This window comes from Calypte anna, chromosome 1, assembly GCF_003957555.1.
Source record: "Calypte anna isolate BGI_N300 chromosome 1, bCalAnn1_v1.p, whole genome shotgun sequence".
Taxonomy (NCBI): domain Eukaryota; kingdom Metazoa; phylum Chordata; class Aves; order Apodiformes; family Trochilidae; genus Calypte; species Calypte anna.
In genome coordinates, this window is record NC_044244.1 from 100,366,156 (window position 1) to 100,510,334 (window position 144,179).

At 37.5% G+C, this 144,179-nt stretch overlaps 1 long non-coding RNA gene across 1 annotated transcript; it reads left to right on the plus strand.

Moving 5' to 3' along the window:
- The first annotated feature begins 9,453 nt into the window (after window positions 1-9,453).
- On the plus strand, window positions 9,454-104,043 carry LOC115598813. Its single transcript, XR_003987937.1, has 5 exons — window positions 9,454-9,700; window positions 17,015-17,064; window positions 48,331-48,372; window positions 67,495-67,554; window positions 102,704-104,043. It is a non-coding gene; the product is annotated as an uncharacterized LOC115598813 (long non-coding RNA).
- Window positions 104,044-144,179: the final 40,136 nt, after the last annotated feature.

The following is a 144,179-nucleotide window of genomic DNA, read 5'->3' on the forward strand; positions in this document are numbered from 1 at the left end:
CTATCAAAAGATATTTTTCTGATATATTTGAAATCACTTTCAGTATAGGAATACTAAAAACATTTGTATGCTGACACACCCTCTAGCTATTACTACTAGGAGAAATTCCAAAATTTAATGAAATCTCTGAAACTCCAGTGACACAATTGCTGCTCTTAGTTGGCAGGTGTTTTCTACTAGAAAAGCTTTCCTATGATTTTTCCATATCACTCCTGGTATCACTCCTTTTCCTTTCAGCTTCTTCATGTGCATCTATGGGGACTCAAGTACTCCCCCCAAAAGCTATGAAAACGTCAACGTTTTTCTATTTGAAGCCCAAAAAACCCTCTTGTTTCCTTCTTTGTTCTCTCTCCTGACTATGGATTCTCAGGTGCTCAATATGTTGGGCAGGGTTTTCTTAATTACCTTAATTAATTTAATGTGTTTTTAAAAGACCACATTTAACTGTTGAAAATGAATGAGTTTGTTCTCCAGCTCTTTGCATTGATTTGTCACAATTTTAAAATACTGTTTGTTAAATATACTAAGCAGATGCAGAAGCACTGTATATCTGGAGGTACCATCATTTTCAGAGTCGAGTGCAGGTGAATTCAAACATAGTTTGAATAATTTACTGTCTGTCTTCTTACTGATTTTTTAAGAGAACACAATGCTTGAGAAAGTGTGGGGCAGCACTGAACTTTGTTGAAAACATTCCTCAAATATTTGGTCCTTGAAGACTGTGTTGTTTCAGGAATCATTACATACTGAGATTCTGCATTAAAAATGTACACAGAGTAATAAACAAAACCTATATGTTTGATTGTCCGTTCTGCTTGATTACTCATGAGACTAAGGTAATAAATGTGTGCTCCCCATCAGGACTTGAATACAGCTCTCTAATAATAATAGAAATGATATATATTAAGCAGATGTGAAAGACCATGATCACAACCTGACAAAGGTTGAAAAAGGTTTCCCAAAGCCTTCTCCATAAGTGAATTCCAGTTTTCTGGGTTGCATGTTGGAGTGGTAATCTAACTTCATATAATGCAAATGTAAACCAGCTTGTTATGATGTGACTAACTGAACATTACTTTCTGTAGCTGCTACTTTTTCAGCTGGGATGCAGAAGTTCATAGAATCATAGAATTGGCTGCGTTGGAAGGGACCTCAGAGATCATCAAGTCCAACCCTTGATCAACTACTGCAGTTACCAGACCATGGCACTGAGTGCCACATCTAGTCTCTTTTTAAATATCTCCAGGAATGGAGAATCCACTACTTCCTGGGCAGCCCATTCCAATGCTTGGTCACCCTCTTGGTAGAGAAATTCTTTCTAATGTCCAACCTAAACTTCCCTCGGCACAACTTAAGACCGTGCCCTCTTGTCTTGCTGAGAGTTGCCTGGGAAAAGAGACCAACTCCCCCCTGGCTACACCCTCCTTTCAGGGAGTTGTAGAGAGTGATGAGGTCTCCTCTGAGCCTCCTCTTCTCCAGGCTGAACACCCCCAGCTCCCTCAGCCTCTCCTCATAGGAGAGTTGCCTTACATTAAACTTGAAACTTCTCCAGTGACAGCAAAGGGCTGTCTAAAACTAATAAAAAGCATCTGGGTGTGGAACAAAAGCTGGTTTTAGACATAAGGAGGCATTTTATCAGAAAGGTAGTCTCTATGCAGAGCTTAAAATAACTCTATGCAGTTATTAAAGCTGTATTAATAACTCAAAGATACTTTTCATGGTTTAATGCTGGGCCGGCAATTAACCGAACGAGAGATTCTCTCCATTAATCCCCCTCCCCTCCCTGATAAACAAAGATAGAAAAAGGGAGAGAGACTTATGAGTTGGAAAATAAAGTACACAGCTTTAATGAAACAGTAATGATAAAAAAAGGAAAAATTATTCAATATATACAAATATACAGAAAAACCAATACTACATTCCTCCCCTCTTTTCCCCCCAGTAACTCTCACGTCACCACCGAGGCTGCAGGGCAGCCCTGGGAAAGTCCAGGCTGGACTCCTGGGGTCAGCAGCAGTTGGGAGCTGGAGGCAGGAACACACAGATTCAGGCTGGCACGGATCAGGACCCCAGGCAGATGGATGGATGGAATCCTCCCAGGATGCCAAAGCAAACAGGAAGAGACAAAGAAGGGTGAAGGTGAAGGCTGAAGGGACCTGAACCTCATGATCCCCCAAATTTATACCGAGTATGTCGCGTATGGGATGGAATACTATGGTCAATTTTGGTCTCCTGTCTTGTCTGCTCTTCCAAAAGGAGAGTTGCAGGTGTGACCCCTTTACTCCCTTTTTTATTTCTGGAGCATAAGATGTTCCTCAGAACTGAGCAGTGTCCTTGGTTCTGCATTCCATAATCCAGCCATAACTATAAACATCGAGTGTTATCAGTCACTGACTGAGAAACTTGCTGTTAATTATAACAAGTACAGCCACTTACATGACTTAGCTGAAAGTAAAATCACAGACAGAAAATTACTTCTATCCTGGCCCAAACAAGGACAGTACTGAATAGGATCTACCTAATTTAATCTATGCAATATATTGTATTACATGGAACTTTCACTTGGCAGCTAGTGGCAGCCATGGAAATTTAGAACAAGATAATATGACAAAACTTATTAAGTACATTTTCTAACACAGCAAATTTTGTGTTTGTTTTGATCAATATATCAAATACATTGCTTTTCTTTTTTGTTGTGAAATCTTCTCTGCTATATCACAGACCTCTAAAAAAAGCCATTTAATATTATGATTTTTTTAGGAAACGTAGCTGTAGCTGGTAGTCTTTTCTCTTGGACCTTCATATATGTCTAATAATAGCAGATAATTAAACTTCAACCCCTGTTGCTTCTTTGATTGGCAAAGAGTAAAGGATCCTAAAGATACCCCTTCTGTGTCTTGTATTGGGTTTGAAAGGAAAAAACTCTAGACAGGCAGTTTTGCATGAAGAGGAATAGAGTAGCATGTTATGTTTTGTCTACAGCTGATTTATAGGTGGATGTATAATATGCCAATTTATAATATACAAATAAAGGTTTTCATTTACAAAGCCTCTGGTGTAATAGTTTGGAAACTCAGTTATTGTTGTGTAGGATGCACAAAGGTCTGAAAAGCATCTTCCTTACTGCCAGATTTTGTCTAGTTTGTGTCTAAATGTGAAGTGATAAAAATGGCTGGTGAGCAGGATTTTGAAATCACATGTGTATGCAAATCCCACCTGCCTCTTTTTTCCTCTCCAGACCTTTGAATAGAGCCCAAGGCACATATTTTGATTCTCTTGGTGTAGCTGGTAGGCTCTTCTGCTCCATATTAATAGTCAAGACCATAATGATTTCCTAAACGAGGCAATTTCACCTGGAAGTAGTTAAAAGGTTGGTAAACAGGCTATCCCCCAGACAAGAGTAATACATGCATCTGTGTTGTGTCAGCTGTACTTAAACAGGTGAGACTGAAAAAAAAAGAAAGTAGCAACTTCTCTCCATTTTGGTTGTGTAGGGTCCTTGTTCTCTAAGACAGATTTTTGTCTGAAAAGTTTATATTAAAAAGTGAAAATATTTAAAGAGTCAACACAGCACTGACTTAAAGGCATATACATTGGCAGACTGATTGGTTATTTAAGCTTTGCAGTGAAGCAGGTAGTTTAAGACTCTAGACATTAGGGCTATTAGGACTATCTTTGTGAAGCATGTAGTGAAAAACTGATTTTGCTTTCCTGTCCCATCGATTCACATAAAAACAGCACTTAATCCAACCAGAAATTTATTCTGGATATTCAAAAGAGATTTGTTTAATATTTATTTCTACTGTAGATGAACATTACAGGCAGTCAGAGATTGTAGTTCAACTTATATTACTTTATGATGAAAAATACTTTCTTTTATTCCTCCACCATTAGAATTAATAGTGTTCATATTAATAGATTATTGATTGCTTAAGCATCAATAGGAATATTATCTGCCCCATTTTTAAGGAAACTAGGATGTAGAGGCCCAAAGCCTTGACTGTGCAGGTCCTTACACATGCCTTTTGAGCCATGTGAATTTATCAATTTCAGTATCAACTGAAATCCGGGACAAAGGAGATTACCTTGAACTGCTGTATGACATTCCTAGATTTGTCAGCACCTCAGTAGTTTGCAGTGCTGTAAAAAAAAAAAATAAATTTTTTTGCTATCCATCTCATTTTTTTATTTAATGCTAACTATGAAACATTTATTAATGCTTCCTTAGCTTTTGGAGGAGCACATTACCAACAATCTTCTTCATGATTTTCATTTTCTTGTAGTGTTTTTGTTTGTTTGTATTGTTTGGTTTTTTTGTTGGTTTTGTTTGCTTGGTTTTTGTTGGTTGGGTTTTTTTTTATTTCTTCTTTTATTATCTTTTTAAAGTCTTGTTAACAAAAATAGTAGAAAGTAAATGCATAGAAGATATATACAAACAGATATAACACTGGAATATGCCTCCCTTCTTTAGCAGTCAGAACTACAGAAGAGATTATGGTGCTGGAAGACGAGTGTTAACCTGGGTCAGAGAAAAAGGTCTTATGTATAAAGGCTGAATCTGACTGACAAAATAGGAGAATGATGTTTGAGGCAAGAACTGCCTTTTTGTTTGGCAACACAATAGGATCCTCTTCCTTGATGGATTCCCAGTATTACTCAGTATAATAACATGATAATTGGTCCCAAAGATAGAATGAGTAAGATTGATTGGTGGTCTTTGGGGGCCCAGTTGTGTTATATCTAATGTAATTATATTTGATACTGACTTTTTAATACATATGGTAGCTATTTCCTTGGCTTGGAAGTAAGGCATATATGTAAGCTTGATGTTTGCTTGGTCTCTTTTCTATAAGCACACAAATTTATTCTTAGGAGAAACCCCAGCTATATCTGTCTCATGTCATGCTGTATTTTAATTCAAAACTAAAACTGATTTGTTCCAGAGATGTCTTGAAGCACAAATATGTTGTGGCTTGTAGAAATGTGGGAGGTGTGATGGAAAGAGCAAATGGCTATAGATTGGACTTGAAAAAAACACTGAGGCTTGCTACAGAAAAACATAGTAAGTTATTACTGCCTTGGAGCAACAGTCCACAGCAGGCATTCACCCCTTTCCATGGGACAATATAAACATTTTAGTGGATTTATGAGTATAAAGGAGCATCTGGAGATGATGAGATTGTGTAAGACTAATTTTAGAGTCTGAATTAAACTAATTCCATTGCTGCAAAAGTCACTGACATATTCTGTTGCTCTTGTTTAAAAGTTGTCTGTGGATTATGGCAATACCAGATTTTCCCAACCAAATGGAACAGAAAAGTCTAACACACTACTATTGGTGGTGGTGTGGTGGGCACTGACTTACTCTGAGGATTCTGAAAATACTTCATGAAGGATACTTATGCAGTCATGTTTCTGAGGCAAGTTTTTTCTCAGCTGTTAGCATCTGGGTTCCATTTCATCATGAATAGGTGACTGTCTCTTGAATTTATGTATGCTTCTCACTATTTAATAGAAAGTACAGCATGTATTCCTTGTTGTTTGTTGGTCCTGGCTTTGGTTTTTTTGTTTTTTAACTCAGTTGTGTTGTGTTTTTATTTTTCCTTTTCTTTTTTTTCTTTTTATTTCACCATTATTAAATTATATATATTAATGAAACTAGTGGTGTGTGATCTACTAACTAAGTAGCTAGGGAAATAAAGTTCTTTGAATTCAGTTTTGGTTTTGGAAATCTAACTTGCTCACCTGAAGTATTTGAAATAATGAAATGCCAGTTTTGTTCTAGGTTGAATTTCCTTTTTTTGCTCTTCCTCCTGTGATTCTTACTGTTGAAAAGCTCCCAGTCTAACAGTGATAGCTACTAGAAGTTAAGATAGTAGAAGGCTCAGTAGGTGAACAAATGCACTGCACTGTAGGAACTCAGAGTCTCAATGTTGGAGTGGCATATATGGCTTGCAATATTATTTTAGTGTTTTGGGCATTGTCTCTTCCAGAAGAAAGTGACTGAAATGTGGAGGCTCAAAAGTATTATCACCTCACAGTGCTAGCTGGCAGTGCTCTTCATGCATCATTTTCTGGGACCTCCTGGCAATATTCCCATGGCTTGAGAATGAAATGGAGAAAATCCTTATTCCTTTGAAACCAATTAGAGCTTTACAATGGACTTGAAGTGAGGAATCATTTGGTCATAAACTTGTGGGCCAAAATTGTGGTACTGAACATAGAAGGTATGGGGGCAGAGAGAAGTAACTCTAATTAAATGGTTGAAACAAAAAAGCAAAACAGACAAAAAAAGCCTTTGGATAATATGTTCAATATGTTTTCTATGAGCTCCCCATCAAAACAAAGGTATTCATGACCAGTGAAGCCCACGTTCCTATGGACTCTTTTCTAGAGGTTAACTGAACTTTGATATTTAAAGTAGTGTGTGAGTCTGATGGAAGCTAGCTAGAAAATTAGAAGGTAATTTTCTTCTCCATGTTTTCCAAATTTATTCATGGGGATACTGACAAAATTTATCTTGTCTATTAATTTGGCCTCTATTCATTTTGATATGGGATGTAGATCTGAAAGCTAAGAAGTTCCCCAAAAATAACTTCTAAAACCTATGATCTTAAATTTGATCAACACTGACTAAAGATTGAAGAGATTTTCGGTGGCACGGATGCACTCTTTAATCACACACACCTCTCTAACCTCAAAATTAAGGTAAAAAGAATGAATGTGTTATTTCTAACAGAGAACCCTTTTAGAAGCAACTAGAGACTTTCTACAACAGGAACTGCTTAACTGTACTGCTACTTCATTTATACAATAATAAGAATTCTAAACAGTTTTCTAGAAGGAAAGAGATTTGTGTTCATAAGCAAGGAACTACTAGTTACCTATTCCAGTGCTTCCCTGTTTCTTCATGCCTTGCCCAAGGCTGACAAGTTTGTTTAAAAGCAAAAGAAATACCAGATAACACCTCCCTCTCCTGCAACCACCCTGGAGCAATTATGGCAGGAGTATTTAGGTTATGAATCAAAATGATGCTAATAGAACCTACCTTCACAAACCAAAACAGGAATAAATTTTCAATTAACTTTCCATGAAGGAGAAGGTTGCATGATCTTTCTGGTAGTTATGCTATATTTGAATGAAAAACCTTTGTGTTCCACCTCTAAGTGTATAGTTATGTCTTTTTTATGTCAGTGTTTTAAGTGCCTATACACCATGTTTTATCTGCATCCTGATCTTGTCCTGTCTTGGACAAGTGCCTTGCTGACTCCACTGAGAATAGCATCATTCTCTTGCTGTCTTTTTCAAATTCTGTTATGAATTTCTTTGTCTGTTGATCTGGCCATATTTTTTTCTGCCTCAAGGAGTTGGCAGAGCTTCACTCCAGCCTATATTTGTTAATTACCTTGCACATTTTTTTCTTTTCCAGCCATACTAGATTTTGTGTTGTTAATGCCTTTCTAGACCTATCACCACACTATTTGCCTTTCTTGTCTGGTGCAACATGAGATGTAAATTCACAAGGCATGTGCTCTCCTTGCTGAGAAGTCGCATTTTATTTAGGATGCCTGCAAATTCATCTCATTATAAATGCTTACCATGCTCCCAAAAGAGAGAAAAGAGTTGACTTTGTCTCACCTGTCTGCCATTTTAAAATTTAAGATTTCTCAGGTGTAGGGACCTGCCTGTCATGTAACTTCCCCCAAAGTGTAAATGGAACTGCACATTCTTACTCGGCATTTCAAATACAATGCAGGTCTGCTCTTCCATTCCAGTTCTTATGTTAGACAGGAGCATTTGGCATTTGTTGTGATAGCCATTACTCATTTCACTTGTAATCCTTATTCATTGCATGGTGGAGTATTTAGGATCTTTTCTGGGATCTTTACTTAAACTGTTAATATACTTGAAGACCAGTGAGAGGGGCAGATATTTTGTAAGATTTGAGCTCGGGCAGCATCCGTGACTTCCATTGATTTCTGCTAGTAGACTTCTGAACAGCTCATGGAAATCAGTCAGTGCACACCACCTTAAGACAGTGCAACAGGCTCATGGTTTAGACTGTTTTGTTTTCTTTTCTTTTCCATTTCTGTTTTGGGTTTTCTTTTCCCATTGTCTGTGTTGATTATACATACTGAATTTGAGATACCTAGCAGTGCTTACTGAAGGCATTCAGGTGTCCAGAGCCGGATTTTCCCCTCTTTATCAAATCACACAATTTTAAATTAAATTAAAAAGGTTGGTTTCCCTCTTTATGCCTCTTGGTTGTAGGTGGAGGCATTTTACTGGCATGTAAAAGGTATTTTACTGAACTAAGAAATTATCATGACATGCAGTTTTGGAAATAACCAGCAATGCTTCATGACAGGGTGAGAGGAAGCAAAGTTTTGGCTTAAGTAGTGTGTGGCTGAGTCTCACTGAAAATGCTTGAAAACTGTAGGTGCTGTGTTGGACTATGCTGCACGCCCATTACTTCAGAACCCTGCACTGGATTTTAACATGTCTGTGCTTTGTTTCTGTTGCTGCAATTCTTCTTTGATATTTTTTGAATTAGAAGAGACATATGAGCCTCCATGCCACATGCCTATTACCCATAATGCTTATGGATTTTTTCAGTCCCCTATACTTTCATGTATAAATTTCCTATCAAATTCCACCCAAAGTTTTCACCTGCAATAATATCATTGCTTGCAGTGCAGTTTACACTGGTGTAATTTAGATAAGAATATAGATGCATATGTAAATATATGCATGTATGCACACATGTAATGCCTGCTTTCTTATACACATGCACACACACTTTCCTTTTATAGTTAAATAAGAATGAGAGGGAGAATCTCTTGGTTATTTTTGTGCTGAGCAATTTTAGAGCAACTAGTGAAAGGAAAATAAGTAATTTAAAGTTGTAGGTAGATTTTGGAGTCATGAATACACATGCACCCCTTTGCAGTGTATTCTGGTTCTTGTCAGTCCCAAGCAGTAAGTTTTCTACTTCTTTCACCTGACTTGCAGCAGTGAATTTTCTGCTAGCCTCAAATCTGATTTTTATGTCATGTAAGGGAAAATGGAGATAGGAATCTCTAAAAGAAAAAAAAAAAAAAAAGAAAGAACCCCCCAAAACAGCAGTTTCCCCAACCCCCACTCCTACACCACCAGTCCAAACATGGAACATATTTTAGCAGAAGTGCCCCAGCTCTATCATATGTGCTGTGCAGAGTCATCATGGCCATCCATGGTGCATAGCTGAGAGCCGGAAAGCAAACAGCTGCTGTAGCCTGATTTGAGTTAAAATAGTGTCAGTGTTTAGTCTGGCGCAGTGCTTCAGGAGAGATTGGCAGCTGGGTCAAACAAAGTCATTCCATTGGCTCCCTTCCCAGTAAGCTTCTGCTAGTATTTAGGTACTAGTGCAGCCTAGGCCCCTTTTCTCAGGGATAGCCTAACATCTGACCGCACCCTCTTTGCTTTTTAAAAAATGCCTTTTCACTCTCTAAGATAAATCCACTAGTATACAATCTGCCATTAATTGTGTATTAGGACTGTTTTTCTCTCGAAAGCCGATGCATCCTGCTCTCAACGTGGTGTAGAAAGCAGGCTGTTACAGTGCTGGATTAATAAAAGGGGCCTTTATGGTTTGTGAAAGAATATCTGTGTGCTTAGGCAGGAAACTTTTTGATCCGCAGAAAAGCCAGACGACATCTAGGTAAGGCCGTGTATCAAATCTATTTTTATGGGATAGGGGTGCAGCGAGAGCTGTTAATTGTGGTTGCTTAATGTTTGCATGCCCATTTTGATAAGCTTTTAAGAAAGTTTTGGAAATAGCTGCTCCGGCATATCGGGCTCTTTCTCTCCTCCCCCCCTTCTCACTCCTCCTATGCCTTTAACGCTTGCAAAATCTGCTTAGTTTTTGCTGAAATGTGCGCGGGCGCCACGCTTCTTTTTGAGAGAGGGTTCTTGCAGGGGCTCCCGGCAGAAAGTTCTGCTGCTGAACCCAAAAACTGTTAAAAGTGAAGTGGCTGGGGAGAATTTACAGGGAAAGCTTTCAACTGTTACAGACTGCCTGTGCAATCATTTAAAAGTAGTTGAAAACGGCTTTGAACTAACAAGGGTTTAATTACGGAAAAGTTTAATGTGGCGATGGAAGGAATATTAAGTAAGTTGTCTTTGTCTCATACTTTTTAATTTTAGTTGTTGCTTTAGCCTGTTGGGTCACATTTTTTGTCAGCGCTGAAGGCTGCCATGAATTGGTAATGAGGGCCCCTTTTGCACATGATTTTGGCACTTGGCCAAAATCAACTTCCCAACGGCAAGCTTTCTCTAAAAGAACCTGAAGCATTTTTTTGTGATTAGGAACCATGTCTGAAAGCTGCCACAACCAGTTGTGTAGGCATGTCAAAATGACTTTATACAGTATATCTGAAGCATTCGGAGAGGGTGTGTGTGTGTCTGTCTGTCTGTCTGTCTGCTTTTTTCCACATGTACCAAATTGTTGCTATTATAATTTGAAATTTCTACAGCTTATGCACCTCCAAAACCCAGGCTACAGGCAGCTGAGGCATAATGAGTATCATTGGTACCTCTATATTTTTCTACATTGCAAAGCAGCCCTAATTGTCACATTTAAGAGGATACAATATGAGGGGGTTGCTTAAAGTTCTTGTGGACATAAAGCAGATGAATCTTTAAACTTTTAATCTCAGTAAATTATGCTCAAAGTGAAAAGTAAGTAATGACATTTTCGGGAAGGTTCTTTGTTTGAATTGTGTGAGTGAAGCTTTTTTGATATAGCTGTTTAAAAAAATACATATCTGGAGCCATTGGGGAGAAATTTTCAAGGGGAAACTCAGATGTGCCTTTGGATTTATCCCGATTCCTTGAAATCTGGGTATTGGTCTGATCTGTGAGACAAGGAGCAGGAGCTGGGAGTCCTTTGTTGTTAAAAAGAGGGAAAGGGAGTTAGTCTAAACATTAATAAGGAACGGCAAAAGTTCACGTTTCAAGTGTGCTTAGAGTTTTGAAACTTTTGGAGATCATCGGTGTAATAAATGGGTGATTATTCGTCCATGATATTATAAAAACAAGTCTGGCACTGTAAGTGAATACATGATTATTGTTGTACACTTGAACATTTTGTGAATTTAATCTGTATTTAACAAAACAACCCTGCAACTAGAAATTAAGAACCTCCTATTTTGTGCTGTGTATACCCTACCCCAGTGTCTTTTCCATGTGCGTTCAGTGTAAAGACAGAATATGTCTTTTGCTGCATAGGCAGCATTTTTGCTAGATAATTTTTATTTTATGTAACAGCACTTTTGGTGATAGCCAGGGGGTTTCTCATTACTTCCTATATGAGTTGTTTACTTATAAGAGAATCCATACTTACCATAGCAATATTTATGTGGAACAGCCTTTTTGCACCTTCCCCCGCTCCCCCAGCATTGGTCCCTTTGGCAGTAGTGCTTGCTGCTAAAATGGTCTTTACAGGTATTTTCTTTCCTCTGTTAAACCATACATTTTCCGTAGTGTGTGTGTGTCTATATATGTGTGTATGTTTCCTTTATTATCTAATGCAAGACATAGCTAATTTTGGGAAAAAACCCTCGATCTCTTCAGGCTCTTCAGTATCTGTACTTTATATAACTTGCCTGGAAGAGTTTGTTCATTGTTACGTTGCAGGACACTGAGTTACAATACTCGAAAGTCTCCTACGAGTTTAACTGTAACACATTGTATTTACAGTGAAAGAAAGAAGACAGGATTAACATGTTAAAGAGGTAGATGGAGAACATTAATAAAATAAAACTGATAGGACTTAATTACATTTTTCTTGAATATTTAAAAAGTTTTAAACTAAGAAAAAAATGCATTACAGTTGAATATTATTTAAATGTAAAGCATTGCCAGAAAATGACTGTACTGGCTGAAAAAGCAAATGTGATAGTAGAATTACGGCAAAGCATTACGGAATTTATTTGCTGGTGCATGGAAGTAATTTATTCAGAGTTACTAAATTACATTCAGTTAATTTATTGTATGCATATAAACATCTAGCTAATGAAAAACTAACTTTAAAATGTTTCATTGTGATATTTCTAGTTTTACTGTGAAATAATGAGCACATGCAAGTGCACTACTTCTTGAAGTTTTCATTTCTGTTTTGGTTGGTGAAGGACTGTGTCATAAATCACAGCGAATTACGCTCCAGAAACTTTGAGAGCGGTTTCTAAATACAGAGTCAAATTTTGTCTGATAGCATGCCTTAAGTGTATAATTCAATATATGAAATAACAGCGTTTTCCTTATAAACATAAAACATTATAAATACGGGTTTCGATTACAGACATTAACATTTTCCTTCAGCAAGAAAGATGTTGTCTTTATGAACATGAAAAAAAAAAGTTATGTTTCCATTAGATAAATTAGCATTCTGTATTCATAAGTGTAAAATTTAAAATGTATAGATATTGTATTCTGGTTTTAAATCCCAGACTGCTAGGTTAATGTTTCTTCCTTGTAGTCAGGTTGCTAAATAGCTGTTTAGTTACTTTTCCTGAGATTACAAAAGGTGAAGGATATTAAGTATTCTGCATTATGCCATTTTTATTTTTAACCTCCTTCAGGAATAACATGTCCCTAATCTTTCCACTTGGAGGGCTTTATGTTTTCTATTTGTTTGCAAACATATCATGAAAGAGTGCAATTACAAAGCTTAACTTTGTTGTAAATTTGTGTCTTCTATTTTACTTTGTAGAACTGTAGAGCTGCCAGTTACTCATTTCAGTGCAGTAAGCCAGTTTATTCTCCTTTCAGAATACATATTCTTGCTTTGTAGTTAGCATTTTTAATGGCAGTTAGACATTAATATTTCATGTTTTAGTAGTGCAATGTAAGTGGTACATATTGTTACACATTTGAATAAAAGTTGCAAATGTATTTATAAAAAACTTTCACTTAAATGAAAAAAAAAACAACGCTAAATACATTGTGGACCATTTTCAGTTTGTCAAGAAAACAGTTCTTTTCTAAAAGAACAGGTTTATTCTATTGCATTTTTAAAGACATTAGAAAGGAAGCAGGACTGTTTTGTCTTGTCTTGTGGGTTTTTTGTTGGTTTTTTGTTTTCTTGTTTTTTTTTTAGCAAGCATTTAATTCATATAAACTAAGCACTTTGTTCTATATGTTCAAAATTCCAGCAATGAGATAAATAAATTGCTGCATTGGATGGAACACAATTATTGAATTTTGGCAGAACTTCAGTGAACTCTGCCATGAAAGATTAATGTGCACAGTGTGCTCTTAGATTCTAAAGTAACTGAGTAAGATAAGGGGAGAGCATAGCAGGCTTCAACCTTTGTGGTTTAGAGAAAACAGAAAATGATGGGCAAATGTTAACTTTTGGTATAAACTGCTAATGATAATGTTTTGTCATGTGGGTGATAAAAGCTACAGGAGGAGACAAGAAAATCCAATTTAACACAAATTCTATTTCTTTCTTGCTCTGCTTCTCATTTTTCTGTACGAGAACAGCCAAGATTGCTCTGCATTCTTATGAAAAGGAGTACGTAGCAGGCAAACCACTTGCAGTATCCAGTCATGTACTGTGCTAATAAAATCCCTCCATATCAGCATATTGTATGTGGTATTTCACTACAAGTATGATTTCAGTTTGTGATTATGCTACAATGATTTCAGAATACAAGTGGAATTGTGCTGGCTGGATGAAAGTTACTTGTAATCACAATGTTGTTTGTTGTTACTCCTCCTTCCTCTACCAGACCTTGATAGTTTAAAACATTTGCCGCAATTGATAAACTGTGGTTACAATCACAAAATCATGTTCCTTCTGGCTTTTAAGTAAATACTGAAACCAACCAATGTTTTTAATTGAGAACAAAGATGCATTGTCCTGCTAGTCAAGCTCCAATAGGATTGCAAAGACTTTTTAATGTTTTCAGTCAGTTGGCTATAGGAGAGAACAGGCATGACATCAGTCCTGCTCTGGAGAGAACAGCTGTGGCTTCCTTGGCAGTACCCTACTCCTGGGATGAATCCCTCTGCCTGCTTGGACTCCCTGGAACCCTGTACCTAAGCCCAGGTGTTTTCCCTTCCACAGATGTGTGCAGGCCGAAGCACCAGCCCATAGCCCTGGAGCTGGTTTCCAGCAGGTCTTGGGGACAGCAGTGTGGTGGGCAGGATCCAGTGTGGCTGCTGGCATGCTGTCTGCCTGACTGGGTAGTGATGGAGGTACAGCTCCAGTACACCCCAAATGTCTGGAATCAGAGGGAGTTTGAGGTGGGTGTCGGCCTCTTGTCCCTAGTGGCGATAGGGCAAGAGATAATGGGCTCAACTAGGGGAGGTTCAGAGTAGACATGAGGGAAAATTTATTCGCTGAAAGAGTGGTGAAGCATCGGAACAGGTTACCCAGGGAGGTGGTGGAGTTGCTGTCCCTGGGGGTATTCTAAAAATGGGTAGGTGTGGCACTTTGGGAGGTAATTTAATGCTTAAGGTGATGTAGGACTGATGGTTGGACTCGATCTTGCAGGTCCTTTCCAACCAATGTTGATTCTGTGGTTCTGTGAGTTAGGCAGTGAGGATACATTTGTGTTGGGCTTTTTTCTCTGCTTGCTTGCTCCTTACTTGCAGACTATTAACCTGCTGCTCAGGCTGAGTGCTTTAAAATGGTGAGTATCCAGGGTCTTGGATGTATTTCATTACTTCAAAGGCATTTCTGCTCTCCTTCCCAGTCACATCCTTAAGTTCATGATGACAGTGTTATGAGGGGGGAAGTTTAAAATTTAAAAGGGCAAGGGCCTGCTGCAGTCAGCAGAGACACTATCTCTGACTTTGCAGCTCTTCAGTTCCAGCACCCTGTGACCTGCCTGCTCCAGGCTGGCAGAATCTGCCCCTTCCTCCTTAATTCCTGGTGGCACTAGTATGACTGCCATTGCCATCTTCCTCATGCAGCTTCTTTGTCTTCGTTGGCACTCTTCAAAGAGGAAGGTTTACTGAATAAAAGGCTTGAGCATGCTTTCCCTGTGTTGTAAAGAAGCAGATGTCCGAAGGCTTATTTTGCCCATTTGCAGTCTTTTGTCTCATCCTTCTCCTCCTTTTTGCTAGAAATTACTCTCGTGGATGACCTTGATTATATCAGTTCATATCACCATTTCAAGCGGAGTTCAGAAAGTGCCACTCTCTGTCGTCTAGAGTATTACTGTTTAAATGCTGTATTACATAGTGTATGTCCAAGATAAAATGGATTTAACTCTAGGTCTGTTATTCTGATAATTAGACATAGTTTCCTTTCAGCAACATTGATTTCCAGATACCTTAATCTTCAAACAAAAAAAGCATATTTTTATCTTTTATAGAGTACGGTAGAGTGCTTCAGTGTTTGTTTACCCTGTAGGTGTATTTATTTGGAAAACCTTTAATAAGTTATATTCAGAGTGCACCTGTATTTTGAAGTAGACCATGATAATTCTTTTCTTTTAGGTTTAATCAATTCTCATAAATTATAGCAATCTAAAATTGTTACCACACATTGTAGAATGGGAGAAGGAATATTGCGCCTTCTTTGCATAGATAATAAATGTATTTGCAATGTGAAATCAGGTTATGCTTTTTCAGCAATGAGGTTATGGACTTTTAACCTATTCAATCTCTTAAAATATTACCCTTTTTGCAAAAGATAGATATACAACCCAGTGACCACCCCCTCCAGTATTTCAACGCATAATATTTGGGCGAACATTTAAATGCCTACCGGGTGTCACGTGGGAGGCTCTGAGGAGACAAAAATGAGGTGCATTAAGGCAGATCTTGCTGTTCCCTCTCTGCTGACCCTGGGAGCCCTGCCTGCCAGGGAAGCAGCAGCTCTCCTGGGCGGTGTGAGCCAGCGGCACTGGGACGCCTCAGCACTACTGAGCCCAGCAGCGGGGGGAGAGCAGTGGGAGGGCAGGAGTGAAGCCAAGGTACTTGTGACCCTACAGATCAGTTGTTCTGCTTGATAGAGAGGGAATGTAGCAGCTGTGTCAGGATGCTAGGCGAAGGTCTGCTTTGAGTCGTTCTCAAAACAGGATGAGTTCCTTTCAGCTGCAGCTTGAGACCCTCGGCAGCACACGGTGAGGTTACATGAGCATTACATGGGGAGAAGACTCAGTCCCCTAAGGGATCCTCTGTGGCTGCATGAGTTACTGAAAACCTCAAGGCCTAAATTAAAGGCAGAAAATGTGAGACAGGTGAATGAGGTTTTTTTAGATGTATTGCAGTGTGGAAGTTTTCTTATAAGCATAGTAACTGAGTCAATTATATGATCTTTGGGCCTTTTTTTGGGGGGTTTTTTTTTTTGTTACTTGCACATAGTGCAGGTCGGTGTCACAAATTATCCTGAAAGCCAGTCTGCAAAATTGTGTACTTTACATTTTCTACAGTTACACATACCCGTCTCCATTTCTGATGAGTCTGTCTCTGGGCATGCAAGGTTTCCCAAGGGCTGAGCATTACAAATGCTCAGCCTTTTCCTTCCACTGTGATTTGTAATTTTTTTGTGTCAACATTACCCTCTCCCAAAATATTCAGAACATTGCAAAGAAAAAAAGGATTCTATAGACATTTGAAACTTTTTTTTTTTTTTTGTCAGAAATGAGGAACAGTGATGTAAAAAAGCTGTTACATTTGGGTGAGGCAAGAGGGAGTAGGGGAGGAAGGTTAAGTTTAGAAAACACAGTGGTGTAACTCACAGTGTTACAACCTATGAAAATATTTATGACAGAATCAAAATATTGTTAGGCTGACAGACCACAGTTGAACTGCTTTTTATAATCTCCAAATAATCTGACGAAGCAGAGTATTTGACTATAATACACCTGTATTAGTAGTAGGAAGGAAACAAATATTGGAAATACATGCTAAATACTTGCAAGGTATTTGATTTGAGTGCGTACATTAGTTTTCTAAATTCCAGTTCCTAGACTGGTAATCATGATTGTTAATGTATATCTTTTATGACTTTCAGAGTAAGAGAAGCCAGCTTTAGGACCATGAGTATAGTGAGATCCTCCACCGGTAAGTACCCAAACTGCAATCAACTTTATTACATTTTTGTAGAGTAGAGGCCTTTCCAAGACCACACTTGCTGCAGCTTAGTCACACAACAGCTTCAAATGTCATTCTGGAATAATAGGGTAGTAATGTGATATACTCTACAATGAAAATCACTGTAAAGCACAGGTGGTTGCTTGCATTTGTGTGGTCAGATATAAACACTGCACTATGGGGGTACAAGCTACTGCTTTCCCACTTGAGGAAAGTGTAATTAAAAATGGTTTCCAGATGTGCTGGCACACCTCTGCCATTTTTAAAAGTGAATTTACAAATGCAAATTGAACCGTGTTGCATTCATCATTGCAAAGCTGTTGATGGGTTTTCAGGTAATAAAAAGGTTGGAGGTGTCAACACCCTTGCTGTAAAACTGAACTCTCCTTAGGCAACAGGCAGCAGCATTTTATGTTCACATTGTGTTCTTAGCATTTTCTGTAAATAGTTCATTGCTGAGCTGTGGCAAATTTGCAAAATGTATCTGGACAAAAATTAATATTTGTTTAATGAAAACATGAACAGTGATGTCTTGCTAGTGGTTTTATTTGGTAAATCAATGCAGCAAGTTTGGTTTTGTTTGTTTCCAGTGCAACAAAATAAACACTACCTTAAAACACTGGGTTTCATATCCTTTACCCTAACTTTCATGAAGCACAAATAGTCAGAAAGCAAGAAAAAATACAATGTACTGAAAATTGACCTTTATTGTGTCTCAGAACAGAAAACAGAAGAAGCTCTGTATTTACAGATTTACATAATACATCCTTAGTTGCAAGAAAATGAATTAGAATACAATTCAGAAAAGGTGCTAGACTTTAAAATATTGGTGAGAGAAGATTATAGATCTTTTGATTTAGCTAAAGATAGACCTTTAGGACAAACTGTTTCCCTAATATTCACTTGACCTTGTTAGAAACTTTCTTCAGCTCCAGAAGTTTAACTTACTTCTGTTGCTTAGAAAAAGCACCAGGAAAGAATGCCGAACCTGCCATGTTCTTAGCAATGCTTCTTCTAGCACAGCACTAGTTACTGATACCTGTGTCTTTCCATTAATTTGGGAAAAAAAAATTGAGGGCTGGAACCTACTAATCTGAAGGTTGTGGACTGTTGACCAGGCTGCTAAATAATAAGAGAACATTTTTTAAGATACTGGGTGTAATATTGCCTGACCTTTGCATGTATTTCCTTTACTTCAAGAGATGTGTTGTGCCTTTCCTTGTCAAATGGGAGTCTAATCATTAAGATTATAGGGAAATACTAGCACTGAGTCAATTATTTCCTGAATGTTTCCTCTTAGCTGAGGAACGTTGATTTTTCCATTTAAGTCCCTCCTTTACTAAGCAGAATGGAAACCCTCTTTTGGAAGTGTGTAAATACTGGAATACTTTGCAGGAGATTTAGTCAGAAAAACAGCTGCTGAGATCAAATAATTTTCATATAAAATTTAACGTGTTAAGTTTTGTTAACTTAACAAATAGTTAACTTCTCACTATGAAATGCTGTAAATTGTTACAAAGGCACTGACAGACTCAGTGAAGGCTTCAAAATGCAGTCTTGGTAGTAAAGATAGCAAACTATCCTCCCATGTGTTGTTCTTTTCTGTAATAACGTAGTAACCTGGTAACGTTCTAGTGCTGGTAATGAGTGTTCTGTCTGGAACATTTTCATGTCTCTGCGATGGAGGGTCCAGATCAGCACATGGCACTTGATCTGTGTCTGTATATCATGAGGATAACATGAAACAGATAATTATAAAAAAGCAGAATATTAATAACTTCAGAGTGAAAATGTTGATTTCAGCCATACTGGCTGCTAGTCAGCAGACTGTTACTTTATGTTGTAATGACTGGGTGTACTATAAATGTTTTATCTTGATATTAAGACTTCAAATTTGTCCTACCAGTGACTCTTTTACAAGTATGTCTTTACTAACACATGTATGTAAATTTAATATTAAATCTCATTTAAATCACTATTTGTCCAGAAGGTAGAATTTAACACTCAGTTGTTAAAAATATATTGATTTTTTTCTGGCAAAATGCCATTCAACATCAAACTTAGAAATGTCTACAAAAATTCAAATGAGAAAACGTGCAAACTAAACACTACCTAAGTATTTAATTCATGGTTTGTTGTAATTAAGACTCAGTGGTCACTCCTCTGAACTGGCTATTCATGTCAGAGACCAGGCCTGGCCAAACCCACAACCTAGCTCACAGTTTTGTACATATGATTTTTTAATAAGGAGTTAATTTTTATAGAAGCTTGGGTGGTTTAGACAAAGTAAGTACTGAAACAATAGATTACTTACACATTGTGTGGTTTACATTGTTGGTGACTGTAGAATTTTGAGTGCTTGTTGATTAACTGCATTCTTATTAGTTGAAAAGTAAAATTCTGACCTGACTGGGGGAGCTGTCAAAAAGTCTTCTGGGACTGTGCATAAAGGGGCATGAAGAAGGCAACTTGTTGGATGACAAAAATCTTGTCATGACCGATAGATTCAGAGGACAGCCCACCAAGGACATGTCTGCCCCCAAATGTAACAAACCTGCCCAGTGTACTTAAAACAGCTGAGGCAACATTCGGCTGTGGTTTCAACCTCTACCAGACACTGAGTGCAATTTTATAAGACCAGTGAGTTCACAACTGTGAATGGAGAAACTGTTATGTATGTATGATACCACTGCAAATTTTGCAAACACATCATTTTCTGGACATCTGTATCCTTGGTTTTGGTAGCATTCCAGAGAGCAACAAGTGCAATGCTCCCTATTTAACCCAGGAAAGCTTCCAAAAACACTGCTTCGGATTGCATTTTATCTCTGTTTAGAACATTTTTTTTGCCACAGGTCTTGAATTGTTGATTTTAATACTTTCTTGTAAATCATAATCACTATCAGCATTTCCTATGCCTTCCAGATACCTAATCTTTAGCTTAAATGAAAGTCTTTGTCTGTGACTTCACAATTAGGTGCTAACAGAAAATTGTTAGAAATATGTTAGAAATTGTTGACTAAAACCTGAGGAAGAGTAAGCCAGAGAAAAAAAAAGGACTCTTTAATATTAAGACCACTTAAAAAATTATACATCTAATGAAGAAAAAAATCAGGGAGGAGAAAGAAACATTCAGAACATTTCAAAAAAAGCAATCGTCAAAAAATTTAATAAAATGACATTACAAAACCTGAACATGGCTCAGAAATAATTACCATTTCAATATTTTTTTAAGTTTCAGATTATTTTTCCTCTCTGAAAAAATAAAAACAGATAAACTATCGATTTTATATATATATATATATATATATGAGTAGGGGGAAGATGAATCAGGTCATCTTAGATACTTAGTAACCATAATTTTGAAATATTTTCTTTTGATTTGCTTTTCTACATATCTATGTTAGTCTTTGGGGCAAGAAAATAAGAAAAAGAAAAAAACAACTAGATGGTAATTTTGCACTTTAAACCAGGAATCTTATCTTGAAAATATCTATATTGAATACTTTACCATTTAAAAACACTTGCTGCTTTTTTGAAATGGCAAATGTCTTGATACATTTCCTTTCAAGTAACTTTACTTTTAATGAAACAGCCTTTTCTGAGGGAAAATTGTCTGAAATATTTCCTATTAACTGTTAATCATGTGACAAATATATTAGATATTTTATAATTGAATTTTTGTGCTTGTGATTTTGTATAATATGAAACCTTAACAAATTGCCAAATTAAGCCATAAGTTTTCTTAAAATCATAGAACTGGTTTAGTTGGAAAGGTCCTTTAAGATTGTGAAGTCCAACTGTTAACTGCCAAGTCCACCACTAAACCCTAAGCACCACTAAGCATCACATCTATACATCTTTTAAATACCTCCAGGGATGGAGACTCAACCACATCCTTGGCCAGCCTGTTCCAGTGTCTGACAACTGTTTGGGTGAAAGAATTTTTCCTAAGATCTATCTAGACTTTCCCTGGCACAATTTGAGGCCATTTCCTCTCGTTTCTTTTTACCTGGGAGAAGAGATCAACACCCACCTGGGTACAACCTACTTTCAGGTAGATGGAGAGAACAATAAGGTCTTCCCTCAGCCTCCTTCTCTCCAGACTAAACAATCCCAGTTCCCTCAGTCACTTCCCATGAGGCTCCTGCCTGAGACCCTTCAGCACCTTTGTTACCCTTCTCTGGATGTGCTCCAGCACCTCAATGTCCTTCGTGCAGGGAGAGGCCCAAAACTGAACACAATACTGTGAACACAATACTGAAGTACAGCCTCACCAGTGTTGAGTACAGGAAAACAAACACTTCCCTTGTCTTGCTGGCCACAGTATTTCTGATACAAGCCAGGATGCTTGTTAGCCTCCCTGGCCACCTGGGCACACTGCTGGCTGACATTCAGCTCTAGATCAACCAGCACCCTCAGGTCCTTTTCCTGTGGGCAGCTTTCCAGCCACTCCTCCCCAAGCCTGTAGCATTTCACTGGGTTGTTCTGACCCAAGAGCATACCCTTGCAGACCAAGTTGGCCTGGTTGGACTTCATACATTTGAAGTTCTTTCTTGTTCCTTCTTAGAGAGAGTGAAGTAAATGATAGAAGTAGTATGTGGAAAATCTAGTTGAGAGTCTTTGCCTGTGGATAAACCTCATATGGTCATGTAAATAAGACTGCTGGAATCACCAGAAGTTGTGTACTGAGTGATTTACTCAAGGTCACTACTATAACACCATGGTAAATACACGTTATATGGGACCAGTACACAGATTGTTACGCTTCAATAAGCTTGAATGAAGCCATGCATTAAGTTGCTGCCCTGAGCTTTCATCTCTTCTAGGCTTTCCTCCAGTGGCTGGCAAAGCTGTGCAGTACCTCTCTGTAGCCAGAGTTACCTACTGCACTGTGACTAGCAGCAAACCACAGTCTTTGGGAAAGCAAAAGTATTCTCCATGGAGTCCCCTTATCCTACTGTCCAGCTGTATGACTCTAGGTAAATTTGCCTTCTACCATTTTTTCTGGGCAAAAATTCCTCGGTATTTTGCTATTACCTAATATCATCCTATTGAAATATTTCATCAATAAGGAAGACTTAAAGACATAGCTCTTAATAGGGTGGTCACTGAAACTGATTTATATTATTGTTTTTTTAAATTCTTGTGAGGGAATATTTGGTTTCAGACAGAAATGACGGCACTGTGCCGTCTTTTTACATGCAGGGTTCTCAGTTGTAGCACTGCCACTAAAGACAAATAAATTCCCTCCTCACCTTTTTTTCTGTAACCATTTCTGTGTTCTTTTCTAATCAAATACTTCATAACTGAGATTATTTCTGGCAGATACTGGTTCAACTACTTGAGATGCTGAAAAGGGAATATATTCCAAATATTTATTATTTGTATTTTTTTATGTTGCAGCTATGGGAGCTTTTATTTTGAACTATCCAGTCTCTTGTTAGAACCAGCTTCCAAGTTCAGATGACTAAGGGGATATATTATATCTTTGAGAAATTAGCCTTAGCCATTTAGGAACAGGAACTGAATTTCTCTCTTGGACAGACAGTTTTTCAGTTTAAATGCATGTCTGCACAGTGAGTGCAATTGCTGTTGACAAACACTCCCTGCCTGGTTGTGAGTATATTGGTAGTTCAGGGTGAAGTATCATGCTTTGAGCACTCCACAGCAAGGAGGCAGAGTACAATGCTGATAATGAGAGATTTGATTTACAAGTGATGTTTGAATGAAGTGGAGTCATTAGACAAATGTGTTAGGAATGACAAGAGTACCTGTTGCTGCCTTGCGGAAGCACGGTGATGATGATGATCCCTTGTGTTCCCTTCAGTCTGCCTTCCTATTCCCTCCATCATATCCCCCATTCTCCTAGTACTCCCCCTGCCCAGCCTCAGCATATACAGTTTTTAACATTTCAGGGAGAATTTGTACACAGGGCTTCTTGTTATTAAGCTTGGTTGGTCAGAAAAAATTAACTTCTTTCATACTGATAATATTTCATGTCTCCAACTGATTTGTAAGGCAAGAATGGCTGTAGAGGACAACAGTTGGAAAGTCTTTCAAGCCTTCATCATGGCTCCTTTTTGCAATTATATTTCCTGGTACAGTACCTGAGTACCTGTGTTGCTTTCTGAAATGAGATGGAACAACTCTCCAGCTCTTGGTCCAGATGTAAATTCTCTGTGCTCTGCTTTTTTTTCCATCCACAGAGACATCTAAAAAGTGCCACTGAAAATTCAGTGAGAAAGCTCCACTTCAGTAACGCTTAAATAAAGGGGAGTACTCACCAGTGAATTGTAGCAACTTGAAAAAAAAACAAAACCAAAACCAACCAACCAAACAAAAAAACCACAAAACCCAAAGCAAACCAAAATCTGAAACCCAAAGCACTAACAAACTATAAGTTATTCCAGTTTTAGGATGGCAGCTTCCTAAATGACTAAGACAGTGCCTATAGTAAGATCATTTACTTGCTGGGTAGTTTAAGATAAATTGGAGTTTGAGCATTGTGGTAATTCTGTTTAGATTTTACTTGAGCTATTTCTTACCACTAAAGAAGGAGATGTGTAAAATACTAAGACTGTGTGTCTAATGCTAAACAAATCCTTATCCACACACAGAAGTCAAGTAGACAGAGTCTGCATTTTGCCAGTGGATTCAGTAACATCAGCTCTGAACAAGCTTGGAGAACACATCAAGGTGCTTAAGAAAAACAGGAATATAATTCCTGATGAAGGGAAGACCACATGGTATGAAAATATAGCAAGGATGTAGGCAAGATAAGAACTCTAGAAAACAAATTTAGATATATTTTGGTTTACATTATATCCAAAAATACTAAGAATTGTGGGGATACTGACTAAAAGTAATGGACTAAATCATACTTACTAAATAATGTTTTCAAAAGCCTGTGGAACTCTTTACAGTTAAAGGTCCATCTAGATAACATTAAAAGATCACCAACTGATCACCATGGTCTGTGGTCCAGAGTTTCAGGTAAGTTTTGTAAAATTAATCTGTTTGTGAAAACAGTAATAGTACTATGGTATATCAAGAAGAATCTTGGAAAAAAAAACAGGCAAAAACAAAACTCCAGATAAATCCAAACCACAAATCATACCAAACATTTCTGCAGCATTTATCCAATCAATTTTAAGGTATGTAGGAGAGCATAGTTGCCTATTTCTTTCCATAAGCTGTTTGATCCCTTGTCAGCCAGTCCTTCCAAGTTTTTCAAGGGTGCATTTTCAGCTTTTTTCCTGATGAATTCAACACACCTTTTTTTTTTTTTTTTTTTTTTTTTTTTAAGGTTTTAGGCAGTGTATTTGATGCACTGATCATGTACCATGATCTTTTCTGACATGTGGTTGGTCTGCTGAGATGCTGAAGACCATTAGTTTGAGCACCTCAGAGTTGATAAACGAGGTCCAAATAATTATAGGACCAATGTAGGAATTAAGCAGTGTATGGCCTTTCTGCTTCTCTTCCTTGCAGGGCTTTTATTTCACTCGAAGTATTATTCATCTTCTGAAAACAAACCAACTGTTTGTTTGGGGTTTTTTTGTGGTAAACAGTTATTTTGTATTCCTTTTAAAATTAAGAACCTAGCAGGAGAAATTGTTATTGGCAAAAATCCCATAGAGGATCAGTATCAAAGGAGTCAGAATTTAGTAATCTGAGCTTGCACTGGGAATTAAAGAAAACTCCACAAGAGTATCTCTACAAAAGATATCAGACTTGTGATGAGAAATTGAGGAGCAGAAAAGGAAATAAATAGAGGTCTGTTGTGACCTGAAGTTTTGAACAAGGGAGGAAGAAGCAACACCACAAGGAGGTAGATAATTCTGGATAAGATTTCAGAGTTTTCAGAGCAAACTCAAATCAAATCTCTGTGGTCTCTGACATTTTTCCTGTTACAAGTGCAACATTCCTGCTGAGAACTGTATGCTGAAAAATCTTTAAGTTGAAGTAATTTGGTAGAGTGTATTCATGAGTAATGAGCCAGTAAGCATCAAGGAATATGTGATGGAGTCTAGAAGGTGAACTCATGGTTTTCTGATAGTATGGGAGACTGCTTATGTACAGCCATGCAATCAGAATAACTGAATGATATAATTAGAAATGAGGCAACTGCATTACTCCATTTGTGAGATGGCATTTCTGGAAAACACTGTATAACTAATTTTTTTTTTATAATAACCCCAAATTAGCATTTTTCCCCTCTAAACCTCAAGTTAAATGTCAGAATTGCTTGCACACAGTTTTTAAAATATTCTGGAGTATATCATGTCACCTCACAGAACATCTTCTAGCCAGACTAAAGTCACTTTCCTCCTTATACAGAACATGGTTAATGAGGCATGACTGAAAACAGAAAAACCCAGCTTTCAATGAGACTTATAGGAAATGTTTGAAAAAAAAATTTACAAAACAGAAGGGGAAATAACAGAAGGGGAGGCATCAGGACCTGTTGTCCTAGAATTCCAGTACTAGTACAGCAGTTTTCTATTTTCTAGTCACGTACATTCCTGTTTTGTGGGGTTTTTTTCCTTGATAGCTACACATACTCAAAGCCTCACAGTTAAAACAAGAAAACAGACTGATTTTTTGGTTAACTCTGTAACAACTGATCTTTCCTGAGTATTTTAAGGTGATACCACAAAAATTAGCAATATGGACTTATATAATATTGTATATACCATACCCTAGTGGAATATATACCAGAATAAACTTCCAAGGGTTAATTTCCCACACCTTACTTCTCAAGAAGTTATAAAAGAGTCTTTTTATACAGATGTCCTTTCATTTATATAGGACCACTGATGCTGAAACACATCACTCTTAACCTTTGAGAACACCAAAGCAGTGACAAAGTGATTGTCACCACCTTATTAATAGAAAGCAAATCCAAAAACCTATTTGAAGTTCAAATGGAAAAAATCAGTTTTGAAAAAAAGCTTTCTGCATGGCTTCCCATACTTTTTTTTCCAGTAGATTTTTTTTTTTCTTTTCCTCTGTCTCTTACTAGTTTATCCACAACTTTATTCTTTTGTTTTTCCTCACAGTCCTTCCTTCAAAAAGTGTGGGGAACTCAAAATGCTGCAATATAGGTCCGTTGCTCTAATACGTTGTACAGGTTTCACACATACATTACTTCCATTGGCTGCCTCTTAATTTCACAGTCCAGTGAGAAAGTTGCTTTTCTGGAGTTTGAAACTCTCCAATGCTCACTGTGATACCACATTGGGGTGTGTCAGTTTGTTTTTTTTTTTTTTTCCCAGAGTCATTTCTGCTTTTATTTTCGTCAGTTCTGATCAGCCCCTTCCTATTGCTCATTTCCAGTGTTGCTCCTGCTTAATTTTCATTGTTGGGAATTCAGGGTAACTTTTGCATCCCTGACTCATTGGACGCATGTCTGTTAACTAGCATTTGATTGTTCCTTTATTTCTGCCCCAGGTTGCTGAAAGCCCCATCCAACCTGGCCTTGAACACATCTAGGGATGGGGCATTGACAACTTTCCTGTGCAACCTGTTCCAGTGTCTCACCACCCTCACAGGAACGAATTTATTCCTAACATCTAATGTAAATCTATCCTCTTTCAGTTTGAAAACACTACCACTCGTCCTATCACAACATACCCTTGTGAAAAGTCCCTCTCCAGATTTTCTGTATCCTTCAGGTACAGGAAATTGCTACTAGGTCTCCCTGAAGCCTTCTCCTAGCCAGGATGAGGAGCCCTAACTCTCTCAGCCTGGTTTCATAGGAGAAGTGATTTTGCTAATTCTGGTTATGAGGTGTCATGTTTGGTTTGGGGTTTTTTTGTTGCTGTTTTTGTTTCTTGGTTTTTTTAATTAGTATTATTATTACTATTTGTTTTGGTGCTTGGTTTTGTTGTTGTGGTAGCTTTTTTAAGAAAAGAAAAAGAGGTGGTAAGAAAAGAAAGAGGTGGTATCATATCATAAGGCTCTTTTGTTGTTATTCCATGTTTATATTTATGGAGGTGATTAAATGAGATCCTTGTGTGTTTTTCTTAAAGTGCAGTACTTTAGCTTAGTGCAGCACAGTATTTCCCAACAGTTTGCATTAATTCCCTTCTTTTATAGCTCAGTCATAGCTTCTGAAGATTTTCTTATTGTTTCTAGGGTAGAGTCCCATTATTGTGCCCACAGTGGAAGCAGACAGAAGTAGAATTAATAATCATTCAGTGGAATAATTTGATTTTGTGGTATGGTTCTTGGAAAGTCTGAGGCCTATTTCCTTCATCTAATGTAAAAAAAGTTGAGAAAAAAAGGCAATAGGAATTTCCCTCCTGAAAAAAACCTCTCTCCTCTGATGGGCATGGAAACTTGTCTTAACTAAGGTGATTGAAGTACCAGAAGTCAAGAAACAGGAAAATCACTGCCCTTTGTTTTAAGCTTTTATAATGTGGGTTATTAGGCTTAGAGAAAATTAGAGGACAATTTTCATAACTGGTCTAAAGCAAGCTTCATAGTTTCCATCTCACTCTGTTCTCCAAGTTATGAAGTAGTGTGCAGGATTTTTTTGCTTTGCAACCTGCATTTCATTATGGAGAGTGGGACATGACTCCAAACAATGATCCTTCTCCTGGCTGTTCTGTGACACAGAATTCCATGTCACACAGGCAATATTGCCCTGTAATATTTGCTGAAAGTTTGTACTTTTCAAAATTCTCATTCATGTATCTGGAGATACATTTCAGTCATGTATTTTTCCTGGACACCAACTTTTAAATCGTTACAGCTTTTATTAAAAATTTAAGAAAATGTCAGTATCATCTCTGAAGTTAAATAAAGAAATTGGTTGGTGCATTTACAAAGTGCAGTGCTGATCATAAGAAGGATGCAAAAGCTGCCATTTTTGCTGGAGCTGGTTTCAAAAAATAACCTGGGCATATAAACCAAGAGAGCTGAAAAGGTGATTGTACTGAAAAGATTGTCCTTTCCTCTTCACACAGTACTCAAAGTTTATTCCTGGTTTTTTTTTTTTTTTTGGGGGGGGGATGAGTATACAAATGGCATCCTGCAAAACCTATTATAATACTTTATTCTAAATGCCAGTCAGATAATATATAAAGAAATCTATTACATATCAGAGAGCAGTACTGGAGGTGAATAACATAGTCTGATATATCCTTGCATAGCTGAAGAATGGTATTTCATATAAAATCAGCCTCATCAGAGGGTATGGGCACAAGTATTTGCAATATCTCTATACAACATCTCTCTCTAGGCACAATGATTTTCTGTTTCTTTGAAACAAGCTGTCATGTTACTTGAAAAGAATTACCTAGGATTTCATTGCTATGATATAAAAAATTATTTAAAGAATCATTTTTCCTAAGGTCTGAAGGTGGAGGGTGAAGCCACACAATCCTCTGAAAGGTGCAGGTTGGGGTAAATAAAGGATTATAAATTACAGCTGCAAAATGATAAACAAACCATATAAAAATGTGGAAGTGGCAGGTAAACGATATTCTTGTGAAATTATTGAGCCAGTGAGATCTAGAAATATACTGCTTCAGCAGTGTTTGCTCAATTTTGTCTCAATAAGTCAGTGGCTTTCAGTTAGTTCAAAATCATGGATATCCTGAGTTCGTTATCTGGACTGTTTGAAGCAAAGTCAGCACACATTTTGGGAATTGGATTTTTCATTGCAATGCCATGCTTGGTAAAATGATTTTGAAGTGGTGCAGTGCTTATATTCACAGCTACAGTAACTGCATTAAAGGGCAGTAGATAGAACTTGTAGCTGTAGTTATACTAAGTTTTAATAAATCCTATAGCAATAATGAAAACTGATCTGCTCTTTCAGGGCTAAACATGGTCCTAGGATTTCAGTGTGTTGAGAAGTATTGGCTTCACAAGCAGACATGTGTTTTCAATTCAGCAGTCTTCATTACAGGAAATTTAATGATAATTAATAGTAACAAAGAACAAAATAAAAAAGAGACAAAATATAGCTTAGTTTCCATCCAAAGGAAAGAAGCACTTCCGTAATAAATTGGTGCCTTTACATTGGTAAATTCATTTGTTGTACTGCTGTTAGCAGTTGTGTTTTATTTCAATTTTGAGTTCCTTTTTATTTCTTCTTTGGCTTCCCTTTTATGGCTACAAATATCTATTTAATAATCAGAAAAACATTTTGTTAACATGTGATCCTAAACAGAAAAGCAGCTCGTGTCTTAAGAGTTCAGTAATAGGATATCAGATTTTGTCACTGCTATAAAGGCGGAAATAAACTTAAGTAAAATTTTGGCCCTGTTGAACGAGAGTTTTGCCATTGCCTTCAGTAGAAACAGAATTTCGTTGCTGGGGTATGAGAAGTAAAAGCCTGAGTCAGAGTCTGTAGCAAGCAGAGTTTGCCTTGGTGGGGGCCTGAAGCCATCTTCTGATGACTGCCCAGTTGCCCGTGTTTGGATTGCAATGGCACCCAAACTCTGCAGGTTGTACCTTGCTCAGTAGACTGCCTGATGGGTGAGCAGGAAAAAAGGTGTCTTCTGTCTGGTTGGTTTGCATGTTTTCCAGAAGTGTTGGAAAGGCAGTTTGGAGGAGTTGCTGCTGCTTGTGCCTTCGCTGCTTTAACAATTAGTAAATAAGACTTCAGTCTCCCAGGTTTGTGGGACATCAAAGAGTGAAGTAGGCAATAAACAAATGTTAAGTGCTTGGCGTGAAATTAAACAAAAAGATGATAAAGTGTAAGATTATAAGCAAAAAAAAGTGACCAGTGAAATTGCCGAGTTACAATACCCATATTGGTTTTACAAATACCAGTTAAAATACCAATTACAATAAAAAACAAATTTATATTATTTTAAGAGAACCATTGAGGTCGTTTGTTCATGGTGATTCATTGAGTGAAGAAATTTAATGGTCAGTAGCAGCAGCAGCTTACATTAGTCAGATTTCATTCAAAATTATTTTTGATCTAGGCTATAATCAACTAGCTATGGTGCTCCTCATGTCAGATGTTATAGCTAAATTAATAGCTTTACCTAAATGTTGGTAGATTTATTTATGGGCTGTATGTCACAGCAATATATATAGATTTATGACATAAATAAATAAAAAGGTTAACTGCTTAGTGGTTCAGCTTCTCTGGTAACTATTTGTTTGCATATAGAGTCAATCAAATTTCAGAAGAACAAATTTGCAAAAACCTGAAAATTCCAAGTAATTTCTGAAACTCACACTCTTAATTTTCCACACCTTTATTAATAACAGGTATTGAATTAGTTTTGAAATTGACTGAAACTTCCTTTTAACTTCAGTGTAATTATGCTTTCAATTTAAAAGGTGTCTTTTCAGAGCCCTTTTAATGAAAAGTTCAGTTGTGACAAGGATGTTAGAAACATAAAAATATTTACTTTTTCCTCTCAGTGTAATAAAAGTTAAAAACCTATTTGTAGGCGATAGAAGTCTTTAATGAACGGACAAAAAAACTAAACGCGTTGCTTTTCACACCTGAATCGCCTTAGGTTTTAAAGTAATCCCAGTGCCTAATTTCCTTTGAAACTTAAAAAAAAGCTCTAGTATTTTTAAACCCTGAAGATCTACACAACCTGCCCTTTCTATTTTGGTTTTTTGTTGTTGTTGTTGTTGTTGTTTTTCTTGGGGTTTTTTTGTGAGCAAAGATCAGCACACTACGATGAGGTCTGCCATCTTTGCATACATCTTGATTAGTTTCCTTATTTTATTGTTCTTGGTGTCATTCCAACATCTACATGCTAAAGATTAACTAGAAAGATGGGATGGCATGTTTGTAATCTAATGAACTTCAGCCATTTTAATTTCTTATATTTAAATACAACACATTTTATGCATGATGTGTATACAGACCTGTGTAATGCAGTACAGAAGGTGGAGCCAGACTCTTCTCAGTGGAATTCAGTAAAAAAAGAAGAGGTAATTCTATTTAGAAATAATTTTAACAACCAGAACTTATTACTGTGAGGATGATAAATATTGAAACAAGATGCTCAGAGAGGCTCAACAGGATGCGGCTCTGAGCAGCCTGCTCGGCCTGACCCTGCTCTGAGGCAATCTCAAGAGGTGTCTTCCTGCCTCAGTCTTCTGTGTAAGTCTATGATATGGCTTTGGCCAATGCAGGAACTTTTAAAGCCATAGTTTATTTTAAATTAATAATCTTATATAAACACAAATTAATCAGATTCTGCTATTTTATTATTTACACATCCATTATGTAAATGTATAGATAATATGTATTTAAGGTAGTGTTTAAAACCATTCCCAAGAATGAAGTTGGTAACTCTGTTGCTAAATAAAAAATCCAAAGTGTTTTCTTTGTTGATATCATAAAACAGGATTCTGAAGGGTAAAACCACAGAAGTTGAAAAAGCAAAAAATTCATAATGTCAATTCCATGTTAAAAGACACGCCCTGGAGGTCAGACATTAACTAACTGGAAAATACGTGAGTTAGGAGCTTTTAAAATGCTGAGTTGTGCAAATCATTCTTAAGACCTCTTTTGAGATATTTTTACTTTCAACTCATAGTTTTTGTCATTACTTCTACTAAAAGTGTGTGTTCCTTTTGACGCTGTCCCAGTCTTTTAGGAGCTTTGCTTTAACCTTGTTTCAGAAAGCTCTAGTGTGTGTTTACATGCATCTTGGTCAGCTAAAGACTTCAGCATGCAAGACAGAGATGTTGCTAATATATTTAATATATATTTAACCCTTGTAGTGTGATGGTACTCACAGGCTGAGCCCAGAGGCCCTTACTGCTAGATGCTGAGTAGCACACAGTGGGAGATGATGCCTGCCCAGGAAACCTCTCCCCAGGCACACAACTGGATAGAACTGCACCAATAGCCTCCATGTGTGGTATTAGCATCCATCCCCCAGCTTTCTACTGGGCATTTTGCAGGACATTTTTCCTTGTTTTAGTTATGATTTTGTAGGGAAACAGTTCTTGAAAGTAAAAAGGAGATGCAGGAGAGGAAAATAAATCAAGGAAGTGGTGGTACAGCAACATTTGGTGCATCAGAATGAGCAGGTGGAGATGTGTGGCTGGTGTCTAGCATTTGAACAGTGTATTTGCTTGCCAAAAACTGTTTTAAAATTAAAGAAGAACCAAGTTCTTCTGTGCTTGATGTAATTGATGAGGCAAAAAGTACAGCTTCTTTCTTTTTTTTTTTCTTTTTCTTTCTTTTTTCTTTTTTTTTTTTTTTTTTCTTTATATGCCAATAATTGTGTGAGGAGATCTGCCCTTCTAAAATGGTGCCCTTTTGGCTGCATCTTTACCTACTCTCCTCTTCAGTAAACAAAGAAAAAAAAATTATAAGCAATGCTTTTACCTTCTAATTATCATTGAGTTTTTAGTATTTGTTTATTTATCTTTGGAAAAAAAAATACTTATTCTTTTTCTGAATGATGGTTTAAAACAGTAAACCAAAACTTTGAATAACAAGCATGGACATGCTTTAGTATATTCATGAGTGATCAAAACACAGTACAGAAATCACATATGCTGCTCCACTACAACTTTCAAGGTTCAATCCATCATTCTGGAACCCAGGGGGCTGAGATTTGACATCCTGCCTAGAAGCCATACTTCAGATTGGCTGGAACTGTGCCATCTTATGTTCAGGTTAAAAGAGCAGCTGTAATTTGTCTGGCTAGCACTTTAACTATGCACAGCAAATCATAAAACCCTTTTTCAGTAATAAACTTGAAGATAAAGTAGGTCCATTTGCTTCATTTCATGATACATTCAAGATTTTCATCATTTTGATACAACGCCACTTGGAATTTGATCTTATAATGATGTAGACTTCTCAGATTAGCAGTTTTATTTAGCATATATATATGTAGGAGATTTCTTTTTGGCATGTAGTGCAAGTCTTTTTCTATTGTTCTTTGAAACTGAAAATATGAGAATACTTTCATAGTAGGAGTTAAACTTACATGTGATTGCCACAGTAAATAAAACCTGGTTGTAGTCTTTTTCAGTTGTAACTACCAGATGTGAAAAAGTAAGGCTTGCTTGCAAGGGAGTAGGAAAAGCAAATATTTCCAGCAACTCAATGAAGATATTTTAAGCATATAAATAAGTATCATTTTTATTTATGGTTTTGGATTGTATCAGGTTTAGATTTCAACTTTTTGTGTGCACCCTTTGCAAGTGTGACTTTTCCTGAACAGCAAGGTCCAAATTAGCTAGAGAAGTGTTCTATGTAACTTAGTAACCCAGGGGAGCTCCTGCAATGGACTTTGCTCAAGGGGTTGTGACAGTGAGTCCACCAGTGGGAAGCCTGAGCAGAGGCAGCCACGCTGACCTGTATGGAGTACAGGGGCTGTGGGTTTCATTTCAGCTCCTTTGGAATGTTGCATGAGTTGGGTTCCAGAAACTGGCTTGCTTCTGATACAAGTCTTCGGAAGCTTTGTATGAATTTAGCCACGCACACCCTAACACACACCTTGAAATGTCATTCCAGTTCAGTAGACACTTCATGGCTTGACCATGAGTGACTGACTAGCCAGTCACCCCGAATCCTTTGTTTACTTCAGTAGCCTTCTGCCAAGTTACAGATCCCTGTTTTTTCTTTTCCAGAGCCGTTTCTCTCTGTCTTTCCACTGGGACCTCTCTCTCCCTCAGGCCTCTCGTTTTTGTTTTGTTTTTTTTTTTTTTGTACATGTTTAGCTAAGCCAAAAGTCAAATCCTGTGTCACTCTTTCTAACCCTTGCCACCCATTTCTGAGTTTAGGAGTTACATTCACAAAGCACTTCTTATGCCCCTGTGTGCTTCCTCTGCATCGTTGTTGTAGCTAGCACAAGGGAAGGTTCTTTGTTTTACCTTTTCCTCAATACCATCAGGCTTTTTGACTCTGTTGGCAAGACAGCTCATCTGTGCCACTGTACTGTTGTAGCTCAGCCTACCCTGCTGAAAATACATTCCTTCAAAACGCTTTTTTCCTCTAATGTTTTAACCCTTTGAAAATGCCTCTGGATTAAGGCTTCATGAGAGTATGGTATACATGTATTAGACATGTACTTTACTGGGGTGGCCTATCTAGGGAAAATGAAATGTGTTTCTGTATATTCTGGTTTTGCCTACTGTAGCTGAGTGAGAGAAGGGTGCAGGATATTATTCTGCATCTTGGTGGCCATGCAAGCATTTCGTAATCATTGGAGACTTGGAGGTACGACAGATGCATATAAATATGCATAGTTGGAGAGATTCATGATTGTGCCTCGTTCTAGGGCTGATTGGCTGCAGTGCTGCTACTGCAAATCAGTTTCCCTCATCTATCAGCTGCTTGCTTGCTTGCTTGAAAGCAGACAAAATGGTTAAAACACCAACAACCCACAGAGGGCTCCTGAGTGAGTGAGACGTGTTTGCTACAGCACTCAAAACATTTCCCTGAATCTACAGTAGCTCTCAGTAGATGAATTTAGCACTCAGCAGATTAATTTAGCTCCCAGTGTGCTGGATTTAGAAAGAAAAACTAATATAGATGAATACATTCTGTTCAGCCAGCATATTTTGTTTTGCAACAATACACATGTCTTATTTGAACTGCAATCTGGTTGGAAAGCATTTTGCGAATGGTACATTGGTCATAAAAATGAGTCATGCTTGCTCATTTTTTAAAAAGCTCTCATCTAGTGCAGATTAAGGAATAAAAGTATTGAGCAATTCACTGGAGAAAGTAATGGAATTTTAGCCATTTCTGATGAGCTTTGGGCATTTTTGTTAGATAGACTTTAACACTAGATAGACTTTAAAAAGAAAAAGTAGCAGAGAGCATTTCACTTTATCTGCCTAGCTTACTGGGTGTTGTATACCACCCTGCTCAGGCAGGGTTTGGGGAGGACTTCCTTGGAAGTTTGCAGGCTGGAAGCTGAAGTCATATCTAATGGCCGTTTGGAAGAGCTCTCAAGGAGCAAACATTTAGAATTCAAAATCTATTGTTTTATGACTTCAGTATAAACTTTAGTTTTCTTCCTTAACCTGGAATGTGTCAAAGGGAAGTGGGACTAGATTGTTCATGCATGGCACCAGAGTGACTTGCCTGTTAATGATAAAAGTAAAGCTGATTATTTCAGGAGCTGGGAAACTGAATAAGAGGTATAAAATAAAGATATCAAAACCTAGGAGCTGATGAGATCATTTGACTGGCTCTATTTAAACATAAAATGGCCAAAGAAATAGAAAGAAAAATGCAGAATGGCAACCTGGGATTCTAAAGTAGTGCTTTCAGTAAATGAGTCTGTCATATGAAAGACTAACTCCTAACACATCTTCCAGAGCACTTCTTGATAAAGTATCTCCACTACTAGAAGCAGGATGATTGTAATAAAACATTCTTTCAGTCTCTCAACATTTTAAAAAAAATAGCATTAAAGAATGTGTTGAAGACCAAAGTGCTTTATAGTAGTGATTCCCAAACCTATTTAATCAGAGTGTTACCTGGACCTTTTGGAGAATGTGAAAAAAACTAAGACCTTCCTCTTCAGTGATGGTGCAGTGGTTTTAATTTACCAATAGATAAATATAAAGCAAAACTTTGGATGCTCTTTTATGGGGTTTATTTTACCCACTTGTATGTGTACAGGTTTGTGTGTGCAAGGATGTGCGTACGTTGCCTTCTTTCAGAGTTTTTAAGCCCTGCAATATTTTTTAAGATTATTTTGTAATATCTTACAGCCTATCAGTAGTTTTGAGTCGGTAGATCCAGGAGCACTTGTCTGTATGTTTGCTAAGAGTGTTGCACATTAACTGTGTGTACTTGCCCTCTTTCTTCTTGGTGGTAAGTGTTGCTTTTGGTAAAAGGGTGGGAAGTGAAAATCTCTTGGAAATCATGTGGGATTTTACTGGTTCTCCTGTGCAGAGAATGAGGCACAGAGGTGTGGCCAGAGGGGCACTGTAGAGAAACAGTGATGACTCACTGTCCTTTCTGGCTCCTCTTTTCTGGGAGGAATGGGAATCTGTGATGAGTAAATCCTCCTGCTGGAAGAGGAGAGCAAACAGCCATTGTCCTGCAGAGGCTCCACGGGCTGGCCAGGGCACAGAAGCAATGAAACAAGCATTGCAATGAAACAAGCATTGCTGCCTGCATGCTCAAAAAAGCAGTAGTATGCGGTGCATCTGTACTTATGATTACTAATTATACATGCCCAGGCCCTGTGCTCACCCCTTCCCCACCTCCACCTGATACTTCACTGCCTTGGCTCAGGGCATGAGTGTCCAGTCTTGGAAAGACCTGTGAGAAACCTCAGTGGGGTTTACCCATCTCTTCAAAGCTGCATTTTTACCCCAGTCCCAACACCCCTGCCCAGCACTAGACCCTGCAAAGCTGGGCAGCACCCCAACCTCTTCCCATACTATCCCAGAGGCCTCCAGGAAGGCCAGGCCCAGCACCTGTGGCAGCAAATTTGGCTGGATTTGCCATTGCCCACCTTGGTCATCATCCCCAGCCTGGCCTAGGAGTTGTGGGAAAGGATTGGTTGGAATTGGAAGGGCACTGCCCTGGCAGCCCCATGATCCAGCCTCAGCCCTGCAGTCCATACACATCCCCAGAGGAGCAGGGATGGAGGTGCACAAGATGGTTCTTTGTTGCAGCCCTGAACCACATTTAGGGCATATTGGAAGCAAGGTGATGTTTCTGCTGAGATCCAGCCCTTTTACTGGTTTTGAATCAGCCAAACTCTTTTTTTCCTTGCCGATGTTAAGATGGTTTTGTCGGTAGGCAGAGGCTGGGAAAACTAATGCTAACTCACTAAGAAGCAAGCTGTACTGTTGAAAGGCCTTTATGGATATTGCAAGGTTGAAGATTAACCTCCACAGGTATTCAGGTGATGGGGTTTTTTTGGCAAGCACGCTTTACTTTTGGAAATCTGAACTTTTGCCCTTGCAGGAGGAAACCCATCTTCAGTGTTTTCTTCGTTGCCATTGGAGGACACTTCAGCATCCTCCTGCTGCAAATCCTTACCTTCTACAGCTTGCCTCATTCATTTCCTCTTCCCACTTTCAAGGTTTTCTTGTGTTCTTGACAACAACTACAGAGGAAATTGAAAGCTTTATTTTCAGACTAGCTTCAGATGCCACAAATATGGAGGCCAGTTTCTGAAAATCCATTTCTAAAAACTTAAGTGTTTATTGTTTTCTGTGCTTCCCTGCCAAGATCTTCTTCCTGCTGTGGCAAAATACTGCCATCTGTAAGATCTATCAAGCTAAATGTTAGCCTGTTGGTACTTGTGAATGCCATACGCTCATTCATGGCCTTGTTATGGTTTAAGATCATGCCAGACTTCATGGCACACAGGGCCTTGTTTGGAACATTTTTAATATTTTTTTCCCAGGCTGACCCAATTTAAAAGTTTTATCTTGGAAGACATCCATAAGTTGAGGTAATTTAATCTAGATGTACTCTTATACATCAATGGACATTGTGGCTTTAGTATGTTTAATATGTTCGTGGAAAGAAGTGATAATGCATATTGGTAGAATTGACTTATCTGTGTATTGTAACATTTTAGGATATTCTCAGCAGTATACAATAGTACTCCTGTAAGCTCTTGTGTAGAATATTTGCTGTTATAAGATATACAGAATTTCATTGATCTCAAAGCTTGCTTTTACTTAATCATTACAGTAATATTTATACAATAATTCAAACATAGTTAAACATAGTTTCGCAATCACAGTAAATGCCCTTTATTCCCATTTCCATGACTTAATTTTATGGTGCTATTCTCAGCATTCTTGACATTGTTTAGTAGCTTTAGATGATAAAGTGAACTAGGTACAGATGTTCAGATTTCCACCTGTGTAGAAGCTAGACGTTATCACAGGGACAGGAACAAACAGGCAATATGGGTGCAGTCTTAGTTGTTTAAATGCATAGTCAGGTGTTCTTTCCATCTTCTTTCACCTGAGAAACTTCAATACAAGCAATAAACTTAAGTTGACTTGATCAATTAATGGGATGTGGAAAATAGCCAGCTTAAATCAGACAGCCTAGTTTAAAAAAAAATTGCTGCTGTTTAGAAAGAGTATTTGGTTTGTTTTGAAATTCACAGAAATGCGGATCTAGAAGCTGTACGGTTTTAGTCCTAGGAAACCGTAATTTGTTTAATAAGGAACAAAAACATTTTAGTTCCTAAAGTTCTATCTGTCCACTGGAAATAATTTTTATTTGTGATTTCTGTCTACATTAGGCACCTAATTTACAACAGTGTTACTTCTTCATCACCTTTTCCTCTTTACTCTGATCCCGACCCCCCACTCCAGCAGACTTACCTGTCTGATGATAGTAATAATTTGTAACAATTTTGTCTCTGAGGAGTCGTACTGATAAAGGCATAGTGGCTACCTCTGTGTATGCAGTGTTTCTTCATGATATAGTGGATTTGTCTTTTAAAAATTGCTTAGCACACGGGCAAAATACCAGTCTTCAGTAAAATCTTACAGTGGAAAAAGTAGATATCTTTGTCCTGAATATAACAATGCTTAGAGTTTTTATTTCTTTCTCTTCATATTTGATGAAAGCTTTGCCAAAAAGTGTTGATCAGGATGGTATGATGGACCACATTTTCTTGAGGCAGATACCCTGATAGAACAAGAAAATATATTCTTTTTTGTTTTTTTGGAGTTTTTTTCCCTCATGATCTATAGTTAAGCTTGAGATCCTTGAAGATCAACCCTACAGTCTTGGTGTACCCTCCTTGACTGATTGACTCAGGTTACAAGCAAGGCACAATGGTGCAGCTTGGGCTGTTGGGCACACTGACTGCAGGATTGAATTATATGAAATAATTATTATATGAAATGAATTATTACATCAGCTGCCAGCAGGAATTCCAAAGAAACAAGATGGGAGGATCCCAAGGAACATGCTGAAGAAAGGCTTGTGAAGGTAAACAAACATGTCTAGATGCTCTGCAATGTTGGTATATCAGGGGTTCATTTTGGCCTAAGTCCACTGCAGGATCTGTAGTTCATTTAGCATAACTCTGCCAGCATAACCCATCATAAGATGGGTTTTTGAAAATGCTGCTTGAGATACTCTTTGGATCCACAGTACACAGGTCAACATCTCCCACATTTCCACATGAAAGTCTGAGTTCAGAGAGATGAGCAGAATGAAAATATTTGGGTAAGTAAATAGGTAAATGTAAGAGTCAATATTTTGAGGGAGATAGACAATAGAACCTGAATAATCCTTATTCTATATAAAAATAAACCACACACCTATAACCAGAGCAAAAGACATTGAAAATTAGAGGAAGCAAGGGGTTTCTGGGAATATCATAGATTTTACAGCTGTTTTGTGTCTACTAATAGCTATAGGGACATAAATTATTATTGTATTAAAGACAAAAATTAGAAGTGCTGCGCACAGAAAAATAAAAATGGTCGAACACTTTCTAGAAAAAGGTGTGTGGGGAGTAGCAAAGACACCCCATTTCTTTGCCTTGAAGCTAGCCAGAATAGCTCATCTATGCACAGATCACTTCAAGGACAACAGGCGAAAAAACTGCATACAGAAGATTTGCTGAACCCTTATCATTTAGGAAGTGGGAGAAATAGTCTGTAGATTAGCATTCTAGTCTGAGTTATCAGAGACTTAGCTTTGGTTCCTGAGTTATCACAGATATCCTGCAGTTAAGTAGAATAAGTAGTTTTCCTATATCTCAATTCCCCATCAGGTAAAAATAGGGATCTCTTACAGAGACAGTTGTGGGGATAAATACATAAAGTTTGTTAAGTGCTTGGATTATTCAGTAATGAATCTTTTCTAAGAACCTCAATGCACTTTTTAGGATGGAATGTGAATATGCTGTCCTCATGTACCAAGGACTTTTTAAATAACTTGCTCTGCTCTACTGGGAAGACAGAGGAACCAACACACCTAAGAGGACCAAAAGATCAGTGATGTATGAACTGTGTTTGTGTCAGAAACAATAGATACTTCTTAGAGAAGACAGTTCTTCATGCAGTGGCTACATGGCTTAACTAGAAAACAATCAAAAAACTTGGTTCAAGGAGATGCCAGGGAATGAGGGAAAGCTGGTTTGCCTTATGTTTCCCATTGAGAGAGGAGGCAGTGGAGGAGCAACACAGACAAACACTTATAAGAGGGAATATTTCTAGAATTAAGGCTTCTTCATGAAGGTCAGACATACAGAGACAGGAAGAAAAACTAAAAAAAAAAAAAAAATGAGAAGGATTTTTCTCTTGGTAGTTTATAAATGTCCAGACATAGCTGGGGAGCTGGAAAAGGAGAGGGAGAATATGTTGGAAAAGGAAAGTGGGAGTGAGTGGTAGGAGCAGCTACTGGAATGGAGATGTCAATTTATTGTATTTGAATAGTGAAAGACCAGTGTTTTGGATGAAATTGGGAAGATATGAAAGATCACAGAAGCATCCAAAATCAGAAAATTTATAGTTTGCAGCTAAGCAAAACATTCAGTGTGGGAAGATTTCTGCATTAGAAGAACCAGAGGAATAATAATTACCGAAACACTTCTCTCCAGGTGAAAAACCTCAGAAAGGAATCTGTCTGTGCTACCAGAGAGAAGAAGGGAGCTATAGAGATAACACAGCTGTAAATTCCACTAGCTTAGTTGTCTGCACCAGACCCCAGGAGGAGACCTCAAGCTGGCTACATCCAGTGAGCCAGGCTCTCACATGGGTGATGAAACCTTGGTGTTTTTCTTAGTCATGATAATGAAAAGTGCATTGTAGGTAAGTGTTTGGCCATGTAGGCAACAGGTTCTTAATATAAAAATGGTTATGGGTGGGAGATGTGCCTTCTATAGAAAAATAGTCAGGGATGAGATTGTCAACAGCAAATAAAAGCAGTAGGAATAATGAAGCTTTTCTGGGAAGGATGAACCAGAATTTATCTAGGAAGAGGTATCAAAACATTAAGGTAGAGTGTAATCTTAAGCCAAAGTGTAACACGAAGCATTTCAGACTCTGTTTAGAAGGTGAAGTATTTTTAAGTATATCAGGGATTAGAGTTTTTAGTTTGTTTTATGCTTTTATTTCCTTTACTTTGTTAGGACCATGCAATTTCATAGGAAAAAAACAAATAACAGAGTGACATGTCATGTCATCTCACTTCCTGTATTGCACTATATTTGGATAGGTTTGTTGGCTGAGGTTTCTGTTTGGTTTGTTTGAGGGGGGTGAACAGCAAACAGAATATAATTTTCTCCTGTTTAGTCACACTAGTTAAAAAAATAACAATTCAGTGTTTAGCTGTCAGGACTATGTACTGTTCCTGTAAAATCCTTGTTTAGCAAGAATTTAAGCAAATATAAATGAAGTATTGGAGGCATAAAACATCTGGAACATTTTAAAGTTGCACTGACATATAACATGTTTAATTTCTATTGTGTTAATTAAACCTATTTTGAGTTAAAGTGGATTCCACTTTGCAGCCATTGTTATATAACTTGTGTATTTGGAGTTCTTTGAAATGCAGTTTTCCATTCATGTGGTACATTAAAATATGTTACAAGACAAATTACAAAGCTTAACTGATATATTGCCAAAAATCTTAAACAATTTATTCTTCTAGATAAAGAACTAGTGGAATGATTATTGTTTGTTTATTGGGTTTTTTTTCAATCAAAAAAGATATAGTGGTTTAATGAACCAGGGATGAGCAGGATGTGTTGGTTCTTTTTTTTCTGTTTTATGATTTAATGGAGTTGTCCTGCACCTATAGTGAGGTATCTCAGATAAGTCTGTGAGCTGTTACTCCTGTTTCTTATTCTGTATTCAACAATGCATTCAGCTTTATGCTATATGGATTCTAAGTGTAGCTCACCACTGAGTTTGAATTCTCTGCCATGTAAGACAGCTTGTAATAGGGCTGAGTATCATGGTAAGTTTTTTACAAGCAGCATTCAAGTAACTCAGCAAAACAGAGAAGAACCATGTTGTGACCCCCCTACTGTGGGTCTGGAAGAGGGATGTGGGATGTCTTTGCCTGTTGTAAGGATGTCGATGTGGGGTTTCATCTGCAGAGGAAGACACTCTGGACCCTGTCAGCGACGTTGCAGGGTGCAATGGGAAAGAAGAACTCTGCTGTTTGATTATTGAGGGGAGTAAAGAGGTTCCTTGAGTGGCTCACAAGATGCCCGACTGTAGTGCTCCAGGTGCCCCACAAAGTAGCTGTCATGGTAAGGGGGTTCCAATGGACAGAGCTGTGTGAGAGTTGTGGATGTGCCTTCTGCTCCTCCTCCACATGCAGCAGAGCTTTTGCTTCTCTCTTTTTCCACTATAATGGGCTCAGAGTGGAATTCAGCCCCTAGCAAGTGTTTTTTAAGTATGTGTTTTAAGTATTCTAGGATAAAAATTACTTATACTGCAAAGACTTTGTCCTTTTTTTCATCCTTTTTTCTTAGCAGTGAATGAAACTAGTTCTAGAAACTTTTTTTTGGTAAACTCGTCATTGCTAGCATGCTGCTGTGAGAATCTTGTTACAATGAGCAGAGCCAATATTTACTCCTAATTTGAGAACTGAACTAAATTTCAAGCTTTATAAAGTAGAAAGGGCCTTGCTGGGGAAAGAGGTGTTTTCACCCCCAAAACAGTTAACATTTGCAAAAATCTTTAAGAAGTTCAATTAATTTATAAAAGTGTTTGTTTCATTTTCTGTAATATCTTTCTGAAAGAGAGCTGTCCACAAAATACTACTTACAAAAAACCCCCAACAAATCTATATTAAAAAAATCCCTCTAACTACTTTGTTTTTGTTCCCAGAAACACATGAGAAAGAGAATTTGGCTCTAGTTGTACTTACTTTAAACACAGAAAATACCGTGAACACCTTTTTTTCCCCGAAGAAATCTCCAGTTCAGTTTTAGTGGTATCTAAGGTAGTGGTAGATAGCTTCTTTTGGGTTGTTTTTTTTTGCATTAAATATAACTTCTCAGTCTTTTCAGACTAATCCTTTTCAACTGGAAACATGAATTACAAAAAAGGGATTTTTTAAAAAAAACATTGCATTTTAAAGAACTCCAACATTTTCAATAACATTTAGGGAATTTTGTTGGCCATTTGTGCATGCATTGATTATTTACCATCTTCAATATTAATAACGTTTCCCCTCTCAAATATACAATATCATTTTGAAAAATGGAAATATTATGAGTTAGCACATTTTTAGATGGCATTATACTGTTGGGTACTGTATGTAATACAGCTTTTTTATTTTGTTTTAGCTGAATAATGGGGTCAGAATTAGTCTTTTTTAACAAACATGCTGTCATTCCATTGTGCAGGTAGGAGTGTGTCCTACTGAGTAGTTCAAGCTCTTGCAGGTTTGTTACATTACTTATATTGTAAAGTGTCTAAGTGAGTCTACCCGAGTTTTGCCCACTGAGAGGAACAGTCTGTAAGGGTGGTTGTTCCTTCCAGGAGATTTGAGCTGGAGAAACCAGCTTTGCCTTATATGTATTTGCCTGTATGCTGAGGAGAGCCACCAGTGTCTTAGGTGCATTGGGGTCACCCTAGGAACTTACTAGAAAAGTGTCAGGGAAAAAACTGAGGGAATAAGCCTAAAATAATCTCCTCTCCCCCAAAGAGATGCACCATGATAAATCTAAATCCATGTTGAGAACAGAAGCTGGAGAGCTGTGGGTAGCTGCAACAGGGGTGAAAACAATTTCATGCTGGAAGGCAGGAATTTGCAGCTCTCAAAGTTCACTGGATACATTAATTTTTGTATTTGTTACCAGCCAAATATTTTACTTTTGTAAGAAGACGTATGAAGCCAATCACAGCATTATATTTAAAAAGGCCATAAAAACACTGTGAAATGAAATATATACTATCCTAAAATTCTTTGACACTATCACAAAGCTATTCAACTGTGTTTCTGCCTGCCTACCTGACTCTTTGGGTGCCCTTTGGGCAGGCATATAGACTGATGGATTTATTTTATCTTTTGACTTTACATCCTTAGAGGATTTGCAGTGCCATTTTATGTGGAAAGGCCTGAGACTATAATAGTAAAACAAAACAGTTCTAAGTACTTTAAAAAATCCTTACCTTAATTAGGCATTTCTGTTGGCCCTCAGTTCTATTTTTTTAATCTTTCTTTTTTTTCTTTCTTCTTTTTCCTTTTTTCCTTTTTCTTTTTTCTTTTATTCCTTTTTTCTTTTCTTTTTTCTTCTTCTTTTCCTTTTTATTTTTTCTTTTTTCGTTTGGATTTTTTTAGGGTTTTTTTCCCATGCAAGTGGGTGTGGAAGTGGGAGGAAGAAGTTTATTTATTAAAATATGCATTCTAACATTATTTATTCTGACCTGACTTTAATGTCTACAAGACCAGAGTTAGAAAAGCCAGTTTAATTTTCTCCAAACATCAAAAAGATACAGAAAGAAACCCAGTCTGTTGCTTTTAGCTGTTGACAGTGCTAACCCCAACACTGATGGTAGTGTTGCAAAATAAAGATCCCCCAGAAACCAAGTAAATGGCATATTTGCAATTTGACTTTGGAGATGTCCTAACACCGGGTTTTAAAAATTACTAATGTAGAGCTGAAGTGAAAATAATTCTTTGGAAATGGGGAGGAGGGAAACTTTTCCCTTTTCATCTTTCCTCAGTGCAGGCAAAGAAAACCCATGCAACTTCTGAACTTCCATAGTGGCACTGAATTCTTTGTTAATTGAGATTTTCTCTTGCTATGGAGTTCTTTCTCGAGTAATGCTGCCTTTATAATTATTTGTGTGCAGACAATAAATGTAGAGATTTAGTAGGATGAAGGCTGTAACTCCATGTAAAAACATTTATCCCTTAACTCCCTGAAATCAATACCTTTGCAAAACTTGTTATAAGCAACTTAAAATTAATATGCTTAAAACAGGATTCCTATTAAATATTTAATTTCCTTTGAAAAGTGAGTATAAAATTTTATCTTTAGAGTTGCATCAAAATAGATTGTGTCCAGTTCTGGGCTCCTCAGTTCCAGAAGGACAGGGAACTGCTCGAAAGAGTCCAGCACAGAGCAACCAAGATGATGAAGGGATTGTAACATCTCCGTTATGAGGAAAGGCTGAGGGAGCTGGGTCTCTTCAGCTTGGAGAAGAGGAGAATGAGGGGTGACCTCATCAGTGTTTATAAATATGTAAGGGGTGAGTGCCAGGAGGATGGAGTCAAGCTTTTCTCAGGGGTGAATAACAATAGGACAGGGGGCAATGGGTATAAACTGGAGCATAGGTGGTTCCCTATAAATCTTAGTAAGAATTTTTCCACTGTGAGGGTGACAGGGCACTGGCACAGGATGCCCAGGGAGGTTGTGGAGTCTCTGGAGACATTCAAAGCCCTCCTGGATGTGTTCCGGTGTGACTGCTGTAGATGACCCTGCTCTGGCAGGGGGGTTGGACTACATGATCTTTTGAGGTCCCTTCCAACTCCTTTCTGTGATTGTATGATGCTTTTTATATCATATGTGCTTGGTTTGTAAAGTTGGTGACTGTGTCACAGACTCTGCAAACTAGAAGGGAAACTTGCTTCAGTTCCTGCTTGGACATTATCTCAGGTAAAAAATCCTGTCTTCTCCCATCAGACTCTTTATGATGTCTGTTCCTCCAGTGAGAGTGGGGAGAAGGTAAGGAATCCAAGTTACTTTCTTGTAACAATACAGAGAGGAGTGTACTAAGGACTGAACATTAGTTTTTGTTGTGTAAGAGACTGTGACATAATTACTGCAGGAAGCAGAGCTACTGATGCAAAATGTGCCTTTTTTTTCCTAGAGCAGAATATTATATTCAGAGTTTCTGAGTGGTTCAGGAGTGCTGGCAGCAGGGCTGGGTGTCCATCACAGATTTGAGATTTGGCCAAAATGAGCAAATTGCATCTGGTCCATTATTAAACCAGTTAGTCTTGCTAGTTTTCATGCATGTTTTCATGCATGTTCCTAAAAGGATACCCAAAAGCATGATAGGGAAAGATAGTGCTAAACAAATGAAATCACCAGGACCATATCTGATTTTTTTTGTTCTCGAGCCTAACCATAAGTGGTTCAGGATGGGATATTACTGTTGTGGCTGGAGTTCAGATCCATATCTTCCCTTACAGTACTGTCAGGAAAAGGTAGAACAGTCCTTGGTGAAACTGTTGACCTTAGGAGAACAAAGTGATAGGCTTTCTTAGGCAAACATGCCCTTAGTTAGTCGTGGAGACACAGGTATTCTCCTGGATTTCTTGCTGTTCTAAACACATTTTAACTGTCCAATTGATTGCATAGCAGTAGGGGTTCTGATTGTGTTCTTTGTTTGTTTTTACTGCTTTGTTTCTTTAGAGTTTTTTTGTTGTTGTTGTTTGGTTTTGTGGGTTTTTTCATTGTTGTTGGGCTTGGTTTGTTCTTGTTTGTTTTATTGTGGGGTTTTTGATTTTTTTTTGTTTTTTTTAATACTCATGCCACTTCTCTTCTGTGTAGAACCTCAGAATAAAGTATTATGTGCAGGAAATCATACAGGATGGCAGTGATTAACCAATGTTAAGCTTTTCCTTTATCCTATCATCAGTTATCTTTACAATGGTATTGCATTTGTTCAAGTTCTCATGCTGTTAAACTGTATTTCAGTGAATAACTGTATTTCACTGTTATATATTCCAGTTATTATATAGTGTTATATATTCCACCAACTGTATTTCAGTGTTACAGTTGTTTTGAGTCTTTTGCTGTTATTGTGTGACTCTTCCCATTATCAGACTTCATTTCGAGAGTCCAGGATTGAACCTATGTTGATCAATTTCCTTGTGGTCAACAAATATTCAGTGAAACATCATAAACAACCTACCTGTCATACTGGTTTGCAGAAAGCATATTATGCTCTCAGTTATTACCTGATCTCAAGGAGAGCCATCTACACATTCCAGCACTAGAGCTGGTGGTTGTGGTTCACAGCTCTCAGGCTTCCTAAAAGATTTTTTGTGTTCCAAACATCCTGAGTAGACATTTACTTATCAAAAAAATTTGTAACATTATTGAAATGGTAAACTGGTAAAGTCAAACAGTACTAGCATGGCTTGTGCAGCTTGATGTAATCATCCTCTGCAGATGTGCTGTGAGAAACTTTCCTTGCTTGGTAACATTTTATTTTCATACTGTCCTCAATTCAGTGAGTGTCGGGACCATCATGAGGGTGAATTTGGCTTGTAGTAAGGGACAGTCTTGTTCAGATACAGAAAGTAGAAAGTACCTGATGACAGAGACCATCTCAAGACAAGACAAACAAGGCTCATGCAGTAAATTAAAGTCCTGGAGAATTAATATTCAGTCCTCTGGTTTACATCAGAGTCTACACATCAAGGTGTGAAGTGCATTTCATCAACTTCTTAGAGATGTGTGTGTTTCCCACATGTTTTCCATTTTTTTAACTTCAGTGTGTCACTTGATTTGTAGAAATGCTTGGTATTTATGTCTCCAACTGAAACTGTTTTGAGCAGTACCTTGACTGTCTGAAGTGATGTGAAATTTTGAGTCCTCTGGAAAAAAATGAGCCTGTGTTCCCAAATTAAGTATTCTCTTTTCACCTTGACCATCTCTTAGCATCAGGGGAACTTGAGTTACAGAGTCTTTGCAACATAATCAGAGAAATTATGATTGGAGTATGTAAAGCATAACAAAACACTCCATTTTCTTCAGGATTTGAACTTTACTTCCATTAGTATCTCTCCAGTCCACATGTTAAGCAATAAAATTTACACAAAATACCACTGCTTGAACTCTTAGTATCAGTATAAGGAATTAAGAGGAGTTCAAATGGAAAAATACTATGGTACTAAGCAATTAAACTGTTGCATATTCTATACTCATTGCAGAAATAAAAGTTGCACAGGTAAGCTAATTTTTTGTGTGTCATGATATTTATTTTAATCATGTTACAGCCCTACTAATGTTATTTTCATACTGTGTTTATATGAAGTGGTATAGAAAGTAAATGAACTCTGTATATTCAAGTGCCCTGAAGACTATTTAATGAGAAATACATGCTTTATTTTACCAGATGGACATATAAATTTGAGTTCCCTGCAAGAAAATCATGATAGCTATAAATCTGTATTTGAATAAAAAGACACAAAAGTTGGTACCAACTACATAACATAAAACTTTAATCATTTTTTATTTATCACGGTATAGTATGTCTTCGTTTTAATAGTACTGTTTATAAATGTAATCCTGACATCTTTTGTTTGCTCATTTTTGTTTGCTTGTTTATCTTTTACAGATTGCTTTTACAATGGCCAGTGGTTTTTGTTTAAGTGACCAGGTAAGCAAATATTCATAGTCATAGTTTTTTTCATTAAAATGTTTTCTAGACATTAGGTAGATTAATTGTGAGAGATTGGTGTTCTGCGTTGTTGGAGAAAATTTGCAAAATCTATTATAAATATGTTCAAAACAACAGTGTTGCCAGTTTCTAATAAAAAAAAAATGTTGAAATTTCCACAGTTCTACAATTTTAAATTGGAAAATGACTTTCCAGATGTACTTAATTTTATTCTTTTTCTCCCTGCTGCTTCATCCTTGTCCTATTTTCCCCACATGTTGCATTGATATCTGGGTTGTTTCAAAGCCTTAAAGCTGAGGTGCTTTTCTTTTTTCCTGGGTGCTATCAGTCTTCCTACGAGAGTACCAGCACTGCAAACAGGATTATTTGCTGAGAACTCCAAAGATGGTGTTTTAACACCACAGGAATGGCACAACAACACTAGAGAGAGAGTGTTGGCAAGTGGAGATGGCTTTTGAAATTTATAAACACAATTTCTGTGGATCTGAAATTAATGAAATGCAATTATGAAACTGATGAAATGATAGTGAATTATTTGGTTTGGTGGGTAACAAACAATCGGGGCAAAGCACCAATTTACAATCCTCCTGTGCATTGATTGATATGCTGGCTTTTATGATTTACCTTTGGATTTGCAGTTTGATTAGTTGTTGTACACTCTAAGTAAAGTTTGCAGAGAACACTTATTTAGCCATATCTCTAATTGTTATGGATTTTAATGGCGGAGGTGGGTAATACAATTTGCTGTAGAGTTTTAACGTGGCCTATCTCCAATTTGATAATTTTTTAAGAATTTATAGTGATGTGGTACCTTGTTGGGTAGGAAAAGGGTAGACAGAATGAATTAAAGATACTGTTTTTTATGGAGTATTATGTTCACAGTATACAGAGACAGTTTGCCTTAGAAGTTCCTACTCTTTTCAATAGACTCAGCACTGGCTAAAATAACTAAATATGGAAAAAAATAATGAATAAGACTATGGTGTTCCTATGTAAATCTTTCTTTTATTCCATGTTGAATTCTTCCATAGCTCTAACACTTTATCAGAACTTGTTAACCTTATCTGAATTTTAAGTGAGGTGGTCTCTTATTGTCCTATCATTCTAATTTCTTATCAGTGGAGTTTTTTGCAGTGCTGCCTAATAAGTTTTCTAACCTCAGTTCACCAAGGATAAATTCTTCCCTTTGGATCTCCTTCTCAAAATTTGTTTCAAACCCACTATTCCAAAGACCTTTATTTCCTTTAAAAAGTGGATGTCTTCATCTAGTGCTGTCTTTTGTGTTCCCTTAGTTTGATATTCCTGTATTTTATTTTCCAATCAATCTTGCAAACAAGGAGGGAAAATACTTCTTCTCTGTACCTTCCATACCCTCTTCATACCCCCATTCCCAGAGATTGCCTAGTCTATGTTTTTGAATATGATATATCTGTCAGTAAATAACATTTTTTAAGAAAACCAGTCCAAAGGCAGAGATTGGGCCCCTAAAAGAAGTTTCATAGTTACAAACTGCTCTCCTTACTGGCTTCATTTATGGGCTTTTTCATCCTTACTGGTGATGACTGTATCCTTAGTGAAGCAGGAAAAATGAACTACAGTAAACACTTCTGCTTCATGGGCATAATATGTCTTCATATACATTCTTCACTTTTCCATGGATTAATTGGATCCCAGCTTATGAACATGTCTTGTGATGAGACAGGGGGTTTAGCTGAATACAGGTGATGATGAGCAGCTCAACGTGGAGGACAGTACTGATGTTTTCTACTGGTTTTGAAATGGGAACTGATTTGGCACGTCTCATATTTCTCTGCAAAATTAAACCATGAATAAAAGTATTTTCAAGAGCCCCCAGTTTGTTTCTATTTGCAGGGCAGGATTCTGTGAGCCTGAGTTATTGCCTAGTGACTGAGGCATTGGGCTGCTGCTTCAATACTGTGCAATAATGCCATTTTCTATAGATATGGTCAGCAACAATTCTTACCATAATTACATCTCTGACAAAAAGCTGTATTTTAAAGTCTGCATGCCTACTGGTATTTTTAGAGATATCCAAGGCCTGCTAAGTGTATGAGTGTATTATTAATATACAATGTCTGTATAGTACACAGATTATGGACCAGGTATTTTTGATACGGACATAGAAAATAGAGCATGAAGATGATAATTTTTAAATCCCTCGTTTTAAATCTGCATTTCATGCATTCTTCGAGCTACAGGTGGCACCTAATATTTTCATCACGAGGAGTGAATTGGGATATATATGAATTTTTAAAACCTCTAAACAGCTAATTTGGGGAAATATTTTTGAAGCATATGCCAGGAGAATTCTGATGACTGTCAGGAACATTCATTCCTTTTTTTGTGTCCTTCAGCGGTGCTTTCCTTCAGAAATCGTAGCAAATTAAGATTATTCTAGGACACTAAGTTAATGGCAGACACAGAGCACATTATGAGAAATAGTCCCTCAGAGCAAAATATGGATTCAGTGTTTTCACACAGGAAGTCTGGTTGCCAGTGTTATGCTTGACCAAAACAACAGGATTCAGCTAATCACTCTCCATTCAAGTTTCAGATACACACAGAGGTCTGTTCACAAACTATAAGCCAAAAGATATGTAAACTAGAATAAAATAAAGCAATGATTTGTCTATTAATTGTGTTTCACTTAAACCTCCTCCAAAACTCATAGTCCTGCGTCTCTCAGAAACCCAGTACTGGACATACTGGCCTTTCATCCCATGTGGCAATGGGTTTCATCCCATGTGGCAATTTCTATATTATTGTTATTTTGAAGTCTTGTATGGTATAAAATTGTGTGCTTGTTTGTGTGCACAGGAGTGAGTTTCAGACAGAATCAATTCCAATTAAATAATTTCAGTTTTCCTCTGAATTATTAACAACCAGCAGAAAAACAAAAGCAGATTCTTGACAAAGTGTTGGGGTTTGCTTGCATCCATGGTCTGAATTCCATGTATCTGGGTGAGCGCATAATATCCCTTAAAAGGCAGCATTTTCATTGAAAGAATGCAATTTCGCTCATGTGCTAATAGTTTTCACTATTGAAAATAATTTAATCCAGAGATATTTTTCATAATGCCTAGCAGTAAGTAATTGCTTTTCTGTGCCCTTTGTTTTAATCAGTGACAAAAATGTATGAATGTGTACATTTTGAAAGAGGCCTTAAATGAAGTAATTTGTTAGAAGAGCTGTTTCTTTTTCATCTTGGGTGTGGAAGAATATGAAGGAGATTAGTACAAGTGATTATAAAATGATTGCTGTTGATCTCACTGTAACCAACATGGCAATTTAGTTTGTCAAGAGAGTATTTCTCAGTTTCTGTCAGTAGTGGAAGACCCCAGAACTCCCCTTAACTTTGTCTATAAATTTTTTGAGTTACAATATTTTTATTGAAATAGCTGTAAAGTCACTCCCATTTTCCCTTCTTATGTAGTAATACCTTAGTGGTCAGCTATGCTTAAATCCTGTGGGAGACTTGGGAGACAAATCTCTCAGAGGATTTTGCTACCCTGGACTTTCTTCAGGTAGATATCACATGGATATGGCTATTCCAAGCAGGAGGCTATAATCAGGAATTCTCCCTCACTTTGAGCATCCATTTTGTGCATGCTGCATCCACACACTTAAAACACAACTGAGTGGCAGCATATACATATATACATATGTATGCTGCACTCTTGTAGCTACAGCCAGAAAGTTCCTGTTTTTAGACAAGGCAGATTTTAACAGATTTTTGTACCAGCAAAGGAGATGTCTTGCAGGGTCAGGTTCTCAGCAAACCTGGTAACTCTTTTCTCCTTCAGTCCATCATGCATATTTTGATAATTTCATTAATGCCTAAGCAGCTCAATAAGAGTATGAAAAAACCCTCCTTCCATGCTCTCTTTAACTTTGTAGCCTTCATAGTTAAAAAGGATATTTTCAAAGACTCCTTCTTACTTCAGTCTCTTTAGTATGTCTATTTGTGAAAGCCAGAATATGAATATCCTATACTCAAACCAAATAATTTTTCCCTCCTTAAATCTCATAATGTATGCAATATTATTATAATTGCTACTAGAAGGAGAAGGAAATCTTAAAAAAATTAATTTCATGCCTAATTATTCTAAATGTAAGCAATTTAAAAACAAGTATCTAGGGCAATTGCCTCTTATGCCTTTGTTCTTCATTTGATATTTTCTTGTTTTCAAAAGAAAGTGGTAAATAAACATAAATTATCAGTCACCCAAAGCAGACTGTGTATTTCAGGAGAAACTGATTGATTCTGTAGAGCTTCAAGTTTACTTTTTAAAATTGATCAGAAATGTAAAATTAGGATAGTGTACATAAAATATTTTTCTCAATTTTTTCTAGAGAAGAGTCTAGAGACTAATGTTGCAAGTATTACTGGTGCCCAGTATTAGGACAAAGACTAATGCATTTAAGCTAGAACATCAGAAATCCCACCTCAACATGAGGAGAAAGTTCTTTACTATGAGGGTGACAGAGCACTGGAACAGGATTCCCAAAGAGGTTTTGGGGTCTCCTTCTCTGGAGACTTTTAAAACCTTCCAATCCTTCCTGGATGTGTTCCTGTGTGGCCTGCTCGAGGTGATCCTGCTTTGGCAGGGGGCTGGACCCGATGATCTCCAGAGATCCCTTCAAACCCCTTAAATTCTTTGATTCTTTTCTGAAAGTTGCAGGCACCGTGAACTTCAAGTCTCATTTTGGAACAGCAGAGCTGTAACTATTGTGACTTTAGCATTTTCTCAATGTTAGTTGCTTTATGATTTACAGGGTCTTTTAGACTGTCGTATGTCCAAAACCTTAGTTTTAAGTAGGTTTAACTAGAACATTTAGTGGAAATTTCATCTAATTATACCAGTGCTATTATTTTGTAGTTTGAACTGTTATCTTTGGGTAGTTTTGTTACTACATCTTATCTGCCTGAAGTTACTTGCTTGATATTAATAATATATACAAAAAAGGAGCACGTGTTCTACAATAGTTTCATGATTTCTCAATAGTTTCATTTTTCTAACCCTCCCTGTGGATGGTTTTTACACACTGTTGATGATTTTGTTTTCTATATTAGTGGAAGGCAACTAAGCAAATAATCAGGACTAAAAACATAGAATGGATGAGGAGGAAGTGTTTGATAAAAATGAGATAAAGTATTTCCCAGCCTTTTTGTAACTGTCTTTTGAAGCATCAGCAGCTGTAGTAAAAATAAATAAATAAATAAAAGCTCTCTATTAAGACAGTAATATGCTCTAAAGTTTTGCATTGTATTAACTCACAATGGTTTTAAAACAATACGAATAAAAAACCTTTTTAGCAAGCATATCTAATTGCTCTTTGATAGAAACTGTACCATAAAGAGATTACGTTCTAGGAAATTACTTATGTTACAAAGTAAAACATATGAAAGCTGGGAAATGGCTGATTTTCACATCTTAATCTGTTCCCCATGTTTCACTATGAAGACTGAATGATGTGGCAGGGACCTGCTAGTAAATTACAGTACTTGAATGCATACTCATAGGTCTCTCTTAGTCTCCTTAAGACTAAAGATTAAGTGATTGTAATGTTTTTTTTATACTTTTAAATGTAAACAGAACAGAAAGCTTAGCTGTTGCAAGGTGTTCTTTTATATAGTGGTATCTCATGTCATACAAAGAAAACATTATGGTTTTGTCAGCCTGGGCTTGCAGGATCTGTGGTACAATTCCTGCTTTCCACCACAGATGGGCATGAAACTAAGTTCCAGAATGCCACAATCCAATAGAAAAGACATTGTTCATACAGATCGAGACACATAGAGCTTTGTGGTGGTTTTTGGGTTTGGATTTTTTTTTATTATTTGTTTGTTTGATTTTTTTCCTATTTCTAATGGATAAGAATCATAACATTTTCAGAATAGAAAAACAAATTAATTTAATACATTTAGCATGTATCTCATGAAGAACTTCCTAGGGAAAAATAGGAATATGCTAAGAAGTTTATAACACCAAGGACTATGGATATGGACATATACAAAGCACATGCCTTGCTTCCTAATTCTTCATCACTGACAGTTTTTGTTTGTTTCTAAACTCCTTCATTCTATTTCTAAGTTGTTCTGTATGATTTCCTTTCTCAGCTCTTTTACAGGCTCTTCATGAATGTATACATTTTTTCATGCATGGACTTCTGGTGCTTATCTAGTAGGCATTATCCAGGGGAAGAAGAATACCTTAAGAAAGAATGCATATGAGAAAAGAATTTGAGGGTGCCTTGAAACATCCCTTCACATTGCAGGACACAGTTTCCTAGCAAGTGATTTGTTTGGGGGCTTTCTGTTTTTCTTCACAAACTAATGTTTCTTCATGTGTCTCTGGGTTGTCCTGCTTTGAGTGAATTTCTCAAGAGAGGCTTCAAATGTCTGTGATAAGAGGGATGTTAGTGTGCTAGACTGGGCCTGTTCAATGTAAAAATACCAGGCTTATGGGGGGTGACACTGTAAAATTAATATGTACACACTGCAATTTAAAGGATTATATTATGCAAATATTCCTAAGCACGGCACATTAAAAGGTAGTTACATTTTAGACACATCCATTAATATTTTCCCTTGAATATCAAGTACTTCTTCCCACATGCCATCTCTTCCATGTTTTCACTTGCTATGATGGTTAAATGTCAGAAAGCTGTCATAACGCTGCAAGCAGGCTTTTTGGTTAGTAGAACCTTGAACAATCTGCATTTATGTTGTGCTCAACATTTAAAAATCACATTATATATTTCAAACTCTACCAAAAATATGTATTTTTAATATCTATTTCTTCCTGCGATGCCACCTCTGAATTGCTTTTGCCATTTCAAGCATGCAGTATTACTATGTTTTGCCTCTAAGCAGTACATAAGAAAAAATGTTTAATGGCTCATTACTGAGTCCCACTTGCACTTCCAATTCAGACTTTTACTTATGCATCTGATGATGTCACTTACTTTGGAAAGGAGCCAGCGATCCAAAGGTGCTCAGGGTTTGATAGCAGTGGTATTCAGCTCATAAGTCACCTAAACCAGCATTTTAATAGCACTATTAAACAAGAATGTGAGATTCCTTTCTACATGGAATTTTATCAGCAAGTTAATTCATAACCTCACAATCACTTGCGGTGTATCTTTAAAACTTTAGCCCTGCTGATCCATTTTGAAAAAAAAGCAGCCACTATAATTGTATGGCAGTGTCAAGCACAATTAGGCCATGCCCTCCTACTCCCCACCCATCTCACTCAAATCCATACTTTTTGTTCATCTTTTAGTTTGTGAATATTTTCGGTTCTTGACAACTATACAAGCAGATGAATTTCCAAAGTGTATAAACAATCACAACTCTTGTTGAACCATAGCAGCATCTGAAAGTCAATATCTTATTTTTCTGTCTAGTAATGCTATTGTATACGTCTGATTAAGTGCTATGATTTCTTTTCCCCAATCTGAAAAAATGACTGGAAAAAAACTTTTTTGAGGAAAGCCTTTGGCAGGGTGGTTTCTGGTTTGCATGATGAAGGCCTAGAGGTGTTACATAGATTCATTTCTCTCCCAGAGAATGAAAATAAAAAGGTTGTCACTGGACATAGTGGATTAAGGACATGCGCACAAATTGCATACTATTATGTCTATGTTGTCCAGATTCATATAGGAAATTAACATTCTTTGTGAAAGTTTATTTCTCTTAAATTCACAGTCCCATTCCTCTTATTAAGCCTCTGAGGACAGAACTAGAATCTGTTTGTAGAATTTAACTGCATTTTAAATTAGGGGACTGTTTTCTATGTATTGCATTCTGCTTCTCTCTAGCTGGGTAAAAGCGATCCGGAAATGCATTCCAGAAATCTGGTTGCTTGGTTTCATGCTCTGCAAACACTGGTTACCATAGTGTTTTAGAAAAATACCTTTTCAAGAAGCAAAATATAGTCCACTGAAGATGTTCTGGATGAACCATCTGTTAACTATAAGTAACATATTTGTAGATTAAATGATTAGTAACCTTTGATTTCCTGTTACAGTCAGAGAGATATAAAAGAGAGGGCATGAGAATATCTTCAGAAGCATCTCTTCACATGCCTGAAGCTGCCTACCTTCTGAATGTATCTCACTATAAACATCTTGCAACAGTGCTATAAAATGACGCTTCTCAACAGCCAAGGCTTTCTGGAAAGCAAACCAGAGAGTTTCCTCCATCTAGACTGGGCACGTTTCTGTAGATACTCTACCTCTCAGCCAGTGGAAAAATTAATGCCTTCTAGCTATGCCTTCTAGGATATGTCCAATACTGATCAAAAAGCACTATATTTACATTGGATTACCATTGTTAAACGATTGCTTTATATGTTGTTGTAATAAAAAAATGCAAAATCATGTCTTTAGTCCCAAAGAACTAGGTTTATACAAGTTCAAAAGAAAATCCCTTTAATGTCCTTAAATCCATACACCCTATGTAAGCATTTACTGATTGTTCAGAATTCCACGAGGATGCTGAATCAGGACCAAAGTTCTCTTGTCACAATTTCAAATAAGAAATAAAGTTCTTCTGCATTTAGTATTAAAAATTTCAAACCAGCAACTAAACCAGTATGCTATCTGCTTTTGTTTAATGGTTCAGCATATGTCAGGTTCTCTGACCGTCATTCTGTGCTTATTTATGATATGTCATCTTTTATCCAAGTCTACAACTTTATCTGTTAAGTGTGAACTAGAACCATCTCTCAAGCTCAAGTTTCTTTTCAGCTACACTAGGGCTGTGGTGCAGCTCCTGGCTCCACATCAAGAAAGCAGTTTGAAGTTGACATGAAATTCCCAGTGATATAAATATTCACTGGGGCAGCAGATATATGTATTATCATGAAATTTAACGAGCTGTCAAGTTACAAATCATATGAATTCATGTATCATTACTAAATTTGTGCATTGTTGAATTCATTTATTGAATATGTTCAAAAACTGTTCAGTGTTTTCTTCCTATGTAGCTAATTTTTTTTGAGGAAATGTTCTTAATTGATTTGCCAAAAAAGAACTTTGGGCAATAATTCCTTCACTTTTAGGAAATTCTAATTGCAAATTTTCTCTTCAGTGCAGAACTTAATTCTGATAAAGATGAATAATGACCAAGTACTGAAGGATCTGGTAGATCAGATGCCACTCAACCTGTGGCACGAAATCTTGTCTCTGTGCTGAGCTGAGTGCCCTGTGTGGGGAAGCTGTGAAAAGCCTCATGGAAAGAAGTCTTGTACATAGGATGCTAATCAAAATGTGTGGGATAAAAACTAAAAAAGCCCTAAATAGTGTGGAACTGTAATTTGATAAAGATTTTGATTAGTGTGTGGTCTAAATCTGAAAAGCAAGCTAATCTAATTAGGAGTGCTTTAATCAGAACATGAGTTTTTAATTGTTCTTGTGAGTTATGGCTTCCAAATAGTATATCTCTTCTGTGGTGACACCAACCAACCATAGTCTGCCTTTTTTTTTTTCTTTAATTTTGAAAGAAAATGTCAATTCATTGGGAGCTTACATTAGCACCATTTCATTTTGGAAAAAAATAATTGGAAAAGTGCATTGTGAAAGATCCTGCCTAGACATTTTCAACAATTGTAGTTAATTTATTTATTATAAATAACTAAATAACTATTCAGGCCTGTAACCTATATTTAATGATAAGTAGTTTCCCTCCCCACAAGTCCATAACCTGTAAATTATACATGTTTAGAGGAAGCAATAGTTAAGATCCAGAGTACTCTCTTCCCTGCCTTTGATCACTCATAGCCTGTACAATCTTCTGAGAAGGTTTCATGCCTTTGATCTCTTCTGCCTCCGTCTGTATATTGTTCAGGTTATGTGAGAATGCTGATTATTTTTAAGCATATTTTTTACTCACAAAATTATGAAAATAAAAGATAAAAAATGGGAAAGAATAGCCACTGGTACTAAAAATACTGAAGGAGTCAAAATCTAGCATGAATTTTTAAAATATATTAATGTACAAATTTTAAATTACTCCAATATAAAAGTACCTAAAAATCTAGTTTTGAAGGTTTGTGCTCTTTGGAGTGAGACTCCAAAATTTTGCAGACTTAAAAATTCTCAGTGGGGAAATTGAAAAGCAGAATATAGACAAATGCTTCCTATCCAATTTTAATAATTTTTGCTTCAAAACTAATAGATCCCTTAGTCTGCTGAATCCAAAATGCACCTTATTTTGGGCTATAATGCATATGTTCTTTCTTTGCAACTTAGAGTTATGACCTGACAAGGCTTTTTTTTTTTTTTTTAGCTCGCAGAAATCACACTGCTAAGAATGTAAACCAGCAAAGTGCATAGACAGACCCCATATTTTCATAATTATATTACCAAAATGCCTGGGCTGTGTTTGCATAGATGCATGTACATACATGTCTGAAAAACATTCTGATGTTATCCCATACTGAAATAGTGTCCAGATTTGTAGTAATATGAGGACATAAAGATCTATGTAACTTCCTTCCTGAAATAATTAATGTTTCAGAAATATTAATTTTCTGTCTTTGCCCATGAGCAGTGAACTGTGGCATATTGAGGTGTGAGACTGCAGTCAGTTGTAGCAGCTGGGGGTTAGGTGGCACACAGCATGTGTTCTACTGAAGGCTACTTTTGGCTCAAGGCAGCTCAGCAAAAGGGTCCTCTTAAACAGCATTGTATAAAATTTTAAGTTCTGAGAAGCCAGGTTTCATACAGAATCATATGGCAAAGGTATGCAGTAAAAACATAAAAACTGTTTAGCACTGACTGAGAAGTCAGTGGTACAAAGAATGACCTTGTGGCATCTTTATATTCAGGCCAAGCATGAGTCCTAAGAAAAATAAGTGGCACTGGAGGACCCTTGCCACACAACCTGCTGGACAGTGGGGAACAAGAAGCCATCTGTGCTTTCCCCTGAGTTACATCTGTGCAATCCCTGATCCATGGGGATTGAAAAACCCAGAGGGTTTTTCATTCTGAAGCTTTGATTGCTGTTAAGGCCTTGCCTATACTTAGGTGTGCAACTCAACTAAGCATTGAAGCAGTTTTTGAAGGGGAGCACTGGGGTGGGAGTTACACTGGAGCAGGTCTAGGCACTATGCATTGAGCTAAATCACAAATTAATGACACAATTTGTGGTTTTATTTCTGGCTGTGATTGTCCTTGTCTTGAAGATGTGTTAGGGAAAAACAAGTTGATCTTTGGTATCTTTGTCTCTAGAACTGGAAAAGAAAAAACCCACAATATTTTACTGCATTTCAAAGAGTGACATGCTAAAAGGTTTTGAATTAAAAAAAAAAATAGATGCTTCAGAATTTTTCATCTGATGAATGGTGATAATGCTCAGTTGTATCTGCACTGAAATCTGCCAGAGACAAATGAGGAAAAGACAGTACAAGAAGTGTTTTTTCTGTTATTTAGGGTATGTGAGGAGTGTTGTACCTCTTGCTCAGAACTTATTTAGTGTTTCTGGAATGACAGTGGTGAAACAAATAGGGATAGAAACAAGTACTTTGAAGGAAATGTCTGTGGCAAAGCTCTTCCGATCATCAGGTTTGGTTTAATATTTTTTAAAGCTTCAACATTCTTAACTGTCTGAGATTCTGTCTTGTTGCTTGTGGAAAAAGTATAATTTTTTTTTCTTTTGTGCCTGAATGATTACCCATAAAAGCCTAAGTTTTTTTAAGAAGCAGAAAACAATGATAAAGCCTGGCTCTTGCTTGGGCTTCACTATTGGCTCCTCTCAGAACCAGCCTTTCTTCAGCACTGTAGCCATGCTACTTAGTCTACCATTTCCCTGGGAAGAACAGAAGGATGGGTCCTGTTTTCAGTGGGTGGTTTCTCTATGTTGTGATGTAGTTATTGGGAAAATCTTGTTTAAATTTTCAGTAGCCGATCCAATTAATCAGATTTGCACCCTTTGCTAGTTATGAAATATCTGCTAGTTATGAAATATCTGCTCTCTTAAGGGAATTGCTAATCTTAAAATATCTGTGAGGAAGAGTTTGTGTGTGTGAACAAGAAAATCAGTTGTGTGTTACTCAGGGCTTTTTAAACTCTTTCTAAAGTTTTTCTTTCTCTGGTAGCAAAGCAGAAAGAAGATTGTGAAGTTTATGTAGCCGGCCATATAGCCAAAGTGGCCAAAATTTATATAGGTTGCAGATGACACAGTGGAAAATTTAGAGAAGGAGCTTAAAGCAATATTGTTTCACTAAAATTTCAGAAAGAGGAAAAATTCCAGTTAATTTTATGATGAATGACACCCTGGCTTTTACCATAGAGCATCTTGCTAAAGTCTCTTAATTCAGTGCTGTTAACCTTAAGGCAGAAAAGAATACAAGGCACAGTGCCATTCAAAGATAAAATGAAAGCTATCAAGCTGATGATAACTTTTCATTTGCATGTTTTTTACAAATAATTTTTGTCACCTGTCTGTACTAGGGCTTTTGAGAATGTGGTCTGCTAAGCAGGACCATTTAACTGTGAAGTGTTATGCTACACAGTACCATGCATTAAAGTTATCTAGAAATGTGTAACATATCCAGAATTTTCTTATCCTCTTAATTTTGCGTATTTCAACTTTAAACTGGTAGTAACTGTGGTGTTTTAATTACTAATTTTGTTCTTTGTAACTTTGTGTTCAAGAAAAAACATGTGGAAGAGCAGAAATTCCCTTCTTCCCTCTCTCCCTTCACACTGAGAGCATTGCCATGTTTCTTTCTCTATTCCCCTCAGTGTTGTGAAATGAAGCAACCAGGTGCCACTAATTGCCAGGTAGTGGGCATGAGCTTGTGTTAAGCCCACCTGTGCCTGATTAGGGCGGGCCCCCACTGTGCATGAGCAGGATTAGGGGGCCAATAAAAGGTGAGTCTTGAAGCACAGGCTCAGCTCAGTCCTGAGCAAGCCAGCAGAGAGATTAACTGCTTTTGTCTCAGCTCTGCACTAACTTGGTTGTGCCACTAGAGCTCATCACCGTCAGGGTGAGGCTCTGAGTCTCGAACCCATGGCCTCAGCACCTCAGTTTTTTCTTTTATAGGATGTCATTGCCTAGGGAAGGCTCCATCTTTCCTTTCCATTTAGTTTGCAAATGACCTGTTAAGCTAAAAAAAAAGTTGGGGTGCTGGTTGCCCTTTGGGAGCTCAGTAGAGATGCAAAAACCATATTCAGCTGTGAGCAGAAACTCTCATCCTAGTCCTGGTTTCTTTCCCTCTTTGCCTTCCTCTTCCTGCCTTCCAGGCAGAGGAAGACTCCATGTCCTCTTCTCCAATGGAGATATTTGCTTCTTGTTATTTGTAATTGGGGGCAAACCCTCTTCTGACATCTCAAAGTCAGGCTGTTCCCTTGTCCTTATCACATGCTATCACTGGTAATAGTAGTAAATATGAACAGGATATTGTTGTTTTTGTAGGAGATTTCTACTAAATTGTAATGAAACTAGTAACTGCAATGGTAGTGGATCAAGGGTTGGACTTGATGATCTCTCAGGTCCCTTCCAACCCAGCCAATTCTATGATTCTATGAAACCATATTTTTCGACATGGTTCAAAATGCACCTGGGTTTGTAGGTTGCACCCTTGTGAGTGGTTACTTTGAAAACACTTATATGAGGCCTAAACATTTTAATGGTTGATAGTAAAAGATAAAATGGAGCAAACCAAACTTGTCTCGCATGCTAAAAAAAGTGAAAATCTGTTTTGATCTCTTGACTCAAATCCAAGTCAATAAGGAACTACTAAAATTATAAAAATGGGATATTTTTCTAGATAATTGTTTACTGAAGACATTTGGGTTGACTTTTTGAGGTTTGTGAGCCTGGAGAAACAAAATTAGTTTAAAATAATCTTATAGTGGGATAATCAATGGATGTGTAATTTCTATGGCTGAGGCATAATGACACAGAGTTTGCTTGTGATGCCTGGTAGTCAGTGCAGTCCTTGCAGTCCAAGCTGTGGTACTGTTGTGGCAAGTTCCTGGAGTGACAAGCAGCATTTCCAATAACTGGTAGCACATAGGCAGCCTTTTTTAGGTCACAGAGAAAAGGTCTCTGGATTCAAAACCATACATGTGGCATTTCACTCTCAAAGTCCATTCAAGAGATCTTGTGCCATGTCACTGCACTGAAGGGCTTTCTTCTGGCTGCTGGACCTTGAAAAGCTCCAGATCTGAAGAGCAGAGGAGCTAAGCTGTGGATTTATTGGGACCATGGAATGTTTCTCTTCTTCCAGGCAGCTCCCATCAATTGACCAGAGCTGGGCTGATCCCAGGTGCCGTGGCTTGGCAGGCAAAGCATGGTTGCTTCTATCTACGATGTGGCACCCAGCATCTCCTCCCAGTTCCTCACTGTTGCTGGGCCATGGTGGATGCTCTTTCTACCCATCCTCTAGACCATACCAGCTTTGCCCATATAATCCAGAGAAGCTGCTCTAAGCTCCCTCCTCCTCCCAGCTATGCCTGCCTTCCCCAGATGAGGGTGTAGGCCTCTGGACTGTGCCAGGAGCCATGGAGGGACTGACTCCAGCAGCCAGTCTGCCACCTGCACAGTCCAGGTCCCAGCTGGGGATGCTGCAATCCCAGACACCCCTTCATTTGGTGGACTGCCCCCAGGCTTCCCTCTGAGGGCTGCACCACTGTTGTAACCATCTTCCACTCTTCAAAGTCCCCATTTTCATGCTTCCTTCCTTCCTTCATTTCCTCCAGGTAAATAAAGTGAAACTGGAAAGAACTGTAAAACAAAATGTAAAAGTAGCCGAGCTCGAGCTACTGCCTGCAGTGTCCCTGGGAATGGCTTTTCCTGTCCTCCTGCTGAGATTTCTAGCCTGTTGTCTCCCTCTTTGTTAGCCTATCCTTACCAGGTTTTAGCTGTAATGTCTTCAGCATGTAACCTTCTTTTCACAGGAGCATTTGTACTGATGCTATTAGTTGGAGAGGCTCCTCCCATGGCTCTGTTTCTATTAATGGGAATATAGGAGATATTATCATATTTTTAATATCTTTTTTTGCAGTAGCTATTAAGCTTCATGATGTAGAAACAGTGAGTGGATTTTTGTTCAGTTGATCACAGTGCTGAGCTCCAAGATAAATTCTTCTTATACAAGGTTTCTAGGTGCTGGTGTGTGTTTTGTTTCTCAGTGAGTTACGTGGTATTTTTATTTGGAAGTGACATTTTATGTGACATTTTACTTTAGAACAATAGATGGACAAAATCAGAATTCCAGTTCTGTAGCAGAAGTGTTAGATTTATTGCTTAGTCTATGTATTAAGTTACATCTTTTATAAATTCCACTTGATTACATCTCTTTTCATGATATCCAGATTAAATGCATTTTGAGGAAGGGGTGGTGCTGACTGGTCTTGAATGTGCTGGTTTACAAACTTGCAGACCAGATGTCCTACTCACTAGTGAAGAGAGCTCAGTTGAAGGGTTTTGTGCTGCTGGAAGCACAACCAGCTTTCTCAGGAGACTGCTTTGAGGGAGATTGCAGCAATATTGCATCCCCTCTGTTACTAGTGGGTATTGCCACACACATGTATAATTTGTGCTAGATAAAATCAAGAGATGATAAAGACAGGTAAAAAAGAAGAGGCTCTGCAGGGGTTTTTTGTTTGCTTGGTTTTTTGTTTTTTTGTTTGTTTGTTTGTTTGTTTTTTTCTTAGGGAACAAAAATATCCAGGGGATACCACATTAACTTGGGGAAAAGCACATACTGCTTTAAATCAGAAAACTTGTGTTTACCAAGTGCTTTATTTCAGGAACCATTTCAGTATGTTATGAAGGAAAGTTGCAGACTAGGCATTTTTACTAGACCTTTAATTGCTACATTTAGGAGAAAGGCACTTTCTCTCTTTTTTTTTTTTTTTTTTTTTTTTTTTTCCCCTCCCCTTTTTAACGACAAGAAGCCAGAGTTTGCTGTGCAAATGAAGCAGGCTTTGCAAGAATCAGATTCACTTTGGACGACTCTTCACATTCCTAGTCATCATTACATTAGGCAGCACAATTCCATCTCTGGTTGATGGGCAGAAAAAGTGGGCAGCCTGCCAGGTAGACGTTTCCATGGCTCCCAACCCCCAAAGGTGATGCATTTTTCAGCTAATTCAATGAAGAGTGGGCTGAACTTTGGGTATAAACTAGACAATAGCTGCCTTCGCAGTATCAGCAGAATGGTTTATGGGAATGCACTCCACATTTGGCAGAGCATCATGTGACCTTACGGCTGAGATTTTGTGATGGTGCCAACGGAGACTTGGAAAGCAGCGCCCGTTCTGACTTTTTTCCTCTTTTCTTACATGGCTCAGAAAATGGTGGATCTTAATACTTGACTTTAGCCAGACTCAGCAAGCAATTGAGCTTTGAAGCACAACTTTGCCTTTATTCTGGCTTTTTTGGCACACCACCAGGAGGCTGTCCCTTTCACGCCTGATAAATTCTGCTTCTTATCTCCAAATAGAAAAAAAGAAAGAAAGAAAATATAAGCAGAATACATTTACTTCACAACTGCATTTTAAAACTACATTTTATTTTCTTATTGCTGAACTGTAGTTTAGAACAGCCCTCCTGAGTGTCTGGAGGATAAAAGTTGGTTTTTATTTTTCTGATATCGTTGCTTTTTTTTTTTTTTTTTTTTTTTCCTTCCTCTTGTTTAATGAACAGGCGTTTGAACCGGGCAAACGGGGCGACAGCATTGAACATGAGATCATTGCAGCATAGTGTAGCAAACTGGCACCCTGCCTTCTCACCCCTTTGCTCCGGCAGATTTGTGCAATCCCCATTTATAAAAATCGGCGCAGGGGTGAGGTGAATTTTCTGGTCTCTCCCCACCTCTAGTCCTGTGCAGGCAGTTGCGGCAAGGATTGGTGCAGCTTTTGCGCAGTGCTTTGTGCTTGGAATTCCGAGAAGAGCGAGCGAGAGAGAGAAGACAGGCATCCTGGTCTTCTTCCGAGAAAGAACAGGAGCCCTAAGAAGAAGAAACAAATCTGAGTTTGTCCTACATACAAGAGTGCAGAAAAAAAAAAAAAAAAAGTGACTCTTCTGCTTCCAAAAAAAAAAAAAAAAAAAAAAAATCTGGCATGTTTCACTACAGAGACATCAGGATGTGTTAGAGCTTCTTAAAACGGTGTAACAAAACGAGCCTAGGAGATTGATTATTTTAGTTTAAAAACAAACAAAGAGAAAGAAGCAATGAATTTTTTGTTTGTTTCTTTTTCACTATTGCTCATAGAGCAGTATTTGGCACTGGGTGAAAACGTACCTATCATATCAGGTATAGCTTCCTTTTCTTTTTTTCCTCTTTTTGTTTTTTTTAAGCCGTTTAAAACATGTTGTTTTGAAACTTAGTCCTTATGTATTAATTTTAACCTAGCCAGCTGTTCACACTTTATTAAACTAACTTTCTGGGGGTGTGTTTGATCTAATACTGCTAAAAATAGAAAGTAAACAAAAAAAATGAGTGTCTGTAGAAATGAGTGGTTAGGCACATTTTGTCTTAGCTAAGCACTGGAGTTATGCAAAGACCATAATGTTACATTAATTCAGTCTAAGCTCTGGTTATCTCTAAGAAAGTTGTGGGTATTTAGATCTGGTTGCTAAGGAAAGTAAATTCTTTTTTTATAGTGTGACTCATGCTTTCAGTTTCTAAAGAGGGGAAGAAAAAAAATAAAAAACCAGAACGTGTTAAGCAGTAGGAAAGGATCGCTCTTGTAGCCAGTATATTAAAGTTATTATTGATTTAATTCATATGGGAGTTTCGTATAATTTGTATCTAAATACATTATAAAGAGGTCAGTGTAATAAGCAATGGAATAAAAGGCACATTATTGGGACATTCATGAAGCAAGCCTGGTTTGCAGCTAGTAACAGTGACTATTTTAAGATGTTCGGTAAAGTAGCACTTGTTCAGGAATAGCTTAAAACAGTATTTATGATATTCATTCAGAATGTTTGTGCAAAGTGCATGCAGACAAAGTAAGTTTTGAGCATACGTTGCTTTAGGAGAGCCTTTTTCTTAAAGCATTTGTCAGTCTGTTGTAACATATTACAAGAAAATTGGAAGGGTGTGTAACAAAATTCTGACTGTCAGATTTTGAAAAGCTCAGGCAAATTAGCATTTTATGTCATATTTTTAAAAATATTTTCATAATTCTTAAACATATGCTAAAAATACAGATGTCCGCAGCTAGAAATTAGTTTGAAATTCATGTTGTGTTTTTCAGAAGAAACCCTGATATTTTTTTCAAAATGTTTATGGTAGATGTTTGTCTATAAAAAACTTTATAAATGTATTATGACTTTACAAAATAGAAGTGTTTTAACATGTGCCTTATTTTATTTTTTTTTTACTGATTAGACTAACTTCTAAGATTATATGCTAATTTTCCTACCTTATATTTTGTTGTTCTGCAAAGAATTCTGGGAAATTGCTGAATGGACGTCTTATGTATACGAAACATATACCTGCATGCAGCCACTTCATACCAGAAAGTGTTTCTTAGATATATGGTGAAACTGCCCTCCCCAACAGTTTTTCTTAACAGTTTTCTTATAATAAATGTGTACCTCATTAGTACCTAAGTCTGTTAAGAAAGTAAGGCTTGCATGAGTTGAAAAGAAATTTCTCTGATTTCTATATCTGATCATAGTAATCACATATTTATTTTTTTCTCTGTAAAGTTTTGCAAAGATTTCCTAATTTAAGCCATTTAGTTTCTCCCAGTATTTTTATGAAGTCCTGTACCAAAGTACTTCATCATGTGGATTACATGATAGAAAATGCATATTTTTGTTAGGCATGCTCATTCTTTTCTGAATTTCTGTTAAAGTATCTGTTGAGTGAAAAAAGACTGGGAAATATTAAATGAGCAGGTCCTTTGGCAAAAGTGCGTGTGTTCACAGCATGTCTTCCCACGGCCCTGAGAGGGGCATCAGTAGTGTGTCGGTTTTGCATATTAAAAGCATAATTACTAATTTTGTCTGTGTTTCATGTTGTTCTGAAAATACTTTTCATAAACCAGGTATTTCAAAATCCTTCTCTCGCTTTGTTTGTATGTTTGTTTGTCTGTTTGTTTTAGGGAAAGAAAAGTAATTAAAAAGAAAATTGAAGAAGTTAATTGTACCAGAATTCAGCGAAGGTAATAAAGTGATCTTAAATACTTTTTTAGTTAAAATATAAAGTTAATGTTAAGAACATGAAGCAGGTTAGTTTTAAAAGAATTTATTTCCTTAATAGAGCCTACAAATATAACGTCACAGATACATATAAAACTTTTGTTCTGATTACTTTCTATTGAGAATATTGCAGTTTGTGTAGACTTTATACTATATGTTTCCATGAAGCTTTAGAATTGATTGAAAAATCAATAGAAAATTTGTTCTTTTGTTATACCTAGTAAATATATATAAAACACATATATATGTTACTAGTATGCTTATAGTACACATATCTGTTTGCTAGCATAAAACTATATAATGCAGTGACCAATTATTTTTGAAACATGGAATGTCCCATGCAGTAAAAAATTTTTTAAAGTAATCAGATAATTTTGTAGCACTTCTTACACTAATTCAGTAAATTATAATTATATATGTAGCCTGCATACTTATTTCTGGCATTCGGATAACCATTCTAGTTTGAGTGCTTGTCTTACATCACCTCAGCATCAGCAGAAAACAATTATGAAATTATCCTTTTTTAAGGAAAATGCTGAAGTGTTGTACTTAAAGTGAAAGCAGATTTGAAACTGGCTGTTTTAGAAAAGAAATTACCATAATATATTTAAAGGCAAAAGGATATGCTTGAATATGATAGATTTAATCCACTAAATTAAAAATAAAATATTAATTAAAAAAAGTAATTTACTAATGTTCAATTGTTGTTACAGAACTAGAAATACATGTTGCAGTCTGCAACAAGATGAAGCATTGCTTGGGTTCAAAAACTTTGTTATTGGCAGCACTCATACTCTTGAATGAAGTTTTTCCCGATTAACAATGGCAGAATTAGGCCTTCAGTGGAAGGCAGGCATTTAAATATTATTCAGATACAGGTTTCAGTAGTCCACTAAGCTCTTAAGAGACCTTTCCATAACATCTAGATTTTAAATTTTACCTACTTCTTGTGTCTGCATTTTCCAAATATATTTGTGGCTATATTGTAACAAGTTATTCTGGTGTGTCAGAGACTGCGCTTAAAGATGTATTATTTATCCATGCTTTAATTTAGAATATGTAATCTATCAAACTGTTTATGTGTCTCACCTTTCTGAATTACTGGTTATGCCTCGAAGGACCTTTTTTCAGTCTGTTGCATAGGACACTCTACGTTCAATGTGTGATAATTTGTATTGTACTGCTTGCTGGTCACAAGAAGAAAGAATTTGTTGTAGGAGTTAACCCTGAAGTTTTGCAAAATTGAGTATCTACTTGCATTTTTAATATTAGGGAACAGCATTTTGGGGAAGACCAGTGAATGGAATTCACAAATTAACTTCTTTGCTTTGATTAATGGGCACTGTTTAATCAAAAAGTTATTGTCAAGATGCTCTGTAACATGAAGAAATAGCTCAGCAATCTATAGCGTTGTCCGGGAACTGCACTCCGGTGTGCCTCATTGCTCCTCAGATCTGGTGTAGTGATTTTTATTTTTGGTTGTAGTATTTGATATGAGCTCAGTCACAAAGGACAAACCTGTATTGTTCACTTCTATGTCATGCCCAATTATGGATTCCAGTCTTGCCTGCTGTATGCATGCTGTAGTCAGATGTAAGTCGTTGGGTGTTGCGAGTTCATTGGTAAAGGCAAAGTGTGTGCAAAAGGATGTTAATTCCTGCTGAAGGCAAAACAATATTGTGCTGTCAATCCGTAAAAAGAAATGTTTGGGGTTTTTTTTCCTTTTTCATGGAGACTTAGTTACAAGTCTTCGGACTGTTTGATGCATCCGCCATTTATGCAGTTAAGTTTGAAGCTCCTTTTCGCAATAGATGGTAATATTTTTACTCTTAAATAATACTCGTTCCTACATTGCTTCATATGTTTGTTAGTTTAAAGCCTTTTGAGTCTCAGTTTAGAAGGGAAATGCTAATCAGCAATGCCAACTGGCATAAACCCGTAGATCCGATCTTGTGTTGAAACGTACTGCACAAGCTCGCTTCTATGGGTCTGTGTCAGTATGGTGATCTGGCAAAAATTTATGTAGTACACACTGCAGTGGTATTTTACAACAAAACCAACTGAGTGTACAAAAATTATATATTGTTTTTGGAATGCTTCTCTTGTCCTTTCACCGCTTTGTCTTCAAACTTGTTTGGGCAATTTGTTCTTTTGTTGTTTGTTTTAAACACCTTTGGCTTATTATCTGATTCAAATTTTTAAAGAGATATGAGGGAAAGAGAGAGTCTCTTTCCAATGAGAGAGAGTAGGATATACCCCTTGCTGGCTTCATCAAAGGTACCATTACCAAAAAAATGTTGAAAAAACAGGACATTGTTTTTTTTATTATTATTTTGTTTTGGGTTTTTGTTTGGGTTTTTTTGTTGTTGTTTCAGTGTTTTGTTTTGGTTTTGCTGGTTTTTTTGTTTTGTTTTGTTTTGTTTTTTTGTAGAATAAGACTGAACAGTCATTTTTTTTCCTGAAATTTAATTGGACTTGCATCATTCCTGCAAACATAGATACACATAAAACACACATGTATGTATCTTTATAAATACGAAAACAGGATAGGACAGAAATTTTACTTCTGCAGTAGGAAAATCTAAGAACATGCCTTACCGTCTGAAAAATTGGAATAACCACAGTTGAAAGCCTACCCTCATGGGAAATATGTAGGGCTGTGGCTGCTGTCACATTTCAAAGAAAGGCTGAAGAAGTGGAGAAGACTTTATGGTCACCGTCGGAAGCTGTGTGCATCCGGGTTGAGGTAGTAGGTTGTATGGTTTAGAGTTACACCCTGGGAGTTAACTGTACAACCTTCTAGCTTTCCTTGGAGCACACTTGAGCCATCGAGGAATTCATCACCACTTTAATCTGATCAGGGAAATTATGCAAAAAAGGTATTGTGTCATGGCTGTACATAATAATCATTCTGAGGCATTATTGATGTTGAAATAGTCCTCATTACTTGATTATTTCATTTACATCCTGTTATGAACAATGCTAAAATGGTGTCTTAATGGACTGCGACTGCATACTGCAGGCACTTAAGGAAAGATTGATAATGACTTTATTCTGTTAAGAAAAAAGCCGTCAAAGTTTGTTTTTATTTATAAATTCAGAAAAATACCAAGTATTTATTTTTTTATTCTTTCTTCGTAGAAATAGCTCATCCAATACAGTTGATTTTTATTGCTGCTTATGGGGAAAGAACAATTTTTTCTGTCCTTAATATACTTCCCAGAAACTATTACAACCTGGTACCAGGGTAGCATCAGGCAGTGTCACAGATTGATCCTCATCTTCCTTAGTCTGGTGATATTCTTTCTCTGTACCTGCACAACTCAGGAGTTATGAACACAGATCCAAATGACCTCCAACTCCACCCGTGTTTCCACCTAGTCCTGTTTCATGTGCTGCTCAGCCTAATCTCACTCGAGATCTCAGTCTCTCTGTCTACACAGTATGTAAGCTTAACCCTTGCCCACAGTGCTCATGTCATTTTTGGCCCCTGCTGAAGATCTGATGCATCTTCGTAGCTCAGCAGGACTTGGAGAAGTAATATGCCCTACGTCAGTGGTTCCTAAAGGCCCTGCTGGCAATGGTGAGTCCCAGTACCAAATACCTCTACCCATGGAGGTTTGGTGCCGCAGGCAGCATTTGCCCTCCTCAGCCCCTGTGTCACTGTATGCCTGGCACATCTTTTTTTAAAAGCAATACTAAGATGTGCCAAGGCAAAAATGTCTGTGTTTGATCCCATTCTGAATAAGGACATGTAGGTGTGCTTGTGAAGGTTTATTCCTAAAGTTGTTCATTTCCGTTTCATGCTACATTCCAGTCTTCCTTATCTTGGAAAAAGAAGAAATCCCTTGAGATATTTACATCACATAAGCAGGTATCTTACCAAAGAGAAAAAACAGTGAGTGTTTTCATAGTTCAGCCATTCCCAGAAATAGATATAAAACGAGGGGAAAAGGACTGTGCCTGTATATCCACTGTGATTTTTTAAGTGAGGCCTCATTCTGAAAATGATCTTAAAGATGAGGTCTCATCAGTGTGATGGAAAGCATTACTAGCATAGTAGGAGCATTTGGATCAGCCAGTGATGCTTATTCCAAAATATCTGGGGAAAACTGATACTGTTTCCATTTACTTTTCCATAAAATATGAAAAGGAGTAGCACTTACTAATTTATAATTAGCAATCATAATAATTTTAATTTTGTCAGAAAATAGCTTAAGGTTTGTTGTTGTTCTTAAGCAGAAGAGCTGAGCCCTGCTCCTGTGATATTGTGGTTAGCGGGACACCAGTAACCTGAGCCGTGGGCATGCCAGACACTTGTGTGCTGAGGGTACGGTGAGATGCATCTGTCCCCTGCAGGGATGAGGGCTGAAGTCATAGTGCTCCCAAGCTGACAGCAAATAGTTTTCCTCAGGGTATTTCAAACCACTGCACTTCTTGCTTCATTTTTATTGCAGGTGGCCATACCAAAGTATTTTAAATTTCCAGTGTTAATTGTTTTAGATTTTGCATCAGCAAGGAAAGTTACAAATATTTATTTTAAGTGGATTTGATTCTTGCTTGTGTGTTGATTGTTTTTTTCTTTTCAGTTCTGCCAATTCAAAAATTCACTTACTTACAGGTCCCTATGTTTGACTCTTTCTACTTCAGCTTGAGTCTTGCTTAGCCACCTTCCTGGATAAAAGATGAAAAGAGGAGAGAAAAAAATGGCTTTTCTTTTTAATGGCATTTATTTTCCATAATTAATGTTTGTCATAGGAGATTGGTAAAGAGGATCTGCATGACAGTTAGGTGGATGTGCAATGGATTTTAAGCCCATCTTAATGTTTTGAGAAAACATGAGAGAGGAGGTTGAGTGGATCAACACTATTTCAAGCTAATGGAAAACGCTTAAGGGGGCAGTGGCTACATCGGGGGATAGAGGGGAGACCTTCATCAACAGATGAAGCTTAAGACAGACCACCTAAAACATGATTAAAATTGTAATATTCTCTGTGGATTCAGAAAGACCCTGGTCACTGTTATGTTTTTTTCATTTTTATTTTAAAATTTTTCTTTTATAGTTTAAGTCCACTGGAAAGAAACATTATAATTGCTGTTTTCTGCCAAGAGAACAACAGGTGTTCAATCCTTTTATATTAATTCTTCAATTTGTTGCAAAATCAGGGGGACTGTTTTTACTAAGCTGAATCAAATAGAAATGACTGATGGAGAAAATGTGGAAATGTTTCATCTGTCCTTCAAATGCATGACAAATCTGTAATTCTATCAGTCAGAGTTGCAAGTTGCTATGCAAATTTTCATTGCAGCATCACCAGCTTTAATGAATATACATTTTCTGTATTTCTTTCTCTGTTCTTTAATTTAGTACTTTTGCACTCTAATGTGCAATACATTGTTTTGGTAAGAGTTACTAAGTTACGAGCGAAAATGAGTGAGCCTGTGAGGTAATTTTGAAGAGGATTAAGGTAGAGAATGAAAAACAAAGGAGAAAAAAGCTCTATTAAAAACAGCTGGATGGACTTAGGTCTTCTGTGATTTCATTTTGAAGTCATAAAATACATTATCTCTTTTAGGCAAAGTCTGGCATTTTTTGCCTTTACAGTGGGGCTGGAATATTAGTCAGTCACGTAGTACTCACCATTACATTGCTATGTTGATGCTGTAGGTAATAAATGCACTTTGTAACATGACTGCAAATGGCTGTGTTCCAATCTAGGGCCCATCTAACTGTTCATTCCTGTAAGCCCTAGTGTTGTCCTTGTGCCTTTCTTTTGCTTCTTGCATATGGAAGAATTATACATTAGGGTGTGTTGGGACAAATCTTGAGATCCAATTGATCTTCAGCTACCAGTGGATTCTCTGGGAGACACAATTCCTCAGTGTTTTGCAACTTTGGTCCTACAGAAAAAATTACTACAGAGACACTGACTTGCCAAACACCCTTTTTCTTGCCACAGTTTCCTTGGTAAAGATTAGGCATGGCCCAAGGCCTTAACTCTGGTTCCAAACACAGAAGCTTATAGCACAGCGAAACCCCAATTTTAGGTCAGATCCTGATTGTCTTGACAATTAAGCTGTTCCAGAGAGCTGCGGAGAGTTTGGAGGTCCTTCTGCAGCCCATACTGCCTGCGTCCAGAGGCATGTCCAAAGAAAACAGATTAAAAGAATGAGGTAGTATGTCAGGCACACTGACAGAGTTTGGGTGTTTTGGACCCAAACATTCAGAGATCTTTCTGGATAGTATAGCTGTGATTAGTTCAGTTTGATTATCAAAGTAGGTAAAGGAAGTTTTTAGCTATTTTGTGGTGTTGAAATGCCACTGAGCAGTCAAAAAGATACGAGTGAATATGGGTCAATATAGTTGATGTGGTGTATTTTAAGCTGTTATAAATCCTATAGATTTATATTATGAAAGCTGAAAGTAATTATAAAATGTCTTTTTCTCTGTAGCCCATATAATTTGTTTTTGTCATCCCACTTTAACAACAGAAAATGCTGAGTTTCACTTGTTCACATTCTGTATTTATCTTCTTTTTTCTTCAAATAAGTTGAAGTTCGTAAGAGATTTTTAGGTAAAGAATGCAGTAAAATATTTAAAAGCAATCCCAGAAAAGGTTTTCCTTGCAAATTTGTCCTTTAAAATGACAAACAACCCTTAGAAATCTCTAAAACTTCTCTATTGAAACTCTTCAATAAGAGAACTTTGATATGTTACTTAACTGATAAAGTTGAAGTGCACTTGAAATTTTTCAAATTTTTTCAATGTGGTTTCATATGGCATTCATTTATCTGTTAAGAGTGACTTCTGGTATTTTTAAGAAAACTAAAATTAAATACGGATGGCAGGACCTGTTTCAATGCAAATATCACTTTTATAGCACAGTTAAAAACAAGATTGAAACACAATGCTTTTGCATTACTTACTACTGAAAATGAAATGGCTTCAGCTTTGTCTTTTCTCACATAGTAAAAACATTTACATCAGAGTGATCATCTTGGTGACATAATTTTGTACGAGGTTTCTGGATATTTCACCTGTATTTTTTTGTAAATTATATCATTTACATGGAAATTTCATGCAAATCCCCATTATTTTGTTCCATCCACCCCTGCTTTCATTTTAACAGTATGAACAAATATCACATTGGTGAAGTCTTTTCAGCAATACTTTCAAAATCTGAAAGTTAAAAAAAACAAAGATCATGCCTTTTGTTTTTTCTAGCCAGAGATTCTCGTTTGTTCAGAAATACCTGACTGCTCTCTCCTTATCACTTCTTTTGCAAATGTGAATGATATGTTACTTTATCTTACAGAATATTGGCATAGATACCATTGCTCTCTACTGCCTTTGTTGCACCTTCTTTTTAATAGGATGATCTCACACCTAAAAAAATGTACTTTAAGGTTTTCTGATTGATACAGTTGTCTGTCTTGAATAAGACTGGTGCTCCAACAAGAGCAAGAGCTGAAGCTGAAGCAGAAAGATTTGGAAACATGAATAACACAATAATATTTTTTCTTAGAGTCAGAACAACTTTGTTAACTGTCTGCTTTGCTTTTTGGGTTGGGTAATGAGTGGTGGATTACATTTTATATTCATCCATTTCCTTGATCATATTTTGACTTTATTTCCTCTCCTCCATCCCTGGAATGGTGATGGAGTATCTCATTCTGGCGGCCATCTCTAAGCACTTGAAAGGAAGGAAGGTTTTCAGGAGTAGCCAACATGGATTTACTAAGGGGAAATCATGCTTGACTAACCTGAGATCCTTCTACAAAGGTATGACCAAATGAGAAGAGGAAGGGCAAGCAGTGGATGTCATATACCTTGACTTCAGTAAAGCTTTTGTCATGGTCTCCCATAATATCCTCCTAAGAAAAGTCAAAAAAAGTGTGACAGACAATTTGATTGATAACTGGATTGATAACTGGCTCAGCAACAGAGTCCAGAGGGTTGTGATCAGTGGCACAGAGTCAAGTTGGAGGCATGTGACCGGTGGTGTTCTCCAGAGATTAGTACTGGGTCCAGTTTTGTTCAACATCTTCATCAACGACCTGGATGAGAAGATGGAGTGTACCCTCAACAAGGTTGCTGATGGTACAAAGCTGGGAGGGGTGCTGATGCACCAGGAGGCTGTGCTGCTATCCAATGAGAGCTGGTGTGGCTGAGGAGCTGGGCAGAAGCCAACCTCATGAAGTTCAATAAGAACAAGTGTGGAGTCCTGCACATGGGTAGGAATAACTCCAACCACCAGTGCAGTCTAGGGAACCTCCTGCTGGAAATCAGCTCCATGGAGAAAGACCTTGGAATCCTAGTGAACAGTAAATTCTCCATGGATCAACAATGTGCCCTTGTGGCCAATGGTATCCTAGGGCGCATCAGGAAAAGTGTGTCCAGCAGATCTAGGGAGGTTGTCTTCTCCTTCTGCTCTGTCCTGGTAAGATCCCACCTAAAACACTGTATCCAGTTTTGGGCTCCCCAGTTCGAGAGAGCCAAGGGACAAGGATGTGTGGGACAAGAGATACAAGAGACACAAGAGATGTACAAGAGATAGCTACAAGGATGGTTAAGGGACTTGAGCATCACTCCTATGAGGAAAGACTGAAAGAATTGGGGCTGTTGAGCCTTGAGAAAAGAAGGCTTGAGAGGAGATCTTAATAATGTCTATAAATATCTGAGGGGTCTGTGTCAAGAGGATGAGGCCAATCTCTTTTCAGTGGTATTGAGTAATAGGACGAGGTTCCAATTATATAATGGGTTTGAACTAGAACACTGGAAGTTCCACCTCAACATGAGGAGAAACTTCTTTACTGTGAAGTTGATGAAACACTGAAACAGGCTGCCCAGAGAGGTTGTGGAGTCGTCTTCTCTGGAGACTTTCATAACCTGTCTGGATGTGTTCCTGTGTGGCCTGCCCTACGTGATCCTGCTTTGGCAGGGGATTGGACCTGATGATCTCTAGAGGTTCCTTCCAATCCCCAGCATTCTATGATTCTATGATTTATCTGGAAGTTACAAGTCTCCTCAACTGCAGCTTTATCTCCATGATTGAAAGTGATTTATCTGGGTTCACCTGAGAAACATAAGTTCCTTCATTTTTCTTTTTTTGGTCTCCTTTTGGTTTACAAACATTCCTTCACTGGTATTTTTTTTGATCGTTCATTTCCTGACATGATGATAGTCATGGAAAAGAATGTAGACCATTGCAGATACAGTGTCAACAGGGAATACTTTGATGGTCTGAGAGAAGAGTGAGATCACTCTCATGTTTATAAGGTTAGTAGAAAGCAGCAGCAAACCAGGTCCTCCATGAGGCCTTTCATGAGTTATGACTCAAGTTTAAGAAGGAGATTAAGTTGTCTGGTATTTCCACCTTTGTAGGTCTGGTTTGAAACCATGAGGTAAACTTTGCTCAAGCTCTATGTAACTGCTTTTTAAAATTTTTTTTCAAACAAAGTCCCTCTACATTAAAAAGACTGTATATTTATATAGGTATACTGTTAGGATATTATTGCATGGCACTACCCTGAGAAAAAAATAAAAATACTTCAAAATTCTTCATATCATTCATTGCAGTTAGTTTGCTGAGACAAATTAGTTAACTTTCCATGTTATGAAGGAATCATGAAATGGGAACTTTCCCACAGTAACTTCACTATCCCTTGAAAAAAACTTTTGCTTTAGTCTAGGAGTAGCATGCTAAATTCCTGTGAGTAGTTGTTGTCTTTAAAAGTTGCCCAAGAAAGATATTCATTCTAGATCTGCAATTAGATTCCATGGCAGCCTGTAACCATGAGAGCTGGAGACATGGCTTGACCTCTAATATTCGTATGTCCTTACTTGGGTATCTTAGACTATTATCCTGTATCATAGCTTGTGCCCCAAATATTGCAGTTTTTGAGGATATTTCCCTTTCCAGCTTCTCTGCCTCTCCAAAAAGCCCAAATATACTGATTTTACACAGCTGAAAGGGACTTACTCTGTAAGTTCTTTGAACCCTCAAATTCACCTGTATCAGCTGAGCATTTTATGGGGAAGATGAATTTTGAAGTGTAGAATTTTTATTAAAGTGTGATTTATGCTAGGTCAAGCTAAATTGTAACTGAGCTGCTGAGAAGGGCTTCTCTTCACAGCAGGGCCTAGGCCTGTACAGAAGGATACCCAAGGTGGTTTTGAGGATGTCTCAGAATCACCAATCTTAGTGGCAAAGCTGATTCAAGTGGCATCCATACCTCCAGACTCTTGTCCAAGGAAGGCTGCTGGAGTTGTGTGAGAACATCTTTGAGACCTGGTGTATGGGGGACACTGGACCATTGAGGCTGTTCAGCTCTATGCTAAGTAATGTGCTTTGCTCCTTTGTCCAAAAGACAATGACTTTTGATCTATAGTTGGGCCTGATTTATTTAACAGTGTGTCTCTTACAATATTCACTTCCAATTTCCTCAGCACTACTGCCAGTGTATTTATTTCTAGTCTGTCTATCCTAAAGAGCAAAATTCAAGCCACCTAGCTCATGTATTGTCCTTCTGTCTCATCACTGGCAATTTAGGTAGGCAGTGGCAGAAAACTCTCAGTAGTAGTAAGCCTATATTGATTATGGCCCACACAGGCTTGGAGATGAGACTGTATGCTCGAGTCCATTTGGAGTACCACAGCTGGCAGTCTGGCCCCAGCCACAGGGAGTTTTTTGCTAAAAACATATCTTTGTCTTTGGATGGCATTTACTCAGGATGTGACCTGTGAAGTGCATGATTCCTGTGGTGATAAAGAGGTTTTTGAGAATCATTATTATAAAATACTGTAGTTTATACTGTTCTTCTGAAGCCTTTACCTTCTGTTATAAGAAGAATTTTATATATAGAATTATCACAGAATCACACAGAATCACAGAATCCTAGGGGTTGGAAGGGACCTCGAATGATCATCTAGTCCAACCCCCCCTGCCAGAGCAGGGCCACCTAGAGTACATCACATAGGAACGTGTCCAGACGGGTTTTGAATGTCTCCAGTGAAGGAGACTCCACAACCTCCCTGGGCAGCCTGTTCCAGGGCTCTGTCACCCTTACAGTAAAAAAATTTTTTCGAATATTCAACTTGAACCTCCTGTGCTCCAATTTACACCCATTACCCCTTGTCCTATCACTGGTCATCACTGAGAAAAGCCTAACTCCATCTCCCTGACACTCACCCCTTACATATTTGAAAACATTGATGAGGTCACCCCTCAGTCTCCTTTTCTCCAAACTAAAGAGACCCAGCTCCCTCAGCCTTTCCTCATAAGGGAGATGTTCCACTCCCTTAATCATCTTAGTAGCTCTGCGCTGGACTCTTTCAAGCACTTCCCTGTCCTTCTTGAACTGAGGGGCCCAGAACTGGACACAATACTCCAGGTGCGGCCATAGAGAATTTAATATATAAGAAGCATTTACCTTCTTCTGATATAAGAAGAATTTGTTTTTATTCTTATTTCAGTTTTGAAGTATAGCTGCATCAGCACGGCCAAAATGTACATTTTAGGGATAAGTGTAAAAACCTAACTCATACTTAATGTAACATTTTGAAACTATCCTAAATTTCCCCAAAATGTCTTGGGCATTTAGGAGCCAGCATCCTGTTGATTTACAACAGGTGAGCAGGTTTTAAAAGAGAAGCCTCATAGGCATTTTGACAGCTTTTTGACCAAAAGCTTCATAATGTCTGAGCCAATTACAGGCTATATATCTTGCTCAGTGCTGCCTCTGCATCGTGCTTCTGAATATGTGGGGCTTGACTAAACATGGAGTCCCAATATATTCTTAGCCACTTTTATGAGAAACTAGTGCCCTAATTTCCCTCTTATTTCTGTTGTAAAGACAATATAAACAGAGAAACAATATGCTCAACTTCAAAAAATTCAACAGTTTCACAAAATTTAAATTAATTTTAAAGCTTCATACTCTGTCCAGATTGAGGCCAACAACTTAAACAGAAAGCAATTTGCACACCTGGTACATTTGATGCTGCTGCTGCCAGCCATGCAAGTGCTGAAAGGGAGCATATCACTCCTTCCCTCCTCTTGCCCTTCACTGTAGGAGGAGTTGCCTGCAGCAGGGGACAGTGATATCCCCATCCTCCTGTGATACAGGCAGTGCTGGTGGGAGCAGCAGTGCTGCCTGGGCACTTTACCCCTGCCCTTAGCCCCAGCAGGCACCCTCCTACCAGGGGCTTCCAGGAGCCCCTCTGTGCTGGTGGAGCAGAGTTGGCACAGGATCTCCTGCTACCCCATCACCAAGGACAGGTACGAGCACCTTTGTGCCCATAAGAAAGGAATCAAGTGTAGCTATTGGATGGGGGTTTTTTTCATCTTACAAAGTCCAAGTCTATGGAAATAAACATGCAGTATGCCTCATAAATACATTTTTTATTAGGTTTGTGAGCTGCTGAGTGGATAAGGGTTGTGATTGAAGGCCATGGGGCTGGCCCCACACCGCTCTCTAAGCTGAGAGCCAAGGATGTGGGAATCCTCACTAAGGGATGACCCTGGTAGTCAGGAGCAAATGTTGGGCTGCACACATCTTTGTGAAGGTGGAAGTTTGTGTTAAAGATCCCTTCTCACACATGAAGAGCAGCTGGCACTTGGTATTGCATAATTTGATTTTACTCTAGATTAGTGACAGTTCTTAATAGGCAAGAGGACTTTTGAGGTTGATTTCTAGTTTTATTTATTGGGCCTTTAGTTTATTTGAACTTCAACTCAGAAGCTTCAAAAGAGATTTAATGCAACTCTGCAAAACCAGCTTGGTATGGAAGTTTTTTGGAGAAACTTAACTAAATTAGGAAGGGAAATTCTTAATTAAACTTTACTTTTTAAATAATGGAGCAGCAATCTTTTTCCTTTTTGGGGGATTATTTTTTTCCAAATTTGCAGAATTGATATCTATTCAATTCTAATTTTTAGAGGTTTGTAGTATGGGCTTTTAAAGGAATATCATAGGCAGTCACTGCAAAGTTTTAATGGAAAATTATTAACTTCCAACTTATCAAAATCAATGATTTTATTCATTAGAAAGAGAAATTTACCAAATGCAGAACATACATTGCAGAACTGTAAGGAAGAAAGAACTATTTGCCACAGTCTTGTTATTTTCAAATATTTATTTGAAATAAATAAAGCAGGGAAATTCAAAGCAGGGAATTTGAATCCAAATTCAAAGCAGGGAATGTAAGTCATGAAAAATAGATTGCCTATTTTTGAAATATATAGAAATATTTTAAAAGGGATCGGTTTTTAATATTTACCAGTATGTATTCATAGATTTTAGAAATGAATGGTCCAAACTGGGAGGAGCTAGCAAGGGATAAATTAATGGTAAGTGTTCATTGCCTTTCCCAAAAACAAACCTTTGCACCTGAACTAATCAATGAAGAAAGCATCAAGAGGCACAAAATGAGTCTATGTGTGAAGAGAGATGGAGTAGGGAGGATGAATTATTCTATGATAATAAGCATAGGAGGATGTAAGAGGTTAAAGGCAATTGAAGAGGCATGCTGAATAAAAGAGAGGATGAAAGATGAAAGATGTGGAGAAAGGGTATAAGGATGTTGTAGATTCACATTACTTAGCTTTATCTAACTATGTCTTGGTAACTCTGAAAGAATTTTTGTCTGTTGGACCATAGCTAAATTTATGAAAGGGAAGGCAAGGCAAGGCAAGGAAAAAGGAAAGGAAAAGCATTTGCAGCCAAAACTTCGTATTGGTGAATAAACAGTATCCTATTCCATGTCTTTCTTGTTGTAAGCAGAAACTCCCTTTAAGTCTAAATTAAAATGGTAGTAAGCCTGAAGAGTAGTAATTAAAGATAGTGGACACTACAGACATATTGAAACTGTCTCAAAATTATCCTACAAAATTCAAAGTGCACAGAGATTATCATAACTACCTAATATTAACACAGGTGATATATCTAATGATGCTTGTTAGCTCAGTCTAGTCTGAGAGAACAAACATTAAATTATTATATTATAGAATTATTATGGCACATAGTCATCATAAGGGAGATTTTAGCTCATGTGGGTACCTTTCCTCTGCTTCTTCTCTGTTTATTTTCATAAAAGAAAAATATAAAACACTCAAAAGCCCAAGTCAAAAAGAATAAGACAACCCCAGCTTTTTCTATGAACTGTAATTAATCTGTAGCCTGTTACCACAAAACTTAATTTAGGGAAATTCCTAGTTTGAGTCAAGAATGTTAAACATTTGCGTGAATAAGAACAGTATGTGCAGTGGTGGTAGAAGTAGCAATATTTCTGATTCAAACCATGCACCAAAGAGCTGTTGAGGTTACAGAACTTCTTCCCTGTTAAAATTAAGTTCTTTATGAGAGAATGAAGTTATTGACTGCTGATCAGTTCCAGATACAGAACAGTGGTCTATTGGTCTCTTCCAGAGTGTAAAAGCAGTTCCACATGACGCATATTAATGGAATATCTCATTAGTCCCCTAAATATCATTAAACTAGTCTAGTAATTATAAGCTTCTGCCTCCTTAAAGAAAATTTATCTGCTTCAGATTTTTCAGATCTGTGGAAACATCTGCATAATATGGAAAACTGTATCATCTACATTAGGAGATATCAAGATATTAACCTTATCTATTTTTGTTATTGAGCTCAACTCCAAATGGATTTTGAAGATTTATGTCCAAAGTCTTGCTTTGAGGAGAATTTGTGTATCACTGTTCTATACATAAGCACTACTTTTTCTATCCCTTAAAACTCAGGCAATATATTGTCACAACTTAAAACATATATTTATGGTGTAATTGAACAAATATTATTATGTTTCTATGTCAGCTCCAATTTCCAGTTGCTTTCTGTTAATGCATTTGATATTCTCTGTCTCTAAAACTTAACTTCCCAAATGAGATGTTATGTTTTTAAGACATGATAGTATATTCCTCTGTTAGTGAAAACTTATTTCAGGACTGGTGTTAATGAAAACAGAATCTGTGCATAAAGAAAACGAAGTAGTCACAAATACAAGTCAGTGTTTCAATGAATGTATTTGAGACTAGGAAAGACTTACAAAGCCAAAGACTCCAAAATGTATTCAGCACATTATTTTTATTAGTAAAAATCATTTTTACTCACAGATACACAGTCAATACAATCAAACCCAACTTTAGATTTAAAATGTGAATAGATCCAAATTCTGTGAAAAGATTAAACCTGAGAATAAGAAGAAATAAACAAAATCCTCAGTGACATAAATTATAATGTTGAAACTAAAATTCTCAACATTTTTCAGTAGTGTCCATAGCATGGTACTTGAAATACTAGACATGTAATAATCTTTGCTTAATGCAATAACATTTAAAAATGCTTACTTTTCTAAAAAATACTGTGTGACCTCAGAACTGCAGAGTACTTCAGCAGCTTTAGGAGTGCTTTACCTTAAACTTCAAATCTGTGAATTGAAGTAAATGTGTGTAAATATACTTGACAAATGAATGGGAGCACTCCTTAATGAGAGCAGGCACATTAATTCTAATTCTGTGGAATGTAAGGGAGACAGAATATTATCTAGTATCTGTTGGGTTGTTTTACCTCAGCTTTTGTCTTCATACATATGTCTCATTTGTCTTGAACATGTCTCAAAGAATAATAATAATAATTTAAAAAAAAAAATTTGTGGAAAGAGTGGTAACTTTGGAGTTGGTGTTTTTTTTATACTGGTTAATGTAGCTGATATATTTTGGAATGTTAATGTTTTTATGAACTTGGAGTTAGTTAACAAAAAAAGATTTCTTTGTTTCTTTTTTCATTAATGTAGTTTCACAGGCTCATTACTTTTTAGTGTATATATATATATATATGTATACACACATACACTATATCTATACTCAAAGAAGAAAAAGGCTAATGATAAATAATTTAGGCCATGTGGTGAATTATTGTCCTCTCTTATGTTATAAACTGCTTTCTGTAAACTTGGTGCTAGGAGTTCACCTATCTACCCAGAAATATTTATGTGCAGCCAATTAATAGTTCCATGCTACAGGGAACTAGTTATGTGAAGACGAATTTGCCAAGACCATAGATAATCCAAAACGCATATTTATAAAAGTTCTTTTGGCGTGGTACATTAAAGATCTAGTCCTTGTACTGTAAAATAAAAAGTACAAATATAAAGTACCATTTCACAGTTTGAAGGCTGTGTATCACACTGGAATGTGTTCTCTTTATCAGTGTGATGTTTTCTCATTGCATTTTGTCATGTGGTAATTACAGAACTTGCCTCATAGTTATTTTTTAAATAAATGCATTTCTTATATTTAACAATAATAAATTTAATGCTACTGTTTCACTGTCCTAAATATTAAATCTTCATAAGGTATGCACATATAAAGATTGAAGTAATGAAGGTGTTTTAAATAAAATAACAGATTGAAATCCAAGTACTGAGGCTCTATGAATCCTCAAAAGTAAAACTGACTGCACAAATGACACTAAAATAGCCTTTGTTGATGTTCTAGGAGGACAGCAAAATAGCATGTGAACAAGGAAGGTGAACAGTGGTAGAAAAGTTCAACTTTTTGTAGAAAAGTAGAAAAAGTTTCCACATTTTTTTATATTTCCTTCATCTTTGACTTTCTGTTAAGGAAAGTGAAGAACCATACTTGCCAAAGACACGTAACCTCACCTTTTCTTTCTGTGCTCTGAACCCTTTTCCATGGCCCAGACCACCAGAACTGCCAGGCAGAGCCCAAAAAGCTGGGAGTTCATCTGGAGGAGAGCTTTCTTGATGAGGGAAGCAAGGAAGTGGCCATTGGGCTGTTTTCCAGGCAAGCCCTGGGGAGGGAGGACACACACTCTGAGAGGGCCAGCCGGAGGAACCCCAGCCAGCTGTACTGGGGAGGTGCCAGGCACTACTGGAGCTCATGGGTATCTGAACTCTCCCTGATAGGACCTAGGCAGACTCAAAAAGACAACCAAATTATGTGAAGAAATGCAGAACAGCCCAGGATAAAGAGGGCTTAAAATTGCCTTAAATCCATTTTACTCCCACTTGCCACAAGCTGTAAATTGTATGTTCTGCACCTTAGGAATGACAAATTGAACTTGTTTTGTTAGCAGTGTTCTCTTAACTCTTTAAAGTATGTGGTAAAAAGCTGGGTGATCTTGCATTCCAATACTCAGTTAGAAATCTCAACAATACAACTGTGGGAGTGAGGTTTGACATAAATGGGAAATGGCTCGGCCATGAAATTTACAGGTTAAGAATACAAAAAAAAGTAAAAGTTAAGAACAGTTAAATGGAAAAAATGTCTAGATCTGTGGATTTTGGTTTCTCTTGGAGTTGTTTGGTTGCTTTGCATGTTGTATGTCAGTACTAATGTAATTAAGAGGTCTCAATCTCTGTAGTCTGATAAAGGAATTAATACTTTAATTAAGCAAAATCACTTTTGGAACAATATGTTAAAGTATGTGAGAATTTTTTATTTGGATGGGGCTATGCTTTAGTTTTTGTACTGATGAAATGAATAGTGGCAATTCTTCAAAAATTAAGAACTAAAGTTTTGTGAAAACTGTTTCAGGTTATTCCAGTGAAATATTTTTCTGGGCAATAGAAAGATATATATGAGACTGAGAATCTGAGGAGAATGTTTAGACTAAGATGGTAAAACACTAAAACAAATGTTATTTGCAAGGGCTTTTTATGCAAAAGAAATTTATAAATTCATTCATCAGTTGTTTTTTTGTTTTGTTTTGTTTTAATGATCCTTTTGAAAGGAAGAAAACAAAAGAATCAGACAACATAATTCTTTGGACTTCAAAAAACTTCCTCCACAGGAGCAGCTGTTAAGAAAAACTGGAGGAGAGGGAAATTCTCATCAGGGGGTAAAACTGACTAGATGACAAAATATAAAGTAAAATATATAGTCTGTGGCTGAAAGATTACAGTGGCCTTCTCTATTGCTTCATGCTAAGACAGGTATTATTTAATAAATGTATTCATGAAAGAAATGTAAGCAGTGAGATGGCAGGATCAGCAAATGGCACAATTAGCTAGGTTACTCAAGTTCAAAACACTGTGTGGGGAACTTCAAAAGAGAAACTCAGGAATAAAGCAGTGAATGACACAATGTCAGATGCAATTCAGAAGTGATGTATGAAAGCTAGTAGGCACTGGAAAAAAAAGTAACTTGAACTACTTAGGACCTCTTATGAATTCTAAATGAACTGAAAAACACCAGGGAAAGAAATCAAGTCATTGTAGACAATTCAATAAAACCTATAGTCTTTATTAAGGTTTCAGCAGCCTTCCCCCTCCCCTTAAAAATCTTCCAAATAAAAAAAAAAACCTCTCACCACAAAGCAAGAAGCATCAGCAACAAGACCTTATCTGCATGGTATTAATCTACATGCAGTACAGATGATAGCATGTAATGAACCACCAGTTATTTCTCTGTTGTAGAGAAGGAGTGAACAAGAAGATAGAAGAATACAGACTATTTTTACCTAAACATGGGGCTCTTTCTGAAGTACAACAGTATGTGAAGGTTCAACAAAAGTGAGGAGATTGACATTTTAAATGTATAAAAAAAAAACCCAAACTTTCTTCTTTAACTAATCGGTAATCTTTAACTAATAGTAGTCACTGCAAGAGGTATCCAGACTTAGAAGAGCTTTCATTTGGGAGGACAATTTAGTGTGTAAAGTCAAACTGAAACCTAAGAGCTTATAATAAGGACCAAGCATTACAGGGTTTTTAGTGTACTGTACAGGTTCTTTTTCTGGTCCAAAAATCCAGAGAGGGCAGTTATCAGTGAAGATCTTAGTTGAATCCTTTTGCTGCTTCCTCTGCAACATGTTTCTCCATAGACTTTAAAGATAAGTATAATAGTAAATCATATATGGTCAAAACAAATGAAATACACAGTTGTGCAAGAAATGTATCAGGCTTACCATCAACAGCAGTGATCTTTAGACAGAGTATTTACAAGTGGAATACATGAGAGAATAAGAAAAAAGTATGAGAGAGAATTGTGACATTCAGGACCCCATCAATTCATTTACTTTAATTCCGAAGCAATGCTCTCAGTTTAGCCTGCAAAGTCCAAACCAGTATTATTCACCAAGCTGATACTGATGCCTATCACTCTGTTTTTCTCCTTGATCTCCTTTCTGAGCTGCTTTCTGAGTGCCTGTTGTTCATTCATATTATGACTGGATAAAATTGACTTCAGTGCTGACTACTTATTTTCATCCTTAAATTCAGAAAATGGTTTTGTATGGCTATGAAATACTGGTTAAAAAGGTGATAGTCACATGTTCACTTAAAAAGTTACTATTTACAGCCATTTAAAATATTACAGTATTTCACTCTACTGGATTAATCTGTAAAACAATGGGTTATGTTTTTATTTTTAAAACTCCTGTCTTCCAAGTAGACAATGAGTCAATTAATTCTGCCTGTTAAGAGCAGACTATAACCTGAAGGAACTAATATTCTAGGACACACAATCATGATCACAAATAATTGTACCAAGACACTAGAGGAATGAATGTGCCACTTGGTACTTCATGGTTTTTCCTTACTTTTATCTCATTTCATTTTTCTTTTTTTCTTCCAAATGGATGGTGATTTAAAAAGAGTGCAAAATACTGTACTTTTCCCAAAAATGGCAGGGAAAAAACTGTAAGAAATTAGATTTATGATGAGCAGTATATTTTTAGTGGTTGTTTACTCTACTCATAATTTGGGCATACATGAGTATGAATACTAGGACAGTTTGAGAAGTAGTTTTCCCCAGGAATAAGGGGAAACTATGTGTTGCAGTAATGTAAATCACTGCACATCTAGTGGGGGGTGAATGCCTGGTATTTAACACTGAAAGATGCTGCCATGAGGTGACTAGCTAAATTAGTGACAGGGATGCAGAAGGCAAATTTAAACAACTGAGATCTGTAAGTATTGTTTAAGAGGTAGAATTTATAAACTTGTCCTCCTGAGCTGTTTACCTCACACTTTCTGATACTCCTCACTGAATAATGAAAATGCTTGTTGACTCATTTTCTGAATTGTAAGAATGAAACAAGTGAAATAGCACTGTTTGGCAAGCTGAAAAAAATATTGTGCTTCAACAGGCTTTTGAAACATTCTAATAGGATCAAGCCTTAGTAGCACCACTTTTCTATGGAAAAGGGTCATGTGACACTTCTCTTGCAGGTGGATTTAGCAAAGCAGTTTGCCACTTCTGTGTTGGATTGAACCACTTTATAAGTCTGAGGGCTTACACATTCAGCTAGATGAGAGATTGTTTGCAACCAAGGAAGGCGTAATTAAAATCCACAGAAAAAGCTGGTAATTGATTTTTCAGGTAACTATTTTTATGGTGTCTGTCCCAAATACAGAGGTATAATACTTCTGTCTAATAAAAGAAAAAGTATGACAATCTCTAAGTTGCTGGCTTTGGGCTTTATCAAGAACTTTAGTGCTTCAGTAAGTGTAGTATAGTAATATATTTGCTTAGCTCCTGGATATGTTATTAATGGAACAATTCTCTAAAATAGTGAGTTGTGTATTTTATATGTATGGTGTAATACATTTTGACTATGTTTTTTCAGACCCATCTAGAGAAAGGTTAATCAAACTCTCTTTCTAAACTTCCTAGATGTAGTTGAAATACCGATTTTCATCATTAGGAGTTGTATTCTAAATTTTCCCTCCTTTCAAAGCTCCCAGAATGGATCCCAAAGGATCCCAGGATGAAAAGAGAAACAAAAGTAATTATTAAAAAAACTGTTACTCTTCACTAGCTGTTATTGTTGGGTTTTATTGGCTTTGCTTCTTTGTCTTCTGGGGTACCTGCACTCAGCAGACTTCAGGACTTCAATGTGTGAAGTTGTTCATTTATTGGTAACAAGAAATTCCTTGCACCAAAGGACTTCTGTTCAAAGGCAGCGTGGCTTCCACCGCTCATGTTGAACTTAGCATGGAATTTGACCTTTGTGAAACAATTGCAAAGAGGCTTTGAAATCACTGTAATAACATCTGTGAAATACAGAAAAGAGCTGGGAAACATGGTAGTTTTATTGAGTATAGAAGAACAGCATGTAATACAATTATCTGTCCTATGTACACTCTGTCCTCCTTAAGCTCCTGAAATCATGTTACTACAGCTCTGTAGTATTTCATTTTTCCCACCTGGCAACTCTCTTAGTAATATCCAAGCCAATTCTTTTCCTTATGGCCACCTCATATCTTTTATTAGAGGGATCATCTGTGCTTATCTAATGCAAAGGTAGACCTTTGGTGTCCAGTTATATGCATTGTTGAAGATAAGATGCTGAGCAAGGAGGCCCTTGGATTGAACCCATTATGGCCATGTTAATGCTACAGAACAAGCTAAAATTTATGTTCCTCCTACTGCTGATTATCCTAAGGGCTTGTCTCTCCTACTGATATGGAAACATGTAGTGCAGCTTTCACTTCTTCATGGAGAAAACAGATGCATTGAGAAGGGTTTATTCAATTCTACAGTTTTGGACTCTGGCAAGGCAAGGGCAGCAGGATTTCACACAGGAAACTGTGCCTTTCAAGGTGCCACTGCAACCTAATTGAAGATGGAGATGCCTATATTCTTGGATACCTGCATCTCTTCAGCCTCATGCTCAAGGTCCTATTCTCTCAAGGATGTGAAAACAAAGTTCTTTAAGATAACACTTTATGTGAAATTTATTTAAAAAGCAAGTTATGTTTTGGGAGATATTTGGGGGCTATTGCCCAAAAGCTGTGGATGCCCCCTCTCTGGCCAGGTTGGATAGGGCTTTGAGCAGCCTGGTCAAATGGGAGGTGTCCCTGCCTGTGCAGATGGATTGGAACATGATGATCCCTAACATGATGATCCAACCAAAACCATTCCATGATTTTTTTATTTCAAAGCCTAATTAGTATGGACTCATAAAGTTTTTTTTCCTCTGTTCACTAATTCTTTAAGCTGACTTGTTGCACATGTTGCTGATCTCTTTCAGCAAGTTGATGGGCTCCCAGGCAGAGTCTGTCACATATATGCATCACTTGGGTTTCTGATGTGCTTGCAAATACTGTGATCTCTAGACCTTTTGGGGTTGAAATGCTCAGTCATTGTGCAAAGATGTTTGTATTAGGAATTTCAGGATACAAAGTAGACCTAGCTGTGGCCATTCTACTTTTTTTTTTTTCCCCCACAAATAATGAATTTGCAGTTTCAGAATTATATATTTCCTCTTATGTTGTTGCTCTCAGTTTGCACGTGACAATACAGCATCCCAAAAATCATTTACAAACATGGTTGTGGTGTCTGATGGTTCTATATTTGTGAAGGAAAAGGCATATGTTTGCCTTGTGGTGTGTGCCTGTAGATCAAAATCCAATGAAAAGTGTATTGACTACCTCAGGCATATTACCTAACCCCCCAGAAAAAAAAAATGCTGAATGCTATGTGGAGATAACATACAATTTATTGAGTCTCTCTCTATGGTTTATGGCTATAATGGATTTTATGAAAGCCCTAAGCCAGTTTATCTTGGTTAATAATTGAATGAGAATACTTTTCTAAATGGGATAAGTGGAATGATATACATACAAGGAGAAACCTGTGCAAGTAATTATATGTATATGATACATTTAAACCCTTTTTGGCAAAGTTCAAATAAACTTATTCATGGTATCTGAAAATCAGAGCTCTAATTTTGATTTTAATTCTGTTGTCATTATCCTTAGCTCTGCAGTAATTTGCATTTCAAGTGTACTGGAATCTCTGAGTACCTCTTTTGTGTGTTGTATAATTACTGTTAATACCTGTTTTCACAGTTATTTATAGCCTTGATGTATTACTTGACTGTTGCTAATATCTCATTTACTATTCTGACCACCTTGAACAGCCTTCTCCATGATACTTCCTGGAGTGTCTAGTCTTTTATCCTCTGGCTGTATTTTCTAATTTCTCTCTAGCTGTAATACAGTCTCCTATCTTTGCTTCAGATAGTGTTTTTAATTTTGTATTGAAGAGTTCAACATGGATGCCAGGGAGTGGGGACCATTAGTGACAGAAAGAAATAACTTTGGTAGTCTGTAGTTCACACAGCTCCAAGTAGGTATAGGACCAGTTATATTCTGTTTCATTTCAAGTTGCCACTGAAAGGACACCTCCATTCTCTCTCCAGTGGCACTCATTTCCACATGGCCTTTTAGGCTGGCACTTAGTTTATGTGGCTGTTGAACAAGCCAGATCGAGGATCGATCCAGCTGCAAACTAATCTGATATTTCTTCTGATTTGCTTTTTCAGTCGGTTTCCTAATCTGCTTTACAGTGCAGCTGTAAGATGCAAGTGTCAGCACAAAGAAGGTGAAGGAACAAATGACTGAGGTCAGGAGGGAGTGCAGAAAGGGCCACCTCTTTTGGCACATGTCCTGATTTACTCCATGAGTTGAAGGTCTTAGGTTGCACACTTGCTGAGAACTGGCAAATGGGAATTGCTGACTTGCACAGGAGAAAGAGTCTGCCAAAAAGGTGATTGGGAACATCACTCATCTTTAAATGGCAGCAGCTTCTAGCTCCCTGTTCAGTTTCTGTGGACAAGCTCTGTCTTTAATACAGGAGATGTGTGTGAAAGCTGGCACCCCAGCCTCAGGAAGTTGTTCATCCCTGCTACAAAGCACACAGTGGTACAGGTTGTATAAAGGACTCTCTGCAGTGCAGACTGACATAGCTGTATGCCTTCTAGAAGATAAGCATAATTACCCAGACCCCTAAGTAGAAGCACCCATATCATTTGCCAAACAAAAAATCGTGTAATTGTAATATTTGGGTTAGCACATTCTGGAATCGGCTTGTTGGATCCAAAAATCTCTGATTCAGTCTTTCTAGCTCGTTGAGTTGGATTTCCAGTTGGGAGATTCATTCAGCAGGGCTTAGGTTTTAAACCAGATATATAAAAAACACCAAAGCCTTTGCCTCAGGGCCTGCCATGAGAGTTACATTCCTAGATAAATCAGAATACCATCTGTACTGCCAACTATGATGTGAGAGAATGGAACAAGGTTTTCTAAGCAACCAAAAGCACCTAATAATAATAGGTAATAGCTCTCCCCCAGCTACTTTACTCTTCCAAAACTGTCCCATGCCTCTGAAAGGTGTATTTCAGATTGTGGCTTAAAGTTACCCAGATCTAACTTGCCTGACACCCTAGGGAGAAAGGCAGGTAATGTAGTGGGGTATGGATGATGCCTGAATTGGCTATTAAATCCTAATCTCTTCATTAAAAAGGGAGGCAAATATTTTTGACAAGACAGAATCTGAGTGCGAGAGGGCTGTTGATGGTGAAATGAAAGATCTGTGGTGAATGTGTGGTGAGTGAGGTCTATACTGTTCAACTGTGCCGATGATTTTGGCAAAGTTGATCACAGTAGGCACTGCAGAAACTCAGTTACTGGGCAATGGTAGGCAATGGGGGGCACTGGGCAATGATCTTCTGTCAAAATTCACTCCCTTTTGTGATACTTATATTAGTTACCAGGCAGAAAGTTAAGGATAAATATACATCAGGAATTGAAGGGAGTAAGCTTTTCAGAAACATCATCATTAAGTACAGACTTGATGCTTTTAATTTTAGAATGTTTATGTAAATCTGTACATGTTAATGGACAGAAATGCATGTCTAAATACCCTGAAGTTTGCCCTGGAGTGATGTAGTAATTACTTAGTTATGAGTTGTGCATGTTAATTTTTGTAGATAATTTATCTGGTTTATCTGACTTTTAAAGTAATATTTTCCTTTTTTTTTATTTTATTTTTTTTTTAATGCTGCTATTTTCACAACAGAGCATAAGTAGCATATTTAACAGTTCATTCTTATAATTATGAGTGAAGGGGGGAAGCATAGGCAAGAGTAGACAACAAGAAGAGCTGAAGGTGAGGCAGCTCCTCAGTCTGTGAGGAGGAGATAATGGACAATAACACAAAGCCAGCACAGAGATGCGGACAGAGTGGCAAGCAGAAAGGATACTTTTATCAGTATTGTTTCAAATCAGCTGTAACAGTAAGTATTAACAAAGGAAAAGAAGCAATCACAGTAGCAAACCCTAACTGAATTTCAAAATACTTTTTAATAATGTGCAGCAGAGAAACTCTACCTTTACATAAGCAATTTGGGGATGCTCTGGACATATTCTGCTTGTCTGCTTGAAGAGAAATACACACCCAACGACAAATGTTGGCTTATTTTGCAATTGAAAGTGCATGCTTATGAATTTGCAAATAAGACCTAGCAAAGGGACTTTCAGTGTTGTAAGTATTTTAGTTAGGGGGGCCTAGACAAGGCATTAAACCCTTCCATTGTATTTGAGCATCTGTTTTGTCTGAAAAGTAATCGAAGATACAGATTATATGAGCCTTCAATACTCATTGTTATTTACATCTGAAAGATTCAGCTGGTTTGCTTTGTGATTGCTTTTCTAAAGGAAATGGTGCACTGTAATCAATTTACTGTGTGTAGTTTTAAATGTCAGGGACATTTTTTGTTACCTAACTGGCAAACTCATGCAGTAAGGAAGGGATCATGCAGACTTTTTGAAGGATATTTTAAGGATTAACTTCTAAGAGATTTCAGGTTCAGCATATCTAAGCACAGTATATGCTTTATTATTGTTTTCTTTCTTTAATATAAAAGTCAAGTGGCATTTCAGGCAACAGATAAGATCCACTAATGAGGTACACTTCTGGAAGCTTGTTTTCATCTCATCACTATTTTACTATTGATTCCTTTAAATGTGGCAAGCATACAAACTATTGACTGCAGTCACTTTTGAGTTCTGACATTGTGTTTGAAAGTTCCTGGAAAATGGAAAATATGGGGGTTTTATTAACAAAATAAGTATATGAATGTATAACTCAATTTAAATGCCATAATCATAAAAAAAATTAAAAAGCAAACTGCTCTATGCATTAATTTGAAAAAAGGAACTTTTTAAATGGAAAATGTAGCTTTTGTAGATACTTAGGCCTCTCTTCACTGTTGGTTGAGTTTATTTAAAGAGCTTTTCTAGTCACCTTTGAACTCAAATGATTTCTCCAGATGTACAGAAGTGAACAATGTAAAAATCTTGCTGCTTCAGCAGAACAGGATCCAGCTGGCAGGGAACTGGATCTGCAAGTCATTGGTTACAGCTGTGTTTCGATTTATGTGATGGTTGAAAAAATAAATTACTGGATTAAATGGCTAGAAAGAGGACTCTTTGTTTAGCCCTTGTGTGGGGACTGAAAGTGTTTATGGTGCTGTTTTCTACAGAGCCTTTGCAAAGTAAGCTGGACAAATAGACTTATTCAAAACTTCTCTGAAATGTTGCACATTAAGCTTTATTTCTATACAGAAGAAACTGTATGTTTTTGTGTAACACTGTCAGCCAGCAACTGTTTTTAAGGTCTCTTGGCCTTTGAGATTGGTGGTAGCATTTTAGCAATGCCTTTTAGGCATTGCAGTTTATCACTGGAAGGCATTTCCCTGTAGTTAAAGGTTTTAAAATGCATTTCTTGGCATGCACACAAATACATGTAGGGACTCTGTCAAACTCATAACTTTTTAATGGGTTTAGTATTTCAGCTTTGTATACCACTTACCTTTTGCTCTACATAATAGTGCTGATGTAATTGTAAATTGGGTGCACAATAATTTACAGAAGAGGTACAATGGAATCAGAGAGTAATGCCAAATGTTTGCATTATCGTATATAATTTTTTTAAGTTCTAATGATGTAGGTGAATAATTTCTTCATAACAGTGATTATGTCTTATTACCTGATATTGAGTCTGCAAAGGTTTACATGCTTAATTTTACTGAACAGCTCCACTGTCTTTGCTAGGGCTGCATAGAGGTTATCATAGCTTTGTAAGCCGTTTGGCTAAGAAATGTGGTTTGTTTTTTTTTTTAACTCATTACAAGAGTATGGTTGTATGAAATTCCATAAGCTGCCTATTCTACTGAAGCTGTCTCTATTTTTTTTTTTTTCTTTCAGCTTGGGCTAAAGGAGTTGAGACATAACTTCTTGCGGTGAAGTCCCAACTCCCCTGAAATCACTGGGCCTTTTGCCTCTGACTTCTCTTAGAGTACCATTTCACTATATTTTAATGATTTTATGTATAAGAAATATCATAAGACCCACAAATGATGTCTCTTAAGTAGTGCAACTGCTTGTGAAGTGATAGGCTACCAAATGGGAACAAAAGATTTATTATTATACCACCAGTAGTTTTAAAGGCTTCTTGCAGATGCCACAGAAAGATAAATAACAGGATATAATTTTCAGGCAGAACAGACAGTGAGCATAGAGTGCTTTTTTTCTTTTTTTTTTTTTTTAAAGCTTGAGCAGGCTTTCAGCATAATAGTTTGCAAAGCCAGGAGCTTTTCATCACTTATATCTGTTTATTCAGCAATATTTCCTAGCAGTTATTTTAGGCTGACCATTTAGTTTCATTTTACAGTCATAAAGCAGTCAGTAGACATAGCCAGGTATCAGTTACATTGCATTTATCAAAATATTTCTAAAACAGTATATAAACATGGAAAATTATGGTAGAGATTCGATCATAACTGTTGTCCTATCAAGATCTGTTTACTTTTCTAAAAACAGTTTGCATAAATCATTCTCAAAGGATCACCTTCATAAAATCCTACAAAACGCTGACCAAGGAGAGCTAAATATCAGAATGGGAGTTCTTTTCCAAGGCAAAAATTAAATCAAACAAGTTGGCCAAGTTCCATCATAAGCCACTCTCAGAAATACCAGAGAGAGGCTTAAAATATATTAAACAGAATATTTCTCGTCCCCTCTTTTTTATTGTTGTCCCTGAGCAGCATTATTACATTAAGACCCATGTGACAGAAAGTCATGGTGATGCAGAATAAATAACCATAATGTATCAAAAGCAGACAAAGGTGTGATTGATCTGTCTGGAATTGGCAGACTCTTTCGCTGTGTCAGGCTGTTTCTTTGATCAATGAAGGTGTAGCCTCTGACCCTTAAAAAAAAATCAATGAGATTGATTGAAAGGAGAGAGAGAACTATGAGAATGCAGGATAGCTTTAACCTTCACTGTCTAGAAAATTTAAAATATTCTGGCTTTGCAGGCACTGAACCTGCTATTTTATATTTGTTTATTTTTTCTCCAGCCTATTGTGAAACCTCTTAAAGCAAGGCTATAGAAATGGTGTGCCTGAATGTATCTCACAAATGTTTATCTTAAAATCACATAGTTCAGGAAATAGTTGGGTTTTTTTTTATTTTCTATATCAGAATTCCCTCTGTTACTGTTTGCAATATGCACAGAATGCTTTTAATTTCCTTTTATTAACTCTGGTTCTTATCTGAGATAAGCATAGCCAAGAATCAGTGCTCTGATGAATAGGTCAGATCATTTCAGAGATACTATACATGTGCATAAAGTTACCTGAATTCCCATATATGCAGGATCAGGCACGCTGATGATTGTAACAATAGTGTGAAAACAGCATGGATGGGTGCCTTCCAGGAATAAACAACATATTTTGGCTATGTTGTTCCACGTAATCTTGTGTTTATATTGATTTTATATGTATTTATGTACATGTATACCTAATTAGTAAGGAAAGAATAACATTGTCATACTGGAAAATTTATGAAGAGGGTTTTTTGAAATAGTGTTTGGCACTTAACATCTTTCTTATTGAATGGGCTACAAATTCAAACTTGACTGTTTAGTCAAAAACAGTTGCATGAACAGTTGGAATTTCATTTTAGTCCCAGGTCCTTTCTTTGTAAATATAGAAAGTGTTCATGAATAGAAAAGTTAATTCATTGATTACTATATGCTTTGGAAGCTTGAGAAACCTAGACAAACAAAAAAACATCATAGTGGTTAGTTTTCACAAATAATTACATTTTTGTTGAAAGTGTCAATGAAATCAGGGTCTATGGAACAGTGTTTGTATTTCTTTGAAAGTTCAAAGAAATTCAGACTGCAATAATTTCTGCTATCCAAAGTCTATTTTAATAAAGGGCAGGTAAGTTGACAAGTAAGCAAAGATTTCATATTTCTTGAGTAAGATGGACCTGTTGTAGTGACAGAAGAATATTGCCAGTTTTCTGTATTTTTATTTTTGTTATTTCCTTTCTGTAATAGATTGTGTAGGCTGTATATATTTTGAATACTTCAAAATTGAGCAGGAATTTCAGCTGAATTACAAAAGGCACTGCCATTAGAAAATAAGACAAAGACTGAGTGCAACATTTCTAAACAAGAAATTAAGAGGGTAGATTTTTGTGACAGATCTGGGACTAGATAGCTGTGGGATTTTTATGAACTCTTTATTCCCTTACTGTTCATCAGTGAGATGAAGAGTTATCATGGATAATCATACAAAAACATGGTATATGATTAAATGCATTGGTCATTCTGACAGTCTCCTTCTCCTAAGTCATTTAAATGCTGCATTAAAGGAAGCAAAACCTTTTATTTTAATGGATATCTCTTTCATATGCACTGGGATGAAGAAGCATTTGTTCCTAGAAAGAGGGATGAGAGTGTTATGTCCCAGTTGGAGCACTCTGAAAATATGGAGAACTGCAAAATTAGAACACCATTTAATATTAGTGCATTTCCCCATTTGTATTAGGTATGTTCTGGTGTTGCTCCAGTAGTATCTAGTTCTTTTCATAGCATTCTATTATTATTATTATTACTATTACTATTATTATTATTTATTGCAGAGAATCCTTATATTTCACACAAAATTTGTATTAATATTGAAAATGACCTTATTCTTGCTGTCTTAGAAACAAAAGGCTCATCCTGTATTAAAATGGTGTTTGATATCTGACATCCACATCCGGCCTCACCACTTATCCCTCTCTGTCCATCAGTAGTAACCCAGGAAAAAACCTTGCTTGTTTATTTATTTATTTATAATTTTGGGTGGTTCCAACAATGGCTGCTACTCTCAATCTGTTCCTCATGTACACAGACTGCATCATTCCAGTGTGGATGTGAATGCTGTCCCCTTGTGGATGATGCTCAGGCTTAAATGCTGCCTGTGAAAAGGAGCAGTACCCTTCATCCAGTTTAAGGTGGTGTCTGGTGTATTGCATTCATTTACCATTACTAAAGGACACAATTAAGGTTCTTTTTGTAGCTCAACCCTCTGTCAGCTAAATCTTTCCCAGAAAAAAATGCAAAGCTGAGGTAATTTTTTTCCATCTGTGAGGGATCACTTACTGCAACAATGTCGCTCCTGGCTGAGGTATAAGCCCATTTAAAAAAGCTTATATTAGGAGCTGAATAATTTTACAGAACAATTTTTTACATTTCTGCTAATGAAAACAGCTGGATCATTAAATCCAGCAATCGATCTCCAATCATAACCTGTCCTGGACAGCACAGTGCCCTGTCCCAGCAGGTGCCCTCCCTGCAGACAGACCTCCGGCCTGTGCTTCTGCAGTGAAACACTTATTTGCAGCTGCTGTCCCATACCCACTCTTCACACTTCTATAAGCACAAATTTCTCCCCAAAATGTCATTGCCGTGACACGGGGTCTAAATCTGCTATTCAGCATTCACAGGACTGCAGGAAGTCAGGCTGTGCATTTGGTCTCCCCAGTTGAAAAGCAGATCTATGGTTAAAAAAGGTGTGGTTCTGCTTGGAAGCATAGGCAGTGTGTAGAGACGGTGATGTAACCCTAAATGGAATGGGGGTTCGTTTCACTGTTATTATTTGAGTGAAATAAATCAAAAGACCAAAATTATGGATACCTGCTACCTCGATTCCTTCTTTCTTGCTGAGAAACTGAGGGAATGATATTTGGAAAAATATTTGGGTTATTTGGATATTTGGAAGGGAACATTTTATATGAAAAGCATTTCAATCTTTACAGGACATGCCCAGGAATAAAAAAAAAAATTACACAAATGGCATTTAATTTTCATATGGTGCATAATAATTGCAGGGAAGATTTTAAAGAGGTTCCACTTTTACACAGACCCGATGGCTTCTTACTCCTTGCATTGCAGGAGAATTTAGTGTACTGCAGATACACAATGTAAATGATGGGGCAATTCTGTGAAATTCAGACATGCATACAAATACATCTTTACATGTTTTTCACACTTGCCCTCAAACTGAAAAATGGGTTTTGCTGCTGGTTGATTAGCCAGAAATTAGTTGCTCCTAACTAGGTTTAGGGGAGAAGAGTTCTATAATATTAGATTAGTGAAATGAGCGAACAGCTTCAGTTTAATTCAACTAGTCTTCTACTTTTAATCTCCAAGGAGACAGCTGAGTTGAATGTTAATTAAACAGCAGTCTTTGATCCACCCAGCCACTCCCGGAGGCGTAATAATAATATATAAGCGCACACGCAGCTAATATATAATAGGTACATTTAAAGGAGTGCAGCTAACCCTGCCATACTCACATTTAAAATGTTTCTCATTGACCCATTCTTATACTATTTAAATAGGGAAAGAAAAAAAGAGGGGAAAATGCGAAGTTAAACTTTGATGGTCTGAAAGGTAGGGCAAGAAAGTAAGCATGGGTTGCTATTTTCAGGAAGTATAAGGGTTAATGATTAGAAGAGTGGAATCAGGAAAGACCTTAAGCCCAGATCTATGACAGTGGTAATTGAGCTGATTGATTACGACATTTCGTTTCAGACGACTATTGATTTAATCTAGTCTGCAGTCCCATTGGCCCCAGCGGTGCTCCCAAGTGAGGCTCAGCACTTGAACCTGGGTACTCTTCCCTACTCACCGTCTGGATATAAATTTCCAGAATCTGCAGCCATTTATAATTTTCACTCATCTTTATGCTTTTGTTCAAAAGCTTCTAATTTCAGAAGGTTAATGTTTTTAACCATTGAGGGGGCAGATACAGAGAAAATGAGATGGCACAGACTGAAAAGGGTGTGTTTTAAAAAGAAAAAAAGAAAAGGAAAAAAAAAAAACAAGACAGAGAGCTGGGACTATGTGGCTAGTATTTGCATCTGTTGTTTCTGATTCGCAGAGCTAGCAAAGGCTGCTTTTGGAGGCAGTCCACAAAGCAGGGCTATCAGTAGGCAGTTTGCTGTACGCGCACGTTCAATTATTAAAATAGTAGACGGTTTTTTCTGTCTGATAGCCATAGCGAGGTCATGACATTAATTTATCCAGGGTATTGTGGGTAACTATACAGAAAAAAAGCATAAAGGGCACAGATGCTGGAGCAGCAAAAAATGGATGGGTCTGAGCAAAAGGAGATTAAGAGGCGATGACCAATCTAATGTACGTATAGCAGTAAGAAGCCGGCATCCGTCACAGGCTATTGATAGCAATAAGTATTTTAAGCCATGCTGTGCATGTGTTAATTTTTTATATACCTCAGTAAATGCTAAGATGAATGCTGTAATCCTGTAGTTTTTCAGTTTCCCAAATCTGATTTCGGTCTTGTTTTTGTTGTCTCATGCCTGGCGTTCTCTGCTGTCTCTCTCTCTTTCTGTGGGTGTGTGTCTGTCTCCGTCTCTCCCTTTCTCTGAGATTACAAACTTAACTGTTTCCTAATTGTATAGTTTCCTTCATCCTTCCCCTACGAAAATAATTACCATCACGACGACCAGTCTTAAGCGTGTTACAAACTGGGTTTAGGGCGTGTACCCCAGTGTTTTGGCTTTCTTTTATTTTCTTTACTTTCGGGCTGAGCAGCGTTTTCTTTTGGACTTTCTCCTGTGAGTGGGATGCCCTTCACGTTTGCTGCCACCATAAGACTGCCAAACAGCTACCTGAGCCGGGACTGCGGTGTAGCACTGCATCCTGGGACCTGCCTGTCCGGCTACACCGAGAGCTTCTACGGCACCAGGCAGCTTTGAGAATTGGCTGGCGAATTGCATATCACCTGTTCGCCACCCCCCTACCCCCCTCACACACACCCCCAGTAAATAATTTTTATACCACGAATCACAGTGGCGTGGTATTGTCTGGAAAAATTATTCCCAAATACTCTTGGAGTAAAAAGGGAAAAGCTGAAAAGATTGTCACCATCGTAAGTCACTAAAGTCCCTTGCCTTAACAACAAAGGAACAAGGTAAAAATGCACACAATGATTATGCTCGGTGAATTTTCATAGCCTGTCAGACAACTTGTGCCTGTGTTTCAGTTAACAGCCTTTGTGCTTTGTTTTGTGTTGTGTATTTTATGTACGTGTCCTGAGTTTCTCTGTGTGTATTCGATGTACGTGTATGTGTGCAGACTGCTCTCCCAACACAGAGCAAATACCATACAGTTAAATACACAAGTGTAGCTCAAACATGCATTTTCAGTACTCGGTGTGGTGGTGTGGGTGTATTGTCATTGTTCTCTTGCAGTGCTCCCTCTGATGTAAGCAGCTTTTTTTTTTTTTTTTTTTTTTTTAATTAAGAAGTCTAAAATAAATTTTTAAAAAGGAAAGAAAGAAAGAAAGAAAGAAAGAAAAAAAAAACATTAGGCTGTTTTAATACTAATTGAAGTCCAGAAACTCACCATTTCAGCACAGTGAATGGTGATTCAGACCCTGGCAGTATTTTGGCTATGAGACAATTCCTACTTAAAAAGAGCACAATGAGTGGGAATAAAAAAAGAAGAGAAAAGAAAAAAGAAAAAAAAAAAAAAAAAAAAAAAAGATAGCATTAATTTTGAGTAAGATTAATATTAGCCTTTTAATGTTCATTATTTTCTGAAGAAATGAATCCTTGTCGCTTTTGAGAGTGTGTCCTTCCCACTGGTATTTATTCGAGCAAAGGAAAAAATGAAGAAGGCGTAGAATAAACTCCGAAGACTGTTCAAGAATTACTGGCATTATTTCTCTCTACATCACGTGTGAGCCTGGGTTTGCCTGCTATTCCTGAGGCAGAGGATCGAGGATGAAAGTCTGTGTGTCAGAGCCTGTTTTCACAACTGCATTTGGAGATCTGTCTTATTGATTAGGAAAAAAAGGGGGTGGGAATAGGAGTGTGAGGTGAGGGGAGGACCGACTGACTACTGGCTTATTGCAGCTCAAGACATTTTCTTCCGGAAAGATGTCAAACAACTGAGACACAGCAACAGAGGAAGTAGAAAGGTGGAAAAATAAGAAGAGGGATCCTTTGGAAGAAATGAAGGCATTCCTTATGAGAGCCTTGAGGCTTTTTTTTTTTTTTTGCTTTTTTTTTTTTCTTCTAACATCTGACCCACAAGGGCTAGAGTGACAGCGTCATGCAAATGCTGCAGTCCAGCAGGTCTGAGAGAGAGGGTGGATGCTAGAGAGTGAGTTAATGTTAATGATGAGTGCAGTGAAAATACCAGCAGCCGATACCACCCCCTCCACACACAACTGCTCTGAGTCAGCATCCGCTGCTTTGCCTTTCCTTTTTGTGCGTGCGTGTGTGTGTGTGCGTGCGCATGTGTATGTGTGTGTGTGTGTGCGTGTGTGCTAGGGGCTGTGTGTGTGCATGGAAGGTAAAGACAGTCAGTCAGTGAGAAGCAAAGGTACGTTTGAGAGCAACTAAAATCTGACTGATTTCCATCTTCAGAGCATCAGCTGTATTCCCTAAAGAGGATGGGTCTATGCGATGGGGGTGGTATAATTATGTTAATGTCATATTTATAGAGGGGAGAGATTTTTCATTCTAATTATTGATTTGAAAGCTGTGGTCAAAATTGTTTGTTAAATCATGATCAGCTCTTAGAGAAAAAAAAAAAAGAAATTGAATGAAATCTAGGGACTGCTATACATATATATATAACTCATATATATATTTTGTTTCGTTTAACTATTTTGTGTCTGAGGCATAAATGATTGAATGGTGCACAGTGACAAAGAAGCGGCTCTTATATAATGTTACATTATATCATCAGCTGTAATAATATTTTAAATATTCCAAAATGTTCTGAAATCTGAAGTATCATTCTGGAGGGGAGGGTGAAGGGCAGGGGTGGGGGTGGGGGCACTGGCAAATCTTTTCTTCAGCGGAGCTCTCTGTACAGCTTTCTTGTAAATGGATGATTCACCTGTTCGACCAGCAGAGATTCTAATTCTTCCCCCCCTCTTTTCTTTTTTTCCTTTTTAAAGCTGAATGGCTTCCCGAAGAGCACTGAGTTTTCTATGACAGATTCTACTCCAGTGGCTAGGACCTTTATGGCTGCTGTTTCTTTTGCTCTGGGCTCTAATGGAAGACGAAAAAAAAAAAAAAAAAAAAAAAAAGCCACGGTGGATCCCAACCCATCCCTAAAGTAGAAATTTTCTTTTTCATTCTTCAAACAAGGCTTAAGATCGGAGGAGAAAGAATTGAGGAAGTAATTTGGGATTGTGGTCATGCCATTAAAGTGTCCGGCTTCAGAACAAAATTATTCAGGAAATCCGAGCATTTCTTCTTACTATATCGACAGTATTTGAAAGTTATGTGTGCTTTGAGTAATCTGGTTCAAGTGACAACAATCTCTGCATGTCAATGTTTTCTACAGCTTACGGAGTGAAAGCTAGTTTTGCCATTGGAAAGGAAGAAGCTTTTGCTAGCTGTCTGTAGAAGGATTAAATGTTGAACGTGGGGAAGAGGCAAAAAGTGAAACACGCCCAAAGGTTCTCCTTGCATCGTGAATGGTTTTAAAGTACTCTCTAACCCAGGGCCCACCTGAACAGTAGGACTAAATGTACAATGAGGAAATATTTCAATTAGAAACCCCTTAACAAGCATTTAATCCTTCTTTAAGGCATTCAGGGAAATAGAATAAAAGAGTTACTGTACAAATCTGCTGGCAGCAGATTTTAACCCATTTATCTCTTCCCTCTGATGCATTGTAGTATGGCGACTTGCAAGATGAGGCAGTGAAGATTTTTTTCCTATGTTCTTTGTTTTTTCTTTTCAGAAGTTAAGGACTATAAGTCAGTTCAGTCAGCTGATACATTATTTGAATGTATGTATGTGTCTTGCCTGCTTATTTGATCTTTTCTGCCCCCTACTTGAAACTGTGGTTTGTTTGGGGGGGAGAAGGGGTGGTTGATTATGGGGGGGATGCTGGGTTTTTTTGGGTTTGTTTGGGTTTTGGGTTCTTTTTGTTAACAATAGCAGTTAAAGTTTCACTGACAGCAATAATGACTACTAAGCAATTCAGTTTATTGGAAGATGAATTCTACTGGATCATATCGGACTTTTCCTAGTCCCTGAGACCCTAACTTGTGAGGTTTTTTAGCAACAATCACAAGTCAGGCTCTTGGGACCTAGGCGGAGGGGAACCAGCAGCTTTGGACTGTGATTGTTTCTCTGCAGAATTTAGAGAATCAAAGGAGCTTTCCTTGTCTGAAAGGAAAAAGGGAAAATATACCTATATCAAATGTTAAGCAGCAGAACTGTTAAAGAAAAGAAAGGAAAAGAAAAGAAAAGAAAAGAAAAGAAAAGAAAAGAAAAGAAAAGAAAAGAAAAGAAAAGAAAAGAAAAGACAAGAAAAAGAAAGAAAACCAAAATAACAAAACATCAATTTGTTATCCATTGTGCAACATTAGGATGTTTAATATTTGTATGTTTAGAAAACTGGACTAAATGCCATGTAATATTTAGAATAAAAAGTTAAACTGAATTCCAGTTTGCACTTCAAAAAACAAACAAAAAAATCAACCAGAAACCAAACCAAAACAGCATCTCAAATACACAAAAGGCTTTTGACAATAATATAATAATTATTATAGAAAATTCTGATAGATAATTACCACAAAGTATATTTTCAGCTGTATTGTTACAACATTAATTAACTTTTAAAGCATAAAGCATAAACACTGATGTTTGAGGCCTAGAAAACATTCATTTTATTGTTTGAATGATGATTGCAGTTTACAGGAAACTGTTGCTTAGCTTTTCCTTTAACATGAGACAAAGATTATTTTGTAGCCAGCTCCCATCATTTTTCTTTGTCTAAGTGAGAACACAATAAGGCATTTAAAATACAGTCTCATTTAATTTACGTTTTAATCTGATAGAATATCGGTATAAAAATCATACTACAGCATTAAAATCACTTTGCACACAGAATCACATTGCTTATACCTGTTCAATTTAAACTGAGCTGGCAATACGCTAAGCACCAGACCCAGCTCCCAGCCTCTCCATTACTTTTTTTTTTATTTTCCCCCCATTGTCAAAAAACATAGTGATCTCAAGGTTGTCGCTCCTGTATTAAGTACTTCACTGACTGCATAAGAAAATTCAGAAGCATACAAGTTACTCTTCACTGTTCATTAGCCTTGAAATTCTTATCTACAGCACATAATTTTACTTTTTATTACTTTATATAAAGGTTAGTGCTGTATAATTTTTTCACTTTTCCTGTGTCTAACCTAAGATGCTTCAGGACCTTGACCCATCAAACTTCACTGAGACAAAGGCTTCAGATAGATCAGGCATCTGAAGTATTTGTTCATTTCAGAAGTGGTGTTTTGGCTGCAGTATATTTTTTCCACTTGTGTGGGAGGAATTCTGTTTTATTGTAAGCATCAAAACTATTGTTAAAATAAATTGTTCTTATCTCTTAGTATGATACTTTTTTTTGTCTTGTTTTCTTAAGAGACAGAAACTATGCACTGCATGCATAGTTTTCAAGTTGCTCAAGATATAATTTGTCTTTAAATAGTCATAAAAATATTGCCTTAGCAATTACAATGATGATACATTTCCTGTAAATATGCATTTCTTTTCTTCCTAAACTGTCAATCCCACATGCTACCAGCACTCCAAAGAGTTACTTGCAAACATTCAGACACAGAGGTAAATTTTTGACACAGTGTTATTCAACATAGACTTCTATTTTATCCGTATTGGAAAAGTAGATCTGAAAAAGAAGAAGGTCCCCAGCAAGATGCTACACTCATAAAGCATTTTGGTAGCAACTGACAGGTGCTATGTACAAAGCTTTCAGATACCGATCAGGTGAACAGGTATTGTGCTCTTTCAAGCTATAAATTGAGATAAAATTGTATTATGTGTAGATATATACATGTCAATGTACAATTTAAATTATGCATAGTATTTATCAAAACAAAAATCCTTATAAATTTAATCACAATGCACTTGTCCAAACATATTAAACATTTTCATTGTGTTTATTTTTTTAATCATAGAACCACAGAATACCAGGTTGGGAGGGACTTCAAGGATCACTTGTATCCTGATTGTATCAGGAAAATTTATTTGACTACGAATGGTTCACATTCAGAACTCTGAACTCATTTTGCACGTAATACTGTACGTAGAATGAAGGTGAAACTTTAGTGTGAAACATCTGTCTCTGTCTGCCTGAACATTTCAAGTATTCACTGTTCTGCAGTGAGAGTGAGAAGAAAATGAATCATTGGGAACTCCTTCCCAGCTTATTTTTGCTACAGCAAAAGCTGTAAATATGCAGTACTGCTTCTGCATTACTGCTTGAATTGGGATAACTCCAGTGGCTCTTCCCTGCCCATCATGCTCTCTGCTGCCCCTTGCCACAGAGATGAAAAAGCTGGTACACCGCCTTCCTTTTTCCCTCCTCCCTCTTCTTCCCCAGTTTCAACTCAGCAAACCCAACCTCTGGTACACATTGAGCTCTTTGTGGTGGGGCAGAGGCGGATGAAGGGGAGGGAGCAGCCCAGTCTGCACTTGGGCAGGATTCCCACCAAGATCAACAAGATGTTTCCCTGCCCTGGGACTATGTGACAATGCCTACAGACACCATGCAGGAAGCAGTCTTATTTACACATTGACAGTATATGAAAGCTGTCTGTATTAATGCAAATTAGTAGAAAATATCATCTTCAATACCCCATGCTAAGATGTATGTACAGAATTTCAATATATTCTCATTTCTGTGTGATTATGTGCTCTTTCAGTCCAAAATGCTTTTAAATGCTGTTTCATATGTGATTTCAGAGTAATCAGCTTGTGCTACAACAAAAACCAAAAAACCAAAACACAAGCTCTTGCAAAGGGGGAGGAAGAGAGAGAGTGAAAATGATGTGTGGTGCATACAAAAAAGGAATGATATTAACAATTCGATGAATTCCTAGTTGGTGGACCAGACTGAGCCAGACGCATACATTAGCGGCTGTCTGCTGCTGATGTGAGCCTGCTCAATGCGGTGGAAATGAAGGATCACCTAGTCTCTGACACCAGCTTATTTGTACATTTTAATTTTAAAAAGGAAAATCACTGTTTTACATAAACATCTTAACCCCTGCGTGATTTTCTTTCTTTTTTCCTCCCTCATATTGTTTGCTAATTTACTGTCAATTTAAAGTGCTGTTTAGCTACAGCCCAACAAAACATCAGTCAAAAATCAGAGGGAAGTATTAGCTTCTCTTTTGTCTGTCATGTACAATTGGGTTATTATTATGATAATTGTCTACTTTAATTTTTAGTCTTCACGGGAGATGCAACAATTTTCCAGAGCTTTGCTTTTGAAGCATTTTAAGTTTCAAGAAGATGCCATTTAATTTTAAACCTGAGACAACAAAAACTAATGCCTATAGCTCAGTCTGGGGTGATTTGATCAATTATTTTCATTAACCTGAAAGTCATTAGCACCTTAATATAATATTACATAGATGGGGCAGGCTTTCTTTTCAGACCATATACATACTAGGATCCATTAATACAGTGCTGTAGACTGTTACATGAGTCAGGGGAATTCCAATCCAAGTTAATTACTGTTGGAATTAGAGGAAAGAATATTTTACTCAAAGTTGTATAACAAGAGTCTACAATTATCACATTTCAGGGCATTGCTCTATTCATTTGATGAGAAATGTCAATGAATTTTAACAGAAGGTGTTATGTATTTCCATGGGTAATGAAAATCGGCACATTCATGATTAGCTAACACAACATTTTCAGTGTGTTAATATGCAATGCAGCTACATTTCTGTAGGCAGTAAATGTAGCCATCATTTTGATTTGCCCGTATGATGATTATGCTCAATTCCTGACCGGGTTCCTAATTTCACACTCAAAAGCAGTCATCTCCTCTTAGGATGTATCCTACAAAAGGCTGCAGCAAAAAAAAAAAAAAAAAAAAAAAAAAAAGGAAAAAAAAAAAAGACCACAGACCAACTGCTGGGGTCTATAGCTAGCTGGGCAGTCATACAAATACATGCAATAGGAAAATAAATCTGGGATCCTATAAAAATACCATTTAAAACTGTATACCTCAATTAAAAGTAAATTTATTTGGTTATGCTCATTTAAAGTATTTTTTATTTTGTCCAAAAATATCCCTGAGGCATTCATCACCTTGTTAAAATTTTTCATGATTTGATGATTATGATAGGCATCTTCATGGTTTGTTGAATGCTATGTCGTTCCATTCTTTCACAGTGTTAATTATTCTTACCTGGGGAGTTATATTCTGACCAGAATCTAGCTATATTAATTTGGATGTAAAACTATGTTTTACTTGAAGTGCCTGAGTAGCAGCATGTGGATGGACTATGGAGGCTTTAGAGAGTAAGTGTAAGATTATTAAGATGAACACTGATAAAATTATTTCATCTTTATAAACATCTCTAACCTATTAAGTAGGATTTAAAATTAATCATGGAATCATCCAGTCTATTAAAGACTGAAGTTTATCTGGTAGGCTTTCAGGATTGCAATCTTTATTCCTATTCCTGGTTATTTAGGGTTTCGGGATTAGTTGTAATTGTACAATAACTGTATCTAGTTAGATACAGTAAAGATAGTTTGAACAATATGAGTATCCTGTAGGGGAAAAGGCAGATAATATTCTGTGCTTTTTTTTCTTGTTAGCTGTTACAGCAGGGCTGTGATTCACTACACGGAGGACATTCATTTATTTAAATGGTCAAGCAAATCAACAAGGTTGCACTGAGTAGTTTAGGGATGGTAATTTTGGTTTTGGCTTTGGGTCGTTTTCTTCCACTACCACCCCCCCAACTTCTTTTCTTAGGTCTGTGCGTGTCATGCATGGGAAGGTATGAAGGAAAAACAGCTATTCAGCAGAGACATGTCCCACCCCTTTAATTAAGCTTTTCATGGGCTATGTGAAAACACTGGTAATGTATAATTCCCATTTGTGGGTGTTTTTTTATTTTATTTATTTTAAGAGATTCACATGTATTATATTAAGATACCTCAGTGATTAAATAAGTATGGAAATAGTTGCACTACTAAGTCACTGGATACTGAAAGGGTTGGATGGCATCGGCACAGAGCCAACTGGGAGATTTTATTTTTTTTCATTTAATTCCTTTCACCTAGTAGGCTCCTTAAGCATTAGGCAGAACCCAGTATGTGGCTAAGTTATTGCTCTAGTGTTCATCACACAAAAAGCACAGTCTTAGCATTTGTAAATTTTCTTCTGGGAGGTTTCTAATCTGGACAGCATTTACGTTTGGGGATTACACCACAGTCTGTTCCCCACTACCTCCCCCTCTAACATGTAGCCCTTTCAACTTCTTCAAAGAAGTGGGAAAAAGTAGGTTCTTTTATTAATAGGAGAAAACAAACCGACTGCTGAACTTCCATGGCAGGGCTCACATAATGCAGCAGGGTGGGAACTGTAACAAAGAATGCTTGAATACACTAAACGTATAGTGAAACCCCATTTACATTCACTGATGGAGCTTAAAGTACAATCAGTGAGAAATTTAAAGTAGAGATAAGCAGGAGCATGAAAAGACTTCTGTGAAGGTAGATACTTCTTGAAAAGTTTAGCACAGGATTTAATTTCAGACCCAAGTCTTTCCTAGCAGAATGCGTTTCTTCATTTCTTCTCTTTGCTCAAAGCATCTCCATCAGATGAAGGTAAAACAGATGAAGAGAGTACCCTCAATGCATAAAGTTAATTCTGTTTCTATGATAGACGCACTGATTTTCATACAAGCGAGACAGTTAGCAATGGAAAAGTCTTCATGGTTCACTGTTCTTCTGCACTCTCTTGCCACTGCAAACTTCCTTTGATGTGGAATACCTTTGTGTCTAGAAATAAGTTTGATTGTGAGATACTCCCATGATTTCTAGTTGTCTGTTTCTCAAGCTTATGTGTACATGCTGGTATAAGTACACCAGAGAAATGGTCAAGTTAGTTTTCTTTGCTAAACATTACTCTGTGAAATAGTATCAAAGCATTACTGGTGAGTAGCTGTCATCTTGCTCCTTCTCTTCCACCACGGTAATAATTTCTTTGTTTCAGCCCCTTCCTCAGCCCTGTGTTAAGACCCTTAACGATGCCAGTTTCATTCTCTTAAGAGTTTGAGTTAGCCTTGCTCCCACTTTTTCCATGTCTCTGTGGTGGTTCTTCATCCAGAACATGAAAGATATATAAATTTGTCCTACCTGTAACTTTTTGCAGAATCTGCGTCCCCTCCCTAGGACCCATTCAGAGACCACTAATTGTCAGAGGTTATATAGTAGGGTGCTAGTTGGAGTTTTACAGATAAAACTCCTCTTGTTCATTTTCTTCTGAAGAATGGCATGATAGCCCTGATCACCGCGCAGGTGGGACACAGGATCATTTGTGAAACATCAGATTTAATAACTGTGATTTGGGGAGAGTGAGGGACAAAATAACTTTCTACTGTTCCCTTCAGCAAAGGTAGCTTCTGCCAGTGATGTGCAAGAAGTATTTGCTACCAGCATTTAGTTGGATTCACAGTTCCAGAAGTTTGGACAACCACTCCTTATCTTTGAGGAGCCTACTTCTCCTCAAAGAAGGCGGGGGCAGGCAGGCAGCAGGCAGCACTGCTCCGTAGACCCTCACCACAGGCTTATGGTGCCTTCAGTCCTGCTGGCAGCTGGCGTGAGCCTAATCCAGACACAGCATTGTCTGTACACAGCACCTTGCCCACTGTATCTGTGCAGGGCCCCAAGGGTGCAGGCATCAGCTTTGAGCCTGCCTGGTGTGTGAAATGGCCGGTGCTGCCATTTTGTGGTGGCATTTTCAGCTTTTTGCTGCAAGTGGAGAGAGTTCAGCTCTCTGTTGGGAAAATTTCTCACAATTCTGACGATATATAGTGCTTATAGCTCCTGTTCATGTGTTTATATACACACTCTGAAATACTCAAGGAGCTAGATTTACTGTTAGATTTTAAATAAACTTAGGAGACCGTGCTTTTCTGATGTTTACTGTATCAGCTTATTATTTTGGATACTAATCCTCAAACATCTGCCTTTTTCTGAAATAGATCTGTATGATCAAAATATTGATGTTGTAAGAGTCATTGGGGTGCACAGTTCTAAAACAGTGACTGCATGTTTAAAAGTGAACCAGGTTACCAATGCAATGTTGGAAACCTCTCCAGGCTGACTCAGAGGGTTGGATTTCTTGAGAGTGTTGTCAGTATCTGAGTACTGAGCTTTGGTAGGCCTTTATGAGTTATATTTCAGACCGCAGTTTGGCTTTCTGAAATTTGGTAATCACTCCCTAAATGTTAGTGGGAAATCAAAATTACCACATACAAAAAATAACACTTTTAAAAACCTTTCCAATATTTCCAAACTGCCACTTACGTGCTCTTCTGTCCAACATCAATGGCTAAAGATTTAAGGTCATGATTGCAAACGATTCCCTTGAGCTACTTTTCAATGAGAAACATTATTTTCTTTCCCTGACACTTGCCCTGTGTTGTCTAGGTAGACCATGGGCTTTTTTGCATGAGGACCACCACTCACTAACTGGGAGCATGGTGACCTGTTCTGTGGGACTTGGACTTCACTTAGAGCTCTGAGACCACAGTGTAATGCAAAGTGTAATTAGCAAAGCATTCAGTGGCAGGTTGGAGGTCATGCTTTACTGTGGTAGTGTGAAGTGACATCCCAGTATTCATCTAGTTACCATTCAGACTCTTCAACTTTGTTTTGGCATCCGCATTTACTTTTTGAATGGGCCTAATGACCTTCTGGAATAGCTTGTAAGAAAACACATGTTAAGGAGTATCTCTCAAGAAAACCACAGGGCTTAGCATTATTCTATAAAACAATCTTACGTGTATCTCACTTCTGCATGATTTTACTATGGTCAAAGGTCCTTCAGCTTGCACCCAGCAGATAATGAAGTGACAGCAGACCATAGCATCTGTTGTAATCTTCTTGGGTGACTTGGAGACTTTCCTGCCCTGTGGTAAAACCTGTGGCTGAATGCCATCCTATCCCTTTCTGCTTCTAAGTACCTCATGCAGTTCACTCAAACAAGAAATATGGTACCACAAAGGGCTTGCACCTCATGTGTACCAGGCAAGGAATATAGCCAGATATTTCCTCCTGCTTTTCTTCTCTCATTTTTCCTCCCCCTTACCTCCTCCTTTGCCCTTCTCCCATACATAGCAGAAATATCATGTCTGCTGCCAAGGCAAACTTGATCATCTAATCTGACTTCCGCCATAAAACATGCCAAAGCAACTCCCACATCAACACTAACAATTTCTGTTTGGCTAATGTGTGTATTTAGGGTTTGGGATGGCAGGGAATTCATAGTAACCTCAGGAACAGTGTCCCAGTAGTCTATTACATCAATATTAAAAAAAAAATAGGCTCTGTTTCTAATTGAAATTTGTTTAGCATCAGCTTCCAAATTCTGAAACTTTCCCTGGCAATCTAAATGGCAACTTGCTTTCATTTCTTACCATCTTTGTAGAAAAACTTTACTGTCTCACTGTAAGTTAGGTTTTTGGGAAGATCAGATCATGTTGCTAGCTCATATTTGAACTCATTTTGTCAGTATCCTCTAAAAATACCAATAACAGAACAAGTAATCTGATTTCAGGAGTTATATTATCAGTTTTGGTAATAATTCCTATTTCCTTTTGTTTGACTTATACATCTTGTTTATTCTCTTCTTCCGTCCACTATACTGAGACCACAAATACAGCTGAAGGAAGAAGGAGAGAAATAGATTTGAAAAAAGTCTTGTCTGAGCTAGTTAAAGGTGCCTAGTTTCAGCTAACATTATCAGAACCTTAGCGTTCAAACTGCTAAGTACTTCTGTTGCCTTTATTCAACTACAACTTTATATCAATGGGAGAAATAACAGTCAGTGTTTGTTTAAATATTAGCTCGGTAATTTTTAACATACATTTCTCTATGTATTGAATAAATTCTATTCAATTTCAGAACAAAATGGCAGCATCTGTGTTATTCTTACTATTTGAAAATTTACTTCATCATTTTCTGTGCTTCTAGTATACTCGAATTTCAGAAGTAGATGCTACAGATGGATTAAAGCATACCTATGTGTTGAAACCAGAAAATCAGTCTCACATTTTAGAGGTATTCATCCAAGGATATAGCTAGCTGAAGGATTATTTTTAATGTTTTTCCCCACAATAGTGTAACCTACTCCGTTCACAAGACTTATTTGTCTGAGCTCAGTAAATCTTCCAGCCTGTATGTTTCATCATTTTTCTATCAAGTGTTTGGGGAGGAGGGGTGTGGGAAGACTGATCTTAGATAAGCAATGCAAGTGGGTTGAGGAAGGAGATGGCTGGCATCTTGTAGCATTTCCAGACACAGCAGTACAGTTCCAGACAGTCACCTGAGTATTATCACTTTGTTTCAGCTATAATTCACTGTCTGGTAATGGCCAATGCTGACACCTTGACATTTTCAAGAAGAGTAAAAGACCTGATTTGAATGGAAATCAATTTCATTTCACAAATCTTGGGATACTGCTCCCAACCTGGTCTTGTTCTTTTTCGTGCCTTATGCAGATTTTTGCTGATCTTGTTAAAAGATTTATTGTGTTATACAATTACTTTTATTTTCAACCCACACTTTAAAATTACAGGAAAAGCATCATGTGATACAGATCCTTGTAGATGTAGGAAAGAAACTCCCTTTTCTGACAGCCCATTGAAGATGATGGGCACAGATCCTTTGGCCAATGGTGCAAATTTAATTTTTTCACCACATCCACAGGCAGTGGAAGGAAGGACAAGCACAGCTCAGAGCATGTGATCTCACATCCCTGCTGCCTGTGACAGTAATGCCTTTGGGGTCCTCCAAAGGGATGCTAAGTGCTGGTAAAGCAGGACTTCCAATTGTACAATAAATTTTCACGCTTGTAACTGTCTCTCTGCACCCAAATGCTCCAGAATTTCTAAAAATCTCCTCTTTATTTTTTATAATTTAATACAGATATAGAAACCCCATGTGAAGAAAGTGAAAGTTGTTTAGGTTTTTTTCTCTGGTTTTTGTTTGTTTGTTTTCTTTTTTTTCTGATCTGTAAGAACATAATGCAAAGACAAGATATTCTCCAGTCAAAGAGGGAGGGGAATGTGTTTAGTGATTGTAGCACCCACGACACTGTTACGAGTGTAAGTAAATAAAATCTAAAGCTTGTTTTGCTCCAGCTGCCTGATGCATTCCTCCTTTTGGAGGAAGGCAGACTGTGGGATCAGCTCCTTCATGTCACACAAGAGGTCGTGCACATAGCCACTGTCCCAGCTGTGGGCTTTAAGGTGGCATCAGACCTTCAAGTGAGTGAGGGTCCAAAAATAGACCCAGACATATTCTTTGTAGCTTTTGCATCATGAGCTACCACACTATGCACATTAAAGTTTACTTACTTGGTGAAACAAAACAATCTGGAGGACACCTTGGTTAAAAAGGGGAAGAGCACACCAGGGCCGGGGGGGCAGACACATCACATGGTGCAATTCGTGCATGAGAACCTAAGCCAAAAGAGTAAGCTGTGCCTAAGTTTACCAACAGATACATTCCTGTGTTAAGCTGAAAATTTAAAAATGGCCTTAGTGCATAGAGGATTAAAAATGTCTGATGGTCATTTCATGTTTAAGCTCCTTAAGTGTGAAACACATTGTGGTGTCTATAGGAACAGGTGTGAAATCAAAGGTAAGGATTTTTCTCTGTCTCTCTAGCTTGCTGCACAATACTTCTGAAAAACCTGTAAGAACCGCATTAAAACCATGCATGTATAACACAGCCCTAGTGCATCAAATGACTTTCAAAGGCCACAGCTACATGCTGTCTAGACACTGTCAATCGGCTTTATCACAGCTCACCTTAAGAAGCAGGGAAAGACAGGGTGCTGGTGTGTGGGGGGGAAAAAAGTGCTAACAATCTAGCAAATTGCTTGCATCTAGGCCAGCATCTTTTCTCTCTGACAATAGCCACTAGCTAGGGAACAGGATAAGATCAGGACAAGTATAGTGATACCTCTCTGTTGTGTTTTCCTATCTCCCACGGACTGTAACACAGTGACTTATAAAATGGTGCCAACCTGTTTAAGCACCCTTGGTATGATCTCTTTCCCTTCTTCTGTGCATTTGCCTAATTATTTCTGCTTTAATTGTATGATGCCTTTTGGTATCATAACAATGTCATCTTTTCTAGATTTTACGAATATCTCCATGTTCTGTAGATTCACTTATGACTGAGGAGAACTGAGAAACATTTCTTCTGTAAGTTGTTTTCATGGACTTCCAAGGCACAACGTCTCTATTTAACCTGCATCATTTTTCTCACTGAATTTTTTTGCTCAAATTAGTTTCTTGACAGGCAGAATTTTTAATATGCAGTTATATGACAAATTTTACCTGGGCCCTATTTTTTTTTCCTGATACCTGTAGCTTATTGGCAAACTTTTCCAGCCACACACTGTTCCGTACAATAAAGAGATTTTAAGGTAGATTAGATCAGAACTGTGCTATTTGGCACTGTCATGTTATCATGACTGTAATTATCAGTGCAAATCATGCTCTGCAAGACAAAGGCCTCCTACATCCTTGTAGTTTCCATAAAGAAATCCTTGGGCCTTTTTAAATTCAAATGGGAGCTTGTGCCATTGGCTTCATCTCCTAAGGTGTCATACTCAAACTGAAGTGTTTGAAGTGTGGCCACCATCCTTAGAAAACATCTAAAATATTTCTACTCCCCAAAAGCTCCATACTATGATCCTGATCCTTTCATCCTTAACATAACCCCAAGTCACACATGAGTAACAATGCAATGCAATGTAACGTACCAAGTCATGGGTTCCAAGAGCAAGATGAAAAGTTTACATTCAAGACTGAATCAAAGTAGAATACCAGGTCCAAGAAAGGTTTTTAAATTGTCTATATTAACAGACTGAAAGGTTCTGTTTAGATTTAAGCAAAGAAATATAAAATTTATCTGGTTTGCTCAGGGTCTAAAATCCTCAACAAAAATAGAAACACATCAAGTGGCCTCACTATGTATTGCTTAACATGATGCAAAACTGTCCTGACATATTTTTAATGGAACATGAGTTTAAATATTAACTGTTTAGTTTAAACAGAGATTTTAGCTTTTAATGTAGCAGCTTTCTTGCATGAATCATATGGGGTCTATGTGAGCATAACAAGTTGTAGTTTGATTTTACTAAAGATTGTATCTGAACTATGTCACAGTTCCTATTTTTAAGTTCTTATTTTATAACCAAAATATAACATCTATTAAAGTTCTGATTGTAGGAGAATTAGATCAAGTAAAGGTATTCTGCTCTATAATGACAATATATTAGGACATACTACAACATGGTTGATGAGGCCAATCAAACTGGATTCATACTGTTACTTGGTATTTATTTCAGACCTGACTGCATAGTAAGAACCTTTGAATTTAGCATTAGTTGTTCAGCACAGTGACGAATCTATGTAAGAAAATAAGTAAAAAATTCTACATAAATTCACCCAGTGTGACTAGGACAAAGTACAGACACAAGCTAGTGTCTGGCCGCTTCTGTTACTGCTATAATAGTCAGATTTCTTATTTTTGCTTTCTTCTTTATTTTCTTAATGTCGATGTTAAAAGATAGACTCTTTCATCAATATCTACCTCTGTTTCTGCAACAATGAAATGGTCCTCTCATTTTTCACTAATTTGTCTTTTTCTATTGTTTCCTACAAACATCAGAAGATCAACTGAGGCACATTTGGATGTCAGCTGTGTAAACACGTACTTTGCCAGTATTCCTAGTTTGCCCTTTTCATAGTTGCAACGAGCACTTTAAAATGCACAGTCTAAGGATTTGCTAGTGATAAATGTACCACTAACACCACAGGTGAGGATGGTTGCTCCTTTCCTGAAAAATCTCCAGTCCTTACGGTGGCCCTGCCAGAAGCACAGAGAGCAGAGGCAGCTCCTTTTGCAGTACTCCAGACCCACACTGGGACTCTCCTTGGCTTCAGCCCCTGTATGAGCCTCTCTATCCTCAACAGCCCCATGTGATTGAGGGAAAGGTGCAGTCCGCTATTTGGGGGACTACTGTGTGTGCAGGCTCAGATGGGACACATACACATTTGAGTACCAAAGTCAAGATCTTGTTCCTCATCCCATGTTTAAAGACATTATTTGGTTTGCTTTTTTAAACGGAAGCAGAATTTCTTTTCCTTGTGCCTCTGAATTCACTCTGAGAACATTATTTGTAGTAAAGATTCAGAGGCATTGTTAGAAAATTTCTTTCAAAAATGAGTTGTCATTTTGCTGAGTTAGATCCTTGAAAGCTGAAAACTACTGCATTAAAGACAATTTCCAGCAGTTACAGAAGACATTTTCTTAAAAATCCGTTGCACAATTTGAAGAGACTCAGCACATTCTCTGACTGAAAACCAAGTTACTTGCTAACATTTCAGAAATACGGAGCTCAATGAAATAAAAGCACAAGGTCATTTCTATTTTTTGTGATGAAAATAAGGCTAAATTCATGACCAGTATAATCAGGTTCAGGCCCTTTGACTTTCGCAGACGTCGCTTATGCCAAGCATCAGGCTGGCTCATTGAAAATAATACTGCAGTCCCCCTTTGATCTGCGTTACCCGAAACAGAGCCTATGCATATATAGAAAGGTCATGTTCAAATTCTCTATAGATTCCAGACACCTCTTACCACCTCAGCTGACCTACTCAGTGGAGTGGGTACTAGTGGTAAGTATTTATAGGACCAGGTCCTTTTCTTTTCTTTTCTTTTCTTTTCTTTTCTTTTCTTTTCTTTTCTTTTCTTTTCTTTTCTTTTCTTTTCTTTTCTTTTCTTTTCTTTTCTTTTCTTTTCTTCTCTTTTCTTTTCTTTTCTTTTCTTGTCTTTTCTTTTCTTTTCGTTTCGTTTCGTTTCGTTTCGTTTCGTTTCGTTTCGTTTCTTTTCATTTCTTTTCGTTTCTTTTCTTTTCGTTTCTTTTCTTTTCTTTTCTTCTCTTTTCTTTTCTTTTCTTTTCTTCTCTTTTCTTCTCTTCTCTTCTCTTCTCTTCTCTTCTCTTCTCTTCTCTTCTCTTCTCTTTTCTCTTTTCTCTCTTCTCTCTTCTCTCTTCTCTCTTCTCTTCTCTTCTCATCTCTTCTCTTCTCCTCTTTTCAGCTAGAATACCAGTAATATACAACTGAATGAATTTTCCAGTTTTTCATCACTTACACAGCATTGTTCACTAGTGACTGATACATAACCCACTTCAGAAGACACCATACCTAAATGAGTATTTGTTATTCAGACAGTGTTATTACTAGAATGAGAGATTTTCTGAAAAAGAACTGCCAAATCTGAAATTCACTTACCCAGTCAGAGGAAGAAAAACCTGTGCAGGGTAAAAATATGAGAATGATAATACTTCCTAATCACACTCTCAGGTTGGAAATGATTTTGCTATCCTAGCCCCCTGGAATACTATTTGGTGGGGTTTTTTTGTTTGTTTGTTTGTTTTTTAAGTCTCTCAAAAAATGAGTAATAGAAAGAACATTTTGTGTCTGAATAGCATGACTATGTGAGAGTCTGAAACCATGCAGTTTCTAGCATCTGGGGATGAAGACTTGCTGTTAAGCAAGCTGCTCTGGATAGCATGGTAGCAAGCTGGAAACACCTATACAGCAGTGCCAAACAAAATAAGTGGTTTATTTGGTTTGATTGTATTTTCTAATCATGCTGTTCCATTTTAAATCTCTGTCTTTAACATGCCAACACATAAACAGATAAATTTACTTTAATGAAATCACTGCTTATCTTTTTGACATCTAGTCTACGTCTTTGACCAAAACGATCAGACATTGGTTTTGTGGTCCTCACAACAGTAAGCAATGAGTGCACATATATATATATATATATATGTACTACAACTTTTTGAATATGTATTTCCAAACATGCATTTTAATTTGTGTTTTGTATGTGCTCACGTCTAATTTTCTGTGAACTTTGTCATGGAGGCACCAAGAAGCCTGGCAGAGCAGGGAGGTGGCAGTCCACAGCCAAGCTGCCAGTGTGTGCGTCTGTGCCTGGCCAGCTCACCAAACCATCCAGGGATAGAGTCCTTTGTTTTGCTGCTGGGGTGTTCAGCAGGGAAAAGCCCCCAGATCCAGCTCTGGCAGTACTTGAGAGCACTGTGCTAGGCTCCCAAGCAGACCGGGGGTACCTCATCCCATGACTACATGGGTCCATTGTGGTCCCCTCTGGTCTGTTGCATGTCCACGCTCAGGATGTTTGAGAGCTTTAAACTCATGTCACCCATAACTTCACATAGTTTAGACATTAAGGAATCCAAAGTGAGATCTTTAGTGCTTCCCTCTGCTAAACTTTTCCCATGTTTGTAATGACTTGTGGGTGGCAGAAGAGGGAGGAGGGGAAGGTGAGAGGGAAAACCAAGGGTGTCCTTGGCAGGCAGTGATTTTGGACTAGCAGGAAGCAGGCGCCTCTGCTCTCCAGCCCCCGCATATTTCTCAGTCCGTGTCTGTTGAGAGGCAAAAGAAGCCGATATTGTTCCCTCTAAAATTAATTCCTAGTTAGCCAGTTACTCCTGGTTTTTAGCTTAGAGCACACTGTAATTGCATTTTTCATTTCAGTAATTATAAAGGATATTAAAGTGGATAGACAGTTGTAGCAATCTGGATCTTTAGACATACTCACTTGTCCAAGATCAAATGGCTACAGCATATTTAGGGTTACAGTCTCCTTCTTTTCCTTCTTGTTCTCTACTGCAGTGGATTTTTTTTTTCAGCGTTACCATGGCAACGCTATATCTGGCTGCCAGCTCTGTCGTAAGTTATTGAACTGAGACTGGCTTTTGGTTTAGCAGATAATTAGGTTCTGTCTCACAGGTTCATTTTCCTGTGACTGGGATGTGAATATGACCTACAGCTGGCCTCAATTTCAGTGTCACAGACAAAACTTTAACCCTTCCCAGTCCCTCACCACTACTGTACCCACTGCCATGGTTGGCGGCGATTGCCAACACTTTCCTGGGAGTGTTGGCCACGGCACAGCCTGGTGGGTCCCCGGGGCTGGTTGCCCAGGCTGTGCTAATCCCCAGCGAGGAGGGAGATAGTCCAGCTTGCACTGACACACTGGGCTGGCAGAGAAAAATCTATCTCTAGCACCAGATGAATATTGATTGTCTGCTATGTAGATTTGTCGGAAAGGTAAGTTCACTGCTTGGTTAGTGACCCTTTAAATAATAGAAATGCAGCGGGCGGTGGCAGATATTTTTTGCTTGACAAAGGAATATGAAATATTTATAAGATGTCTGTTTTAATGCACAGGGCCCCACCTTCGCCTGGTACCTGCAGAGAGGGAGTGAAGCTGCGAGGAGCTGCAGTGTCGTTTCCACTCGAAACTCCTGGATTTTCCTTTTCTCCTCTGGGAGAAGGGTGGTTCCGGCCAGGTTCCACCTGCCACAGGAGCCCATCAGCCCACAGCACACAGGCCCTGGGGTGGGTGCAGTCAGCAGAACAAACCCTCGAATAAGGCCTCAGAAGGAAGATCTGCCATTTTCTTTCACACAGTTCTCAGATCTGTTCTTTTCCAGTGTTTACACGCAATATAACATGGTCTTGAAGTTTTAGCCATTCCAAGCTGGGGTACAAACACCTCTTCTGTCTCTGGGAAAACCTGTAGAAAAAGGTATCAATCCAAGTGGAATTCCAAAAGATTTCTTTTGCCAATAATTCCTTTCTTTGTCTATGGGGTGAGACAGGTTTTTCCTGCCCAGAATAGTGCAAGAGATATTTCTCTTCCAAAGCCAGCTGACAACAGAGGGTTTTCCAGAGAACCACAAGACCATTGGTGTAGGATTCATGTATCTGTTTCTCTGGGGCTACAGCTTTTCTCTGACTATCTGGCAACCCACACCACAATGAGACCAGCGCTTGTCCCATCTGTGTTTCCTATTGATGCTCTTCTTTTCAGAGAATATCAGAATAAAACAAAATTTTAAAAAAAGAATAAAATAAAGTAAAAATTAAAAAGAGGCTAGCTGAAAAATTTTATGGATTTCCACCATTATCCACCACAGGGCTCTCTCATTCAGGATATTCTCTGTGCATTCTACAGATGTGCAGGTGCCATCAGGGTGGACACTTTTCCTCAGTTTCCCTTCCCTCTCTCCACCAAATTATTTGTGGTGGTGTCTCTTGATTGGAAAGTCAAAGTGTTCAGATCGGTCATCGGTCTTGCCTCTATGGAACGTGAACTTCTGAGCTAATCTCTCTGCCTTTTGTTTGTTGATAAAAAATAGTATGTTTCAAACCTGCCTGTTATACAGAACTAAGCAAATAACATTTCATAGACCATAGACAGTGACTTCCCACCCAAGATAATGCCGAAAGCTGCAGATTTAGCATATATCTATAACTGAAATGATCAAAAAGGTCCTCAAGGTATGTTATGATTAACATATTTAGTGTGGGTTAGACATCCTTGCAATGATAGTGTAAAAGTTTTGCTGAAGGGTTTAACTCAGAGTGGGAGTGGGCCAGAGGGGAAGGTCCTCCTTGAATTACAGTAGAGATGCTCTGTTTGGCTGATACATTATCCAACTGCTGGGTGTTAATGAACATTGCCACGGCTGGGACTCTGCAGCTCTGAACTGGTAACGGGTTGATACTACATCAGCAGCATTTTACAAAATATTAGTGAAAGCAAACATATCACCAAGCAATTCTGAGGGAGCGTTTTCTATTATAAATATAACAATTTAAAATTTATTTCTATCTGTAAGGAATTTTTATGATTTTTTTAGGGTTTTTTTTCCCTATATTTTATAGCTAATAAACAGACTAAATAGTTTCATAGTTTCAGTTTTTGTTTGGAGTTGGTTTCAGTGTCTGGCCCTCATATCCTGGCAGAATCCCGAAATATTTCATCTGCGATCACAGTTCAAAGCCAAATGAAACACTGTTTTAATTGGAACCATTAGAGAAATCAAGCAAATATTGCCAGTGGTGTAAAGTTTTATAAAATACAGATAAGAAATCTGAATGGTTGACCTAGAGCAACCTGACATTGTCCCCAAAACATTGGCAAATGAAGGTGTGCAAACCAAGTCACAGGAAGAGGGGGTGAGGGTGGGGGGAAGAAAACAACAACAACAACAAAAACAAACAAAAAACAAAAACAAAATTGAAAAATAACAAAAACAAAACAAAAAAAAAAACCAAACCAAAAAAAAACCAACCCACCAACCAAAAAAAAAAAAAAAAGCAAACAGGAAAGATTCCATTATTGCCATTTCATAATTTCCCTCTTGAGCAGCTTGAGCTCTTAAACCACAGAACCCTTATTGTAGGTGATTAATCCTACTGCCTACCACAACATACACTGTTTACCACAACTGGTAGCAAATTAGATGCGTCCAGAAGATTCAAATGTGCCAGATTCGTCTGAGTCCCCAAGCTCTTCCATGTGAAAGACAAAGACTTGCAGGATCTCAGCTACTCCAGGTGCCAAGTCCTACATACTAGCTTCTGGTTTTATTCATAGAACAATTGCTAAAAATCAAATTACAAAAGACGTTAAAGATAGAAGGAGTAAATTAGAGAACTTCTTGCTTTCTGGCAATCAGTAAATGCCTTGTAAATTTATACTGAATTTGAAAATTTCTTTGCTGTTTAAAACCTCCACCCCAGCCTGCCTTCCACTTTACAGAATGTCTACAAAAGAAAAAATTAATGGAAACAGGAAAAACCCACCCCACCCCAAATTCTGTTTTATGACATTCCTGCAAATGTTTATTTTTACTGATAAAAGATTTTGGTACAATGTGTCTGGAAATGGTGGGAGTCTTTGCAACATTTGAAATTCATACATCTTAATTGGATGCCCTTTCCTAGTCTCTGGCAGAACCTGTCTCTACATATTGCCTCTGTGTTGGATGTTGGCTGGTAAACTTACATGTCTGAGTTACGCACCTTGTTGAGTGGACTGTGAGAATACTTCCCCACCTATGTCTCATCCTTTTGACTTCTTTATCCTTATGAGATACTTTGAACAGTACTTTTAGGGGAGCCAAGATGAGCCTTTAACTTAAATATTTCACTGTGACAGCAAAGTCAAAAGTGCTTCAGATACTTGGATCAGTTACTTGGATTCATAACTTACTAGCATTAGTACAAAATATGCTGCTTTAAAAATAAAAAGCTTTTTTTGCTTTTTTTTTTCATGCTTTACAGTTTATACTGGCTGTTTTTGGTTTGTTTATTTTTTTTCTATTTATCAAGCAAATAGAAAAAAATAGCATCCCACTGGTCTAAGTGGAAGGTGTTCCTGCCCATGGAGGGGGGTCTTGGAACTAGATGTACTTTGGGGTCCCTTCCAAACCAAACCATTTATGATTCTATAACAGAATTAAAGAAAACTCTTCTGACAGTAGGTGTCAATCATGAAGAAATTAACAAATTCACATGAAGAGGTAATAAAATATTGTTACAGTATCTAGTAGGGTTAAATTGCAACATATTCCAAAACTGAGAATAAGAGTGTGATCTTTAAAGTGGAAACTTTTGATTCATGATATAACTTAAAAATCTATTCACAGTTCAAGTTTTTTCAAACCAAAAAATTATTTTTTCCTAAATCAAAGGCTTCCAGAGTTCATGATATGCTGTGGTAGAATCTATGAGATGATGCATCAGTAAACCAAATTTCAGCCTGTTATCCAGGCAATGAAGGACTCTATTGTTTCATATTTGCAGGTTTTTAAAAATGTTTTCTTTTTTACTAAATACTAAATCTGCATAAGTTAGACATCATTTTTTTTTCATCTCTTCAGAATGGAAGTGATTTTTTATTCTAAAGGAAACAAAATAAGCTACAACAAAACTAATTTAAAAATTGAAGTATTCTTGTCCAACCTAAACTGATCTATAATCCAGAGAGCACTGTTTTCTGGTGGGCCACATATCTTTCCTTCTTCTGTGCTCTTAAGCTCAGGAAAGCCATGACTGCTCTCAGGGATGGGTCTGGGTAGAGGCATCACTCAGAGGAAGGGGAGATGAGTGCTTCACATGTCAGTATCTTGCACAGTGGGTTCATCAGCAGCACTCCAGAGGCAGTAAGATAGAGGGATGCTCACCTTTGTCATCGCCTTTCAGTTCTCACAAATATCTTTGCTTCTCCTGAATGCTTCTCTTGTGTTTGGACAGTTGTCACCATGGGAGTCTTTGGGGGCAGATAAAGAATCTCAGACAATGAGTTTCCTCAGCTGCTGTAGCAGAGCTTTGACAGTCATGCTTGGCCGGGGTGGCACTTCACCTAAGTAAGAAGGTTCTTTTTAACCTTTAAAATGTGCACTATATTTTCAAAAGAGCAGTCAGAGAACTTACTTATTTGTTAAACAGTAAATTACAGACTGCATGGTTGCCACCTTAATCACTCATATCTAATAATTCTTACTAGCTCCATGGGTGTAACCTTTTCTAAAATTATTTCCATGCAGTAACAGCAATAAGGTACTTTAGGCAGTAGATTTCTGGGCATCATTGCACTTCTCAGGTTACTGGACTCCCTCATTCTTTGTCCTCATGCTTCACAACACATTTGAAGCATGAAATTATTCTCTTCCAATGTGATACCTTCTCCTACTTTTATTGCTTAAATGGTTTTTAAGGATTAGCATGTTAAAAGCATTGTGAGAAATTCAGAAAAAAAAAAAAAAAAAAAAAGGAAGATAATATTTTGCATTAAAGTTACTGACCTGATCCACATTCCAGTGATTTTTTATTCCAGTCATTAGAATCTGGATCTATTAGACATCCAGGGTATGTGCTAACAAAATATGTAGAGGCACAGTATCTTTCTTTACAGCGTGTTGTAAACAAAAATTGTGTCATCTATAGCAGAAATGACCAGAATTGATGAGGGTTTACATTTACAAGACTAAGGAGAAATGCATTTCTCTGCCCGTTGATGGCTATTGCCAGCTGTCTCCTGTATGCAGGTACTATTCTTTGTTCCCAGGATTTTATGCATTCAGCTGTGATTTCTCTCTAAATCATTTCACAGTATCTTGATTGATTTGCAGAGAGAATACAAATTCTCTTGACACAAATGTGTCATTACCATTTTAAATTGTAATCTTATTCAGAGGATGTTGTTGGTTTTTGCCATCAAAGTTCAAGAACAAAAGGCTGGAGTTTTAACATTTGTTGCAGTACTGACAAGCTACAATAGCCACCCTTGGGGTTTTTTTCCCATATAACGTCTAGTTGCAGTATGAGGAAATGGCATTTATTTCATGTTCTCTACAAAACATTGCATACACAATCACAGAAACACAGCTACTATGCATTTTTTTTCTCTTTACTGTGAGCCAGCAGTGTAAAAAGCCAGTATGCCTTTTAACTAGTGGACTAGAGAAGCAACCCTTCTTTGGGGGTTGAGAAGCTCTCTAAAACCAGTGTTTGAAAAATGGTGATTTTACTACGTCCTTACTTAGTAAAGTCCTATTTACAAAACTCTGGTGAGCACTACCCTCAAGATGAAAGTTATTTACTTCTCTGCATGCTCTGATGAATCGAAATTTTAGCTGCTGCCATTTTTTCCTGATGAACTTCATATACTGTAAGAAAATTCTAGAGCTTTGATATCCAGGGATGCATCAACACCCCAACTTTTTCTCAGCTTGAAATCGTGTACATATGTAATGAAATATTTATTAGCAATACCGTACAGCACCAAATACAGAAAAAATTATTTTACTCTCTCATAGGATCCGTCATTCATATGAACAGGGCAAATACCCTGTGATAAGTAATATGTAACATCTGATATCTATAGGGTCTGTTCAAAATAATTTTTCCTAAAAACATGTTATTCCTCTCTATTTATTCTCTCTCCTGCTGTACCCAGTCTCAAAACACTTTCACATGCTAGGTAAAATGGCAAAAATTAGGTGAGAAAATATGATTGTTGTTCTGATTTATCAAGCAATTGCCATAATTGAAATTTAGATTTTGCTCGCTTCCTTATTTGATCTCTATAACTTGTATTTTATGTATGTCATATAAGACATATTCACTAATCTGCTTATGGCATTTTTCTTCACAAAAAAGATGAAAAATATAATCCTCAGCATCAGCAAACCTGGTCTGTTGCTTTTCACAGGTGAGAGAGATCCCAGAAAAGACAAGCTGTCACAGGTTATATGTGCAGTAAGTCTTAGATGCATGCTGTGTTTTATGCAGATGGAATTATAATGAAATTTTTTAGAATAAAATCTTTAATTAAGGAAAAGGAGAATTGTGAAAGTACTTTTAAATTTAGTGTCCAAGATCTTGCAACCTATCCCTTCATAAGACTCTCACTGAAAGGTCTGTGATGGTTGATTTGAGACAGCTGCTGGTCAGTGCTGCTCCCCTTGGGCAAATACATTGGCTTTTACCAGTACTGAAGGCACTGGGAAATAAATAGCATACAGGGAATAGTTTCTCAAGAAGCAGGAAAGACATGTAGAGCCAGGCCAGAAAAGGCCAGTACAGTACTTGCAACATCATTTCCCTCTTTTCTGATGATTTTTTGAACAAATAGGTAAGTCATATCTCTAGGCATATCAAGTAGCCTGCTCATGAATAGCAGACTCAGTGAATTTCAAGCAAATTGCTGTGTCTTTTCAGAAATTGTCATCTTTTTAAGCTCACTGCTTTTGAAAATCAGTCCATCCTTCTCATGGTTCAGACAGAGAATTGTCATCAGAAAATATTCTTCATCTGATGTGTTCAGCCTGAATTTTGAGAATAGATACTAATGAGAAATTTCACAAGCTCTGGTCCCACTCTGCTGACCTTAATGGTTTAGATATCTTGGGAAGGACTTTTATCTTCTAGGTCCAAGCTGAATGGCAATGTTAAACTTTTGGTACCTGAATTCTTTGCCTCTTATTGCTCTAAATGTCCACATTACTTATTATGCTGTGAGTTGCAGAGTTATGAAATTAATGCAGTCACACATAGATAAGTGGTTACTTTCTGTGCTCATGTGGGAGAGGTTTGGGAGAGATGCACATGTGTTTTACATCTGCTGGTTTGTGGAGTTTTGATACAGTGGTCTTTGTCTTGTTCTTTGCCTATTAATAGTGTATCTATTTAAACTCCATGTGTGAACAAGAAAAATTAATTTCTTCCTATCCCATCTTTTTATACTTCCAGAAGAATATGAATCTCATATTTCTGGAATATATTACACAGAATTTTTTTTTGTTTGGTGACCATTAATACATCTATAGCTGTGAAATTAAGCATATTTTTATGTTAGGCTTTTCACAGTATATTAAATCTCCTGGGATGTAAATTATCTGCGTATTATTTTATAATCAATAACTATTTTTATTTACATCCTCTTTCAAATTTGTGTAATAAGCTGTCCTTTTTCTTATTCCTAGCTAGAAAATACCAGCCTAATTTTACTTAGATCCACTGACATTTTGGTAGAAAAAAATACTTAGTTAAGTATTTTAAAATTATTCTTGGTTTGTTTTTCTCTTCTTCATAATACCAGGTATCACTTTTGATTAATAACAATCATAGAAAGGCTTTGTTCCTCTTATCTGGGTGTCAGCAGTAATTGGAATCCATATCCATATCCTACTTGCAATCATGCTGCAAAAGGCCAATAAATTCCCGCTGAGTGTGTTACTTGTTAAATTTAGTACATTACATTCAGGGTAATGAATAAAAGCACTGGGCCGTTACTGTCTGGTTGGCAGAGGAGGAGTAAGAACAGCCAGACTCCCATGAGCCCCCAGAGCAGGCTTAAAATTGTGACAGGCAGGATCAAGGGAGTCCCTAAGCATCACCCTTCAGCTTGTTTCCCTTAATTTCCTCTCCTACCAACATTTTTGAGGAAATGGAGGGAGGTGAAATAATCTTCTACAGAAATACAAAATACACCATGCTTGTATACCACTACTCCTTGGTGCAGATTCTTTTCTAGCCAAGCGTGTTTAAAAGTAATATATCTGTGTTAAGCATTCAGCTGATGACAGGATTGACTTTGCTTTAAGAGATGCATGTATCATATACATCATAATGTATAGATTATATATATATGAAAATATACAGTGTAGTGTGGCTTTTTAAACATTTATGTATAAAACTATACACTTAAGTATATTAATAAAAAACAAGCCATGTTAACCCTGTATTGAATTGCTGACTGATAGAAATTACATCTCAGACTTCTCTTTTGGATGTCCAAGAGCTGACTTGGTTGACACAGGGATAGCACATTGTTCCTCACTGCAGTGAGAAACATTATGTACTTCAGTTTTGAACGTGGACCTAGTAAGTTCTTGCATTTTGATTCCTCCTGATATGCAAATTTATGGTATTAAAATAATGAAAATCATTTAAGTAATATTATGGAAGAATTGAAGTTACAAGACAGAGACTCAGCGAAGGGATACACAAACCTATTTTTATGAGACTGATAAGTTTCTTACACCTTCTGCATCCTCCTTTTGGATTTTAATGTGTTTCTGAACAGAGGGCATGTGAGCACATTGTTCCATCTTGCAAGAGAGATTGGTTTGGGCTCTCTGGAGGCACTGAGGTCAGGAGGGGAGAGAGCCTTAGGTGCCCTGATGTGACCATGCCAGAGGGAAGTGGCACATACAGGGGACCAGCCATCCTACCTGGGGCTGGAGAAATGCTTTGAGGCCTTTTATTCTCACCTCCATGCCAGCTCCTTATTCCTTTGGGAAATCTTGAAAGGGAGTCTAAGATGATCACAGCCTCAGTATTTTCTGGGCCTATAAAACTATGATTTTTGGCAAGATTTGGCCTTTTGTTGAAGCTGCACTTCTTTCAGGACCATCTGTCAGGGCCAAAAATCTCAGTAAAACCCCCTGAACTGGAAATGCTGAATAGTAAATTAATTCTGTGAAGATGGATCATGTAGATCCCAAGTAAATATATGTTTTATTTTCAAGTGAACTAAAATCCAAAAAGCCAGAGCAAAATTATAGAGGAGATCCTATCTCTGCTGCACTTAGAGGCAAAGATTTTACTTCTTCAGGATATTATCAGTGTGGAGTTGCTTTACTGAGTCCTTGTAAAGCAGTACATTCTTTTCAGACTGTAAATAAATAGTCTTTCTTTTATCCTTCAAGAGCAGGAGTAGATTTTCAAATTTGCAGAGGAAACTGCAAAACTAGGCTCTTTGGACTGTATCTACAAGAGGATTCAGATTTTCTAGCTCTTCTAACAGTTTCTGGAAATACTGAGTTAAAATTCTGATCTTCAGATTTTCCACTAGCCTCAAAGTGTTGGAAGTTTATGCATGCTTGCACTTTTATCAGTAAAGCTGTTCATATAACTACAGTTCTGCTTCTGAACATGTCTTGTTAACTGTCCTGAACAGATAGCCAGCTTGGCCACCTTTGGGAAACACAAAAGGGGTGTTCTTGTATCCATATCCCTTGCAAACCCTCTTTAGATATGCACAACACATTTATGTAAGGAGACTTTTGCAAAACATGGGCAGATGGTGGGTTGATTAGGAAACATCAGGCTCATCGCGTCCATGGATAATGCTCTGATGGAAGAGCATGGAGCATTAGGCAACATGGCAGGAAGCTCCAAGCAAAACTCTAGATAGTAGAGAAGAATAGGCAAGTGGCATCTGCTTCCATTTCATGTCTTGTTAGTGTATAATTTTTGTGGCTTGATTTTTGTTAAATTTTGGCAGCTTCAGTAATATTGCAGTTAAATATTTGCATAAAAGATTTAATAAGAGGACAACCTGATGGAAGAAGACAAATCATGCAGGCCTCCAGCCTCCATATCTTCATGAAAGATGTATGAAAACATTGCTTTCATTAAGGTTTAAGGAGTCTAGGTTTAAAGCCTGAGTATTTTTTTCATAAAACGACAGATCTGAGATAGCTGTATGCTAGGACTGGACTGTATATTCAATTCAAGGACTATCTGTGTTTGACAGTTCTAAGCTAGGAAAGGCCTCTGTCACCAGAGGGAAGAAAAAGACCTTCATAGTACAAGGTAATCCATCAGCCCAGGTTGATCAAGCTTACCATAATACTTTCCCAATGTGGAAAACAGTATTTTGCTTTAGAAAATTGTGATGTTTTGATAGGGGTGATCTCATACAAAATAAAATATTTTGTGTAATCTGATGTTTTAAATAAGTATGTGGCTCATGCTGCTGCTAGGAAAAACTGTTTCCTGAAATTGCCCTGGTTATTATCCTACCCTTACAACATATCCTGGTTCTGCCTGACAGCTGCATTAAAACTTCAAATGACAAATCAACATTTCTAAAACACAAGCACATGTGTACATGCGTTTACATAGAGAGAGGTTTAAAGACCAGTTATGAGGACAATAGTTCTGGCTTCTGATGTGGTCTTGTGGGAAGTCTCTTAAGTAGTTTACATTCCATTAGGGAACAAACTTTCCTTGTTGAAATGGAAAATACTGCAGATGAGTCGATGTTGTCCAAAGAAACCCTGAATGCTCACAGAAAGCAGGCTAGGAATATCTGCTCAGTTCTGAGCAGCCCCACATATCTGACAGCTCCAGGTCAAGCAGTGGTTTTGCTCTGTGCCAAGCACTGACGTTTGCTGTTGATAGATTTTTATTTCACCTTCTCATGTTCAACGTTCCTTTGAGCTGGAACATTTAGTTGAAGGCTGTCTGGGTGACATGGATAGAATCATCTTTAATCATCTTACCATCAGAAATTCTGCAGGAGCATATGTAGGTGCAATGGCTGTTAACTGGGTAGAAGTGTTTAGTATTAACGCATTAATTTTTTTCAAAAGGCTTGTGGAGTGTGTTGTTTGTTTTTTTAATCTGGGCTATTTCATGAACTGCTCATCTCTAGCATGTTTCCATTGCTCTGGGGGAAAAATAAACTGTGACAATGTTGAATGTATAAGCTTTATGTCAATATGCTGATTGTATCAAAAGCCCATTCTCTGGCATGAGGATTTCATGTTTCTTAAGTGTTTACTTTCTGGACTATGTGTGCCACTGAGGTCTATATTAGTATAGCCAAACCAATATATCTGGATAAGTAATCAGCCACAGTACTGTATTTGTGTCCTTTCCAAAAAAACAAGTCTGTTGCTTCTACTGCCAAGATCTGTCAGGTAACTTTGAAGAGATTAATGGGCTTGGTTATTGTTATTGGTGCCTTTTTTCCCCTTCCTATCCCTAAAGTATTACATTACAAATGCTTATTAGCTGAATAGCTTGAATGTACTGAAGAAAAAAACCCCAAAAAACAACCTAGTATATGAGATACTGTGATCTGCCCATGTGTTTGTTTATAATTTTATGTTCTTCAAGATACTGGGGGAGCACAGACCTCTAAAGTACTCAAGGGATCAAAGTCATCTGTATTTTCAGAGGCAGTTGATCAGTCTTACGAAGGTTATTCCAGTCCTGCCAATACGGTAATCTACTTTCTGGAAGTTGACTCACTAACCACTGATGAAGGTGGAGTTGAAGTTACTGCCAAGTCTCATGTGTTAGTTCTTCCTCTATAGCTTGCTTTGATCAATTAACATTACTGTCAGGATAAGGTCAGATTGTTCTTATCATCTGCTTTTCTTAATTTGGTTTTTGGTTACCAACTGGAGTCTAAATACTCTGGAGTATTTTCTCGGATGAAAACTTGTGTGATAGGGTCATATTGAGTGAAAAAAATAGATTAAGTCATATTATTTGGATCCTCATTAGAAAAAAATATCCTTTGACCTGTGTTCTTTTTCTTGTTAAAAACTAAGATTTACAAAATGCATGGAATCAGTAATAAATCTAGCTGTTGTAAATCTAGCTGATGTAATAATACTAGCTGTTCCTAATTTTTTTCAGCATACTATTTTGCATGGCTTCTTCATGTGGTGGGAAAAGACTTTGGTCTTTTGGTCTGGAAGCTTTTGTATAAGCATATTTCCAAGGCTACATGAAAATGTGTCTATGGCTAATGGGTAAATAGTTTAGTCAGTACTATACCAAACCAGGTGGAGATATATTCTCTGTGGGGGTTTTTTATGCATTTTTTTCTGGGTGTTTTTCTCTTTCACCATGATTTACATATTCAGATCATTAAAGAGCAGTCTTCAAAACTCCAAAGAATAGTTCCCAAAGCGCAGTATCTTTCCCAAGAATCTTCACACAGTTGTCTTCAAATTCATGCAAAGCTATTAATGTCTTTTGTTGCATCATTATTATTTCTGAATCTGGCTGAATTCTCTATTTTCTTAGCATTTTGTCTATATCAGGGCCCTGAGTATTCCTTAATGGCCCTGACCAGCCACACCTGGGGCCCTCAAACACAGCTCCATCTATCCACCCACCAGTTATATCTGAGCTCATGCGCTTCCTATGGGTGACTCTCTTGCAGTCTGGAGAACTTACATCTTTTCCTGAGTTTTGGTCCCTCAAAAAGGTGCTATAGGCACCATTATCTTCCCTAAAGTGTAGTGGGAACAGCCATGTGTGAAAGTGGAAGTTGCCAAGAGCTTGTTCAGAGATCTCATCCTCACAATGCTTTTATCTCTGTGATTCTGTCTGAAAAAAACTTTTTTTTTTTTTTTTCTTTTTCTGTCATGGATCAAAAAGGAAGAAAAAAAGCCTCCTGTTTAATTCAGGGGTTTTTTTCCTTCTTTTTGTGGAAGTTCAGGACAGGACAGGGAACTGGTAGAGTCATACTCTATTTTAAATAGCTTGATTTTTTATTGCACACTTCTTTTTTTTCCCATTAAAATAGACTTTGAGCTATTTTAGAAAGCTAGTAAAATAATAATTCATTTTGTTTATGAGAATACCTGAGAGAAGTCTGAAAACATAAAACAGGAGAGATGGAAAAGGAGTACAGATGGAGAAAGGAGGCATTTTAAAAGCTCAGAGGATCGCTCATGTCTTAAGATAAGTTAAATTCTTCTTTGACAAATTTAAATGCAATCTAGTGTAGTTATGAACTTGTTGGCCCTTACTAAGGAGTCTAATGAGTTTGCAGACGATAACATAGGCAAAGGTTAAGAAGGGGTTCTCAGTAATGGATCTTCTACATTGTTACAGCCTGGGATATCAGAAGAGATGGAAACCCTCTCCCTAAAGAAGCAATAATTGAAAGAACAAGTGCACCCTGGCTGAGTAAACTGGGGAAAAAAATGACAAAGAAAAGGCTTATGAAAACCTGTATTTGGAGAGGCACCTAAGCATAACTTTAAACATTAATTCCCTCTGTGGCTTTAGAGGCTGAGATGGAGACTTCTAATTCAGGTTTATCTGGACTGGAAAATTTGAGGTGCTGGATGATACAACAGAGAAAGCACAAATATGGCCTTTCTTGGATACCTATATCTATATCCATCATCATTGATGCTACTAATGATTCTTCTTCCAGTTGGTAAGGAAGAGAAAGAACCCAGCACATGAAAATAAGAGATATTATATGATTTTCTTATGCCTATCTCAAAAGGAAGTAGGGTATTTAAAACAAGAAGAGGAAAAGAAGAGAACCACTCTTTGAAAAAACTAAGTATAGAATAATAATAATAAAATGTCTAAAAGCTAGGGAAATTCTTTGAAAGACTTGCTAAAAGCCCAGGTCTCCAACTAGGTTTACTTTCAAAGCAGGAATAGGAGTCCAAAAGGAGGAGCAAGTGTAACAAAGATTCTCTATTTCCCTTGGGCTCACCAGGCATCACCCCTAAGTGTAGGTGAGTGGTATTTTAATTAGCAGGCAATGTGTGTCAGCAATGTCCCTAACAAAATCCTACAAGCAAAGGCACATCACTATAAACCTAGATGGAATGTGTGCTTACAGTTTATTTATACTATCCATCATTACAATGACAGTATGTGTATATATAATGGAAACTATAATTTATCCCTCAAAGATAATTGTATAGAGTGAGTTTGAAGGATAAGAACAAGGTTAATTCAGGGGGAGAAAGAACAATATAGATATCAAGTTCTGATCGGTGCTTCCAAAATTTGTTTATAGTAGGAAATACCATGATAGAGCTGGCTAGATTGTGACAGCTTTTTGGCTTATTTTTTTCTTCTGGTCAAAAAGGTTTCTCAAAGAAAAGAGCATTGAACTGGAAATCAGTCTTGGATCAGGAAATTTAGTTTCTGTAAGAGCTCTGCAATCCTTCATAACAGATGAGGAGCTGAATTGTTTGATTACTTGATCGTGAGAAAATTGTTAATGTGGTAGGTTTATATTTACTACTTTGATTTATATTTACTTCTGAAGCTATGATTGCCCTTGTTGTGCAAATGTATGAGTGAAGCTTCCCACCAACTTGAAACATGGAGATTGTTACTTGAAAAATGTCAAACAGTTATATAAAACACCTGGCATAAATAATCTGCCCAACATGATTTTATTATACTGACACCTTAAATTATCGGAACATATGCTCAGCTATAGATTTGGATATATAATATTGTTCATTCAAATGTTTTCTAGTATATTTTCCTGATGAAAACATCTAAATCTGTATCAGATGTTATCTGTACATACAGATCATTGTCTGATCATGTAATGAAGTATTACTCCTTTTGTCAAGCTTAAAGAACAACTAAAACCACATAGAATATTGCCTTCATATATGGTCTCATTTGGGAGAGGACCTCATTCCAACATGAGACAATATTGTCTTGAAGCTGTGCTTTGTTTGCAGATCCTACCTCATTAGAAGAAGACCATTATAAAGACTATCCATATTCTTATGGAAGACTCATAGAATCATAACATGGATTGGGTTGGAAGGGACCTTAAAGATCATCTAGTTCCAACCCTCCTGCCATGGGCAGGGACACCTCCCAGTAGATGAGTTTGCTCAAAGTCTCATCCAACTTTGTCTTAATCTTCCATTCCAAGTATGAGTCATCCATATTTTCCCTGGGCAACATGTTCCATTGTGTCACTACCCTCACACTGAAGAATTTCTTCCTAATGTCTAACGTAAATCAACCCTCTTCCCTTTTAAAACCATTTTTCCTTGTCCTATCACTGCATGTCCTTTGTTATGTATTGCATTACTTTTTTTTTTTTTTTTTTACCACTCCATTTTCTAAACCTTCACTTTCCCTTTCATAGGAAAAGAGATTTATAAGTAACACCAACATCAGTTTTGATGCTGGTAAAGCACATTCAAAAGGGACAGTGAGCATCATTATTTCCATCCTATAGGCAGAGATCTGCAGCCTTCTGGAAGGCACACAGAAAACCAGAACTGGGAGTGGAAGACAGCCACCCACAAGTCCAAAGATAGTTTCTCTTCCTTAGTACTGTAGTTTTGAAAGGTGGGAACAAGAAGTGCTATGCATCTCTGTAAGATGTCTTTATATAAAATGGGTATATTTGGCTCTCATTGCTCTCACTTCTGCTTGGCTGATATAGTTTAAACATTTTTAACCAGGTGTGACAAGGGTTAACTTTAACATCTCTAGAAATTGCTACCTTAAGGGCCTTCTACTGAGCTTTTTAATAAAGAAGAAGAACCCACTGTTGAGTTTCATCTTTGACTGTACTCACAACAGTAGGTAAATGCTTGTCCTAAGCTTAGATGCCATGTAAGAGAAAAAAAATAATGGGAAAAGTACTTTACCTAACACTTAATGATTAAAATAAATATTTGCAGGTAGCTAGAAGGCAGCAGCAAAACAAAGAACAATGATCAGAGTTTTTAATTCTGAAGAAATTTGCCTATGTTTTGTACCAGAAAAATTAATAATGGATGCTATGTACCCTGACCTTAAAGAAATCTTTGGTAATATTTTGTGTGATGTCCTTAACACAGGCTAGAGAAGTGGGGTCTAGATGAAAAAATTAAAAAGCTGGAAATAAACTGCTGGGAAAGTCATAGTCCATTTGTTCCTATCTTACTATTAAGATGGAAGTCTCTTTGAAGAATATATCTGCATTTTTCTGTTCAGTTTCAGGTAGCAAGGGACTGCCAGAATGAGGAAAGACTGACTTGGAGATCAAAATTAGTTTGATAAATTAGAGAAATGACCTGGGGGATAAAAAAGAGGATGAATTTCAATAGGGACAATTGCAAGCAGCAAAGTTTAGGTAGGGATAATTGGCACTGCAAGGGTAGTCAGGGGAACAGCCAGGTAGCTTGTTCATGGAATAGGACTTGCAAATTGTTAAATATAAAAATCAGAAGCAAATATCATTATGCTGTAGAAAATCAGGAAAAGGTATACCAGGGTGTATTATCAGGTTTGGATTATAAAACATATGCATCTTACAGAACAGGAAGGAACACAATTGGATTCCTCTGTTCAGTCTTGGGCAGTGGTTTTCCAAGGCCGGTTGAAGAGTGTTTGGAGCAGAACAAGGAAAATTAAGAAGTCCAGATTACTTGGTTTGTAGGATGAAACTATTTAACTTGAAAAGAAGGAGTCTGATGAGAAACATGAGATTAATCTTTTAGTATGTTCAAGTCTAATGCACAGAGGAAAAGAGTCATCTGTTCCCTATCTTTATGACAGATAGAACAAGAAGTGGGCTTAATTTTCACTAAGGAGCCCTGAAGTTAAAGATAATCTCTCTGTAAGGAAGGAAAGTAAATCATTGCAACAGGTGGCCTAAGGACACCATTGCTGGATGTGTCCCCTGACATGTTGTCATCTACTGCAGTCCCCTCTGAGGGCTGAGGAGGGGGCTGGATAACTTCTGGAAGGAGGCTCTGCCCCCAGCCAATGGCTTTGGCATGGGGCATTCTGAACACAAAAGCTTTAAGACCCAGGGAGCACAGACCCCCACATAATGTAAGATCTGGGGCTTCGAGATTTCACAATCTCATTAAAGAATCAAATGTTTATGCTAGCACATCCTTAACAAAAAGCATAAACATTCCAACTGATTTTATCAATACTTTGCTTACTCTCCGGGTAACCTGAAACACCAGTGAAGAAGTGTACCTATGCATTTCATCCTGAGCATGGAAATCTGTGGGCACTCAAAATAAGTCATGGGAGCATTACCTGAGGCCGGCCTAGGGTCTTGACTTTGCAAGTAGTATAAGAGAGTCAACAAGGTATTTTCGAGATCTGTTGAGAATTAGCTTTTTTACATTATTTTTTTAGTATGCCTTTAGCTTAATTAAAATTTAGCAAGTATAAATCAGAGTTAAGAGCAGGTAAAGTAATGTGGGTAAAATCCTACTGAAAAGCCCACTGAAACATGTTTTCTTCCATTGTCTGAGTACTGATGCATGCCTACATGGGCTTACTTCACTGAGGCAAGTGTATGGATATCTTTCATAGGCTTCTGTGAGCTGGATTTGGTACATTAAGTTGTTCTTTATTTTCTCTGGAATTCAGTGCAATTAGGCTGATTTATGTCATCTAAAATCTGACATTTTTAACATTTAATAAAAAATAATGTTCTTGGTTTTATCTGCTGAGACACTGGGACGGTAAAAAGCTGGTGTGCAGATATGTCAGCTAGCATAAGCAGTGGAAGGTGAGGGGTGGAACATGCAAAGAATGGTTTTGAGAAGGAGCTTAAATTTTTGCATACATTTTTGTGAGAAACATTAACATGCAGATATTATTGAGCAAATAAATGGGAAGGGTTTTTTTCTGTTCAGAAGGGAAAACTACTCATTTTCACAGATAAACACTATTTCTGTGAAGTTGATAAGACATCAAGACTTTCTTCCTTGCACAGGTTTCTTGTTATGTATCTTTTAATTTCTTCAGAGAAACACAGATTATCTAAAGGAGGAACACAGACAGATTATCTAAAGGAGGATGGAAAAGAATTTGATTCTAAGTGAAATTTCTGAAATGAACATAGTGAGGTGAGTTGCATTGCCAAGAGACAATTTGTAGTACATATATCTGGCAAGATATCATTTGTTCCATACTTCTGCTTCAAAATGCAGTGAATTAGTTAGCACAGAGTTAATGATGAACAAAGTTGGCCTATTTTATCTAGTCTTCTGGCATCCCTACTCTCTTACAGCACATTGATTTGTCTCTCACTAGGACAGTCAGGCTCCTTCATTTTTTATCTATCTTCTCTCTATTTAAGTTTAAGACAGAGCTGGTCTATTTTCAGCTAGACTCAGATGCAGGGACAGTAAAACCAGTTTGCGGAGACTCTCGAGTTTCCTTGGCCTATTCTTGCTGTTGAGATAAGCATTTAAGAAACAATACAGCAGAAATGTTTGCTACATATGTGTGCAGGTGGGTATATGTGTATATGGCTGCTATGCTGGCCATTGCACTCAGATTATCCATTAACTTCAGATGAAACAGAAGCCTTAGAATTCACCTTGCAAGAATGTGAAGAAATAACTCTCCCCTGTATTCCTACTGTGTTCTGTGTTTTTTTCCAGCAGTAAGAGGTGGGTAGTGATTGGTCCTGTGACACCAGTGCTGGGCTGGTGTCTTCATAGAATGAAGGTAGGAGGCAGATGGCCTGGATTAGAGTTTGGAAAGGAAGCAATGAAGAAGGAGATCTTCCTGCAACAAAGACCTGAGCAGACAAGAGAAGCTTGAGAAGGCTGAAAAGAACTGGGTTTCTAAAAATCCTTTTTTGAGATCTCCTATATTACAGCTTTTCAAAATATCTGTGAGGCAACGTGGAAGGTATTTCCTGTAGCATTTAATCTCATGTAGATTAGATCATTACAGCTGTACAAAGGTATTTCATTTTTGAAACCCTTAAGCAAAATTTAGTATTTCTCTTAGGCAATGAACTCTAAGGAAGAAAAAAAAATTCTGTGGAATAATTTCATGAAAATATGGATCAGTATGAAGATGCTGCCAACAATTATTTCAAAATTCCATTTATTTTACAGTGTACTTGGTGCATGTCTGCAGGGGGTATAAAAGGGAAAAATAGAGAAAACAATTTATTAAAGCCAAACTGCATCAAGCATAGATGCCTTATTACCCATCCTACAATAGGAAGTTTTGCCTTTCCACTTATGACAAATGTCACCTTTCTGATGAATGCCATGCTATGAAGGGTGCTGAATTCACTGTAGTCTTCCTAAAGAAACTTGACCTGTTCTCATTTCTTCTGCTAAAAGAAATGCTTTCAGAAGTGCAGCTATGACTGACAGTTGGCCTGCTAATTGGTCCTGCTTCCCCATAACTCAATGCTGAGAAGCCACACATCTGATTTCTCAGACTTGTTGGGTGCATGCAGACTGTCAATGGCATTGGATCCCTGGGCACACTGGAAATGACACAGAGTGGGTGAGATGTACCTCACCTAATTTGGGGCATCTTCATTTTGCAGAGGGAGGGAACAGGACAAGAACAGCAGTCAAGCTTGGGTTTAAATGCCTGAGCAGAAGACATCCCCCTAATCTCCTAACACAGCAACAAGGTGATGGTTTTACCTCTCTGAAAATGAAGAAATGGGCCACTGCTGCTTGTTATTGAGAGATCTTCCATGAAATCTGCATGTGCATAGGCAAGGCTTGAGGGAGCAGAAGAAGAGATGAGGAATACTTGACCAGTTCCCAGAAGTCAGAAAGAAGGAAGACCAGGAATTAATGGGATTTCTCAGAACAGAGAAATTCAAGGGCTGAGAAGCTTGGAGCAAAGTTTGTGTCCTTCTGTCTTCATGGAAAGGAGAGACAGTTGTGAGAACACAGATGGGACAGACCTGAGTTTGCATATGAAAGTCTCACTTGCTATAGACCTGGAGTGTACCTGGCTGCCTGCTTGAACCTGGAATGTGCCATGGTAGCAGATGGGTAGAGTGCGGAGACAGGTTTTTAGAAAAAAGCGCTCTGTCTCCTCTCTTCCTTCTCTTCCTCATACTTCTTTGGCAGGGGGTAGCAGCTGTACCTAATTCCTCCTCTGGCCCTGGACAGCCTAAGGAATTCTCTTCAGTGAGGATACCATTTCCTAAGCCCTCACAGCCCTTTGCCACTGTTAGTCATATTGCAAAGACATCAAGAGCAGTAGCCCAAGAATCTCCTTTCAGTTCTCCAACCTAGTTGTGCTTTTTACAAGAGGCTGAGTAGCTACATTAGGCTGACATTTTGTGGCTGTAGAATAAATCTTTCCTGTTTTCCACAAATTTGTTTGAGTGACTAAACTATCACAATGGACTCTTGCACAGTTTTCATTTAATTCTGGGGTTCTGCATATGTACTTTTGTATACTTTTCAATAATAAAATCAGTTAGGTACTTTACACTTTCAAAAAAATGAAGCATAATTTCATTTTTAGATTATAATAATTTCACAGTATGACTTGTGGCAGTACTGTTGCTAAGCCCATCCTGTGTCAACTCACACCTAATTTTCCTCCTTGTTCAGTGGGCAAAGTTTTTAAAAAGGAGTAATGAGAAAATATTCTTACCCAAAACACTTGGAGTGAACTTTCCTTGACATCCTGAAAAAAAAAACCAAACTTCAAATATTCATGTGGTGTTAAATAGACTGCCCCTGAACCCTGAAATATGCATGAAAAATCATACAAGAAAAAACACATACAAAAAACCCACATACCACCAAAAATTAAATTATTTAAAAATAAAAAATTGAAGATTGTTTAATGTAAAAGACATGTCTTTATTCAGCAAGTTTAAAAAAAATTCTAGAAAGAGCTAGGCATGTCTTCAGAAGCTATCATTTTGGAAATGGCTGAATGCTGGTTCTTTCTCTCTGTGTAAATCTGACTGTAGCTGTGACTTCCAGCCATCAGAGAGCTGATTCCTCCTGCTTCTACAGGAGTAATGTGATACATAATACGCACTTAAAATACCAGGTGGTGTCATAGCTTAGCAAGCACTAACTTAGTTGTGGAAGAGCATCTGTTTCACTTCCTTCAGTCAAATGTAGTTGCTTTGCTGAAGGCTAAGCCATTGTGTTGAGTATTCACTTATCTCATAAGAGCCTTTATTGGTCAGGATAGGATTTGATAGGGAATTTCCCCCAGAATAACAAACATGATATCCATATCTTTGTCATGCTCTCAAAACAAACCTTGTGGGAAAGATTATCCTGCACATGTAGAACAGGTTCTTCCCAGAAGAGCAGGAACAGCATCAGAGCAAGAACATTGCTCATTCAAAAGCATGTGGCTGTTTTTACCCCAAAATGCCACCTTAGCAGTTATTAATCATTAACCTATTAATCTGATGGGGGCAGATCTATTGATAAGAGAGATGTGTTTCTGTTAAGAAGGTCAAGTTAGCCTGGATGATAAGGCATGTCAAACTCTAGGAAACTACTGATGACTCTACTCAAAAATGATTTCCAAATTACACCAAGGCAACTAATGAAACCTCTAATCATGTTCTCTGCACAGTTGTCCTCCATCCTTTGGGCTCACACATTTTGTAGCCTGCTGGTTGATCTGGAAAGGCCCACATTGACAAGATGAATGCAAGCCTCCTTTGTTTAATTAAGAAAGATCAGATTTTCTCATCTGTCTACTACCGTGGACAATAATGATGTTCTCATTATGGCTGTCCCATGCTGACATCTCTAATCTTTCCTAATTTTACTACTTTGGCTGAAGGATGAGGCTTTGTGTTTTGCCAGTGTCAAGCAGAGTGCCTTAGCTGACCATCTGCTGCCAGCTCTGAACCTTGGGCAGTGGCTTTGGGAGAAGTTATCCAAAGGAAACTTCCTCCAGCTGTGTTTATGCTTTTTCCCCTTGTTGTGGCTGCAGATGGTTCAGTCACTGGCTCTGTGACCAGGCTCTGGCTTGGCTTTGGCAGGCTGGCATTCTGCAGCTGCCCTGGGTCCTGGCAAAATACCAGACAGACCTCCAGGTGCCCTTGTGTTGGTAACTACAACTGAGGCACACAGCATCAGTTCCACTTGGGTAGTTGGTCTGGGTAGTGATCCTACCAGTGTGGGAGGAGGAGATGGATTATGGCATGACAAGGGAAGAATGAGGGGAACTGATAAATGTGAGGTTCATTTGTTTGTTGCCATGGTTTGCAGTATACAGCAGTCGAAATTCTGCAGTGCATATGGGCTGGTAGGGGGAAAAGGAACATAGAGTATGGTTGTGTAATGCTTAATATCGAGAAAATTCCCACAAATATGGAAGCAATTGTTTGCACTCTAGGTGTGAGCCAGTTGGCTGTGTGGCCATGACTGCAGCCTCACATGAAATATGCAGCAGGTACTGAGCTGCAGCTCACTGTGAGTGATGTTCCTCCCCAATTTAAGGTTAGACAGACTCCCTTCTAGATACTCCTAAACTCTGAGATACTCCTAGACAACGTAAACTTTCCTATTCTGACGCATATATTATTCATCTGTGCATAATAAAAGTATTTTCCTTATAATAAAGATTGAAGATTACCTATCTCTTTTGCTCTGCTTAATTGATTTTTTGCAGACCAAGACATCACATAGATTAAAAAAATTATGTATGAAATTTATCTTACAACCCATTTATGGGGAAAAATATTTTTTAAAAACATTATACAGTACAGTGGCATGGGTTTATATAATACTATTACCATTACATTCAGAATGTAGAGATTTAGTTGTGGGAGTAAAGTATAAGATGAAAGGAGGAGTTTATATAAGTTTTCGGGGAAATTTTCTGCATTTTTGCCTTCTATTTTCTCTTTGTAATAAGTTTGACCACCCCCATGGTGCGTTATCACATCACATCAGTCATAATGTCATGTGTCTGAAAGGTTTTATTTTTCTCTTGATAATGGTAATGCTTAAATTTAAGGAAGAGGAGGAATTCTATTTTTTTTTCCTACTGCCAACTTGTTATACATAACCGATTTCAGCTGCTCCCTATTGGTGTTTTTTGTGCCTTTTTTGTTTGGCTGGTTTTTAAATTTTAAATTATGATTGCAAGCATGTTTCTGGCTGTAATAAGGAATCTGTATGCCTATGGCAATGACATTATTAATTTTAAAAAAGTCACAGGACTCAAAAGCATTTGTGATAGTTGAAACTACTGACAGAGTTTCGGTTTGAAAAAAGTAAATATTTGTGAGAGGACTTCCACATCAGCTGATAGTTATCAGGTTCTTACAATGAAATTGAAATAAATTGCCTGCATGAAATGGTATTAATACATTAATAATAAAATATTAATACCAATAAATTGGTATTAATAATAAGCATTAATAATGTTTAACCCATGCAGCTCTGTGCAGACCCAGGCCAGGACATCACAGCTGAAGGCAAAACCAGGGAGGAAAGCAGGCAGAGATGCCTGAGCAGGTCTTGCAGCAGAGAGCTGGGGAACTGGACCAACCAGGAATGCATAGATTAGGGCTTGCAACAAAATATTTCAGAATTGGGATGAGGGATAAAGGCCAACCATGCTCCCACTGAGCTCACCCCATCCTTACTGCCTTTCTGGGGGCAGAAGCCAACTGAGTAGCTCCTCTCCCAGCTCATGTCCAGGCCCCACCACTGAACATCATCAAGTAATTGCAGGTGCTCAGCTGCACTGTATAAAAGCTGATTTTGTGACACCCTACCCATCTTTTTTCCTCAAAGCAAGAAAAGTGGGGGCTGTTGGCAGGACTGCTATTAGTGATGGTGTGGATGCTGTGTAAGTGTGGAGTCAAAGGTTGGTGGCTTCTCTTGGGAGGTATAGAGAGAACAAAGTCTCTGGCTGAGTTTAAAAGGACCTACAAAAAAAGTGTTTTTCTTTCTAAAATGCAATGTGGGCATGTAAAGTACAAACACTGCCTTTAAAATAGGAAAATGTTTTCTTAGTTTTTTGTAGTTTCTTGTTGTTATTGCTGTGTAGTATCTGAGTTACAGCAGGACAAGTGCTGGCAACAAAATTTTGTTTACACTTGTGTAATTGTAGGAGTCATAAACTGGTGAGAAAACATATTTTTTTTTCTCTCAAGGGAAACTCTTAATGTCCCATCTAAAAAATCTATGGCAATGATCCTAATAATTTCAGAGGAAACTAGATGAGGCGCCTTACTAGTCTCTTTAAAAATTCTTTTAAAATGTTTTTAATGTGTGTCAGTTTTGGAAATACCTCTCCTGATAGCTTTTGTTTTGACTGGAAATCTGCATTTTAAATTACTCTGCATAAAATTCTGGTACGTGTAGGCAAACAAAAATTGAAGAGTTTGTTCCTTCTTCTATCAGTAAGTATGTCTTTTCTGTGATTGTATGATTTCAAAATTTCTGTGAATTTTATTTCAGGTTAATAGATGGAAACTGTATAATCTGTAGACTGGAATAGTATATCTGTTCTGAGTTTAACATTGAGACAGTACTTTGGTCAGTAGCTGCCTATGATCTGAGCTAGGGTGAGGCACCAGTATAAATTCCATGTACCTGAAGAACGTAAAGGGTTAATGGGGCTACTGATTACTCTTCCACCTCTTGCCACACAGTAAAACCAGCAGTTTAAAAAGACTGTA